General features: G+C 44.5%; 2 protein-coding genes across 2 annotated transcripts; both read right to left on the bottom strand.

Annotated features, from left to right (window-relative positions):
* Window positions 1–41,975: 41,975 nt before the first annotated feature.
* On the bottom strand, window positions 41,976–44,494 carry LOC125507312. The gene is made up of 6 exons (XM_048671931.1): window positions 44,237–44,494; window positions 43,930–44,142; window positions 43,533–43,625; window positions 43,345–43,446; window positions 42,162–42,531; window positions 41,976–42,043 (listed from the first exon to the last, which is right to left on the bottom strand). The coding sequence occupies exons 1-6, from the start codon at window positions 44,492–44,494 to the stop codon at window positions 41,976–41,978; spliced, it is 1,104 nt and encodes a 367-aa protein (XP_048527888.1).
* Window positions 44,495–44,556: 62 nt separating this feature from the next.
* Window positions 44,557–94,653, bottom strand: LOC125507311. The gene is made up of 5 exons (XM_048671930.1): window positions 94,269–94,653; window positions 92,392–93,557; window positions 91,997–92,092; window positions 45,153–45,310; window positions 44,557–45,015 (listed from the first exon to the last, which is right to left on the bottom strand). The coding sequence occupies exons 2-5, from the start codon at window positions 92,435–92,437 to the stop codon at window positions 44,557–44,559; spliced, it is 759 nt and encodes a 252-aa protein (XP_048527887.1). The 5' UTR covers window positions 92,438–93,557; window positions 94,269–94,653.
* Window positions 94,654–144,179: the final 49,526 nt, after the last annotated feature.

Genomic DNA, 144,179 nt, shown 5'->3' with positions numbered 1-144,179 from the left:
TAACCATAGACAAAGAGTTGTCATTTGATTAACGGGAATACATCATTAGTTGAATGATTTGATTGACATGACCATTTCATTAGCTTAGCGCCCGATCGTTTAGTATGTTGCTATTGCTTTCTTCATGACTTATACATGTTCCTATGACTATGAGATTATGCAACTCCCGTTTGCCGGAGGAACACTTTGTGTGCTACCAAACGTCACAACGTAACTGGGTGATTATAAAGGAGCTCTACAGGTGTCTCCAAAGGTACATGTTGGGTTGGCGTATTTTGAGATTAGGATTTGTCACTCCGAATGTCGGAGAGGTATCTCTGGGCCCTCTCGGTAATGCACATCACTTAAGCCTTGCAAGCATTGCAACTAATGAGTTAGTTGCGAGATGATGTATTACAGAACGAGTAAAGAGACTTGCCGGTAACGAGATTGAACTAGGTATTGGATACCGACGATCGAATCTCGGGCAAGTAACATACCGATGACAAAGGGAACAACATATGTTGTTATGCGGTCTGACCGATAAAAGATCTTCGTAGAATATGTAGTAACCAATATGGGCATCCAGGTCCCGCTATTGGTTATTGACCGGAGACGTGTCTCGGTCATGTCTACATTGTTCTCGAACCCGTAGGGTCCGCACACTTAAGGTTTCGAATACAGTTATATTATGAGTTTATGCGTTTTGATGTACCGAAGGTTGTTCGGAGTCCCGGATGTGATCACGGACATGACGAGGAGTCTCGAAATGGTCGAGACATAAAGATTGATATATTGGAAGCCTATGTTTGGATATCGGAAGTGTTCCGGTTGAAATCGGGATTTTACCGGAGTACCGGGAGGTTACCGGAACCCCCCGGGAGGTATATGGGCCTTAGTGGGCCTTAGTGGAAGAGAGGAGAGGTGGCCAGAGATGGGCCGCGCACCTCTCCCCCTTGGTCCGAATAGGACAAGGAGAGGGGGCCGGCCCCCCCTGCCTCCTCTCTCCCCCTCCACGAATCCTATTCCAACTAGGAAAGGGGGGAGTCCTACTCCCGGAGGGAGTAGGGCTCCTCCTGGCGCGCCTCCTCTTGGCCGCCCCCCCCCCCTTTGAGCCTTTATATACGGAGGCAGGGGCACCCCCTAGAGACACAAGTTGATCCACGTGATCATATTCTTAGCCGTGTGCGGTGCCCCCTTCCACCATAATCCTCGATAATATTGTAGCGGTGCTTAGGCGAAGCCCTGCGACGATAGTACATCAAGATCGTCACCACGCCGTCGTGCTGACGGAACTCTTCCCCGACACTTTGCTGGATCAGAGTCCGGGGATCGTCATTGAGCTGAACGTGTGCTAAAACTCGGAGGTCCCGTAGTTTCGGTGCTTGATCGGTCGGGCCGTGAAGATGTACGACTACATCAACCGCGTTGTGCTAACGCTTCCGCTGTCGATCTATAAGGGTACGTAGATCACACTCTCCCCTCTCGTTGCTATGCATCACCATGATCTTGCGTGTGCATAGGAAATTTTTTGAAATTACTACGTTCCCCAAGAGTGGCGTCCGAGCCTAGGTTTTATGTGTTGATGTTATATGCACGAGTAGAACACAAGTGAGTTGTGGGCGATATAAGTCATACTGCTTACCAGCATGTCATACTTTGGTTCGGCGGTATTGTTGGACGAAGCGGCCCGGACCGACATTACGCGTACGCTTACGCGAGACCGGTTCTCCCGACGTGCTTTGCACATAGGTGGCTTGCGGGTTACAGTTTCTCCAACTTTAGTTGAACTGAGTGTGGCTACGCCCGGTCCTTGCGAAGGTTAAAACAGCACCAACTTGACAAACTATCGTTGTGGTTTTGATGCGTAGGTAAGATTGGTTCTTGCTTAAGCCCGTAGCAGCCACGTAAAAAATTGCAACAACAAAGTAGAGGACGCCTAACTTGTTTTTGCAGGGCATGTTGTGATGTGATATGGTCAAGACATGATGCTAAATTTTATTGTATGAGATGATCATGTTTTGTAACCGAGTTATCGGCAACTGGCAGGAGCCATATGGTTGTCGCTTTATTGTATGCATGCAATCACGCTGTAATGCTTTACTTTATCACTAAGCGGTAGCGATAGTCGTGGAAGCATAAGATTGGGGAGACAACAACGATGCTACGATGGAGATCAAGGTGTCGCGCCGGTGACGATGGTGATCACGACGGTGCTTCGGAGATGGAGATCACAAGCACAAGATGATGATGGCCATATCATATCACTTATATTGATTGCATGTGATGTTTATCTTTTATGCATCTTATCTTGCTTTGATTGACGGTAGCATTATAAGATGATCTCTCACTTAATTATCAAGAAGTGTTCTCCCTGAGTATGCACCGTTGCGAAAGTTCTTCGTGCTGAGACACCACGTGATGATCGGGTGTGATAGGCTCTACGTTCAAATACAACGGGTGCAAAACAGTTGCACACGCGGAATACTCAGGTTATACTTGACGAGCCAAGCATATACAGATATGGCCTCGGAACACGGAGACCGAAAGGTCGAGCGTGAATCATATAGTAGATATGATCAACATAGTGATGTTCACCAATGAAACTACTCCATCTCACGTGATGATCGGACATGGTTTAGTTAATTTGGATCACGTAATCACTTAGAGGATTAGAGGGATATCTATCTAAGTGGGTGTTCTTAAGTAATTGAACTTTAAATTTATCATGAACTTAGTCCTGGTAGTATTTTGCAAATTATGTTGTAGATCAATAGCTCGCGTTGTTGCTTCCCTGTGTTTATTTTGATATGTTCCTGGAGAAAATTGTGTTGAAAGATGTTAGTAGCAATGATGCGGATTGGATCCGTGATCTGAGGTTTATCCTCATTGCTGCACAGAAGAATTATGTCCTTGATGCAGCGCTAGGTGACAGACCTATTGCAGGAGCAGATGCAGACGTTATGAACGTTTGGCTAGCTCAATATGATGACTACTTGATAGTTTAGTGCACCATGCTTAATGGCTTAGAATCGGGACTTCAAAGACGTTTTGAACGTCATGGACCATATGAGATGTTCCAGGAGTTGAAGGTAATATTTTAAGAAAATACCCGAGTTGAGAGATATGAAGTCTCCAACAAGTTCTATAGCTAAAAGATGGAGGAGAATCGCTCAACTAGTGAGCATGTGCTCAGATTGTCTGGGTACTACAATCGCTTGAATCAAGTGGGAGTTAATCTTCCAGATAAGATAGTGATTGACAGAATTCTCTAGTCACCATCACCAAGTTAGTAGAACTTCGTGATGAACTATAATATGCAAGGGATAACGGAAACAACTCCCAAGCTCTTTGTGATGCTGAAATCAATGAAGGTAGAACTCAAGAAAAACATCAAGTGTTGATGGTTGACAAGACCACTAGTTTCAAGAAAAGGGCAAAGGGAAGAAGGGGAACTGCAAGAAGAACGGCAAGCAAGTTGCTGCTCAAGTGAAGAAGCCCAAGTCTGATCCTAAGCTTGAGACTAAGTGCTTCTACTGCAAAGGGACTGGTCACTGGAAGTGAAACTGCCCCAAGTATTTGGCGGATAAGAAGGATGGCAAGGTAAACAAAGGTATATTGGATATACGTGTTATTGATGTGTACTTTACTAGTGTTTATAGCAACCCCTCGGCATTTGATACTGGTTCAGTTGCTAAGAGTAGTAACTCGAAACAGGAGTTGCAGAATAAACAGAGACTAGTCAAGGGTGAAGTGACGATGTGTGTTGGAAGTAGTTCCAAGATTGATATGGTCATCATCGCACACTCCCCTATACTTTCGGGATTAGTGTTGAACCTAAATAAGTGTTATTTGGTGTTTGCGTTGAGCATGAATATGATTTGATCATGTTTAATTGCAGTACGGTTATTCATTTAAGTAAGAGAATAAATTGTTGTTCTGTTTACATGAATAAAACCTTATATGGTTACACACCCAATGAAAATGGTTCGTTGGATCTCGATCATAGTGATACACATATTCATAATATTGAAACCAAAAGATGCAAAGTTAATAATGATAGTGCAACTTATTTGTGGCACTGCCATTTAGGTCATATTGGTGTAAAGCGCATGAAGAAACTCCATGCTGATGGGCTTTTGGAATCACTTGATTATGAATCAGTTGATGCTTGCAAACCATGCGTCATGGGCAAGATGACTAAGACTCCGTTCTCTAGAACAATGGAGCGAGCGACAGATTTGTTGGAAATCATACATACTGATGTATGTGGTCCGATGAATATTAAGGCTCGTGGCAGGTATCATTATTTTCTGATCTTCACAGATGATTTGAGCAGATATGGGTATATCTACTTAATGAAACACAAGTCTGAAACAGTTGAAAAATTCAAAGAATTTCAGAGTGAAGTGGAGAATCATCGTAACAAAAATGAAAGTTTCTACGATATGATCGCAGAAGTAAAATATTTGAGTTACGAGTTTGGCCTTCAGTTAAAAACAATGTGAAATAGTTTCACTACTCACGCCACCTGGAACACCACAGCATAATGGTGTGTCTGAACGTCATAACCGTACTTTATTAGATATGGTGCGATCTATGATGTCTCTTACCAATCTACCACTATCGTTTTGGGGTTATGCATTAGAGACAGCTGCATTCACGTTAAATAGGGTACCATCTAAGTCCGTTGAGATGACACAATCTGAACTGTGATTTGGCAAGAAACCAAAGTTGTCGTTTCTTAAAGTTTGGGGTTGTGATGCTTATATGAAAAAGTTTCATCCTAATAAGCTCAAACCCAAATCGGAGAAATATGTCTTCATAGGATACCAAAAGGAGACTGTTGGGTACACCTTCTATCACAAATCCGAAGGCAAGACTTTTGTTGCTAAATTCGGAGTTTTTCTAGAGAAGGAGTTTCTCTAGAAAGAAGTGAGTGGGAGGAAAGTAGAACTTGATGAGGTAACTGTACATGCTCCCTTATTGGAAAGTAGTTCATCACAGAAACTAGTTTCTGTGACACCTACACCAATTAGTGAGGAAGTTGATGATGATGATCATGAAATTTCAGATCAAGTTACAACTGAGCCTCGTAGATCAACCAGAATAAGATCCGCACCAGAGTGGTACGGCAATCCTGTTCTGGAAGTCATGCTACTAGATCATGATGAACCTACGAACTATGAAGAAGCGATGGTGAGCCCAGATTCCGCAAAATGGCTTGAGGCCATGAAATCTGAGATGAGATCCATGTATGAGAACAAAGTATTCACTTTGATTGACTTGCCCAATGATCGGCAAGCCATTAAGATTAAATGGATCTTCAAGAGGAAGATGGACGCTGATAGTAGTGTTACTATCTACAAAGCTAGAATTTTCGCAAAAGGTTTTCGACAAAGTTCAAGGTGTTGACTACGATGAGAGTTTCTCACTCGTATATATGCTTAAGTCTGTCCGAATCATGTTAGCAAATTGCCACATTTTATGAAATCTGGCAAATGGATGTAAAGATTGCATTCTTGAATGGATTTCTGGAAGAACAGTTGTATATGATGCAACCTGAAGGTTTTATCGATCCAAAGGATGCTAACAAAGTGTGTAAGCTCCAGCGATCCATCTATGGACTGGTGCAAGCATGTCGGAGTTGGAATATACGCTTTGATGAGTTGATCAAAGCATATAGTTTTATACAGACTTGCGGTAAAGCCTATATTTACAAGAAAGTGAGTGGGAGCACTACAACATTTCTGATAAAGTATATGTGAATGATATATTGTTGATCGGAAATAATGTAGAATTATTCTGCAAAGCATAAAGGAGTGTTTGAAAGGAGTTTTTTCAAAGAAAGACCTCGGTGAAGCTGCTTACATATTGAGCATCAAAGATTTATGGAGATAGATCAAGATGCTTGATAAGTTTTTTCAATGAGTACATACCTTGACAAGATTTTGAAGTAGTTCAAAATGGAACAGTCAAAGAAAGAGTTCTTGCATGTGTTACAAGGGGTGAAATTGAGTAAGACTCAAAGCCCGACCACGGCAGAAGATAGAAAGAGAATGAAAGTCATTCCCTATGCCTTGGCCATAGGTTCTATAAAGTATGCCATGCTGTGTACCAGATCTATTGTATACCCTACACTGATTTTGGCAAGGGAGTACAATAGTGATCTAGGAGTAGATCACTGGACAGCGGTCAAAATTATCCTTAGTGGAATAAGGATATGTTTCTCGATTATGGAGGTGACAAAAAGGTTCGTCGTAAAGGGTTACGTTGATGCAAGTTTTGACACTAATCTAGATGACTCTAAGTCTCGATCTAGATACATATTGAAAGTGAGAGCAATTAGCTAGAGTAGCTCCGTGCAGAGCATTGTTGATATAGATATTTGCAAAATACTTACGGATCTGAATATGACAGACCCGTTGACTAAAATTATCACACAAACAAAACATGATCACACCCTAGTACTCTTTGGGTGTTAATCACATAGAGATGGGAACTAGATTACTGACTCTAGTAAAACCTTTGAGTGTTGGTCACATGATGATGTGAACTATGGGTGTTAATCACATGATGATGTGAACTATTGCTGTTAAATCACATGGCGATGTGAACTAGATTATTGACTCTAGTGCAAGTGGGAGACTGAAGGAAATATGCCCTAGAGGCAATAATAAAGTTATTATTTATTTCCTTATTTCATGATAAATGTTTATTATTCATGCTAGAATTGTATTAACCGGAAACATGATACATGTGTGAATACATAGACAAACAGAGTGTCACTAGTATGCCTCTACTTGACTAGCTCGTTAATCAAAGATGGTTATGTTTCCTAACCATAGACAAAGAGTTGTCATTTGATTAATGGGATCACATCATTAGTTGAATGATCTGATTGACATGACCCATTTCATTAGCTTAGCACCCGATCGTTTAGTATGTTGCTATTGCTTTCTTCATGACTTATACATGTTCCTATGACTATGAGATTATGCAACTCCCGTTTGCCGGAGGAACACTTTGTGTGCTACCAAACGTCACAACGTAACTGGGTGATTATAAAGGAGCTCTACAGGTGTCTCCAAAGGTACATGTTGGGTTGGCGTATTTTGAGATTAGGATTTGTCACTCCAAATGTCGGAGAGGTATCTCTGGGCCCTCTTGGTAATGCACATCACTTAAGCCTTGCAAGCATTGCAACTAATGAGTTAGTTGCGAGATGATGTATTACGGAACGAGTAAAGAGACTTGCCGGTAACGAGATTGAACTAGGTATTGGATACCGACGATCGAATCTCGGGCAAGTAACATACCGATGACAAAGGGAACAACGTATGTTGTTATGCGGTCTGACCGATAAAAGATCTTCGTAGAATATGTAGGAACCAATATGGGCATCCAGGTCCCGCTATTGGTTATTGACCGGAGACGTGTCTCGGTCATGTCTACATTGTTCTCGATGACAGTTATATTATGAGTTTATGCGTTTTGATGTACCGAAGGTTGTTCAGAGTCCCAGATGTGATCACGGACATGACGAGGAGTCTCGAAATGGTCGAGACATAAAGATTGATATATTGGAAGCCTATGTTTGGATATCGGAAGTGTTCCGGTTGAAATCGGGATTTTACCGGAGTACCGGGAGGTTACCGGAACCCCCCGGGAGGTATATGGGCCTTAGTGGGCCTTAGTGGAAGAGAGGAGAGGTGGCCAGAGATGGGCCTCGCACCTCTCCCCCCTTGGTCCGAATAGGACAAGGAGAGGGGGCCGGCCCCCCCTTCCTCCTCTCTCCCCCTCCACGAATCCTATTCCTACTAGGAAAGGGGGGGAGTCCTACTCCCAAAGAGTAGGACTCCTCCTGGCGCGCTTCCTCTTGGCCGCCCCCCCCTTTGAGCCTTTATATACGGAGGCAGGGGCACCCCCTAGAGACACAAGTTGATCCACGTGATCATATTCTTAGCCGTGTGCGGTGCCCCCTTCCACCATAATCCTCGATAATATTGTAGCGGTGCTTAGGCGAAGCCCTGCGACGATAGTACATCAAGATCGTCACCACGCCGTCGTGCTGACGGAGCTCTTCCCCGACACTTTGCTGGATCGGAGTCCAGGGATCGTCATTGAGCTGACGTGTGCTAAAACTCGGAGGTCCCGTAGTTTCGGTGCTTGATCGGTCGGGCCGTGAAGACGTACGACTACATCAACCGCGTTGTGCTAACGCTTCCGCTGTCGATCTACAAGGGTACGTAGATCACACTCTCCCCTCTCGTTGCTATGCATCACCATGATCTTGCATGTGCGTAGGAAATTTTTTGAAATTACTATGTTCCCCAACAGCATCTTAACTAATGAGTTAGTTGCGGGATGATGTATTACGGAACGAGTAAAGAGACTTGTCGGTAACGATATTGAACTAGGTATTGAGATACCGACGATCAAATCTCGGGCAAGTAAAATACCGATGACAAAGGAAACCACGTTTGTTGTTATGCGGTTTGACCGATAAAGATCTTCGTAGAATATGTAGGAACCAATATGAGCATCCAGGTTCCGCTATTGGTTATTTAATGGAGACATGTCTCGGTCATGTCTACATAGTTCTCGAACCCGTAGGGTCCGCACGCTTAAAGTTTCGGTGACGATTATGTTATGAGTTTTTGTGTTTTGATGTACCGAAGGTAGTTCGAAGTCCCGGATGTGATCACAGACATGACGAGGAGTCTCGAAATGGTCGAGACATAAAGATCGATATATTGGACGACTATGTTCGGACACCGGAATGGTTTCGAGGAGTTTCGGACATATACCGGAGTACCGGGGGGTTACCGGAACCCCCCGGGAGTTTAATGGGCCAAGATGGGCCTTAGTGGAGAAGAGGAGGGGCGGCTAGGGCAGGCCGCGCCCCCTCCCCCTCTAGTACGAATTGGATAAGGAGGGGGGCGCCCCCCTTTCCTTCCTCCTCTCTCCTTCCCTTCCTTTCCTCCTCCTACTCCAACTAGGAAAAGAGGGACTCCTGCTCCCGGTGGGAGTAGGACTCCTCCCTGGCGCGCCCTCCTCCTGGCCAACCGCCTCCTCCCCCTGGTCCTTTATATACGGGGGCAGGGGGCACCTCTAGACACAACAATTGATCTCTTAGCCGTGTGCGGTGCCCCCCTCCACCATATACCACCTCGATCATATCATAGCAGTTCTTAGGCGAAGCCCTGCGTCGGTGGCAACATCGTCACTGTCATCACACCGTCGTGCTGACGGAACTCTCTCGTGAAGCTCTGCTGGATCAGAGTTTGCGGGACGTCATCGAGCTGAACGTGTGCAGAACTCGGAGGTGCCGTACGTTCGGTACTTGGATCGGTCAGATCGTGAAGACGTATGACTACATCAACCGCGTTGTGCTAACGCTTCCGCTTTCGGTCTACGAGGGTACATGGACAACACTCTCCCCTCTCATTGCTATGCGTCACCATGATCCTGTGTGTGCGTAGCAAAATTTTGAAATTCCTATGTTCCCCAACAGAGTGGGAGGTGGGGAGCGTAGAGCCCGTGGCGTCATGTAACGGAAGTGGTGAGTGGGGGCGGTGGGTGGTGGCCTCTTAATAGGAGTGGAAGAGTGAACGGCACCGCTCTGATTAGCACGTACAGTATATATCAGTATAACAACCGTAGCAATGAGTATCTACCAAGATCACTAGTACTAGCGCACTGGCATGGAGCTCGACCTATCAAACAAAGGGTCTTGGGTTTGATACCCAGGACAAACATTTTTTTGGAAAATTACTTTTAATTAACAACAACAGTATTCACTCCAAAACAGACCAATATTCAATTAACAATAGCAGTATTCACTCCAAAACATTTTTTTAAGTTTTTTTAAGTTAAAAGCAGCAAAATTCACTTCAGTTAACACAACAAAATTTAGGAAAATTCAGTGAACGACAACATTCAGGTATCTTCAAACATTCAGATATCTTCCAACATTCAGTTAAATCCTAATTATAATATTTAATTACAAAAAGGGCATTGTATGCCATGGTTTGCCATCCAAAAATTAGGCAATGTATGCCACGTTTTGGCCTAAAAAAAGAGGCAATGTATGCCACAGTTTGACATAACAAAAAATGCCAGTTTATGAGTTACATAAGTATAGGCCTTATCAAAAAATGCTGGCTGAGAATTGCCACTAGACTAGGCAGCAGGAAAATCATCAGGAGGAGCATTTAGGTCAGGAATATGACTGGCAATGTCATCTCCAAACATCAGCCACCATGCCCTCTCACCTACTTGGCCTCCTCTTCCTCTTCCTGCATCTGAATTTTCTCCTCTCCATGCATGCACATTACTGCCTCCTCTCCCTCTCCCACCACCTGGATTTGCTCCTCTCCCTCTCCCAGCACCTGCACTTGCTCCCTCTCCTGACCCTGCATCTACACTGGCACCTCTTCCTGGAGCTGAGACTGCAATTGCTCCCCTTCCTCTTCTTGCATTTGGATGTACCTCTCCTCTGCCTCTCCTTTTCTTTCCTCTTGCAATGTCATCTTCAGTTCTTGCCTTGTCTGCCTAGCAATATTCATTTGTTTAGTCACACTGGGTTGTGGTATTTCAGCCCCAGCAGTAGCAACAAATGAAGAGAGCTCAGGCAGTGGGCCATGGACCCTTTGAGGAGCTCTTCTTGCTCTTTCCCTGGTGGCCATGTTAAAAACCATACCGGTTGGTGACTCGGTAGGATCCAACCTAGGACCTGGCCTGTTTGAAAAGATGTTCTGCAAAGAAAGATGTTCAGATAAGCTCATTTTAGGCAGTTAACCACATTTCATGCAGTAGAGCCAACTGTAAAAAATGAGATGCAACTGAAGCATACCTGAAGAAATGTTGGGGTCATCATAGTTCTCATCAAGCTCTACTCCTTCTGCAATTAGTGCTTCCTGCCATCTGTAGTGCCCTTTCCTGTTGTGGTCAGCTCTTCCACAAATTGAGCAGTGTATTGTCACATATTTTTTGTTCAAATATCTAACACCATTCTTGCTTCTCTTCTCTCCTGGTGTTTTCTTCATGTTTTTCTTTGGTCTTCCCAACTGTTTAGTGAAAACAGGTGGATATACTTTGTAACCATTCTGTTTCTCCCAATGCTTTGGATCTCTAAGTGGAACCAGAGTGTATCCATATGCTTTCAGATAATTCTCCACAGTGTAGCAGTCATGAAACATTGTCAGGGTCAATTCTCTCCTCCCTGCAGCATGCTATACTATGGCCACATGGTACTCCACACAGCTGCCATCTCCTGTAGTCACAAGTGTGCAAGCACAAGTCAATTGTATAACTAGAGTTACCAGACTGAACTCTGAACAATTGTTGGCCAGCTTCTGAGACATGGCAATTAGCAGCAAACTCAGTGTTATTGTCTAGTTTCTTCTTGATCTTTGGGCATATTCTCTGCCCTGCCCACTTCTCTATGGCCTCTCTCTATTTACTCACTAGCCTTTGCATGATCTTGTAAAATATGTATTCCAGCATTGACAACACTGGCTCTCTCTGCCCTCTAGAATGTAGCTGTAAAATACTTCAGAGTTATTGTTCAGCAGAATATCACACTTGTAAAAGACACTAAAAATGATTTACACCATGTCTTTGGATCAAGTCTTTCAGTCCAGTGGAAGGCAGCTGCACTGTGTCCATCCATTTTCTCACAGTTTTGGCTCCACTTCATCCTATTTGGTGCTCTTGCAATGGCCCACAGATCTTGCTTCAGCAACTATCCTTTGTGCTTCTCATTGAAATTCTGATAAATATGCCTAACACAAAACCTATGCTCAGCATCTGGCCAGATTTTTGGCATAGCATTGATCAAACCTCTCTGCTTGTCACTCATAATAGTGAAAGGAGCAATATTTGTGATGTTAAGGTCATCTCTCAATGTAGTGAGAAACCACTCCCAAGAACTTGTGCACTCTACTTCTACCCAACCCATTACAACGAGGAAAATGCAGTCATTAGGATCAATACCCACTGCACTAAGCAACACTCCTTTAAACCTATTTTTCATGTGACAACATCAATCAAAATAATAGGCATGCATCCCTTGAGCCACCCCCTTTTTCATGCATCATAAAACCAATATAGAGTTTTCAGACATTTCCTGCCCTGTGGGAAATCTTTGTCTTTAACAACCTCAGTTGACAGAAGAAATATAGACCCAGGGTTGGTATTCCTCAATTCATGACCATACTCCCAAAGCCTATTGAACTGCTCTTCTTCATCACCATGGATCTCCTTAAGTGCTGCAGTTCTTGCCCTAGCCAGCTTTCATCTGTTAGGGGTGACATGAAATTCCTTGGTGATCTTTCTTGAAAATGTACCTAGTGACATCTTCTGGTCATCTCTGAACTCATCTATGAAACACTTGCACAGGAATTTTACTATTAGTGACCTTATCTTCCATTTGTTCTGGCATATATGTTCTCCATAGTAAGTCTTGATGACAAATCCCCCTGTCCTGTTGTCATTGCCAGCATACAGGTACCATGGGCAACCATTTTCACAAACTGCTTCAAGTCCCCTCTCGTCATTCTTTATCTTCTTGATCTGCATTCTATTTCTAACTAAATATGCAGTCAGTGCATGTCTTAGCGCAACCACATTAGCAAATACCATCCCTACTTTAAACACAGGGGAAATCATGTCCACCATTGCATTGAAAGCTTTAAACTTGTACCGAAGTTCATCTGCTTGCTCAGTTGATAGGTTGAGATCTTCAACCTCAAGCAAGTATTCAGGCTCCACATTATCCTCATCCTGATCAGCTTCTTCATCAACATCAAAGTCAATTTTGTCATCATAAAGATCATCATCACCATCATCTATGTCATAGTCACTGTCACTGAAATCAGAATCTGAAACAACTACATCTTCAATAACTGTTTCTCCATCTTCAGTTAGCATGTTGTGCTCAGCACCCTCAATAAGCAAACTATGTGGGTCTGTTCCAATTGGTGCAATCTTTGACAAGGGATCTTCAGTTAGCATGTTGTGCTCAGCACCCTCAATAAGCAAACTTTGTGGTTCTGTTCCATTTGCTGCAATCTATGACAAAGGATCTTCTACAAAGACTGAAACTAGGCTATGGGAAGGGGAGGCACTTGCTGCTGCAAAACTTGTTGTTGCTGTTATCAAAGATGGGGGCAATGTGCACACCAAGTCAGACCTGAAGTTGCTGATGAAATCTGTATGGTCAACCATGACTACAAGCATCTTATGCTCAGCACTAGCTCTGATCATATGCTGCACATCCTCATCACTGCTAATTCTGATCAAACCATCTGAGATTGGTTTATTTGGTTTTCTAAAGTAAATGATGTGCTCACTCACAGGATATCCCAACCAAATCAAGTGTTGTTCAAGGAATGCATAGGAGAAAGTGCCAAAGTCAACATAGTTTAGCACCTCAATAGAAGGGTTCCAGTACTCCAGGTTACTGATTGGGCCACAGAAAATTCCACCATGCTCAAGTTCCAGTGTAAAAAATGGACTGTCCACCCTTTCTCCATTTGCTGCATCACACACTGTATTGATCAAAACAAAGATGCATCAGTTGAGAAACAATATCCAGTTAACTGAATATTCAGTTAATAGAAAAATTAGTCAATTGCATCAGATCTAACATACTTGAACAACAACTCAAGGTTCAGTTTTCAGTTAACTACAGTAAGTTGAAAAGATTCAGTTAACTACAGTACTTGACAAAATTCTGATAACTACAGTAACTAAAAATATTCAGTTAGCTACAGTAACTGAACATATTCACTGAACTACAGATAACTTAACATATTCAGTGAACTAAATATAAACTAACCATAAATGAAATACAACATTAGCACACCATTAACAAAAACCATTCAATTCACTGAAACTTCGCTGCACATACCATTAGCATTACCAAAACTATATTAAATAGTGTAACAAAATAGCCAAGTTTATACTCCGTACAAAACATCTTCAACAACAAAAAGGAGTTAAATTTCACAACACAAACAGATGCTTGAGTAGAGTACAAGCTAAAGCAGAACAAAAAGCCAACTACAAAGGCATTAACATCTAATTTGTCCGCCATAAACCCTAGCTATCATGTCGAACCCAAACGTAAATTCATCGGCCGAAACCCGAGCTCCACTTCGCCATACATGACACTACACAAAAAACACCACTACATGACCCCGATTCGAGCATAAATGGACGCGATTCGAGCTGCAAACGGCGACGAGCTCAGAGCAAAGCAGAGGAGAGGAGAGGGAGGAAGAGAAAGCAGAGGCGGGGCGTCGAGCTCACAATAATCAGGAGGGAAGACACCGAACGGCCGGACGAGATGAGCAGATGCCGGCGTCTCCACACCGCTGGCGAACGGCGGCGACGACGCCTCCGTTGCTGACGTCACCATCGCCCCGCCAGCCCGTGAGCTCTGTCGCCCCGACAGCGACCAAGTGAACCCTCTCGAATGGACGCGAGGTGGATTCCGATAGATTTAATTCAGGTGAAGGTGAGTGCGGGTTGATTAAGGAAAACGGTAGGGGGTTTCTGCAAAAGTGCATGCGCTGACCGGTCCAGCCACCTGGCTGCCAATTGTCGAGTTGTGATTGGCTTGGGACTAAATCATCACATGAGGTGAAAGTTGGGGTATGGTGGAGTCAAGTTTTGCAAATTTAGGACTAAATCATCACATTATGTGCAAGTTAGGATATCTGGGGTGCTATTACCGCTAAGTTACAACTCTGAAGGGTGTACCCACATTGAAGCGTAGTCCCAACCCATCATGTAGTATCCTGTCCTCTCTAGACCATCGCCGATACTTTGGTCTTCCCTACAACACATCTGGTCACCACCATTCAATGCCACCGTGTACACTTCGTTGCCACGCAACTCATGTTCTCTAGAGCGGGTAGATTTCGAGTAATAGATGTGGTTTCTCACTAGACCGCAGCGCTCGGCGCCAACAGGCACGTGCACCGCCTTAGACCTTGTCGGTCCCAAGAACAAGGCATACTCACCAAAGCTCTTCACCTCAGTCCACTTGTGCCAGTAGATGTCGCCCGGGTTTGCATCGACAAGCATGAAGACCTTGAAGAAAGGCTCGCGGTCGGGCAACCATCGGGTCCTTATTGCCATCAATGGCTCCCCATGTAGCTCAACCATGCAACAACCATACGAATCGGGATCATGCTTCACCGTGGGGCCGTGGCGCCTTCGGACAGCCAACCTGTGGGTAGATGTGATCACGGGCTTCCCTTCTTCCTTGGTGTTGAATTTAAACATGACCAAGTTCTCGTCGGCGTACGTGAGAACGTAGAGTTCACCGTCGCAGAAGGCATGTCCGCGAACATCTTCTTGTCCCAAGTTGTCATGGTCCACCCGCTGGCACTGCCTTTGCCAATTTTGCACAATGCAATGTTGAGCCTATCATCGGTGACGGCGGCGAGGATGCAGCCGTTAGACGAGGTAGGGGCGTCGGAGAAGATGATTTTAGCGATGGGATTTTGCCCTAGACGGCCGGCCCTCAGTGGGCGCACTGGCATCTCGGCACCGGAGAAGAGGTTCACGAGCGTGAGCTCGCGGTTGTCGAAGGCGGCGACCCAGCCGCCATCGTGCGAGCCGACGAACAACTTGTCCTCCACCTTGGACGGGACGCGCGTGATCCAGCCGTAGTCGGGCCCGCACAGGTGCTTCCTCCCGCTGGACCGGTTGCTGCACGGCGAGACGAGCAGCAGCGGGACGGCCGGAGGCGCCGGGAGCCTCGCCGTGGCGGCGCGCCACGGCCTGCAGAGTGCAGACGGCGGCGAGGCGCACGTGGTCGTGCAGGGTGGCGATCCTAACGAGGATATTGCCGAGCAGGTCGTCGGGGAGGTCGGACCACCGCGCTGAGCCTGATGAAGGCTCGGTGGTGCCGTCGCCGGGGGTCGTCTGTGTCGTCGACATCTCGTAGTGGTCTAGGTGTCGCGAACTCGCGATCGATGACGAGCAGTACGTAGTGGCAGGCAGGTAAAAGTAGTAGCTAGAGTACAAGTCTGAATCCTCCCTCCAATTCTTGTGTAACGCCGAGTCTCTCTCGTGTTCGTGTGTCGTCTCGGCCACGAACTCGGGCAGAGGCGCGCAGCAGCTGCTGGACTCTGTCGACCGCGACGCCTTCCACACGTTCGACGGAATGCATGCATATCTGAGACACGCATGCCCATTGGTTTGGGACGCATCGACGTCATCGGCTGAGCGAGGAAGAAGCACCAAGGCATGCCATTTCTCGTGCGTAATGGTTCTGGCTAGCTAGCTCGTGTCTCATGGAGCTCGGTGGTAACAGGCATGCCATGCCGGAAGATCTCGGCAGAACAGAGCCATGTTTTTTTTTTCTCATACAAAAATTTAAACATCTGGAATATCGAGACGAACTGTTCAGAAATTGAATGATGAACTTTTAACAATATATTTTTTAGGAATAATAACGTGTCAGCTTTTACAAACATGGAACAAATTGAGGCCCTTTTTCTACTAGACACATCTCACCCTGGTAACCAGATTTCATTGCTTCTCCAGTATTATGCTTAATATTAAAGATTGACAGTCTAATTGACAGTCGACTGAAAAACGATTGGTTTTCAGTCAGATTTTTAGGCCAATAGGAACCTAACGGTTGTCTGCCCCTGTTTGTACCTGTTACCTGTACGTCCATGGCAAAATTTGCTAGTACCAACCTACCAGCCCCACTAAAATAATTACAAGTTTTAGAGTGGTTGGGCCTTTTTAGAACCGTTCGTTGATGTCGATCTAACGGCAGACAAATACGAAGTACTGGGTAGTACTCCGATGAAAGTACGCGAAAGTACTAAAACGAGTGGGGCCGGTACTCGTGACAAGGTGGGGACGCGTTTTAATCTAGGGGCAGTTTAGTCCTAGGAAAATTTGCACGCGCCGCCCCTCTCGTCGAATGAATAACCGCCGCCATGGTGCTACACATTCCACAATTACTCATCGGCGGCCATCTCCTCCCTCTCCTCCATGTCCACCGCAGTCATCTCCTCCTTCTTGCCGCTGCAACTTCGCTCCACTCAGGCAACCCCCCCACCCACCCCCACCCCCTCTTCCACGGCAGATCGAGCTGATGGCCGGCGGCGAGAACACCGACTTCGTGCAGATCGCCGGCGGCGACCAGGTCAAGTTGGCCAAGTTGAGGGAGATCCGTTCTTGGTTTGACAACACAAGGCAGATGAGCTGGACGGCAATGGCCACTCTCAAGAATTTGACGAAGAAGGAGAGGGCAAAGCTTTTCCCCCAGCCCGCGCAACCGATTCAGAAGATCGAGATCCTCCTCTGGGCGATGGAGCAGGCCAATTCGTCCAGCGAGTGGACCAGGCGGAGGTGGTGGGTGTTCAGATCCAGGGTAGAGCATCCACTGGATCAGGAACGCCCACCGTGCACGAGGTGCCGTTGCAGATTGTGCAGCCTCCAACCGAGTCACCGGAGACTTCGAAGCGCAAGATGAGGAGGACAATGGTCGCGACCTCGCTTCCCCGCCGTTCTCCACGCTTCCCTCGCCGCTCTCCTCGTCTGAACGGCGGCGGTAGCTATGTTTAGAGTAAGCTTCCCCACTCCTCATCTTTCTACTGCTCGTGCTTACATCATGGTGATACTGATCATAATAGTTCAGAGAGGGAATGCTAGATGGCATTTTAATCTCAATGAATTGCATGAACATTTGAGTACATGGATTTGGAGGATGGATTATGATGTATGTGAACCCTAGGCATCATATGAACCCTAGGAAAAATTAGTAATGTTGTAGTGGTAGACACTAAAATATTTTGGTACACACCGGTAGGCACTGAAATATTTCGGAACTGCCCTAGGCAAAATTTGTAATGTTGTAGTGGTGGACACTGAAATATTTCGGTACACACCGGTAGGCATTGAAATATTTCGGTACTGCCCTAGGCAAAATTTATAATGTTGTAGTGGTAGACCCTGAAATATTTCAGTACACACCGGTAGGCACTGAAATATTTCGTTACTACAATTTCAGTACACACCGATGCACACTGAATTATTTCACTACTGCAGTTTCAGTACACACTGGTACACACTGAAATATTTTAGTACTGCAAATTCTATACAAAGTTGGCATTTTGTCATTTATGTGTGAATTAATCCATGCATCATATGGCCTAAGTTTGTACATGAGTTTGGGTCAATTTCATGTCTATTTATTGTTAAAATTATTGTCATGCCATGAAACACAAGACAAGTCACTGACCCAAGCTTGCAAAGATGCCATATCAATGTTGCTGATATGAAATATGCATGTTTTCACCTAGTCTTGTGTCTGAATTAAAACTGAGCATTTTTTCTTGATGGTATCCATGGATCTAGAACTCCTATGAATTTGCTCATGTTGGATGTTTTGTTCTCCACCATTTGTACTAGCATTCCGTGCGATTAGATGCCATGACAAGACCCCTGGCATATTTATTTTCTTGCCTCCAACATCACATGTGTGTTTTGCAGGAAAAAACCTGGAGTTCACCAGGCTGGCTGAAGTTGTAGGCTGGGAGGCTGATGGTGCTGCTACTGGCTGATCCTTCTTCTTTCAGTTTTTGTTCGTCATTTCTCAAGCCATTGGACCAGGGCTACTTCCCTATGTGCTGTTAATGTATTAAGTAGTTCCTTCGAATTTTTAGTATTAGTTAGTTTGAATGTGGAAGTACCTTAATTTTTAGGAACGAAATGTTGCTATGTATGACCAAGGGTTTCATACCTTAATCTTTGGATAATTAATTATGTGAACTGTTGGATGTGGCGCATAACGAAACGCCTCTACCATTGATACTAGTTCAACATGTCGGTCCAATTAGAGACCAGCCACTACCATATAGAACAGTTAGCATTTCATACTACAACCTGGCACGTACAAAACATCACACAGTGGAAGCACATCCCTAAGCACCTTGCATTGTACAAGGTCTTAGAGACAAGCCTCTACCATATATAACAGTTACCATGTCACACTACAGCCTATAAAACATCACACAGTGGAATAATCATAGCTAGTAGAGCATTAGGTACCAGTTAATAATAGTTGCAATCCATCACAAGCAATAGTACCTAGATATGAGTAGATATAGGTACGGTAATACACGACAAGTACTCGCAAACAAGAGCTAACATAACAAGTTCATTTCAGATTGATACATGGCCCACCGCAGTTCTAAATGAGGTAGATGGTGATCATCATCCTCAAGTCATGGCAACGGGTGTTCGCAACAGTGAGTAGGATGGCCTATCCTACCCGAAGATTCTTGGCACAAAGGAACTTCTTCCACCCTGCCCTGCTCAAGACAGTGCGACCGTCCGTGTCCACTGCATAGGCACTGCTGGTGATGGAGCCCGTTCTGGTAAGGCGTAGTCCAGCAGCCATGCCTTCTTCGTCCGGGTCGATGCCACAGCTATCAAGTAACCTCTTAGGTAATTTCTGAAAACAGTTGACATGATCATATACATTAGTGGAAATAGCAAAACAGTTGACATGATATATGATCATGTCACGTGCAATTATCAACAAAGCATACACTTCAAGACACATATATCATTGGATTCAACACTGAGCATATATATCATCACATCAGTACACTATACGCCAAGCATCAAATTACTACAGTAATTAGGCATATCATTAGATTACTGCGTACACTAAGCATATCATCGCATATTACTACACTACATGCATGTCATAAAATTCTTCACTAAATGAATTCTAAACTAGGCCTCTCATCACAGTACTACAACATGCATATCATATGAACTACTACACTAACTAAGCATGTATATCATGTAATTACCACACTAAGTAACATACCATGATATGCCATTTAACATTCGTCCTTGTGAGGCGGGTCACGAATGGCTTCCCTAGGTAGTCTTCATGTAGCGGAAGCATGTCCCAGAGGTTGCCGATTTCCTCGTCGCCCAGTCTGAGTCCTTGGGCATACAGGTATTCAACAAGTGGGTTCTCATCATCATCAGAATCGTCATCATCTGAATCAGCACCATCTTCCTCCTCATGAACTTCATCCTCACTATCTAGAATCAAATTTAGATAGATAACAGAAATCCTGGACCTATCTTTTCTGAAGGAGAAGCTGATCAATTCACCCCCACTAAGACGCATCCGGGCGATGAAACGATCCCAATCATCTCCTCCTATCTGGGTTATCTTTCGCCCCTTCTCGACCTGCATAGTGTATGGGCCCCCAAGAGCATCGAAGGTCACGGTGTCTGCGACGAGCTCATTGAATGCCAATCTCACATTGCATGGTACGATCTATGTAAGATAAAAACAAATAACAGACACAATACATTAGTGGAAATAGCAAAAAAACAAAAAGAATGTACTCTCAGAAGGTTCATATAAATTGTTACCGCTGCAAAAACAAAAGAAGGCTGGAAGTAGATGCCGAACAGCGTGGCAGTAGAAAGGATGGTCCGGCACCGTGAGTTGCAGCGTCCACATTGTGCTTCCTCCATTGTACACAGAACATGTTGAACTCTAAGTTGAATTGTACATAGTACAATACAAATATCATACATATAATAAATCATAGTGATAACCTATACTGGCAATGGCCAATCAATCTATTTTCTATCATCTACGTAATAAAGCAATGCCAATGACAATGGCAATGCCCGTCTCATCTAAACCTGGGAATAGTTCGGCATCCAAACTAAAACCAGTCCAATCCACAGCACACATCAAAACCAAACCAATCCAGATATTTTCATTTAGAATCTAGACCAAACCGAACTATACATGCTCGTCATCCAACCCAGTCCAAACCGTTTTCAACTTTTGGATTGAATCCAAAGGTTCAAACCGTGGACAAAGCCATACGCGAGGGCACATCATGAATCTAGATCAGACATGGTGTCAAAGCTCGAGAGAGGCGACGAGCTCCGGCCAGCAACAACGGCTCTTGGATTTGAAGCAGTAGTAGGTGGTAGTGGTGGCTCAAACTAATTGATTGATTTGGTCTCAAACCATAGAAACCAAATCAAGATCCAATCCAAAAACTAAGTTTCAGTCCAAACCAATCGGCTCAAATCCGCCTCCGTAGGGAGACGCGGTTGGGGAAGGGAAGAAGAGGGGAGATCTCACGTACTTGCCGGAGTTGGCGGCGGCCGCGCACCGGCAGCGAAGAGAGGGGTCGAGAAGAGATGGCGGCGACGGCGGCGGCGCTGGTCGAGAAGGGGAGAAAGAAAGATGTGGAGTGGTCGAGACGGGGAGAAAGAAAAATGTGGTACATGTGGTGGCTCGTTTGTGTGGATGACAAGGGGACCCACTTGTGAGACCGATAGCAATTGATGGCAAACTGCAGGAGGTGCACGACCGCGTGCACGACCGCCACGTCCCCACGTGGAATGGGGACGGCCGGGTGGGTGTGTCAAGTCAAATCGGCACCCGCGACTTCTCGGTAACTCCAGGAGGCAGGAGCAGTGCATTTCTTCCCCAAATCGGGTAGAAAACCCTCGTCCTCACCCCACCCTCTCTTCCTTCCTCACCACCTCACCACCCTCTCCTCCTTCCTCACCACCCTCTCCTCCTTCCTCACCACCCTCCTCCCTTCCTACGCCTCCCTCCTCCTGTCTTTGACCGACGATGAAGCGCGGGCGTGAAGATGCGGCGGACGAGCCGGAGGCAACCATCGGAGCACAGCAGTCTGCTGCCGTGGCTGTAGCCGTGGGTGCAGCGGCTGAGTCCGCCGTAGCGGCGGAAGCTGGCGGTGCAGCGACCGTTGTGCCTGCTCCCGCTGCCATCACAGCCGTCGAGGCACCCGTCAGCGAGCACAAGGTCGGGGAAGATCTGGAGGAGGAGGAGATGAGAAGGCGTAAGCGCAAGGTGCATGACGAAATCGAAGAGCTCATGGAGGAGAACGCCATAAAGGAGTTCGACCTAGATAGCAGGAAGGGCAGAGACTTCGACGAGGATGCCATCGACGAGCTATCTGAGGTAGTACTCTGTTTTTTGCTCTGTTTTTTTCATGACAATGGGGTTTTTCTTGTAAACTAGATGAGCATCAATTTCACTTGGGCGTGCTAGTTCTACGTATGTAGGATTGTAGGGATCTAGCATAGATCTTCATGTTGGATGTGGATTTTTAAATCTGATTCACATTCTGATTCCAGCAGATACTCTTGTTTTTTTTCATGGCATTGGGGTTTGTCTTGTTAACTAGATGAGCATAAGTTTCACAAGAGATACATTAATGAAAGAAGTGGGGTAATGAACCCAAATACAAGAAAATGTTCATGGCAGGGATACATTAATGAAAAAGTGGGTTAAACAATGGATATATGGCAGGATTCTCCATTGGCTTCCCAAGGACAGTGACAAAATGCTGCAGTTCCTGATTCATTTTAGTTTATGTAGATGAATTAATTTGCACACATGTTCATATATGATTAGTTTGCACACATGTTCATAGATGATCCATTTGCAAATTCTATACAGCTTTCCATTTTGCAAAGGAAGTGATCGCTCCCTTAATAATTATGGGCTGACAGTACATATCCACTGGATACCAAAAAATCAAAACATTTCATCTAGCCAATTTTCCACAGTATGTTATCTAGATGATCACAGCCACATCTCTCATCAATATGAGCAGTGAGACACCCCATAGCTCCTTTACCAATTTCCTTCTGAAACTTATTAGGGTCTAACAATGTTGGAGAAGCAGTATTGCCGCTGTCAGAAAGAATAATGGTTTCTTCATTCCAGTAGATAGAACAAACCCCCCTTGTGTGAAACATGGAGGAGTATAATGAAGCCATTTTTCTGATTCCAATAAGAATTACACCTGTAACAAGTATCAAATATCATTAAACCAAGCCACATCATGAAGTCTTTCATGTGTTAATTATGTACTACTTGTTCACTAATATATAAATGCAACTATTCCACCGTCCATATTTATGCATGTCAGTTTCTTTGGCTCAATTATGTATGTGCACATACGCCTTGTTTCTAGCAAATAGATAGTTGCCATGTTACACATGTGTACTTTCAAAACATTGTAATTAAAGTCAATGTACCATAATAGATTAGCTGAGTTCTTCTATGTGTACTAATTCACTAATTCACAGGAGGATGACGACGACGTGGACTACAGCATGGACAGCAGGCACAACAAGAGCCGGTACACCCTGAGGCATCTGATTGCTGGGAAGATCAAGTACCGTTTCTTTGGCAAGATTGGGTGCCCTTTCTGTTGCAAGGTGATCGGTGGCGGCATAGATGGCATGATCCAGCATGCCTTCAGCACTGGCAATGGACATGGTAAGAAGCATGAAGCCAGTACTCTGGCTAAACATGCTGCCTACGCACGCTTCCTCGAGATTGTCAAAGTCAATGAGCCCTACAACATGCATTGAAGAAGGGAGAGAAGTGATGTGCTGCTATAGAGTGCTGCTGCTGCCCCAGGACCGCCGTGTCCTGTTATGTTATGTATGTTTGTTTGTTGTTGGAGTCTAAAACTGATGTCCTATGGTGTGTCTGAACCTATGCTGAGCGGTGGTTGATCTGACGTTTATGTTAAGAGTTTGCTGCTACTCTGGTTTAGTGTTCCTAGTTGTTAATACTATTTTGGTGATGCATGTTTAAGCCTTGTACAATGCTAGATGCTTAGGGTGGTGCTTAGAAAAATAAACAGGGTATTTCTGAATCACTAGTGCCTATTTCTACAAGAGAGACGCCTAGTTATGCGTCTACCCTATACAAATAAGCACATGTGCTTAAGAAAAGCCTGGTTTATTTCTATAAGCAACTCCCCTAAGCACCTTGCATTGTACAAGGCCTTAGCAACTCAAGTATCATACGGTGGTCTATGTTATGGTTGCTGTGTTATTCTACCGTACGGTGATGCATGCTAGGAACTCTCATAATATGACTATGGTAGTTATTGCTTGGCATGACTATGTTTAGTGTATAACTCAGCATGTTCATGCCATATCTATGAGCAATTACAACTGAACTATGCATTAATTTTTGACAAAATTAAAGCATGCAAATGATTGCCGATTCCACCTATTGCCAAATCAAGCTTTGTACTGATGATGCATTAGATATTGCAATAAGTAGAGGATGCTCATGATTGCCAAAAGTACCTATTTCCAGTTTCTGATAAGAACTAAACGTGTATCAAATGATGCTAAAAGTAGAGCATGAGCATGAGAATGTATCAATGCATTAGATATTGCAATAAGTAGAGGATGCTCATGATTGCCAAAAGTACCTATTTCCACTTTCTGATAAGAACAAAACGTGTATCAAATGATGCTAGAAGTAGAGCATGAGCATGAGCATGTATGAATTGATGATCAATTGATGCTACCTATTTGTGTTTGAATGGGCTCAATAAAGCTGGTGCTGGTTTATGCTCTCTGCGTGACCGTGATGGTAACGAAGACACTTGGTTGGCTATGGTCTTGCTGTCAAATTTAAGTTTCAGTTCTTTAAGACTCTTTGTTTTTGCTGTTTGCTCGGGATCGACTAGCTTTCTCGGGCGTCCACGTGCTCTCTTCCTTTTGGGGGAGTTGGGTGCACCATTTTTGGGGGAGTTGGCTGCACCGGTATCCTTCTGGGAGTTGGATGTGTCAGGTTCGTTGGAACCATCGGGATTGTTGACTAATTGTACGTCCTCTTCTGAAGCATCAGGTAGAACTGCTTGCTGGGCATCGTACACCTCCTGCTGTATAAGAGAGGGTGCTGCGTTAGTTCCAATCATGAGACTTATGAAATAAATGATATATTCTTCATGTAGTGCTAACCATTATGGGGAACTTATATGATTCGAGACAAAGCGCATTGCAATTTGAATGCAGTAAGGCTGTACATATTTTCCACCTGAAAATATATATCCTTGCCTATATTGGATAACCGACACTGACGTTAGCATAGCTTTCAAGCTAAACAAAGTACAAATTTAAATTAGGCATTCAATTACCTGGTTTAAAATATCGGTCATTTCATCCCCGTTCCATGACAACATGTACTGCAGTGTCCAAACCGCACAGGAAGTCCTGCGATGTTTAGTTAAAGATCAGTAATCTTATTCGTGTACGCAAATAATAATTTATGAGGCCATGCGTACCCATCGGTCTGTTGTGGTATGTTCTCATAGCGTTTTTTGGTCCATTTGGAAAAATTGATGTTATTAGCTGGTGATATCAACCCTTTCTTGATAGCTTCGTCAATGCAGAACTGAATCGAGTCCACCTAGGGTACGACGAGTTATACATAGGGTTACGGTACTTTGGGAGCTCATGTTCCATGCGAATCAAAAGAGGCAGCAAGAGAACACTTACAAGAGAATCTTCCTTGGTCTTGTCGTAATGATAATTCATGGAGTTCAGAGTCTGAATTTCTTTTTTGTCAAAATTAAACATCATTAGCATCCAATGGTTTTGGTGTACATTGAGTGGGACATGCACCTGCAGTAAAATTTGGGTTGGGTTGAGAACCGAAATTTGTCGTGTACAGTGTGTATGTAAACTATGAAAGTGTGGAAAACGTGTACCTTTCGGCGCCCTACAAATTTTCCTGCTACACGAGCTAACCATGAGGCTGCACGTCCAACAGGAACCACCCCCTTCATTTGTAACAGCTTTTCGGTTTCTTGAGGGGATATGATTGAGGTAGTATTATTCTCAATTTGGCTAATGAGAGCATATGCCATAATAACCTGCCAAATTTTCAATCATACAATAATAAGACAGTTGTTGTAGTAATGATGTAGAATAGAGTATAATGGGCTTACATCACCATCAATGTATTTCTCGTCCAAATTTTGCTTCAGATTTTCTGCTGTGAGGGAAATGTCTCTGATTCTAGCTATTTCAACAGGGTCATATGTTCCGCGGATGTAAACGGATGTCTCTATGTCCTCATCCGTGAACTTGTAATCATGACCAAAGACAGGCTTCATCGGAGTTAATTGTGGTTCCTCATTGTTTTCCGTCACATGTCTTGCACTTGGTGTACTCGAAGTCCCTGTCGTGAATTGGCTAGCTCTAGGAGTTCCTGTCAGGGATGAATTGCACACATTGACTTGATCCTACAATGAACAAAGGTAGTTCATCATTAGTTTGTTACTTTTAGATATTAACGTGTTGGGCCAATTTTGATCACCTGCACGCCTCCTTTCTGTGACACTGATTGTCGGTTCCTTGTAAATTCGTATTTTAAGTCCTGTAACAATGCAAACAATAATGAACATGAAGGAACATATTCATAAAAAATACAAAATGCACAGTATGACATACATGGAGTTCCCTCCTTAAGTCTTTAATTTCGTCCTCAGCCTTCGACAACCTAGGATTAGTGCCAGTTTTGGTCTTAATGTCGATCAAGTCTTCACCTAGAGTCTGGTATTTGACATCAAATCTGTGCTCAATTTCCATTAACTTCCTGCATACCTTCTTTTCATGATCAGCAATGCGTGCATTCATGACTTCAACTACCATTTCAATCTGTGTAAATAAAATAAAACCCCGTTGGCAACAATAGCTAAATGAATGAGGTTCCATGACACCTATTTGTGATATTGCAAAAACAAATAGTCTTTGGAGTACATACTTGCTGGCTACTAAATTGCTGTCCTTGTGATGGTGCTCGATACGAATCATGTTGATGCACATGTTTATCTTTTTTTCTTGGAAAATTATTAGAATTCTCGGACAGTCGTTGAGGAGCACAAATTTCCATGACAACCTATTTTTTTAAAATATAATGAAACATTAGTACCAAATAAAAAATCGGACATAGAAATTTCAATTGTAGATAGGTACCAGCCCATTATGAAGACCTCCTTTCTCGTAAGCATCGCTTCTTAAAGTAGCCATCATTTCGTCCCATCGTGCGATCAATGGAGGGGGTCTAGAAGCATACATTAATCGGCCACTACGCACGTGCTCCTAGTACCAATACTACACAATAAATTAGTTCATCACCATACAGATATGCAACAGAACAATAATTAAAGGACATTAAGTAGTGATCTATCACTAACCTGTAGCAGAATTAGATTTCCTTGTAGATTTACGTGATCTCGATTTCTAAACTTGTGAACGGACTTGAAGAAGTGATTAAGTGTGAAACATCCCTAGTTAAATTTCCGAAGGTTTTCAAGATCTGTAACAAGGTTGAGAAATTTCGAGTCCACATAATGTTGTGCTGTTGGTGCTAGAACAGTACCAATTGCGTTCAGAATGAACCGCCTCAGGAAATCGCCGTCTGGGGCTTTGGAAGCTCGGATCGCCGTTTCAAGGTCAGAAATCAAAATTTGCCCATTGTTTGCATAGGCGGTAAACAACTCTGTGTCGGTTTGCATTTCCAGATGTGGCTCTATATCCTCCCCTTCTATCAGAATGCCAAATATACCTTGCACGTCCTCTTTTGTTATAGGAATTGGCGTTTTATCGATGGTAATGGATTGCGTGTCCATATCTATGCTCTTGGCTAGTCTAACCAACATTATGCGCCGTAGAGTCACTTCATGCATCTGGGTTAGACCGCCAAGACTGGTTTCCGATATGATGTACTTTTTGTGGTCTTGTGACAACAGTTTCATGGTTTTTCCGAACCTTGTCTGTGAGCATACTAACTTCATATGACCATGCTTTTCGGCGAGTTCCTGTTACATGCCATTAAATATTACTGAGTACACATGAATTATGTGTACGAAACGATTGTACACAAACAGTAAATTACTTACCGCATCGGTAATTTCGGAGATGGGCTTTTCTCCATTATTAAGGTTCGTATCTGAAACTGACATTGCTGCCTCATATGCAATGATAAAATCAGGCTCAATTAATCTGAACAAAATTGGAAAATGTATAACAAAATTAGCAGAGAATTAATTTCAACAAAATTAACTGGGTCATTTAACATATGATCCACTTATGGGTTTAAGCACAGAACCTATTTGGGTGCAAAACCTATGAGGGTTCAACAACTAAAGCATCGGCGGACAACGGTTATAGAGTTACGATCAGTTAATACCTTATCTCAGAGATGGTGCCACCGAGTAGATGGCGGCGGTTAGTGCGTCGGAAACAATAAGTGCTGGTATAGAGCGGTCGACGGCGCAAAGGAAAAATGGCACATTCACGCGAGGAGGAGGCGGCGAGAAGAACACTGATGTCCGAGCCCTCAGATCACGTTGGCGGTGGGCGGCGAGTGGTGGCCGCCGACTCCTGTATTCCGTGGGCGACCGGCGTCACCGATCTGATCTTGCAGCGGTCGTGGGAGGTGCGGACGGCCCGGGTGGTTAGAATGCGGAGCTGTAATCGCGGGATTTAGGGAGGGGTGGGCCGCGTGAGTTATGTGAGATTTGGATAAATGATATAAAGAAATAAGAAAATCTTGTGAACTCGGTGTGGGCTTTATGGGGTTTAGGGTTTAGGGGTTTAGGGTTATTAGGGTTTAGGGGTTTAGGGGTTTAGGGGTTTAGGGTTATCAGGGGTTAGGGTTATCAGGGTTTAGGGTTGAGTGTTTACATGCAAGCCCGGAAATGCGCGTGTTAGAGAACGTACTTGCATGTATATGTACTAATGATCCCAAACTTTCTTAATGGCATCCCATGACCACATAGAGAATGAATGCATAATGGTTTCCATGTTGGGCAAAATTTTGAATGTTTTTACGGTTTAGTGGGGGGGGGGGTTAGGGTTATCAGGGTTTAGGGTTTAAGGGTTTTAGGGTTGACGGAACTATGTTTGTCTTACGGTGGACGTAGCACACACACCGGACATTGGTGGAGCGTTGGTCTACAATGGATTCCCTATGGTAGCATCGATCCGATCCGTTGAATGGCTCAGCCGACAAACTTCGTGCCACATAGAGCATGGATCCATCCACTAGACCGGATCAGTGTTGGGTTGGTTTCATACAGGTGAGGAAAGCAGCTAGTGCTTTCGGGGTGTTGACATGCTAGGCCGGAAATGCGCGTGTCAGAGATCGTACTTGCATGTATAATCCCAAAATTTTTTCATGGCATCCCATGACCCCATAGAGAATGCATGCATAATGGTTTCCATGTGGGGTAAAAATTTGAATGTTTTTACGGTTTAGTGGGGGGGTTAGGGTTATCAGGGTTTAGGGTTTTAGGGTTGACGGAACTATGTTTGTCTTACGGTGGACGTAGCACACACACCGCACATTGATGGAGCGTTGGTCTACAATGAATTCCCTCCGGTACCATCGATCCGGTCTGTTGACTGGCTCGGCCGACAAACTTCGTGCCACATAGAGCATGCATCCATCCACTGGATCGGATCGATGTTTGGTTGGTTTCATACAGGTGAGGAACCCAGCTAGTGCTTTCGGGGTGTTGACATGCTAGGCCGGAAATGCGCGTGTCAGAGATCGTACTTGCATGTATAATCCCAAAAATCTTTCATGGCATCCCATGACCACATAGATAATGCATGCATAATGGTTTCCATGTGGGGCAAAAATTTGAATGTTTTTACGGTTTAGTTGGAGGGGTGGGGGTTTAGGGTTATCAGGGTTTAGGGTTTAAGGGTTTTAGGGTTGACGGAACTATGTTTGTCTTACGGTGGACGTAGCACACACACCGGACATTGATGGAGCGTTGGTCTACAATGGAGTCCCTCCTGTAGCATCGATCTGGTGCGTCGACTGGCTCGGCCGACATACTTCGTGCCACATAGAGCATGCATGCATCCACTGAACCGGATCAATGTTGGGTTAGTTTACATGTACATGTACAGGGACCCGAAATGCGCGTGTCAGAGATCGTACTTGCGTGTACATGTACCATCCGTTCCATCCACTGGCTGGGCCGACAACCTTCGTGCCACATTGTTCACATTGTCCAATTAACACTTTGTATAGATTTTTTGGTAAAAAATGAACGAAATAATGCAACTAATCTGAACGTAACATTTGGCATGTATCAAACCAAGTTGCCACTATTCCTAAAAAAAAGAACCCAGTTAGCCACTAATTGCGCCAAACATATCTCGTAATTACGAACGAAAATGGGTTGACAATTATATCTCGAAATTCTTGGACTGAATTTATTGCTCTTCCTTTTTTAGAGAACAATAAGTTAGAATGGTGGGCGGCGGGTTGGCACGGGCACGGCGATGGCTCGGGCTTGTGTGATATGTGGTTCGACCCGCGGTCAGTGCACATGTTTTCGAAGCCCCGAAAAGATCGCACTGGTTAATTAAAAAAAACTTGCATCGAAGCGCATTACTTCAAAATAACTAATTAACCCTACAATCACGGATATATACCTTCCCATTCTACCGCATATCTACCCTATCCTAACCACCCCCATCTACCTTGTTTCTCCTCACATAGCCATCGCCGGGATCGCGCCATCGCTTCTCAAGCGACCACGCCGACGCCGGATTAAAAAGGTCTCTTCCACGGCTTCTCTCATCTTCGATTGCAGTGCTGATTATTTTTTCCATTGATTCGACCAACAAGTAATTTCCGAAGAGATTAGAAAATCCAGCTTTTGCCATAGTTGAGTAGTTCTGGTGTGATTCGAGTACAGGATGTCATGCAAGAGCTTTTTGATTGATAGTTTGTACTAATTGATCGCACGAACTGAGTATGAATATTTTTTCACGGTCGTATTGTTTCGAATTAGTTGGATGAGGGTGTGGATACAGTTTTCATACTATGGGTATATGTGTTGCTGTAGGGACCATGGTCTCAGAGGCGCATAACAACCGTGCGGAGTACGACAAGTCTTTGCATGAAGCGCGTCGGGAGATCGACTTAAAGGTGCAAAAGGATCGCGCTGAGGTAGATAAGAAACTGAAAAAAGAACGTTCATACGTGGACAGGATGATAAAGGAGGAGCGTGAGGAGTTTTCCCGTAAGATGGCGAAGATGTGTCTTGAGATTGAAGAAAAGTATAAGAGCGACTGTGAGTACATGGGAAAAAAGTTTGTCTTAGGCTACAAGGAAATGCATCAAACGTTGCAGAAGGACCGGAAGCTTGTGGACAGTATTATACAGACAGAGCGAGTCAGGATGGATGCCTATGTGTTGCAGGCACGTGCGGATATGGACAGTAAGCTGCTACAGGAGCGGTCGGGCATGGATTATAAGGCCATGCTGGAGACGGTCCGCTTGGAAGGACATATGTTAGAAGACCGTGCGATCTCACGGCCACCCCGACAACATGTCTTCAATTATTCTCCCCCTGTAAGTATCTCGCACCGATTCTATATATTAAGGACCTACGTATTCTATGATACAAACATCTTCAATTTGTGGCAACCTTATGTCGGCGATTGTATGTAGGCTAAGCATCATGAGACGGCACAGTCGCCATTCACTCGAGACATTGCGATAGAGTCACCCGTTCAATGCCACATCAGTCCACCCCAACAACATATCGTCAATTCTCCCCTTGTAAGTACCTCGCAACGATGCATACCAAAGATATGGTATGACCTTTCAAAACTTGTGTGTAAACCCACTATCGATGTTTCATATGCAGGATAAGAAACCTGTGATGGCAAAGTCCCCAATCACACCACATGAAGGATACATTCCACATAATAAGGTGAGAAGGTTTGAGATGGCACAATCCCCAGTCACTCCACATGAAGGATACATTCCACAAAAGCAGGTAACAACGCCGCAATGTTGCTATGCACATAAAAAATTATGTTTGCCCCTTTACTCATTGAATGTATTAACTCTGATGTGAGATACTAGGTGCTGGTCATGGAATTTTTTGTTAGTAGGGATGATGAGATGTCACATGTTCCGAGAGCATACTTTGATGAACACCCGGCAGAAGTCAGAATTTTTGAACCCGCCAAAGTGACCTACGATCTCATTATGAGTGAAATGAGAGATACTTTTGGTTGCAAACTGGGAGCAGAACTGTACTACTTCTTACCCGGGTCTGCGTGCAAGCTGCCAGAAGGAATGTTCTTGATTGCAGGACCAGATGATGTACAAAAAATGCTTTCTGATCTGAATGGCAGCAAGACATGTCACCTGTACATTGTGTACAATAGAACTACGGGTTGTTTTCCCGAGGATGACATTGATTCCGAGGTTCAAATTTTACATGTTACATGCATCTAGTTTATGGCTACGTCTTTTTTGAGTTCTTCCTAATACAATTCCTATGGCTTTCTACAGGAAGTGAGAATCCTAGAAATGGAGGGTCTTGCTAGAGAGTTGGCAGAGAAAGACCAAGAACAACTTAAGTTGTATGGTTACATTGATGTTAAAGAGAAAAAGATTGAAGCACATGGGTCGTCGCCAAGCCCGACGCAATCTCCAACGACGCAACGCAAGAGGTCACTGGATTTTGGCAGTGCAGAAGACAATATGGAGTAGGCTCAATTGTTTTTCAACCAGTTTAAGCTTCAAACCAGGATTATTTAGTTGCAAACAAACATTTTGTTTTCTGTTTCACACTATGTTCGCAATTATGGTATAATTTATTCATGAGACATTTCTCTGAACAACAATGCATGTGTTTTATGATCAATCATACAGTTGTTTCTGAGTTGTTTTTGAGATGGCATTGTGTCTAAAGAAGTTTCCATCTATAAAACTTGGCACGCAGTCGCATCAGAATCGCGTATCACGCGAGAGGCGTGTGTCGCACAGGAGAGCGTCGCACGCGAGCTTGTTTTCGGGTAGAAATCATAACATATTTCGGATAGATAAAGTTCACGTCCGCCACCCGCGCATGCAAACCCACGTCGCCGCCATTCCCATGCATGCATGCCTCAAGCGCAGACAACGAGACGGCCCATCCGAATTAGGCCCATCCGAAGTAGGCCATTAGAACCCTCCCCCACTCCACCTATTCCCCTCGCACTATGGCCTCCCTCCCTCCATCGCTAGATCCCCCACTCGTCCCCCTCTGTCCGCCCCCCCTGCACGCCGTCGGCGACTCCACCCCCGCCGCCCCCGCGCCCCCCGAACGGGATCGGCCGGATCCATCTCCTCAACCACCGCAGGACAGCACAGGTACCCCAGTTTTTGTTCACGTCTCAATGGTATCCATGCTGATAATGCTAGGTAGATCGACTGAGTGTAGCAATTTTGTGCCACCAATCCACTTTTTTGGAAAATACTTGCTAGAAAACCATCTGAAACTTGTGATGCTTGCTACTGTATAATATAGGACTTTTCAAAGTTCTGTTATGATGGCACTATTGGACACATACAGTAGAGCTGCGTTTTTAGTTGTTATACTTTTAGTTACCATCACTGCTTGGGAAAGGACGAATTGGATGCATTCAGGTCTGCAGTTGATAGTGTATCATCATAATGTAGGTGCTGTGTTGTGTGATTCTTCATGCTGAGAACTTCAGCTTTTTCAGTTATAGTGAAAGGCTTCTGTATAAAAAAACTACTAAATGATCACAAAAACTTCTAGACGACATTCTGTATGATCTGACCAAAACTTGAACTAAATGATCACCAAAAGTTGAAGGATTTTGCATCACATCACAACCATAAGTGTTCTGCACCAGCATCATAACAATCACATAACTACATAACAAAAGCAAACTTGTTCATCATTACAAAAGCAAACTTGTTCAACATAACAACAGCTAACTTGTTCAACATTACAAAAGCAAACTTGTTCAACCACATAACTGCAAACTGAGACACATAATACCACAAACAACTCAATATCCCCAGTAGTAGGGGTCATCCCAATTATCCTCCGCCTCTTGCCAGTACTCCAAACCTTCTTTGACGATTTCGATTTTCTTCCATGCCTCATAGGTGACGTACGCATCTTTCGCTGCGTACTCGATGAGGTTGTTTGGCAGTGGGCTGTCCCCCCATAGTTTGTGGTCCAATTCCTTGTTGATCTTCTGCTTCATTTCCTTGTACGATGGGTGGATGAGGCTGGCTGCAAACTCAGCCAAAGCCTGCCACTTCTTTCCATTGTTTGGAACTCTCCATTTGCGCTGCATGTCGACGTACTTGTCGGGGTTGATCTCCAAACCAGACAATTTCAGCTTCTCCTTGTCACCTCCAATGGAGAAGCCAACAAAGGTGTACAGCTTCTTCTCCTGCAGGAGCGGGCGGAGTTCCTTGGGCCTGCATCAAATTAATCTGGTGCATCAAATTCATATACTTCAAAAACTTCAGAAATTACTAATTAGACATAAAATTCAGAACTAGTATTGCATCTACTCCAAAACTTCAGAACTAGTATTGCATCTACTTCAGAACTTCAGAACTATTGCATCTACTTGAGAAACTTCAGAAACTTCAGAACTATTGCATCTACTTGAGAAACTTCAGAAACTACTAATTAGACAGAAACTTCAGAACTTCAGAACTAGTATTGCATCTACTTCAGAACTTCAGAACTATTGCATCTACTTCAGAAACTACAGAAACTACTAATTAGACAGAAACTTCAGAACTTCATAACTAGTATTGCATCTACTTCAGAACTACAGAACTATTGCGTCTACTTCAGAAACTACTAATTAGACAGAAACGTCAAAACTTCAGAAACTTCAAAACTGGATGTTTTTACCATTTGGTTGCCGCGGTGATGTGGTATACCAGGATGAGATCCTCCACGCATAACTGTAGAACTGTAGCCTTTTGCGGAGGTTCATCTTCCCTCGTATACTCGACATCAACGCCGATCGACCGAGAAAGCATGCCGCCGAGCCTCCTCGTGATCTCGCGGATCCTCTTGTCGGCTTCGTCTGGATTGCTGGTGCATACGACATCCAACTTCTCCTTCTTCAGGTGGATATCAACCATGAGTGGCACGGTATAGTCCTGCTTCTGCCCGGGGACTGGAACGTCGTCGTCGACCACCAGCGGCTCCTTGCCAGACGCCTCACCTTGGTGATGCTTGGCAGACGGAGGGGAGTTGCTCCACGATGCCTCCGCCATTCTCTTGGCATACGGAGGGGAGTTGCTCCATGATTCCTCCGCCATTCTCTTGGCAGACGGAGGGGAGTTGCTCCACGATTCTTCCGCCATTGCCCTCCTGGCCAGCGATGGTGGAGGCAGAGAGGAGTTGCTTGATGGTGGAGGCAAAGGGAGGCAGAGGGAGGAAGATGGAGCGGCAATGGAATGAGGAGGGAGGCAGAGGGAGGCAGATTGAGCGGCAATGGAATAGGAGGGGAGTTCCCTGCGTCGTGGGGAGTTGCCAGTGGAGGGGAGACGTGGGGAGTTGCCTCGAAAACTCAAACGTCCTGCCCTTTGGCCCTCGAAAAATCTGGAGGGGAGACGTGGGCCCTTTGGTTTGTCCTGTTTCTGAAACAAAACAAAAAAAAACAACAGCCATATTTTGCTCTCACTGCAACCATATTAAGAGATCAAAAATGGCACCAAAAGTCACTGCAGCCATCCTAAATGGCACGAAAACAGCACCAAAACAACATCAGCCAAAACAGCAAAAAATGCATCCATCGATCGTTCTTTATTTCTTCTAACATTCCGTGTTCTGTGCAGTGAGATAGACACAACGCTACAAATGCAGGCTGACAACACCCGTGATTTCATGACCATCAGGACAGATGGCGGCTTCATCCACGCTCCGGTCCCATGAGTCGAGTCGAAAGTAGTGATGCTATGTGTAGTTCTGAAACATTGATTGGCTCATGTTGTAATTAAACTTTAATGAATTGTATGTCTCTTTGGTTTGGACAGTCGTTCAACTTAGATGTAATCGATGCTATTTATTACTAGGATCATGAATTGTGCTATTAATGTCTTGCTTTTCTCTTCCGATCCTTTTGTTGCATACTTATTTATTGCTTATGTATTGTCTGTTGTTTGGCTTGTGCATAGAGATGCCGTTGTATGTCATGTACAAGGGTAAGGTTCCTGGAGTCTACGATGACTGGGAGGAGTGTCGGAGACAGGTTCATCGTTTCAGCGGTAACAGTTACAAAGGGTACACCACTAGGGCGGAGGCAGAATCTAGATACGCGCGCTATCTAGCGGGAGAGAGGAGGGAGCGTTGGAGGAACCAGATGAAGACCAATTTCATCGCGATGATGCTCATCGTGATGACCGCAACTCTCTTCTATGTGATGGTAGTTTAGATGATCGATATCGACTTGTAATGTGAAGACAAACTCGCTACTCGCGGTCTCGAGACTTGTAATGTTCTATCTTTGTTCGGTCTTTTGAATTCGGAGACTAATATGATGAATTGTATTCGGAGAGCTATCTTCTATTGTATTGGATGAATTTGCTGTTGCTGTGTGGTGCTGTCTATATTCTGTCCAATAATATATTTTGTAACCTGTGAAAATATCAGAAATGTGCATTTTTTCGACCACCTCCAAATCACCTCAGTTTTGGCACACATGATCTCTTCCACAAACAAAACTAGGTTTCCAAGTTTTTGTATTTTTTTAAAAAAATTTGAATTTATAATGCCCTCTAGACTGACTGCTGAAAATATCGGTCTATGCCTCAAGGGGGCATTGTAAAATAAATTTTTTCAAAATTTTCTTCCATACACATGTTTTGCACATGTGGGTGACCATGTACAAGAAAATTTGGGTGATTTGGAGGTGGTGGAAAAATTCACGTTTTTTCAAAAACTGGCTTAAGTTAAGACCAAATGGTCCCTCCGGGAATGCGGGCATTTTTTCGACCACCTCCAATTCACCTCAATTTTGGCACACATGATCTCTTCCACAAACAAAACTAGGTTTCCAAGTTTTTGTATTTTTTTTGAATTTTTTTGAATTTATAATGCCCTCTAGACTGACTACTGAAAACATCGGTCTATGCCTCAAGGGGGCATTGTAAAATAATTTTTTTCAAAATTTTCTTGCATACACATGTTTTGCACATGTGGGTGAGCATGTACAATAAAATTTGGGTGATTTGGAGGTGGTGGAAAAATTCACGTTTTTTCAAAAACTGGCTTAAGTAGACCAAATGGTCCCTCCGGGAATGCGGGCATTTTTTCGACCACCTCCAAATCACCTCAGTTTTGGCACACATGATCTCTTCCACAAACAAAACTAGGTTTCCAAGTTTTTGTATTTTTTTGAATTTTTTTGAATTTATAATGCCCTCTAGACTGACTGCCGAAAACATCGGTCTATGCCTCAAGGGCGCATTGTAAAATAAGTTTTTTGAAAATTTTCTTGCATACACATGTTTTGCACATGTGGGTGACCATGTACAAGATAATTTGGGTGATTTGGAGGTGGTGGAAAAATTCACGTTTTTTCAAAAACTGGCTTAAGTGACCAAATGGTCCCTCCGGGAATGCGGGCATTTTTTCGACCACCTCCAAATCACCTCAGTTTTGGCACACATGATCTCTTCCACAAACAAAACTAGGTTTCCAAGTTTTTGTATTTTTTTGAATTTTTTTGAATTTATAATGCCCTCTAGACTGACTGCTGAAAACATCGGTCTATGCCTCAAGGGGGCATTGTAAAATAAATTTTTTCAAAATTTTCTTGCATACACATGTTTTGCACATGTGTGTGACCATGTACAAGAAAATTTGGGTGATTTGGAGGTGGTGGAAAAATTCACGTTTTTTCAAAAACTGGCTTAAGTTAGACCAAATGGTTCCTCCGGGAATACGGGCATTTTTTCGACCACCTCCAAATCACCTCAGTTTTGGCACACATGATCTCTTCCACAAACAAAACTAGGTTTCCAAGTTTTTGTATTTTTTTGAATTTTTTTGAATTTATAATGCCCTCTAGACTGACTGCTGAAAACATCTGTCTATGCCTCAAGGGGGCATTGTAAAATAAATTTTTTCAAAATTTTCTTGCATACACATGTTTTGCATATGTGGGTGACCATGTACAAGAAAATTTGGGTGATTTGGAGGTGGTGGAAAAATTCACGTTTTTTCAAAAACTGGCTTAAGTTAAAGACCAAATGGTCCCTCCGGGAATGCGGGCATTTTTTCGACCACCTCCAAATCACCTCAGTTTTGGCACACATGATCTCTTCCACAAACAAAACTAGGTTTCCAAGTTTTTGTATTTTTTTGAATTTTTTTGAATTTATAATGCCCTCTAGACTGACTGCTGAAAACATCGGTCTATGCCTCAAGGGGACCTGCATGCAAGATTCGGGGACCTGCATGCAAGGGTCGGGGACCTACATGCAAGAGTCGGGGACCTGCATGTGAATAGTGATTCATCAAGGCCTTGACAGCTACTGGCACAGCGGCTGTCGCTCGATTTGCATGCAGCGAAGATGAACGTGCATGGAGGTTTTTCAAAGATTTCCAAGCACACCCCAGTGGGCCCCGCTTATTTAAAAAATACGTCAGTCATTATTGCTCTGTAAATGAAGAATATGCATGATGATTATGAATATGCATGACAACCATAGTAAGGGTGAAGAATCACAGTGCCCAATTTGTCGAAATACATCATCATTCTTAAAGTTGGACATCAAATGATACACACAGAAAATGGAAACGAAAGATGTCGAACTAATACAGTAACATGGCAGTACAACCTCACTTCACTAAATTACTGTCACGATGAAATAGAATGTAAAGACCACGTCACACAAAGCTGAATGGCACACGACTTTCTCTGGCTCATCGTCGGTTCATGCTGTATGTAGATATCACAGTTCAGCCTCGAGATCCTACACACAAGAATACAATAAATCACATGGACATCAATTATGAGTAAAACACATGCAAAAAAAATATGAACATATCTCGTACCTCTAGCAATTTAGCGCATTTACGTCGATTGTGACCTGGTTTCTTGCAATAGCCACAGATATTCTATGATCTTGACTTCTTTGTCTTTGCCTGCAGCCTTTTCTTCGGTGCACCTCGTCCTAGCACATGCACGGGATCCAGAACCTTATCAACTTTCTGCGAGTGCGGCATCAACGGGCCGAACCTAATGCTGTTATGCTGAGCATTAGTTGACTCCTTGCTGTCAGCTTGTTAAAAACTTGATTGCTTGCCATGATGTTGTGCTTGCAAAAGCATCTTTAGACGGTGATAGTCCTCATCAGAGTGGCATGCCTGGAAACTTGCGGCGTGACTACAATTCCGCAACTCGCGGTACCTCTGCAGGCTTACCGAATAGTCATACATCTGGTTTTTTCTGGTAGGTGCGTATGCACATTTTGCATTCATAGTCCACCTAGTGGGAGCGCAACAACCGGGCAGAATTGTTTGTTTTAAAATCCCCAATATGTAAAAAATGTGGGAACATGGTGTGCCTGCGCATTCCAGCTTACAGCAAGAACAACTCACCCTGTGCAAAAGACCTCCTTGCTCTTCAATGCGCACTCCAAACTTTTTATCCATTCTTTTCTGCTTGGACACAACATAAGTGTAATCTTCTGATCCATCTAGTATCTCTCTAATCTGACATTTGCTGACAGCATCTATGCTCCATAAGACCATCTTAAAGACACTAGGTGTGAAAACTGTTGCGGCGTGTTTCTCAAGCGGCGTAGCATTTTCCTCTGTAAATGGAATGGACTGCAAGGCTTCGACGTCATGGAGAGCTTCGTTAATCCGTCGCGACGCAAGGCAACGCTCATAGTGCTCTAGCATTTCAAACAACGACATCTTACCCTCAAGATGCGTAAGAATGGTATCCATTTTATCTCATGCTCTTCAATGGAAGAAGTATCATAAATGAAAGATCTGAATTCCTCCTTTACGTCGTCATCATGCAGATGGCGTACAATGTTCTGCTGAATGTGCCATATACATAGTCTATGGTTTGAGTCTGGCCAGACCATCCTTATTGCTCTCTGCATTGCAAGGTCCCCATCTGTGATCACAGATATCGGATGCTTCTGTGCCATGCAATCAGAAAAGGTCCGCAACATCCACTCGTATGCCTGGCTTGTTTCATGAGAAATTATACCACAGCCAAATATAACAGTGCTGCGGTGGTGATTCAACCCGACAAAAGGCACGAATGGCAGATTGTATTAGTTGGTTCTGTATGTGCTATCGAAAACAATGACGTCTCCGAAAGCCTCGTAGTCAAGTCGCGATTGACTATCAGCCCAGAACAGTCCCTTCAGATGGCCATGCTCGTCTACCAAGTACTTGAAGAAAAAATCCACATCTCGCTCTCGCCTCGCCATCATGTGCATGATCACCATTTTAGCATCACCGGCACTGTTTGTCTCCTCCTTATTAGCATGGCAGAAATTATAAACGTCCCTCTTTATGCATCCAACCTTATCAAATCCACCGTATTGAAAGCACAAAATATCCATAATACGGTATTTGCGGATCCCACATTTTTCCATGTCCGCAATGTACGCTTTCTGCTCATCGCTAATTCGTCTGTGCGAACGCAGCAGACAAGAAAGATCCCGTGGGGCTAGAGGATGGTTGTGCTCATTGATGAAATCCTTGACAAACCACCGACCGGTTTCCTCCTGTCTCGTAATGACCAATTTAGCATTACACCCAACACGAGTTAAACTTCGTGGCCTCCTTTTTCTATCTTCCATCTTTCTTTTCATGTGCTTATCTTCGCGAAACCCTTGACGACTACACACAATTTTCCTTAAAATTATGTATTTGTTGGATCCATCCCACTCAACATAGCTTTTCCTCACACTAAAACCTTTTTCAAGAGCATATTTGTTGTAGAATTCATAGCCTTCAGCCTCACTATCAAACATCTTGCTGACAACATTTACATACTCGAACATACTCTCATCACTTGCATACGCCATGTCTTCCTGCATATGACATGTGAGGGAAACCAATCATCAACATCTTTCTATTTATCAATGTTGCAGGTGTAAAATAGCTCATAGGCAAAGACAAGTGCATGGAAAAGACTTTGCTAGTTTGACATGTGAGGGAAACCAATCATCAACGTCCAACAAGTAGTATCTCATCTTCCTTTAAACTATATTTCATGCGCTATGCAAACCTAAAGTGATGATGACTTTAATAAACTAAATTAAGTGAACTATGGAACCAGTATCTCATCTTCCTTTAGTATATCTCATCTCAAACGTCAACATCTTACTTAAACAAACATGATGCGATTAGCTCAAGAGAAACTATGCCACGATGAAGCTTTCCATGCGTTGTTCTAGTCCGTACCCGGATCTTGTGGGGTTGAGGTTGTACTGCATGCATGGTGGAGGGGCGCAACAGCCAAGAGAACGAGCAGAACGCCAAGCCGAATTCATACCTTAAGGATGGTACGCGCGAAGAGATGGGATCGCCCGCCGCGGTCGCCGCCGACACTACAAGAAATATGGTCAATTATGACTCCCCATTTTGGTCGTTAATTCGTCATTGCTTTCATTTATTGACCTTTTTTTGACCAAATTCGGAAGGTCAACAGTTGACCGTCAAGAATGAACAAACGTGACCTTTTCTGGAATTTTAGTCATAGCCGCCCTTGACCAAAATTTTCTTCGTTAAATCTTTGACCAAAATTATGGTCATTACTAATGAGCCTAGGCCACGTAGGATCTGATGTGGCTGAACCAACGTGGCGCTGACGTGGAAAAAATGATGACGTGGATGCCACGTAGGATCAGTCCAAATCAGTTGTTTTAATGGGCTGAGCCCAATAATTTAGCCCATTTTTACATTTACTTTTGGGCCACGGCCTTTTAATGTTAGTTCTTGGGCTCAGGCAATGTGTAGTCCATTTATTCAATCTATCATTAATTGGGCCAGCCCTTCTCTCTAACCAACAAAAATATATGAATCTTTTTCTATCAAAAAAATCTATATTGGGCCTTGAGACGAGCCAGCCCACTCATACAATTTAGTATTTTCGGTCCAGCCAATAACCAATAGTAGCTCAAAAAAAATCATTGCTTAGTTTGGCAGTCAACCAATACAATTCTCCAAGATTTCATTAACTTAGGCCCAACAGTATCATTACACCACAAGTTCATAAGATGCACCAACCGAAATAACATAGCCAGTAGCTTAGTATCAGTACACCATGTTCATAAGATTAAGATGCACCAACCAAAGCACAACATCATCAAACCACAGCCAATCTGGTCCATATTGCGGTTCACATGTCCAGTCAAAGAAACTCATCAACCCCAGGTCGAAACAACTCAACATCAAAAGTCCCAAAGCCAACATCAACCACGCCGTACTAAACTATTTTACCTTCGAACAGATCCATGAGACGCGCAAATCTACCATCGGTGGCCTCAACTCTTTGCAGTAACAACTGGTACTCTGCGGTGCGTGCAGCTTCGGTCTCCTCTGATTTCTTCTTGACCTCAACAAGCTCCTCTCGCATCAACTCAGCGACTCGCCTCTCCTTCTCAAGCTTGTACTCTAGTTCTTGTACATGAGCATCCAAAGCAGCTGCAGATCTGTTGAACTTCTTCTTGGAGCTCGACTCAAGGCCAACATTTTGAAGGAATGTGCTGGAGGGACATTCTTTAGTGAGAATGTCAGCAACAACAGCAGCAACATTCTTTGGTTCTCCACCTTCTGGTACCCCTTGTTCCATAGCTTTTTCCATGTCAGCCTGACATTTAAAGAAAGATGCACACATGTCATTGCAGTTGGTTCTGAATAACTAGGAAACTTTATAAGCAAACTACTCAAGAATGTTGACTAAATAATAATCCAGTCTCCATGCTACTAATTAGCTAGTTATTTGAAAACTTTGAAGCAGGCAAGCAGAATTAATCATCCTTGGGAATCACTTTTTTTTGCAAGTTACTATCAGCTACATGAAAGAAGCATGGCACCAGGTTTATTAAACAGGTAAGCATACACAACAAACCATTGTTGAAATTTAAATTAGGCAACTATGTGCATATCTGTTTAGCTTAAATGGGAACATGGAGCAGAGAAGATTGTAGTACGTTTCAGGAGCGCATATGTTGTTTCTTTAGTACAGTATACAGTATCAGAGAAATCCACTTCCACAAGTCCTAAACATTTCATTCAGATCGTATATGAAATGACAGAGTTTCTCCACTCCGAAAGATGGGAAGATAGATGCTTCAGGGAATCACTAGACAAATAATCAAAGAACATACAACGCTCTCTCTTAATTAACAGTGTCCAACGACAAGCAATACCTGCTGGACTACAACAAGAACTAAAATTGCCTGAATATTGTCGCATTTCCAGTACCAAAATGAATATGCAATGCAATGAAACAGAGGACTGGTACAAACAAACTATAACAAAACATGAATCATATACGGTACTACTTTGAAAAAACCATCTCTATCAAATCCGTGAAGCAGAAGTCATATAATGTAATCAAGTGTAACAAGGATGAGGTAAACAAGCCTCATCAACACGAAAAAGAATACTAGAAACTTACTATCGCCTTCTTAACTGGCTCAGAGAAACCAGTCTTGTTGCCATTGTGGCACTCCTTGAATAGATCAAACGCAGTCAACTCTTCACCCTTACGAGCCTCTTTCTGAAATTGTTCACGACACAATGGAACAATAAGAAACAATTGAAAGAATCACTGTAGTAGCAAATGATAACATGAGAGATCCTTACCAAAGCATGCACATGGGAAATGTAGGGGCAAGAACCAGTTTTCCGATGGAACTTAACTTTGGAACGGTTCTCCTTGTTCGACTGACAGGTTTCCTACCATGGAAAAAGAAACATGAGAATTAATGGAGCAACCATAAAGGCTCCTACAGATTGCAATCCAAGTTGCAATTCAAAAGTGTATGCAGCCAGAATAGCATGAAAACAATGTTATCATCATCTCTCCAAGCAGCACAACGATGGCAAGATAAAATAAGCACAATAGACACAATGGTAAACAAGCACATCATCATTATTATACCAGCTAAATAGCTATCGTATGAACATGGCAAGATAAAACAAGCACAATGGTAAACATAGACACAATGAACTCCTTCACATAGAACTATAGTATGAATACCTTGTGCCTTGGGGTAGACCACATCTTGACCAGCCTTTGCCACTCCGCATCTGTCACATTCTTATCAGGAGATTTGACACTCACTAGATTGGCCGGTACATTGTCAAAATGCTTCTTCTTGAGATGGTGGCGCCTATTCTTCAACGCGGTCTTGAGGATGTCAGTGCATGCATACTTCACGGCATCGGAACGGGTGTCCATATCAAAATTGATCTGAGTAGATAACATATAATGCAAGGACACAATTTAGAATGATATAACAAGTGAACAAAAATAATCACATTTGGCTGAGAAAGAATAAACTTACAGCAACTTTGCCAATGAAATTGTCAATATGATGCCCATTGGCCTTGTACTCCTTGAAGTGGGGAAGGAGTGGTAGATGCTGCCTCGCAGCGACCCCACCCTGGGATGCAAGCTTTGCAGCCTGTGCTGGTTTGTCCGGGCGTTTCTTCCCCTCGGCCACTTGGATGATAATCTTAGAGCCTAACTCTTTAGTGAGTCTTTCGAGCCCTTTCCCATTCCTGCACTTATCCACAATAGGTGTAGCTGAAAAAGAAGACATTCATACAGTTAAGATAAATCAAGTTTGCATTTCATGATTTCATAACTGATCATGTGTTATTATTACTTGCCTTCAATGTCCATTTGCCGCTGTTGGTCAAGCTGTTGGTCAGAGAACTCAGGAACTTCAATTGGCTGATTTGTGCACAGAGTCGATGGGACATGGCTTGTTTCACCCATCTGCATCAGGCTTACTTCACCCCCATGCATCAGGCTTCTTTCATCTTCGTGCATCGAGCTTCTTACATCCACGTGCACATGGAGGCTTCCTTCATCCACATTTGCTGGGCTTCCTACATCCATTTGCACAAGACTTTCTTCATGGTTGGTTAGAGACAGCTTTGTTTTCTGCCTAGTGACTCGAGTAGATTCATGTTCATCCGAGTTCAAACTAGGTAGCACCCTCTTTGAGCCTCCTGAGGCTGGAGCAACCACCCTTGTTTTTCCTGGAGCCATCTCAGAAGGTTTATCAAAACTCTTCTTAGTCTTTTTATTGATCGACTTCCTTGCCTTCTTAGAAACCTTCAAAACATTATAATAAAAAAGAGAACTATTAGATCTCATGCAAAAAAATGTCTTTCAAAAATTAGTAAAAGCACTCAAGCACATATAGCATACAAATAGCCCCCATCCCTCAAAAACAAAGGTAGAATTAGCACCTTATCTTCCTTCTCCACTACAATATCATCAACTTCATCCTCCTCAATGACCTCATCGTCAGGACTGTACTCAGAGCTTGAGCCTTGTTGTGTTATGGCAGAAGCTGAGTCCCCACCGGTGATGGCACTACCTTGCTGCATTTGATTTGAGTTCCTAACTGAAAGTGCGTTATATCGACTAGAGGGGGGGTGAATAGGCGATTTTTATGAAAGTCTTCAAAATGTGAAGGTTATGAAGACAAACAGTAGAGATATGCCTATCACTATGCAGCGGAAGTTAGATTACACTAGGCAAGCCATGGTCAAATATACAATAGAGTGAAAGCACAATGACAAGTAGCTGCAGTGTAATAAGGATCAGGTAGGAAGAAGTTATGAAGCCGATAAAATCATACAGTTACGTTGTGAAGACAAAAGATAGAGCAAGCATGCAATGGCATCACAAGGAGTAACAGTAAGTAAAGGGAAGTGAAGATGAAACCAGTGACTCGTTGAAGACAATGATTTGTTGGACTAGTTCCAGTTGCTGTGACAACTGTACGTCTGGTTAGGGCGGCTAGGTATTTAAACCAAAGGACACACAGCCCCAGACACCTAGTCCTGAACACGCAGCTCGGGACACCCAGTCCTCACCGTATTCCCCTTGAGCTAAGGTCACACAGACCTCGCCCAATCACTCTGGTAAGTCTTCAAGGTAGACTCCCAAACCTTCACAGATTTCGTTCACCGGCAATCCACAATGTCTCTTGGATGCTCAGAACGCGACGCCTAATGTCTCGAGGATGCACAGTCCTCAAGTGTAATAAGTCTTCAGATCACTCAGACAAGAAAACTTAAGTGATGCCCAATTCTCTCTGGCTCTGGGTGGTTAGGGCTTTTCTCCTCGCTAGGAAATTTTCTCTCAAAGTCTTCGAGGTGGGTTGCTCTCAAACGACAAAAGCCGTGCACTGAAATCTGAACAGCCAACCGTTTATGGTTGTAGGGGGTGGACTATTTATAGCCACTGGGCAACCCGACCTGATTTGTCCGAAATGACCCTGGGTCACTAAGGAACTGACACGTGTTCCAACGGTCAGATTTCGAACTCACACGGCAACTTTACTTGGGCTACAAGAAAAGCTGACTTGTCCGACTCTGGACAAGATTTTGCTCTCATAGTCTTCGCTCGAAGACATAGGATTTGAATTAGGCATCACTTCAATCATTCTGACTGGTTCTCTTGGACCCCACTTAATAGTACGGTGGTTCCTATGACTTAACACAAATGAAATAAAAACTGTGAAAGATTAAGTCTTCGAGTTCCATAGGCTTCACGTGGTGTCTTCTCATGTCATAGTCTTCAATGTGAATATCTTCATATACCACCATTGACTTCAATGTCTTCGTACATTTTTAGGGGTCATCTCTGGTAGAAAAACCGAATCAATGAGGGACTTCTACCTGTGTTATCCTGCAATTCTCACAAACACATTAGTCCCTCAACTAGGTTTGTCGTCAATACTCCAAAACCAACTAGGGGTGGCACTAGATGCACTTACAATCTCCCCCTTTTTGGTGATTGATGACAAACTAGTTGAAGTTTTCAACGGGGAATATAATTTGTGAAATTGTAAAGGAATTGTCTTCATAAGCTGCAAGGGCTCCCCCTGAAGATGTGCATATAGGTAATTTGCTTCTGGAACGCAAATGCACATGGCAGGTTGTACTTGTGGAGATCCACTTCAACTTATGATGACAATCCACTATGCATGTAAAAGTATATGAAGAGAATGACATGCATAATGGAAAATGGACGTCTGCGGAATGATCTAAGTGCGGAATTTATCGTCGCACATGCGGAATTTATCTTCGCAAAACATAGTGGCAAACAAGTAGCAGACGACCATCGAGTTTAAGTGTTACAACTCAAAGAAGCAAATGTAGCAAAACGGGAGTTGTAAGCACGAAGCAAAATATAGCAAAATAAAGGCACCCGCCCATGTTGACCCGCTTGAAGACTATCGACATCATATGCTTCTCCCCCTTTTGTCAGTGATGACCAAAAAGGTTTGAAGACATAGAGTTTCCTACGCGTTCCCATGCGCAGTAGGGTCGTTGGAGTTGTTTGGCGGTGCTGAAGAGCTTGGTGCCGAGTCGACGCGCGCTGAAGGAGGTGGTGGTGAGGTAGCGTCATCTTCTTCCTCGATGATTCTTGCTGTCACGGTGGCAGCAGATGAAGAGAACTCTGAGTCTTCAAGTGAAGGAGTTCCGCGTAGCACAGCCCTTCTGGGAGGTGTGGAGTCAAACTTGAATCGCTCTCTGAAGCCATCCTCATGAAGATCAGCTTCAGAACACAGCATTGTGAGGCCTTTCCAGGTGCGGCGACAGGTTTCATGTGCAACGAATGCATTCTTGGTGGCAAGATTTCTGATTCGGTTTACATCCACCAAGAGGCTTTTCATCTGTCCCTTCAACCAGTCGTGATGCCTATCCTTCTTTTGATGAAGGGCCACAAGAAGCTCTCAGTCATTGAGAGCATGAGCCCGCTTCTTGGGTCTTTGAGCAGGTGTGCTGTCAGTGGTTTCAGTTGATGCAGGGCGTGGTGCACGTGTAGTGCCAGCCAACGGATACACCCTGGAGATGGCTTCAACACCGTCAATGTTCTGAGTGAAGCTTTGGTGTTCTGCATTCTGAAGACTCAAAGGTTGCTTGGCAGGCTCCGGATATATGGCTTCATCAGAGGTATCCACATCTGGCAAGAAGATCCGATGGTTGCGGGCTGAGGGCTGATATGAGATTGCAGAGTGCAGTTTGATCAGCCTCATTACCCAAGGAGCATAGAACTTCAAACCAAATAAATCTGAGCCTGATGCCGCAAGTTGGCGTATGAAGAAATCCTGTGCGTTGAAGCATTTGCCATGAAGGATACAGAATATCAGAGTCTTCATTGCACCCTCAATCTTGGCATGTGGAGAGTGTCCCTTAATGGGCCAGAGAGTCCGCCGGATGATGTGATATATGGTTCTGGGCAGGTACTCAAGGTCTACGACAAAGAACTCTGTTGGATAAGGAGCATCGTGGGGCAATGGCTTCATCATTGAGAGCATATGACTCATATTCGGTTCAGGCCTTTGGAATATGCTCTCAAGAGCGTCAGTGTGTAGTTGACAGCCGTCCTCGAAGAATTCGCCAGGAGTGGGCAGGCCGGTGAGCTCAATGATATCAAATGCATTGGCTTCATGATGAACATTGCCGGTCATCCACTCCAGGACCCAACTCTTCGGATCTCTGTTGTATCCTTTGATGTGGAGGGTGGCATAGAATTGCAACAGATGCTCTTCATTCCAGTGCTCTTCATCAGTTACAAACTGCAGCAGACCCACTTGCTTGAAGCAATCCAAAGCTTCCTCTAAATAGGGCAGACCAGCAATGGCTTCAACATATCAAGGCGCTTGTGCGGGAAGATGCGTCCTTGGTTGTAGAGGATGCATGAATAGTAGCTGCGCTAAGGATAGCTCCAGAACCTATCTGATGCAATCCTTTCCCTTGAATAGGGGTTCTTGGAGCTGTTGAAGAACGTATTATCTGCCTTGAAGCTAGTGATGTTAAAGGAACCAGGTGCTGATGCGGGACCTGGGAACCTTGGCAGTATTGGGATCGGCGTCTGTACTTGAGGCCTGTGCTCAATATGGTAATCAAATTGAGGACCTGCAGCAGACTCAGGAACAGACGTGTCAGGATCAGTAGCTTCGCTGTCTGCTGAAGCTTTTGGTGGGGAGGGCTCCACATTGGCTTCAGTGTTGGTTGTGGCAGCCTCAACATTTTCAGCCTCCACTTGACTAGCTGGAGGGTCAGACTCAGGCACGTTCTCCTGAAGAACTGCTTCCTGTTGGAGCGGGGGAGTGGGATCTTGTGGTGCTTCTTCATTTTCTTCGGCTGATGCAGCCAGAATGTCGTCAGGCCTTGGAACTTTGCGAAGCCTGCGAAATGCAGACGACGCTTGTGGAGTTGGAGTGGGCTGGACCTCTGATTCTTCTTCCACTTGTGGGCGATCCGCCCAGGACGCATCTTGTGCAATTGGCGTCAGAGGACGACCAATGCTGATGAGTTCGCTTGTTTCAAGCTGAGGAAGGGCTGCATCATCTTGTACATTGTCTTGATGACCAATGTCTTCAGTAGCGATGGGGTCGGCTGCTGGAATATCTTCAGTTTCAGGAGCCTCTGTGGGAGCAGGCTCATGAACTGTCAGCTGGCGTTCTGCGTCAGGATAGACGACAGAGAGGGGTTCAACCATCAGGGGCTCTGTGGGAGCAGCCCTAGCTTTCTTGATCTTTCGCTTCTTCTGAGTGGGGGCAGAAGGAGAGGCTTCAGAGTGTTCTCGCTTCCTGGCTTCAGCCTCAGCAATCCTAGTCTTCTTGAGCTCTAAAGCGGTAGACCAGCTCTTTGGCTTCGAGCCAGTCGTTGCGGTTGGGAAGACAATCGGAACTGCCTCTTTCCTTGGTGCCTCTGGTTCAGCCATAGCAGGCTTCTTCTTCTTCTTCTTCGCAGCCATCCTGGGATCGATGCCAGGACGCCCAAGTGACTTGCGCTTCTCAGCCTCGTTATAGGCTTGCACACAGCGGTCAGCCAGAGTCTTCATTCGCTCCCGCGAACCCTGAGCTTCTGCACGCTTCTTCAGAAAGTTTTCCTTTAACTCGTGCAACATGATCTTGAAGTCCTTGACTTCTTGCACGCTAAGCCTGGCCATATGCTTCTTGAACTGAGCCTTTTCAAAATTAATTTTCTGCTTTAGTTGAACAATGCTCTGGGCATTTGCAAGTTCTGAAGCAATAGCGCCTTGGAAAGCGACGCTGAGGCCAATGGGCAGCTGCAGATCATCGAAGCTGATGTTTGGTGTAGCAAACCACTCGTCGATGAAGTTGTGGATGATGGCGACATCAAAGAGAGGCAGATTGTTGAATATTTCAGCTTCTTCCTTGCTCTTGATGAGCTGCTCAAGAGCGTCATCTCCAAGATCTTCATCACTTGACAGATCAATTGTTTCTCTGCGCAGAATGGCAGCAGCTGTGAGCTCTTTGCCGGTGTGTGGCTAAGGCATCTTGGCCTTCTGGGGCTTGGAGACTCATGATAAGTCTTCAGACTGCACACTGGCTTCAGGAGGTGCAGTTGCCAATGGCTTCGCCCTTGAGATTTTGGGTGAAAGGGCCGGCTTTGAAGCTTTTGGCTTCTTCATCTGCTTTGGCTTCGGTACAGCAGGCGCTTCATCAGACTCAGAGTCAGCAGGAGGGTCATTGACTGCAGTCCCTTGGACTAAGATGCGGGTGATGAGGCCCTCAAGGTTGGCATATGGTCCGATGAGATTCTGTTCTGCCTCGCGTGTGCCATCTGCCCTTGGTGCGGAGGGACCAGGGTTGAAGTCTAAGCCCAATTTCTTCTTGTTTTGCTTCGCTGAGTTCTGGGAAAAGTGGAAGTTGCGCTTGAACAGATTGTCGTCACGACACCAGAGTAGTGACGACGGATGTGCTTCAGCTGGTTGTGGTCCACGAACCATGCATGGGTAGAAGCCTTGAGCAATGGCTTCATCTCTGGACCTAGGTACGAGATTTTTGTATAGTACGTCTCCCCATGGTCTCTTGATGGCGTTTTTCTCAGCGTACTCCTGGGTGACGAAGCGGTATTGGAACCATTGCTCTGCCCAATAGCGTCGAATCCATTGGATTCGGGTCTTGCGCTAACTATAATTCTCTTCAGGATCTATTTTGTACATTTCTGCCAGTTCATCAGGCAGATCTTTGGACGTTCCGCCACGTCGCTGTCAGCCCCCCTTTCTTGCTGCTGTTTCTGAAGCCATAAACATTAACTTGGAAGGCTTCAAGACGTTCAAAGGCTTTAAGGGCTTTCTTTTGCTTGACCAACAGGAACTGGCTTCAGGAGAGTTTATGTGATGCTGTAAGAACTCTGCAAATGAATGCAAACTATGAGAACCAAAGGATTCTCCCACGGACATGTACCTGTGACAGCATTAAGGTGCGAGGGAAGGGGAAGAGGTCATATGCATTCTCAGAAGATTTTGAAGATTAATCAGTTTAGAAGACATTGACCTCATCGTGCGAAGACATTCACTCATAGATAAGAAGTTGGTTCCAGATTTGTACGAACCCATAGATCATTACAAGTGAGGAATCTAATTACTTCATGAAGCACAAGTGAATATTCTAGGCATGTTATGAGATGCAGATTGAGAGAGATCTAACTTGTGTGAATAGAAACTTCTTATGGTAGAAAGTGACAGAACCATAGGATCAAAAGAGGCTGTAAAAAGAGGTTTTATTACCACACTTGGAACTGCTAGACGGAGTGGGAGATGAGGCCGAGCAGTTCGATCCTCCGTGCCCTAACTTGGCGACGGAAGACACCTACGGCGACGGTGGAGAGGACGATGTCCGCGATCAGCATGAAGACGGCGTCGGAGAGGTTGCGGCAGTGAAGCGCTTCGTCGCCGGCGTCGTCGAGAGCTAGCGGTGGCGCTAGGGTTCGTGCGAGGGAGGAAGAAGGAGATAATGACCGTGGTGAGTGTGTATTTATAGTCACAGGGGCGGCACTGCACTATTACACAGGTGCCCCTGGCGATTCACATCTGAACAGCACGTGGCCATCATGCGGAATCTCGGGGGCAGTTCCACATCCCACGCACGCCTGGATTGTCGGGTGGTCGTTCCTACTTCTCCGGATTTCTTGTGGATAAATGAGCATTGAAAACGGTTTTAAAGTTTGTCTCTGTGTCTTCTGCTGACAAGGACGCAGAGAAGACATTCGACAGTTTCAATAGAATGCATATGACTTGGAGAGATAGAATTTGAGATAGAAAGCATAGAGATTTTAGGGTCCGATCACATTCACTTAGTTCAAAAGACTCAAAACAAGAAGACATAGCTATAAGTGAATGCTGTAGAGGACAGAACACTAGTATATATATATCTATATAATCCACATAGTGAAGATAATCATGAAGACATGTTGAGATTGAAGCCAAACCAAATGTGAAGACATTGCAAGGTAACGCCATGAGTGAAACACATCAAAATAGAACGTTTGGTGGTGGCGTTACCCACCGTATAGGAAGTATTAGACCCAGACACGGCGCACAATTATCGTGGCGCTCCGAAGTCAATTTCCACATTAATGTATTCACACTTAGAATGTATGTCTTCATTGATTGAAGATATACGTTTCGTGTGTTGCACATCTAAGTCATCAATATGCATAAGTGTTAGGATGTGTGCCTGATCACAGGACATTTGAGGATTCCAAGATATTTAGCTCACACCGTAACTTGCAAAATCTCTTCTCATCCAAGGGCTTGGTGAAGATATCTGCCAATTGCTCTTCAGTGTTGACGTGTATGATATCAATATCTTCCTTCACAACATGATCTCTGAGAAAGTCATGACGAATTTCAACGTGCTTTGTCTTCGAGTGCTGAACTGGGTTGTTGGCAATCTTGATGGCGCTTTCGTTGTCGCAGTAAAGTGGCACTTGCTTCAGATGAATTCCATAGTCCTTGAGAGTTTGCTTCATCCACAGAAGCTAAGCGCAGCAAGATCCAGCAGCAATGTATTCAGATTCAGCAGTGGAGAGAGATACACAGTTCTGCTTCTTTGAAGACCAACATACAAGTGATCGTCCCAGAAAGTGACATGTGCCTGATGTAGACTTCCGATCAACCTTGTCACCAGCATAATCAGCATCCGAGAATCCAACCAGATCAAACTCTAAGCCCTTTGGATACCACAATCCTAGAGTTGGGGTGTGAGCCAAATATCGAAGAATTCGCTTCACTGCTAAGTGATGCGACTCCTTTGGTGCCGCTTGAAATCGGGCACACATGCAAACACTAAGCATAATATCTGGCCTAGATGCACATAAATAAAGCAAAGAACCAATCATGGAGCGGTATACCTTTTGATCAAACTCTTTACCATTGTCGTCAGGACCCAGATGATGTTTGGCTGGCATTGGTGTTGTGAAGCCTTTGCAGTCTTGCATACCAAACTTCTTCAGGCACTCTTTGAGATATTTCTCTTGAGATATGAAGATGCCGTTGCATTGTTGCCGTATCTGAAGACCGAGGAAAAACTTCAGCTCCCCCATCACAGACATCTGATATTGCTCTTGCATCATATATCCAAACTCCTCACTGTACTTCTGATTGGTGCAGCCGAAGATAATGTCATCCACATATATTTGGCATACAAACAGTTCACCATCATATGTCTTCGTGAAGAGAGTGGGATCTAGGGAACCAGGTATGAAGCCTTTGCTCTTCAGGAAGTATTTGAGTGTGTCATACCAGGCCCGAGGGGCTTGTTTGAGGCCATACAGTGCCTTATTGAGCTTGTATACCATGTCAGGATGTTTTGGATCTTCAAACCCTGGTGGTTGTGCGACATACACTTCTTCTTCAATCTTGCCATTGTGAAAGGCACTCTTCACATCCATTTGATACAGAAGTATGTTGTGATGATTTGCATAGGCCAGCAGTATACGTATGTCTTCAAGTCTAGCCACAGGAGCAAAGGTTTCATGGAAGTCGATGCCTTCCACTTGAGTATATCCTTGAGCAACGAGACGAGCTTTGTTTCTGACGATTTGACCATGCTCATCTTGCTTGTTGCGGTATATCCATTTGGTGCCTATTATGTTATGCTTCCGTGGATCAGGATGCTTAACCAATTCCCATACATTGTTCAGCTCAAACTGATGAAGCTCTTCTTGCATTGCTTGAATCCATTCAGGTTCCATAAAGGCTTCTTCAACTTTCTTGGGTTCTCAAATTGAGACAAATGCAAAGTGCTCGCAGAAATTTGCCAGTTGAGTTGCCCTTGAACGAGTGAGTGGACCAGGTGCATTGATTCTGTCAATTATTCTGTCAATCTGCACTTCATTGGCAACACGAGGATGTATAGGGCGAAGACTTTGCTCTTGCTGATCTGTGTTGTCGTTGGGAGGAATGTCTGTTGGGGAACGTAGTAATTTCAAAAAATTTCCTACGCACACGCAAGATCATGTGATGCATAGCAACGAGAGGGGAGAGTGTTGTCTACGTACCCAACGCAGACCGAATGCGGAAGCGCTGACACGACGTAGATGAAGTAGTCGTACGTCTTTACGATCCAACCGATCAAGCACTGAAACTACGGCACCTCCGAGTTCGAGCACACGTTCAGCTCGATGACGATCCCCGGACTCCGATCCAGCAAAGTGTCGGGGAAGAGTTCCGTCAGCACGACGGCGTGGTGATGATCTTGATGAACTACAGCAGCAGGGCTTCGCCTAAACTCCGCTACCGTATTATCGAGGAATATGGTGGCAGGGGGCACCGCACACGGCTAAGGAATAGATCACGTGGATCAAATTGTGTATCTAGAGGTGCCCCCTGCCTCCGTATATAAAGGAGCCAAGGGGGAGAGGTGCGCCGGCCAGGAGGAGGGCGCAGGAGGAGTCCTACTCCTACCGGGAGTAGGACTCCCCCCCCCCAATCCTATTCCAACTAGGATTCCCATGGGGGAAAGAGGGAGAGGGGTGGCCGGCCACCTCTCCTAGTCCTAATAGGACTAGGGGAGGAGGGGAGGCGCGCAGCCCTTTCACATTTCCACTAAGGCCCAATAAGGCCCATATGGCTCCCGGGGGGTTCCGGTAACCTCCCGGTAACCCGGTAAAATCCCGATTTCACCTGGAACACTTCCGATATCCAAACATAGGCTTCCAATATATCAATCTTTATGTCTCGACCATTTCGAGACTCCTCGTCATGTCCGTGATCACATCCGGGACTCCGAACAACCTTCGGTACATCAAAATGCATAAACTCATAATATAACTGTCATCGTAACCTTAAGCGTGCGGACCCTACGGGTTCGAGAACAATGTAGACATGACCGAGACACGTCTCCGGTCAATAACCAATAGCGGGACCTGGATGCCCATATTGGCTCCTACATATCCTACGAAGATCTTTATCGGTCAGACCGCATAACAACATACGTTGTTCCCTTTGTCATCGGTATGTTACTTGCCCGAGATTCGATCGTCGGTATCCAATACCTAGTTCAATCTCGTTACCGGCAAGTCTCTTTACTCGTTCCGTAATACATCATCTCACAACTAACATATTAGTTGTAATGCTTGCAAGGCTTATGTGATGTGTATTACCGAGAGGGCCCAGAGATACCTCTCCGACAATCGGAGTGACAAATCCTAATCTCGAAATACGCCAACCCAACATCCACCTTTGGAGACACCTGTAGAGCACCTTTATAATCACCCAGTTACATTGTGACGTTTGGTAGCACCCAAAGTGTTCCTTCGGCAAACGGGAGTTGCATAATCTCATAGTCATAGGAACATGTATAAGTCATGAAGAAAGCAATAGCAACATACTAAACGATCGGGTGCTAAGCTAATGGAATGGGTCATGTCAATCAGATCATTCAACTAATGATGTGACCTCGTTAATCAAATAACAACTCATTGTTCATGGTCAGGAAACATAACCATCTTTGATTAACGAGCTAGTCAAGTAGAGGCATACTAGTGACACTTTGTTTGTCTATGTATTCACACATGTATTATGTTTCCGGTTAATACAATTCTAGCATGAATAATAAACATTTATCATGATTATAAGGAAATAAATAATAACTTTATTATTGCCTCTAGGGCATATTTCCTTCAGTCTCCCACTTGCACTAGTCAATAATCTAGATTACACTGTAATGATTCTAACACCCATGGAGCCTTGGTGTTGATCATGTTTTGCTCGTGGAAGAGGCTTAGTCAACGGGTCTGCAACATTCAGATCCGTATGTATCTTGCAAATCTCTATGTCTCCCACCTGGACTAGATCCCGGATGGAGTCGAAGTGTCTCTTGATGTGTTTGGTCCTTTTGTGAAATCTGGATTCCTTTGCCAAGGCAATTGCACCAGTATTGTCACAAAAGATTTTCATTGGACCCGATGCATTAGGTATGACACCTAGATCGGATATGAACTCCTTCATCCAGACTCCTTCGTTCGTTGCTTGCGAAGCAGCTATGTACTTCGCTTCACATGTAGATCCCGCTACGACGCTTTGTTTAGAACTGCACCAACTGATAGCTCCACCGTTTAATGTAAACACGTATCCGGTTTGCGATTTAGAATTGTCCGGATCAGTGTCAAAGCTTGCATCAACGTAACCTTTTACAGTGAGCTCTTTGTCACCTCCATATACGAGAAACATATCCTTAGTCCTTTTCAGGTATTTTAGGATGTTCTTGACCGCTGTCCAGTGATCCACTCCTGGATTACTTTGGTACCTCCCTGCTAAACTTATAGCAAGGCACACATCAGGTCTGGTACACAGCATTGCATACATGATAGATCCTATGGCTGATGCATAGGGAACATCTTTCATATTCTCTCTATCTTCTGCAGTGGTCGGGCATTGAGTCTTACTCAACTTCACACCTTGTAACACAGGCAAGAACCCTTTCTTTGCTTGATCCATTTTGAACTTCTTCAAAATTTTGTCAAGGTATGTGCTTTGTGAAAGTCCAATTAAGCGTCTTGATCTATCTCTATAGATCTTAATGCCTAATATGTAAGCAGCTTCACCGAGGTCTTTCATTGAAAAACTTTTATTCAAGTATTCCTTTATGCTATCCAGAAATTCTATATCATTTCCAATCAGCAATATGTCATCCACATATAATATCAGAAATGCTACAGAGCTCCCACTCACTTTCTTGTAAATACAGGCTTCTCCGAAAGTCTGTATAAAACCAAATGCTTTGATCACACTATCAAAACATTTATTCCAACTCCGAGAGGCTTGCACCAGTCCATAAATGGATCGCTGGAGCTTGCACACTTTGTTAGCTCCCTTTGGATCGACAAAACCTTTCGGTTGCATCATATACAACTCTTCTTCCAGAAATCCATTCAGGAATGCAGTTTTGACATCCATCTGCCAAATTTCATAATCATAAAATGCGGCAATCGCTAACATGATTCGGACGGACTTAAGCATCGCTACGGGTGAGAAGGTCTCATCGTAGTCAATCCCTTGAACTTGCCGAAAACCTTTTGCGACAAGTCGAGCTTTGTAGACAGTAACATTACCATCAGCGTCAGTCTTCTTCTTAAAGATCCATTTATTCTCAATTGCTTGCCGATCATCGGGTAAGTCAACCAAAGTCCATACTTTGTTCTCATACATGGATCCCATCTCAGATTTCATGGCTTCAAGCCACTTTGTGGAATCTGGGCTCACCATCGCTTCTTCATAGTTCGTAGGTTCATCATGATCTAGTAGCATGACTTCGAGAACAGGATTACCGTACCACTCTGGTGCGGATCTTACTCTGGTTGATCTACGAGATTCAGTAGTATCTTGATCTGAAGTTTCATGATCATTATCATTGGCTTCCTCACTAACTGGTGTAGGTGTCACTGAAACAGTTTTCTGTGATGAACTACTTTCCAGTAATGGAGCAGGTATAGTTACCTCATCAAGTTCTACTTTCCTCCCACTCACTTCTTTCGAGAGAAACTCCTTCTCTACAAAGGATCCATTCTTAGCAACGAATGTCTTGCCTTCGGATCTGTGATAGAAGGTGTACCCAACAGTTTCCTTTGGGTATCCTATGAAGACACATTTCTCCGATTTGGGTTCGAGCTTATCAGGTTGAAGCTTTTTCACATAAGCATCGCAGCCCCAAACTTTAAGAAACGACAACTTTGGTTTCTTGCCAAACCACATTTCATAAGGCGTCGTCTCAATGGATTTTGATGGTGCCCTATTTAACGTGAATGAAGCCGTCTCTAGAGCATAACCCCAAAATGATAGCGGTAAATCAGTAAGAGACATCATAGATCGCACCATATCTAGTAAAGTATGATTACGACGTTCAGACACACCATTACGCTGTGGTGTTCCGGGTGGCGTGAGTTGCGAAACTATTCCATAGTTTTTCAAATGTACACCAAACTCGTAACTCAAATATTCTCCTCCACGGTCAGATCGTAGAAACTTTATTTTCTTGTTACGATGATTTTCAACTTCACTCTGAAATTCTTTGAACTTTTCAAATGTTTCAGACTTATGTTTCATTAAGTAGATATATCCATATCTGCTTAAATCATCTGTGAAGGTGAGAAAATAACGATATCCGCCACGAGCCTCAATATTCATCGGACCACATACATCGGTATGTATGATTTCCAACAAATCTGTTGCTCTCTCCATAGTACCGGAGAACGGTGTTTTAGTCATCTTGCCCATGAGGCATGGTTCGCAAGTACCAAGTGATTCATAATCAAGTGGTTCCAAAAGTCCATCAGTATGGAGTTTCTTCATGCGCTTTACACCGATATGACCTAAACGACAGTGCCACAAATAAGTTGCACTTTCATTATCAACTCTGCATCTTTTGGTTTCAACATTATGAATATGTGTATTACTACTATCGAGATTCAATAAAAATAGACTACTCTTCAAGGGTGCATGACCATAAAAGATATTACTCATATAAATAGAACAACCATTATTCTCTGATTTAAATGAATAACCGTCTCGCATTAAACAAGATCCAGATATAATGTTCATGCTCAACGCTGGCACCAAATAACAATTATTTAGGTCTAATATTAATCTCGAAGGTAGATGTAGAGGTAGCGTGCCGACCGCGATCACATCGACTTTGGAACCGTTTCCCACGCGCATCGTCACCTCGTCCTTTGCCAGTGCCCGCTTATTCCGTAGTCCCTGTTTCGAGTTGCAAATATTAGCAATAGAACCAGTATCAAATACCCAGGTGCTACTGCGAGCTCTAGTAAGGTACACATCAATAACATGTATATCACATATACCTTTGCCATCCTTCTTATCCGCCAAATACTTGGGGCAGTTCCGCTTCCAGTGACCAGTCTGCTTGCAGTAGAAGCACTCAGTTTCAGGCTTAGGTCCAGACTTGGGTTTCTTTTCCTGAGCAGCAACTTGCTTGTCGTTCTTCTTGAAGTTCCCCTTCTTCTTCCCTTTGCCCTTTTTCTTGAAACTAGTGGTCTTGTTAACCATCAACACTTGATGCTCCTTCTTGATTTCTACCTCCGCAGCTTCCAGCATTGCGAAGAGCTCGGGAATAGTCTTGTTCATCCCTTGCATATTATAGTTCATCACGAAGCTCTTGTAGCTTGGTGGCAGTGATTGGAGAATTCTGTCAATGACGCAATCATCCGGAAGATTAACTCCCAATTGAATCAAGTGATTATTATACCCAGACATTTTGAGTATATGCTCACTGACAGAACTGTTCTCCTCCATCTTGCAGCTATAGAACTTATTGGAGACTTCATATATCTCAATCCGGGCATTTGCTTGAAATATTAACTTCAACTCCTGGAACATCTCATATGCTCCATGACGTTCAAAACGTCGTTGAAGTCCCGATTCTAAGCCGTAAAGCATGGCACACTGAACTATCGAGTAGTCATCAGCTTTGCTCTGCCAGACGTTCATAACATCTGGTGTTGCTCCAGCAGCAGGCCTGGCACCCAGCGGTGCTTCCAGGACGTAATTCTTCTGAGCAGCAATGAGGATAATCCTCAAGTTACGGACCCAGTCCGTGTAATTGCTACCATGATCTTTCAACTTTGCTTTCTCAAGGAACGCATTAAAATTCAATGGAACAACAGCACGAGCCATCTATCTACAAACAACATAAACAAGCAAGATACTATCAGGGACTAAGTTCATGATAAATTTAAGTTCAATTAATCATATTACTAAAGAACTCCCACTTAGATAGACATCCCTCTAATCTTCTAAGTGATTACGTGATCCAAATCAACTAAACCATAACCGATCATCACGTGAGATGGAGTAGTTTTCAATGGTGAACATCGTTTATGTTGATCATATCTACTATATGATTCACGCTCGACCTTTCGGTCTCCGTGTTCCGAGGCCATATCTGCATATGCTAGGCTCGTCAAGTTTAACCTGAGTATTCTGCTTGTGCAAAACTGGCTTGCACCCGTTGTAGATGGACGTAGAGCTTATCACACCCGATCATCACGTGGTGTCTGGGAACGACGAACTTTGGCAACGGTGCATACTCAGGGAGAACACTTCTTGATAATTTAGTGAGAGATCATCCTATAATGCTACCGTCAATCAAAGCAAGATAAGATGCATAAAAAGATAAACATCACATGCAATCAATTTAAGTGATATGATATGGCCATCATCATCTTGTGCTTGTGATCTCCATCTCCGAAGCACCGTCATGATCACCATCGTCACTGGCGCGACACCTTGATCTCCATCGTAGCATCGTTGTCGTCTCGCCAATCTTATGCTTCCACGACTATCACTACCGTTTAGTAATAAAGTAAAGCATTACATCGCGATTGCATTGCATACAATAAAGCGACAACCATATGGCTCCTGCCAGTTGCCGATAACTCGGTTACAAAACATGATCATCTCATACAATAAAATTCAGCATCATGCCTTGACCATATCACATCACAACATGCCTTGCAAAAACAAGTTAGACGTCCTCTACTTTGTTGTTGCAAGTTTTACGTGGCTGCTACGGGCTTAAGTAAGAACCAATCTCACCTACGCATCAAAAACACAACGATAGTTTGTCAAATAGACTCCGTTTTAACCTTCGCAAGGACCGGGCGTAGCCATACTTGGTTCAACTAAAGTTGGAGAGACAGTCGCCCGCAAGCCACCTGTGTGCAAAGCACGTCGGGGGAACCGGTCTCGCGTAAGCGTACGCGTAAGGTTGGTCCGGGTCGTCTCGTCCAACAATGCCGCCGAACCAAAGTATAACATGCTGGTAGGCAGTATGACTTATATCGCCCACAACTCACTTGTGTTCTACTCGTGCATATAACATCAACATAAATAACCTAGGCTCTGATACCACTGTTGGGGAACGTAGTAATTTCAAAAAAATTCCTACGCACACGCAAGATCATGTGATGCATAGCAACGAGAGGGGAGAGTGTTGTCTACGTACCCAACGCAGACCGACTGCGGAAGCGCTGACACGACGTAGATGAAGTAGTCGTACATCTTCACGATCCAACCGATCAAGCACCGAAACTATGGCACCTCCGAGTTCGAGCACACGTTCAGCTCGATGACGATCCCCGGACTCCGATCCAGCAAAGTGCCGGGGAAGAGTTCCGTCAGCACGACGGCGTGGTGACGATCTTGATGAACTACAGCAGCAGGGCTTCGCCTAAACTCCTCTACAGTATTATCGAGGAATATGGTGGCAGGGGGCACCGCACACGGCTAAGGAATAGATCACGTGGATCAACTTGTGTATCTAGAGGTGCCCCCTGCCTCCGTATATAAAGGAGCCAAGGGGGAGAGGTGCGCCGGCCAGGAGGAGGGCGCAGGACGAGTCCTACTCCTACCGGGAGTAGGACTCCACCCCCCCCAATCCTATTCCAACTAGGATTCCCAAGGGTTTTTGCTTCACAATTCTCTTCGTGAAGCCTATCCCCCTAACTGCACTGTAGGGTACGACACCAGCGTCTTCAGAATGGATTATTGACAGTGGGTGTACAAATCACATGACTGGCAAAAGAAGCCTTCTCATGGACTCAACCTTACGTCCATCCGACAAGAGCCACATCACATTTGCTGACACTGGTAAAAGTAAGGTATTGGGTCTAGGTAGAGTTGCAATCTCAAAGGATCAACACATGGATAAAGTCATGCTTGTTGAATCCCTTGGCTTCAACTTAATGTCTTTCTCAATGCTTTGCGATTTGAACATGATCGTAATATTTGGAAAATATCATTGCCTGGTACTAATGGAATCTGACAAGTCTCTAGTGTTTGAAGGGTATCGGAAAGATGATTTGTATGTGGTAGATTTCTCAGCAGGGCCACAGCTTGCAGTATGTCTTCTGGCAAAGGCTTCAGAATGCTGGCTTTGGCATAGGAGGCTTGGGCATGCTGGCATGAGGAACCTCCACACCCTTGCGAAGAAGAAGCATGTCATAGGCATCGAGGGCGTCAAGTTCAAGAAAGATCACTTATGCGGTGCCTGTGAAGCAGGGAAGATGACAAGGGCAAAACATCCTTCGAAGACAATCATGACCACTACTCGACCCTTCGAACTGCTTCACATGGATCTTTTTGGTCCCACTCACTACTCAACCTTTTCCACTACTGCTTGCCTCTATGGCTTTGTCATTGTTGATGATTACTCTAGATATACTTGGGTGCACATAATCCTTTACAAGACTGAAGTGCAGGATGTCTTCAGACGCTTCGCCAATCGAGCTATGAACAATTATGGCGCCAAGATAAAGTACATCAGAAGTGACAATGGCACTGAATTCAAGAACACTGGCCTTGATACATATCTGGATACTTTGGGCATCACACATGAATTCTCAGCTCCGTACACGCCACAGCAGAATGACGTCGTCGAACACAGAACAGAACACTCATTGAGATGGCCAGAATAATGCTAGATGAATACAAGACTCCAAGAAAATTCTGGCCTGAAGCCATTGACACTGCATGCCATACAATCAACCGTGTTTATCTTCACAAGCTTCTGAACAAGACCTCTTATGAACTCCTAACTGGCAAGAAGCCAAATGTCAGTTACTTCAGAGTATTTGGCGCAAGATGCTGGATTAAGGATCCACACCACACCTCAAAATTTGCACCAAAAGCACATGAGGGTTTTATGCTTGGATATGGAAAGGATTCGCACTCCTACAGAGTCTTCAATCTCTTTCACTACAAAGTGGTTGAAACAGTAGATGTGCGCTTCGATGGGACCAATGGTTCACAAAGAGAGCAACTGCCAAATGTGCTAGATGAAGTTCCAGCTAGTGAATCAATCAAGCTCATGGGAACTGGAGAGATTATACCTTCTGAAGCTCATCCTGAAGAAGAAATTATCATCTTAGCACCTGATCCACATGAAGACAATGCTCAGCCTGAAGACATTCCTCCCAACGACAACACAGATCAGCAAGAGCAAAGTCTTCGCCCTATACATCCTCGTGTTGCCAATGAAGTGCAGATTGACAGAATAATTGACAGCATCAATGCACCTGGTCCACTCACTCGTTCAAGGGCAACTCAACTGGCAAATTTCTGCGAGCACTTCGCATTCGTCTCAATTACAGAACCCAAGAAAGTTGAAGAAGCCTTCAAGGAACCTGAATGGATTCAAGCTATGCAAGAAGAGCTTCAACAATTTGAGCTGAACAATGTATGGGAATTGGTTAAGCATCCTGATCCACGGAAGCATAACATAATAGGCACCAAATGGATATACCGCAACAAGCAAGATGAGCATGGTCAAATCGTCAGAAACAAAGCTCGTCTCATTGCTCAAGGATATACTCAAGTGGAAGGCATCGACTTCGATGAAACCTTTGCTCCTGTGGCTAGACTCGAAGCCATACGTATACTGCTGGCCTATGCAAATCATCACAACATACTTCTGTATCAAATGGATGTGAAGAGTGCCTTTCTCAATGGCAAGATTGAAGAAGAAGTGTATGTCGCACAACCACCAGGGTTTGAAGATCCAAAACATCCTGACATGGTATACAAGCTCAATAAGGCACTGTATGGCCTCAAACAAGCCCCTCGGGCCTGGTATGACACACTCAAATACTTCCTGAAGAGCAAAGGCTTCATACCTGGTTCCCTAGATCCCACTCTCTTCACGAAGACATATGATGGTGAACTGTTTGTGTGCCAAATATATGTGGATGATATTATCTTCGGCTGCACCAATCAGAAGTACAGTGAGGAGTTTGGATATATGATGCAAGAGCAATATCAGATGTCTATGATGGGGGAGCTGAAGTTCCTCCTCGGTCTTCAAATACGGCAACAACGCAATGGCATCTTCATATCTCAAGAGAAGTATCTCAGAGATTGCCTGAAGAAGTTTGGTATGCAAGACTGCAAAGGCTTCACAACACCAATGCCAGCCAAACATCACCTGGGTCCCGACGACAACGGTAAAGAGTTCGATCAAAAGGTATACCGCTCCATGATTGGTTCTTTGCTTTATTTATGTGCATCTAGGCCAGATATTATGCTTAGTGTTTGCATGTGTGCTCGATTCCAAGCGGCACCAAAGGAGTCGCATCACTTAGCTGTGAAGCGAATTCTTCGATATTTGGCTCACACCCCAACTCTAGGATTATGGTATCCAAAGGGCTCAGAGTTTGATCTGGTTGGATTCTCGGATGCTGATTATGCTGGTGACAAGGTTGATCGGAAGTCTACATCAGGCACATGTCACTTTCTGGGACGATCACTTGTATGTTGGTCTTCAAAGAAGCAGAACTGTGTATCCCTCTCCACTGCTGAATCTGAATACATTGCTGCTGGATCTTGCTGCGCTCAGCTTCTGTGGATGAAGCAAACTCTCAAGGACTATGGCATTCATCTGAAGCAAGTGCCACTTTACTGCGACAATGAAAGCGCCATCAAGATCGCCAACAACCCAGTTCAGCACTCGAAGACAAAGCACATTGAAATTCGTCATCACTTTCTCAGAGATCATGTTGCAAAGGAAGATATTGATATCATACACGTCAACACTAAAGAGCAATTGGCAGATATCTTCACCAAGCCCTTGGATGAGAAGAGATTTTGCAAGTTACGATGTGAGCTAAATATCTTGGAATCCTCAAATGTCCTGTGATCAGGCACACATCCTAACACTTATGCATATTGATGACTTAGATGTGCAACACATGAAGTAACGTATATCTTCAATCAATGAAGACATACATTCTAAGTGTGAATACATTAATGTGGAAATTGACTTCAGAGCGCCACGATAATTGTGCGCCATGTCTGAGTCTAATACTTCCTATACGGTGGGTAACGCCACCACCAAACGTTCTATTTTGAAGTGTTTCACTCATGGCGTTACCTTTCAATGTCTTCACATTTGGTTTGGCTTCAATCTAAACATGTCTTCATGATTATCTTCACTACGTGGATTATATAGATATATATGTACTAGTGTTCTGTCCTCTACAGCATTCACTTATAGCTATGTCTTCTTGTTTGAATCTTTTGAACTAAGTGAATGTGATCGGACCCTAACCTCTCTATGCTTTCTACCTCAAACTCTATCTCTCCAAGTCATATGCATGATAGTGAAACTGTCGAATGTCTTCTCTGCGTCCTTGTTAGCAGAAGACACAGAGACAAACTTTAAAATCATTTTCAATGCTCATTCATCCACAAGACATCCGGAGAAGTAGAAACGACCACCCGACAATCCAGGCGTGCGTGGGATATGGAACTGCCCCCGATATTCCGCATGGTGGCCACGTGCTGTTCAGATGCGAATCGCCAGGGGCACCTGTGTAATAGCGCAGTGCCGCCCCTGTAACTATAAATACACACTCACCAAGGTCATTATCTCCTTCTTCCTCCCTCGCACGAACCCTAGCGCCATCGCTAGCTCTCGACGACGCCGGCGACGAAGCGCTTCACTGCCGCAACCTCTCCGACGCCGTTTTCACGCTGACCGCGGACATCGTCCTCTCCGCCGTCGCCGTAGGTGTCTTCCGTCGCCAAGTTAGGGCACGGAGGATTGAACTGCTCGGCCTCATCTGTTACTCCGTCTAGCAGTTCCAAGTGTGGTAAATAAATCTTCTTTTTACAGCCCCTTTTGATCCTATGGTTCTGTCACTTTCTGCCATAAGAAGTTTCTATTCACACAAGTCAGATCTCTCTCAGTCTGCATCTCATAACTTGCCTAGTATATTCACTTGTGCTTCATGAAGTAGTTAGATTCCTCACTTGTACTGATCTGTGGGTTCGTACAAATCTGGAACCAACTTCTTTTCTATAAGTGAATGTCTTCGCACGACGAGGTCAATGTCTTCTAAACTGATTTATCTTCAAAATCTTCTGAGAATGCATATGACCTCTTCCCCTTCCCTCGCACCTTAATGCTGTCACAGGTACATGTCCGTGGGAGAATCCTTTGGTTCTCATAGTCTGCATTCATTTGCAGAGTTCTTACAGCATCACATCAATTCTCCTGAAGCCAGTTCCTGTTGGTCAAGCAAAAGATAGACTTTGAAGCCTTTGAACATCTTGAAGCCTTCCAAGTTAAGGTTTATGGCTTCAGAAACAGCAGCAAGGAAGGGGGGCAGACAGAGACGTGGAGAAACATCCAAAGATCTGCCTGATGAATTGGCAGACATGTACAAAACAGATCCTGAAGAAAGTTATGGTCAGCGCAAGACACGAATCCAATGGATTCGACGCTACTGGGCTGAGCAATGGTTTCAATACCGCTTCGTCACCCAGGAGTATGCGGAGAAAAATGCCATCAAGAGACCGTGGGGAGACGTACTATACAAAAATCTCGTACCCAGGTCCAGAGATGAAGCCATTGCTCAAGGCTTCTACCCATGCATGGTCCGAGGACCACAGCCAGCTGAAGCGCATCCGTCATCACTCCTCTGGTGTCGCGATGACAATCTGTTCAAGAGCAACTTCCAGTTTGCCCAGAACTCTGCGAAGCAAAACAAGAAGAAGTTGGGGTTAGACTTCAACCCTGGCCCCTCCTCACCAAGTGAAGATGGCACACGCGACGCAGAACCCAATATCATCGGTCCGTATGCAAATCTTGAGGGCCTCATCACCCGCATCTTAGTCCAAGGGACTGCAGTCAATGACCCTCCTGCTGACTCTGAGTCTGATGAAGCGCCTGCTGTACCGAAGCCAAAGCAGTCAAAGAAGCCAAAAGCTTCAAAGCAGGCCCCTTCACCCAAAATCTCAAGGGCGAAGCTATTGGCAACTGCACCTCCTGAAGCCAGTGTGCAGTCTGAAGACTTATCACGAGTCTCCAAGCCCCAAAAGGCCAAGATGCCTCAGCCACACACCGGCAAAAACCTCACTGCTGCTGCCATTCTGCACAGTGAAACCATTGATCTGTCAAGCGATGAAGATCTTGGAGATGACGCTCTTGAGCAGCTCATCAAAAGCAAGGAAGTGTTGGGGAACGTAGCAGAAATTCAAAATTTTCCTACGTGTCACCAAGATCTATCTATGGAGAGACCAGCAACGAGGGGAAGGAGAGTGCATCTACATACCCTTGTAGATCGCTAAGCGGAAGCGTTCAAGTGAACGGGGTTGATGGAGTCGTACTCGTCGTGATCCAAATCACCGGAGATCCTAGTGCCGAAAGGACGGCACCTCCGCGTTCAACACACGTACAGCCCGGTGACGTCTCCCATGCCTTGATCCAGCAAGGAGAGAGGGATAGGTTGAGGAAGACTCCATCCAGCAGCAGCACAACGGCGTGGTGGTGGTGGAGGAGCGTGGCAACCCTGCAGGGCTTCGCCAAGCACCACGGGAGAGGAGAAGGACTTGGGAGAGGGGAGAGGGCTGCGCCAGAACATTGGTATGGCTGCCCTCCCACCCCCACATATATATAGGGGCAAGGGAGAGGGGGGGCGCAGCCTTGGCCCTTCCTCCAAGGAAGGGTGCGGCTAGGGAGGAGTCCCTCCTCCCCAAGGCACCTAGGAGGTGCCTTCCCCCTTTAGGACTCTTCCTTTCCTTATCTCTTGGCGCATGGGCCTCTTGGGGCTGGTACCCTTGGCCCATATAGGCCAAGGCGCACACCCCTACAGCCCATGTGCCCCCCCCGGGGCAGGTGGCCCCACCCGGTGGACCCCCGGGACCCTTCCGGTGGTCCCAGTACAATACCGGTGACCCCGAAACTTGTCCGGTGACCAAAACAGGACTTCCCATATATAAATCTTTACCTCCGAACCATTCCGGAACTCCTCGTGACGTCCAGGATCTCATACGGGACTCCGAACAACATTCGGTAACCACATACAAACTTCCTTTATAACCCTAGCGTCATCGAACCTTAAGTGTGTAGACCCTACGGGTTCGGGAGACATGCAGACATGACCGAGACGTTCTCCGGTCAATAACCAACAGCGGGATCTGGATACCCATGTTGGCTCCCACATGTTCCACAATGATCTCATTGGATGAACCACGATGTCAAGGACTCAATCAATCCCGTATACAATTCCCTTTGTCTATCGGTACGATACTTGCCCGAGATTCGATCGTCGGTATCCCGATACCTTGTTCAATCTCGTTACCGGCAAGTCTCTTTACTCATTCCGTAACACATCATCCCGTGATCAACTCCTTGATCACATTGTGCACATTATGATGATGTCCTACCGAGTGGGCCTAGAGATACCTCTCCGTCACACGGAGTGACAAATCCCAGTCTCGATTCGTGCCAACCCAACATACACTTTCGGAGATACCCGTAGTGTACATTTATAGCCACCCAGTTACGTTGTGACGTTTGGCACACCCAAAGCACTCCTACGGTATCCGGGAGTTGCACAATCTCATGGTCTAAGGAAATGATACTTGACATTAGAAAAGCTTTAGCATACGAACTACACGATCTAGTGCTATGCTTAGGATTGGGTCTTGTCCATCACATCATTCTCCTAATGATGTGATCCCATTATCAACGACATCCAATGTCCATGGTCAGGAAACCGTAACCATCTATTGATCAACGAGCTAGTCAACTAGAGGCTTACTAGGGACATGGTGTTGTCTATGTATCCACACATGTATCTGAGTTTCCTATCAATACAATTCTAGCATGGATAATAAACGATTATCATGAACAAGGAAATATAATAATAATCAATTTATTATTGCCTCTAGGGCATATTTCCAACAGGAAGAAGCAGAAATCTTCAACAACCTGCCTCTCTTTGATTTCGCCATCATCCACAACTTCATCGATGAATGGTTTGCCACACCAAACATAAGCTTCGAAGATCTGCAGCTGCCCATAGGCCTCAGCGTCGCCTTCCAAGGCGCTATTGCTTCAGAACTCGCAATTGCTCAACGCATTGTTGAACTGAAGCAGAAAATTGATTTTGAAAAGGCTCAGTTCAAGAAGCACATGGCTAAGCTCAGCATGCAAGAAGTGAAGAATTTCAAGATCATGTTGCACGAGCTAAAGGAGAACTTTCTGCAGAAGCGTGCAGAAGCTCAAGGTTCGCGGGAGCGAATGTAGACTCTGGCTGATCGATGTGTGCAGGCCTACAATGAGGCCGAGAAGCGCAAGGAACTTGGGCGTCCCGGCATCGACCCCAGGATGGCCGCGAAGAAGAAGAAGAAGCCTGCTGTGGCTGAACCAGAGGCACCAAGGCAAGAAGCTGTTCCGATTGTCTTCCCCGCTGCTACGACTGGCTCGAAGCCAAAGAGGCGGTCAGCCGCTTCAGAGCTCAAGAAGACACGGACTGCAGAGGCTGAAGCTAGGAAGAAGAAACACTCTGAAGCCTCTCCTTCTGACCCCACCAAGAAGAAGCGCAAGATTAAGAAAGCTCGGGCTGCTCCCACAGAGCCCTTGATGGTTGAACCCCTCTTTGTCATCTATCCTGACGCAGATCGTCAGCTGACAGTTCATGAGCCTGCTCCCACCAAGGCTCCTAAAGCTGAAGACATTCCAGCAGCCAACCCCCTCACTGCTGAAGACATTGGTCACCAAGACAATGTACAAGATGATGCAGCCCTTCCTCAGCTTGAGACAAGCGAACTCATCAGCATTGGTCGTCCTCTGACGCCAATTGCACAAGATGCATCATGGGCGGATCGCCCACAAGTGGAAGAAGAATCTGAGGTCTAGCCCACTCCAACTCCACAGGCGTCGTCTGCATACCGCAGGCTTCGCAAAGGACCAAGGCCTCAAGATTCGGCTGAAGACACTCCAGCTGCATCAGCCGAAGGGCATGAAGAAGTACCACAAGCTCCAACTCCCCCGCTCCAACAAGAAGCCGTTCTCCAGGAGAACGTGCCTGAGTCTGTCCCTCCAACTACACAAGTGGAGGCTGAAAATGTTGAGGCTGCCACAACCAACACCGAAGCCAATGTGGAGCCCTCCCCACCCAAAGCTTCTGAAGACAATGAAGCTACTGATCCAGATACGTCTGTTCCTGAGTCTGCTGCAGGTCCTCAATTTGATTACCATGTTGAGCACAGGCCTCAGGTCCAGACGCCAATCCCACGACTGCCAAGGTTCCCAGGTCCTGCATCAGCTCCTGGCTCCTTCAACATCACTAGCTTCAAGGCAGATAACACGTTCTTCAACAGCTCCAAGAACCCCTATTCAAGGGAAAGAATTGTATCAGATAGGTTCTGGAGCTATCCTCAGCGCAGCTACTATTCCTGCATCCTATACAACCAAGGTCGCATCTTCCCCCACAAGCGCCTTGATGTTGAAGCCATTGCTGGTCTGCCCTGCTTAGAGGAAGCTTTGGACTGCTTTAAGCAAGTGGGTCTGCTGCAGTTTGTGACAGATGAAGAGCACTGGAACGAAGAGCTTCTGCTGCAATTCTATGCCACCCTCCATATCAAAGGATACAATAGAGATCCGAAGACTTGGGTCCTGGAGTGGATGACTGGCAATGTCCATCACGAAGCCAATGCATTTGATATCATTGAGCTTACTGGCCTGCCCACTCCTAGCGAATTCTTCGAGGAAGGCTGTCAACTACATGCTGAAGCTATTGAGAGCATATTCCAGAGGCCTGAACCAAATATGAGTCAGATGCTCTCAATGATGAAGCCATTGCCCCATGATGCACCCTATCCAACTGAGAGTGCCTAGAACCATATATCACATCATCCGGCGGACTCTCTGGCCCATTAAGGGACACTCTCCACATGCCAAGGTTGAGGGTGCAATGAAGACTCTCATATTCTATATCCTTCATGGCAAATGCTTCAACGCACAGGATTTCTTCATCCGCCAACTTGCAGCGTCAGGCTCAGACTTATTTGGTTTGAAGTTCTATGCTCCTTGGATAATGAGGCTGATCAAACTGCACTCTGCGATCTCATATCAGCCCTCAGCCCGCAACCATCGGATTTTCTTGCCAGATGTGGACACCTCTGCTGAAGCTGTATATCCCGAGCCTGCCAAGCAACCCTTAAGTCTTTAGAATGCAGAACACCAGAGCTTCACGCAGAACGTTGAAGGTGTTGAAGCCATCTCCAGGGTGTATCCGTTGGCTGGCACTACACGTGCACCTGCATCCACTGAAGCCACTGACAGCACAACTGCTCAGCGACCCAAGAAGCGCGCTCGTGCCCTCAATGACCGAGAGCTTCTTGTGGCCCTTCACCAAAAGCAAGATAGGCATCACGACTGGTTGAAGAGACAGATGAAAAGCCTCTTGGTGGATGTCAATCGCATCAGAAATCTTGCCACCAAGAATGCATTCGTTGCTCATGAAACTTGTCGCCGCACCTGGAAAGGCCTCACAATGCTGTGCCCTGAAGCTGATCTTCATGAGGATGGCTTCAGATAGAGATTCAAGTTTGACTCCACACCCCCCCAGAAGAGCTGTGCTCCGCGGAACTCCGTCCCTTGAAGACTCAGAGTTCTCTTCATCTGCTGGCACGGTGACCGCAAGAATCATCGAAGAAGAAGACGACGTTACATCACCACCACCTCCTTCAGCGCGCGTCGACTCTGCACCAAGCTCTTCAGCACCGCCAAACAACTCCAACGACCCTGCTGCGCATGGGAACGTGTAAAAAAAACTCTATGTCTTCAAACCTTTTTGGTCATCATTGACAAAAGGGGGAGAAGCATATGATGTTGATAGTCTTCAAGTGGGTCAATATGGGCGGGTGCCTTATTTTGCTATATTCTGCTTCGTGCTTACAACTCCCGTTTTGCTACATTTGCTTCTTTGAGTTGTAACACTTAGACTCGATGGTCGTCTGCTACCTGTTTGTCACTCTGTTTTGTGAAGATAAATTCCGCATGTGCGATGATAAATTCCGCACTTAGATCATTCTGCAGACGTCCATTTTTCATTATGCATGTCATTATCTTCATATACCTTTTCATGCATAGCGGATTGTCATCATAAGTTGAAGTGGATCTCCACAAGTACAACCTGCCATGTGCATTTGCATTCAAGAAGCAAATTACTTATATGCACATCTTCAGGGGGAGCCCTTGCAGCTTATGAAGACAATTCCTTTAAAATTTCACAAATTATATTCCCCGTTGAAAACATCAACTAGTTTGTCATCAATCACCAAAAAAGGGGAGATTGTAAGTGCATCTAGTGCCACCCCTAGTTGGTTTTGGAGTATTGACGACAAACCTAGTTGAGGGACTAATGTGTTTGTGAGAATTGCAGGATAACACAGGTAGAAGTCCCTCATTGATTCGGTTTTACTACCAGAGATGACCCCTAAAAATGTACGAAGACATTGAAGACAATGGTGGTATATGAAGATATTCACATTGAAGACTATGGCAAGAGAAGACACCACGTGAAGCCTATGGAACTCGAAGACTTAGATCCTTCGTAGTTTTATTTCATTTGTGTTGAGTCATAGGAACCACCGTACTGTTAAGTGGGGTCCAAGAGAACCAGTCAGAATGACTGAAGTGATGCCTAATTCAAATCCTATGTCTTCGAGCGAAGACTATGAGAGCAAATCTTGTCCAGAGTCGGACAAGTCAGCTTTACTTGTAGCCCAAGTAAAGTTGCTGTGTGAGTTCGAAATCTGACCGTTGGAACACGTGTCAGTTCCTTAATGACCCAGGGTTATTTCGGACAAATCAGGTCGGGTTGCCCAGTGGCTATAAATAGTCCACCCCCTTCAACCATAAACGGTTGGCTGCTCAGATTTCAGTGCATGGCTTTTGTCGTTTGAGAGCAACCCACCTCGAAGCCTTTGAGAGAAAATTCCTAGCAAGGAGAAAAGCCCTAACCACCCAGAGCCAGAGTAAATTGGGCATCACTTAAGTCTTCTTGTCTGAGTGATCTGAAGACTTATTACACTTGAGGACTGTGCATCCTCCAGACGGTTAGGCGTCGCGTTCTGAGCATCCAAGAGAAATTGTGGATCGCCGGTGAACGAAGTGTGTGAAGGTTCGGGAGTCTACCTTGAAGACTTACCAGAGTGATTGGGCGAGGTCTGTGTGACCTTAGCTCAAGGAGAATACGGTGAGGACTGGGTGTCCTGAGCTGCGTGTTCAGGACTGGGTGTCCGGGACTGTGTGTCCTTTGGTTTAAATACCTAGCCGCTCCAACTAGACGTACAGTTGTCACAGCAACTGGAACTGGTCCAACAATTCATTGTCTTCAACGTATCACTGGTTTCATCTTCACTTCCTTTTAACTTACTGTTATTCATTATGAAACCATTGCATGCTTGCTCTATCTCTTGTCTTCACAATGTAACTGTATGATTTGATTGGCTTCATAACTTCTTCCTACCTGATCCTTATTACACTGCAGCTACTTGTCATTGTGCTTTCACTCTATTGAATACTTGACCATGGCTTGCCTAGTGTAATCTAACTTCCGCTGCTTAAGTGATAGGCATATCTGTACTGTTTGTCTTCATAACCTTCACGTTTTGAAGACTTTCATAAAAATCGCCTATTCACCCCCCGCTAGTCGATATAACGCACTTTCACTTACCATGGTGATTGGGTGAGGTCTGTGTGACCTTAGCTCAAGGGGAATACGGTGAGGACTGGGTGTCCTGAGCTGCATGTTCAGGACTGGGTGTCCGGGACTGTGTGTCCTTTGGTTTAAATACCTAGCCGCCCTAACCAGACGTACAATTTTCACAGCAACTTGAACTGGTCCAACAAATCATTGTCTTCAACGAGTCACTGGTTTCATCTTCACTTCCCTTTACTTACTGTTACTCCTTGTGAAGCCATTGCATGCTTGCTCTATCTTTTGTCTTCACAACGTAACTGTATCATTTGATTGGCTTCATAACTTCTTCCTACCTGATCCTTATTACACTGCAGCTACTTGTCATTGTGCTTTCACTCTATTGAATATTTGACCATGGCTTGCCTAGTGTAATCTAACTTCCGCTGCATAGTGATAGGCATATCTCTACTGTTTGTCTTCATAACCTTCATGTTTTGAAGACTTTCAGAAAAACCGCCTATTCACCCCCCTCTAGTCGATATAACGCACTTTCAATTGGTATCAGAGCAAGGTGCTCCCTTGTTCTGTGTGATTCGGTTTAACCACCTGGAGTTTTAGCTATGTCGACTGCAGGGATAATCAAAGTCTCCGCTGCGTGCCCCGTCTTCGATGGAATTGAATATCCCTACTGGAAGAATAAGATGCGCATGCATCTTGAAGCCATTGACGTCGACCTATGGTATGTCGTCGAGAACGGCGTTCCCAAGGCTGGAGAAGGTGTCACTGCTGCTGATGTCAAGAAGTTCACTCAACTGGACTCTACTGCCAAGAATATCATCTGTGGTCATCTGACCAAAGGACAGTATGGCCGTGTGAGTGCCTTGAAGACATCCAAGCTGGTCTGGGACTGGCTCTCCAAGGTCAATGAAGGCATCTCAACCCAGAAGAGATCAGAGAATCAGTGTTCTTCGCAACCTCTTCAACCGCTTCAAGCGAAATGACAATGAGAATGTCCAGCACACATTTGACCGGCTCACTGACATTACAAATGAGCTTCAAGCCCTCGGCGCCACTGAGATCACCAAACATGAAATCGTCAAGATGCTGCTGAGATCACTTGATAGTTCGTTTGACATCCTAGCCCTGATGATTCAAGAACGTCCAGACTTCAAGACACTTGATCCGTCTGACATACTTGAGAGGCTCAACACACATGAGTTTCAGCTTTCTGAGAAAAGAGATATCTACGGTCCAAACTATGGGCGAACTCGTGCCTTGAAGGCAAAAGCTGTGTCCTCATCTGAAGAAGAATCTGACAACAGTTCTGATGATCCTGAAGACATTGGAAGGGAACTTGCAATGCTAGTGAAGAAGTTCCAGAAATTCACCAAGAAGAAAGGCTTCAGAAAGTCTTCACGATCAAGCTCAAGGAATGATGAAGCTTCTGCTCATGACTACAAGAAGAAAACATGTCACAAGTGCAAGAAAACTGGGCACTTCATCTCTGAGTGTCCACAGTGGGACAATGAGAGCAGAAAGAAGAAGAAGAGCAAGGAATATGACTCTGACGACAAGAAAAAGAAGAAATACTCAAAGTCTTCTTCCAAGTCTTCCTCAAAGTCTTCATCACACAAGAAGAGCTCAACTGGCAAGGCTCGTGCGTTTGTTGGCAAGGAAATGGATTCAGAGGAGGAGTCCGCTTCTGAGGAGGCAGAGGTGGAGTCTGAGGAGGAATCTGATTCTGGCATTGCGAGTCTGGCTACAGCATACGTCGCCAAGTCCATCTTCAACACTGAAGACAATGACTTCATCACCAACACCGATGCAAATGACAAGGACGACTCCACTCCTACCTACTGCTTCATGGCACGCGGTGCCAAGGTAAACACACGCACTACTCACTATCAAACATCCAGTGACGATGATTCTGATTGTGATTCAAAACCCAGCTACAAAACACTTGCTAAAATTGCAACTGAACAACAGAAAGCCATGGAACATATTCAAAAACGGTTAGACAGAAGCGATGATCTGTTGGGTGCTGAAATGACTCGATCTGAGTCCTTAATTGAAGACATAAAAAATCTTCACGTTAAGTATCAGGAACTTGAAGATCGTCATGATACTCTCTCAACAACTCATGGAAGGCTCTCCTATGATTATCTTCAGAGGAAGCAAGATCTTGAGAAATTGAGAGCGGCTCATGAAGATCTTCAAAAGGAAAACGAGTCACTTCGTGCCGAACAGATCAGTTCCGCTCAGGAAGGATTTGAACCACCATGCCTTAAATGCATTGAGCGTGATAATGCTACTTCTGTTGCTGAATGTTCCACTGCTACTGCTGTTGCGATATCTTCAACTGTCAAAGTGGTAACTAACCCCTCTGCTGAGGATACCACTGCTATTGCTGATGAGAATGCTAGGTTGAAGACATTGCTTGAAACAGGGATGTACAAAAGTCTCTAAGGACATCAGACATTATGTGATCTCCTCAAGAAGCAGATTCTGAACCGAAACCCTAGGAAAGAAGGTGTTGGGTTCGTGAGGAAAATAAATGCAGATGGCTCTTACTGGAAACCTGAGCAGTACCCCAAAACCACATGGGTTGCTGAAAAGGAATCCTCAGCAGATCCATCCAATCTGTCTGGCTTCACCTGTGCTAACCCAATTATCATTGATGAATCCTTTGATGCAAACTATAAGCTGTTTAAAAATCAGAATGGTGAAGTGTTTGCCAGGTACATTGGTACTAACTGCAGGAATGGACCTCCTATGAAGAAGATCTGGGTTCCAAAAACGTGTCTGGAGAATCTTCCTGTGAATGTACTCATGACACCTCACATGAAGAAGACAAACCTCAGACCAAAGGCTTCATATGGTCCAAAGGCTTCATACAGACATAGGGCTCACCCGAGTCGCACTAACGCAAATGTTTTGTAGGGAAATCATACTCAGGCATATGAATATGAGAACGGTTCATCAAACCGCCATGTTCATATGAACAAGAACTATTCTGCCTATTCTTATGAGTACTATTGTCCGCCTGCTAGACTGTTTGCTAGGGCTTCAAAGCCAAAATTCTCAGATGCTGCACTTAGACTTATTGCTTCTAAGCCACCCTTGAAGATGTGGGTGGTTAAGAAAGCTTAACTCTCTTTTGCAGGGAAAGGTCTCCAGCAGAAAACCAAAATCTTCTAACGCTATTGCTGGGGACCTTAACAGTCTTGCAGGGCGCAAGATCAAATGCCCGAATGGCATCACTATGTATTTCGTTCCTGAATCGCATGCTACACTCCCTATTAGTCCTAACCTGGATCTAAGTTTTCATAACCCACTGGTTCGTCAAATGTTTTTGCTTCACAATTCTCTTCGTGAAGCCTATTCCCCTAACTGCACTGTAGGGTACGACACCAGCGTCTTCAGAATGGATTATTGACAGTGGGTGTACAAATCACATGACTGGCAAAAGAAGCCTTCTCATGGACTCAACCTTACGTCCATCCGACAAGAGCCACATCACATTTGCTGACACTGGTAAAAGTAAGGTATTGGGTCTAGGTAGAGTTGCAATCTCAAAGGATCAACACATGGATAAAGTCATGCTTGTTGAATCCCTTGGCTTCAACTTAATGTCCGTCTCAATGCTTTGCGATTTGAACATGATCGTAATATTTGGAAAATATTGTTGCCTGGTACTAATGGAATCTGACAAGTCTCTAGTGTTTGAAGGGTATCGGAAAGATGATTTGTATGTGGTAGATTTCTCAGCAGGGCCACAGCTTGCAGTATATCTTCTGGCAAAGGCTTCAGAATGCTAGCTTTGGCATCGGAGGCCTGGGCATGCTGGCATGAGGAACCTCCACACCCTTGCAAAGAAGAAGCATGTCATAGGCATCGAGGGCGTCAAGTTCAAGAAAGATCACTTATGCGGTGCCTGTGAAGCAGGGAAGATGACGAGGGCAAAACATCCCTCGAAGACAATCATGACCACCACTCGACCCTTCGAACTGCTTCACATGGATCTTTTTGGTCCCACTCACTACTCAACTTTTTCCACTACTGCCTGCCTCTATGGCTTTGTCATTGTTGATGATTACTCCAGATATACTTTCGTGCACATAATCCTTTACAAGACTGAAGTGCAGGATGTCTTCAGACGCTTCGCCAATCAAGCTATGAACAATTATGGCGCCAAGATAAAGCACATCAGAAGTGACAATGGCACTGAATTCAAGAACACTGGCCTTGATACATATCTTGATACTTTGGGCATCACACATGAATTCTCAGCTCCGTACACGCCAAAGCAGAATGGCGTCGTTGAACGCAAGAACAGAACACTCATTGAGATGGCCAGATCGATGCTAGATGAATACAAGACTCCAAGAAAATTCTGGCCTGAAGCCATTAACACTGCATGCCATACAATCAATCGCGTTTATCTTCACAAGCTTCTGAACAAGACATCTTATGAACTCCTAACTGGCAAGAAGCCAAATGTCAATTACTTCAGAGTATTTGGCGCAAGATGCTGGATCAAGGACCCACACCACACCTCAAAATTTGCACCAAAAGCACATGAGGGTTTTATGCTTGGATATGGAAAGGATTCGCACTCCTACAGAGTCTTCAATCTCTTTCACTACAAAGTGGTTGAAATAGTGGATGTGCGGTTCGATGAGACCAATGGTTCACAAAGAGAGCAACTGCCAAATGTTCTAGATGAAGTTCCAGCTAGTGAATCAATCAAGCTTATGGGAACTGGAGAGATTATACCTTCTGAAGCTCATCCTGAAGAAGAACTTATCATCTCAGCACCTGATCCACATGAAGACAATGCTCAGCCTGAAGACATTGAAGGAAATATGCCCTAGAGGCAATAATGAAGTTATTATTTATTTCCTTATAATCATGATAAATGTTTATTATTCATGCTAGAATTGTATTAACCGGAAACATAATACATGTGTGAATACATAGACAAACAAAGTGTCACTAGTATGCCTCTACTTGACTAGCTCGTTAATCAAAGATGGTTATGTTTCCTGACCATGAACAATGAGTTGTTATTTGATTAACGAGGTCACATCATTAGTTGAATGATCTGATTGACATGACCCATTCCATTAGCTTAGCACCCGATCGTTTAGTATGTTGCTATTGCTTTCTTCATGACTTATACATGTTCCTATGACTATGAGATTATGCAACTCCCGTTTGCCGGAGGAACACTTTGGGTGCTACCAAACGTCACAACGTAACTGGGTGATTATAAAGGAGCATTACAGGTGTCTCCAAAGGTGGATGTTCGGTTGGCATATTTCGAGATTAGGATTTGTCACTCCGATTGTCGGAGAGGTATCTCTGGGCCCTCTCGGTAATACACATCACATAAGCTTGCAAGCATTACAACTAATATGTTAGTTGTTAGATGATGTATTAGGAACGAGTAAAGAGACTTGCCGGTAACGAGATTGAACTAGGTATTGGATACCGACGATCGAATCTCGGGCAAGTAACATACCGATGACAAAGGGAACAACGTATGTTGTTATGCGGTCTGACCGATAAAGATCTTCGTAGAATATGTAGGAGCCAATATGGGCATCTAGGTCCCGCTATTGGTTATTGACCGGAGACATGTCTCGGTCATGTCTACATTGTTCTTGAACCCGTAGGGTCCGCACGCTTAAGGTTACGATGACAGTTATATTATGAGTTTATGCATTTTGATGTACCGAAGGTTGTTCAGAGTCCCAGATGTGATCACGGACATGACGAGGAGTCTCGAAATGGTCGAGACGTAAAGATTGATATATTGGAAGCCTATGTTTGGATATCGGAAGTGTTCCGGGTGAAATCGGGATTTTACCGGGTTACCGGGAGGTTACCGAAACCCCCCGGGAGCCATATGGGCCTTATTGGGCCTTAGTGGAAAGGTGAAAGGGCTGCCCATAAGGGTTGCGCGCCTCCCCTCCTCCCCTAGTCCTATTAGGACTAGGAGAGGTGGCCGGCCACCCCTCTCCCTCTTTCCCCCTTGGGAATCCTAGTTGGAATAGGATTGGGGGGGGTGGAGTCCTACTCCCGGTAGGAGTAGGACTCGTCCTGCGCCCTCCTCCTGGCCGGCGCACCTCTCCCCCTTGGCTCCTTTATATACGGAGGCAGGGGGCACCTCTAGATACACAAGTTGATCCACGTGATCTATTCCTTAGCCGTGTGCGGTGCCCCCTGCCACCATATTCCTCGATAATACTGTAGAGGAGTTTAGGCGAAGCCCTGCTGCTGTAGTTCATCAAGATCGTCACCACGCCGTCGTGCTGACGGAACTCTTCCCCGGCACTTTGCTGGATCGGAGTCCGGGGATCGTCATCGAGCTGAACGTGTGCTCGAACTCGGAGGTGCCATAGTTTCGGTGCTTGATCGGTTGGATCGTGAAGATGTACGACTACTTCATCTACGTCGTGTCAGCGCTTCCGCAGTCGGTCTGCGTTGGGTACGTAGACAACACTCTCCCCTCTCGTTGCTATGCATCACATGATCTTGCGTGTGCGTAGGAATTTTTTTGAAATTACTACGTTCCCCAACAGTGGTATCAGAGCCTAGGTTATTTATGTTGATGTTATATGCACGAGTAGAACACAAGTGAGTTGTGGGCGATATAAGTCATACTGCCTACCAGCATGTTATACTTTGGTTCGGCGGCATTGTTGGACGAGACGACCCGGACCAACCTTACGCGTACGCTTACGCGAGACCGGTTCCCCCGACGTGCTTTGCACACAGGTGGCTTGCGGGCGACTGTCTCTCCAACTTTAGTTGAACCAAGTATGGCTACGCCCGGTCCTTGCGAAGGTTAAAACGGAGTCTATTTGACAAACTATCGTTGTGTTTTTGATGCGTAGGTGAGATTGGTTCTTACTTAAGCCCGTAGCAGCCACGTAAAACTTGCAACAACAAAGTAGAGGACGTCTAACTTGTTTTTGCAAGGCATGTTGTGATGTGATATGGTCAAGGCATGATGCTGAATTTTATTGTATGAGATGATCATGTTTTGTAACCGAGTTATCGGCAACTGGCAGGAGCCATATGGTTGTCGCTTTATTGTATGCAATGCAATCGCGATGTAATGCTTTACTTTATTACTAAACGGTAGTGATAGTCGTGGAAGCATAAGATTGGCGAGACGACAACGATGCTACGATGGAGATCAAGGTGTCGCGCCAGTGACGATGGTGATCATGACGGTGCTTCGGAGATGGAGATCACAAGCACAAGATGATGATGGCCATATCATATCACTTAAATTGATTGCATGTGATGTTTATCTTTTTATGCATCTTATCTTGCTTTGATTGACGGTAGCATTATAGGATGATCTCTCACTAAATTATCAAGAAGTGTTCTCCCTGAGTATGCACCGTTGCCAAAGTTCGTCGTTCCCAGACACCACGTGATGATCGGGTGTGATAAGCTCTACGTCCATCTACAACGGGTGCAAGCCAGTTTTGCACAAGCAGAATACTCAGGTTAAACTTGACGAGCCTAGCATATGCAGATATGGCCTCGGAACACTGAGACCGAAAGGTCGAGCGTGAATCATATAGTAGATATGATCAACATAAACGATGTTCACCATTGAAAACTACTCCATCTCACGTGATGATCGGTTATGGTTTAGTTGATTTGGATCACGTAATCACTTAGAAGATTAGAGGGATGTCTATCTAAGTGGGAGTTCTTTAGTAATATGATTAATTGAACTTAAAATTTATCATGAACTTAGTCCCTGATAGTATCTTGCTTGTTTATGTTGTTGTAGATAGATGGCTCGTGTCTGTTGTTCGTTGAATTTTAATGCGTTCCTTGAGAAAGCAAAGTTGAAATATGATGGTAGCAATTACACGGACTGGGTCCGTAACTTGAGGATTATGCTCATTGCTGCTCAGAAGAATTACGTCCTGGAGGCACCACTGAGTGCCAGACCTGCTGCTGATGCAACTGCAGACGTTAAGAACGCCTGGCAGAGCAAAGCTGATGACTACTCGATAGTTCAGTGTACCATGCTTTACGGCATAGACCGGGACTTCAACGACGTTTTGAACGTCATGGAGCATATGAGATGTTCCAGGAGTTGAAGTTAATATTTCAAGCAAATGCCCGGATTGAGAGATATGAAGTCTCCAATAAGTTCTACAGCTGCAAGATGGAGGAGAATAGTTCTGTCAGTGAGCATATACTCAGAATGTCTGGGTACCATAATCACTTGACTCAGCTGGGAGTTAATCTTCTGGTTGATAGTGTCATTGATAGAGTTCTTCAATCACTGCCACCAAGCTACAAAAGCTTCGTGATGAACTATAATATGCAAGGGATGAATAAGACAATTCCCGAGCTCTTCGCAATGCTAAAAGCTGCGGAGGTAGAAATCAAGAAGGAGCATCAAGTGTTGATGGTCAATAAGACCACCAGTTTCAAGAAAAAGGGTAAAGGGAAGAAGAAGGGGAACTTCAAGAAGAACAGCAAGCAAGTTGCTGCTCAGGAGAAGAAACCCAAGTCTGGACCTAAGCCTGAGACTGAGTGCTTCTACTGCAAGCAGACTGGTCACTGGAAGCGGAACTGCCCCAAGTATTTGGCGGATAAGAAGGATGGCAAGGTGAACAAAGGTATATGTGATATACATGTTATTGAGGTGTACCTTACTAGATCTCGCAGTAGCACCTGGGTATTTGATACTGGTTCTGTTGCTAATATTTGCAACTCGAAACAGGGACTAAGGATTAAGCGAACACTGGCAAAGGACGAGGTGAGATGCGCGTGGGAAATAGTTCCAAAGTCGATGTGATCGCAGTCAGCACGCTACCTCTACATATACCTTCGGGATTAGTATTAGACATAAATAATTGTTATTTGGTGCAGCGTTAAGCATGAACATTATATCTGGATCTTGTTTGATGCGAGACGGTTATTCATTCTAATCATAGAATAATGGTTGTTCTATTTATATGAGTAATATCTTTTATGGTCATGCACCCTTGAAGAGTGGTCTATTTTTGATGAATCTCGATAGTAGTGATACACATATTAATAGTGTTGAAGCCAAAAGATGCAGAGTTGATAATGATAGTGCAACTTATTTATGGCACTGCCGTTTAGGTCATATTAGTGTAAAGCGCATGAAGAAACTCCATACTGATGGACTTTTGGAACCACTTGATTATGAATCACTTGGTACTTGTGAACCGTGCCTCATGGGCAAGATGACTAAAACGCCGTTCTCCGGAACTATGGAGCAAGCATCAGATTTGTTGGAAATCATACATACTAATGTAATGTGGTCCGATGAATATTGAGGCTCGTGGCGGATATCGTTATTTTCTCACTTCACAGATGATTTAAGCAGATATGGATATATCTACTTAATGAAACATAAGTCTGAAACATTTGAAAAGTTCAAAGAATTTCAGAGTGAAGTTGAAAATCATCGTAACAAGAAAATAAAGTTTCTACGATCTGATCGTGGAGGAGAATATTTGAGTTACGAGTTTGGTGTACATTTGAAAAATTGTGGAATAGTTTCGCAACTCACGCCACCCGGAACACCACAGCGTAATGGTGTGTCCGAACGTCGTAATCGTACTTTACTAGATATGGTGCGATCTATGATGTCTCTTACTGATTTACCGCTATCATTTTGGGGTTATGCTTTAGAGACGGCCACATTCACGTTAAATAGGGCACCATCAAAATCCGTTGAGACAACGCCTTATGAACTGTGGTTTGGCAAGAAACCAAAGTTGTCGTTTCTTAAAGTTTGGGGCTGCGATGCTTATGTGAAAAAGCTTCAACCTGATAAGCTTGAACCCAAATCGGAGAAATGTGTCTTCATAGGATACCCAAAGGAGACTGTTGGGTACACCTTCTATCACAGATCCGAAGGCAAGACATTCGTTGCTAAGAATGGATCCTTTCTAGAGAAGGAGTTTCTCTCGAAAGAAGTGAGTGGGAGGAAAGTAGAACTTGACGAGGTAATTGTACCTGCTCCCTTACTAGAAAGTAGTTCATCACAGAAAACTGTTTCAGTGACACCTACACCAGTTAGTGAGGAAGCCAATGATAATGATCATGAAACTTCAGATCAAGATACTACTGAACCTCGTAGATCAACCAGAGTAAGATCCGCACCAGAGTGGTACGGTAATCCTGTTCTGGAAGTCATGATACTAGATCATGATGAACCTATGAACTATGAAGAAGCGATGGTGAGCCCAGATTCCGCAAAATGGCTTGAAGCCATGAAATCTGAGATGGGATCCATGTATGAGAACAAAGTATGGACTTTGGTTGACTTGCCCGATGATCGGCAAGCAATTGAGAATAAATGGATTTTTAAGAAGAAGACTGACGCTGATGGTAATGTTACTGTCTACAAAGCTCGACTTATTGCAAAAGGTTTTCGACAAGTTCAAGGAATTGACTACGATGAGACTTTCTCACCCGTAGCGATGCTTAAGTCCGTCCGAATCATGTTAGCGATTGCCGCATTTTATGATTATGAAATTTGGCAGATGGATGTCAAAACTGCATTCCTGAATGGATTTCTGGAAGAAGAGTTGTATATGATGCAACCGGAAGGTTTTGTCGATCCAAAGGGAGCTAACAAAGTGTGCAAGCTCCAGCGATCCATTTATGGACTGGTGCAAGCCTCTCGGAGTTGGAATAAATGCTTTGATAGTGTGATCAAAGCATTTTTTTTTTTTTTTTTTTTTTTTTTTTTTTTTTTTTTTTTTTTTTTTTTTTTTTTTTTTTTTTTTTTTTTTTTTTTTTTTTTTTTTTTTTTTTTTTTTTTTTTTTTTTTTTTTTTTTTTTTTTTTTTTTTTTTTTTTTTTTTTTTGTTTTTTTTTTTTTTTTTTTTTTTTTTTTTTTTTTTTTTTTTTTTTTTTTTTTTTTTTTTTTTTTTTTTTTTTTTTTTTTTTTTTTTTTTTTTTTTTTTTTTTTTTTTTTTTTTTTTTTTTTTTTTTTTTTTTTTTTTTTTTTTTTTTTTTTTTTTTTTTTTTTTTTTTTTTTTTTTTTTTTTTTTTTTTTTTTTTTTTTTTTTTTTTTTTTTTTTTTTTTTTTTTTTTTTTTTTTTTTTTTTTTTTTTTTTTTTTTTTTTTTTTTTTTTTTTTTTTTTTTTTTTTTTTTTTTTTTTTTTTTTTTTTTTTTTTTTTTTTTTGGGTTTTTTTTTTTTTTTTTTTTTTTTTTTTTTTTTTTTTTTTTTTTTTTTTTTTTTTTTTTTTTTTTTTTTTTTTTTTTTTTTTTTTTTTTTTTTTTTTTTTTTTTTTTTTTTTTTTTTTTTTTTTTTTTTTTGATAGTGTGATCAAAAGCATTTGGTTTTATACAGACTTTCGGAGAAGCCTGTATTTACAAGAAAGTGAGTGGAGCTCTGTAGCATTTCTGATATTATATGTGGATGACATATTTCTGATTGGAAATGATATAAAATTTCCCGATAGCATAAAGGGATACTTGAATAAAAGTTTTTCAATGAAAGACCTCGGTGAAGCTGCTTACATATTAGGCATTAAGATCTATAGAGATAGATCAAGACGCTTAATTGGACTTTCACAAAGCACATACCTTGACAAAATTTTGAAGAAGTTCAAAATGGATCAAGCAAAGAAAGGGTTCTTGCCTGTGTTACAAGGTGTGAAGTTGAGTAAGACTCAAAGCCCGACCACTGCAGAAGATAGAGAGAATATGAAAGATGTTCCCTATGCATCAGCCATAGGATCTATCATGTATGCAATGCTGTGTACCAGACCTGATGTGTGCCTTGCTATAAGTTTAGCAGGGAGGTACCAAAGTAATCCAGGAGTGGATCACTGGACAGCGGTCAAGAACATCCTGAAATACCTGAAAAGGACTAAGGATATGTTTCTCGTATATAGAGGTGACAAAGAGCTCACCGTAAAAGGTTATGTTGATGCAAGCTTTGACACTGATCCGGACAATTCTAAATCGCAAACCAGATACATGTTTACATTAAACGGTGGAGCTGTCAGTTAGTGCAGTTCTAAACAAAGCGTCGTAGCGGGATCTACATGTGAAGCGGAGTACATAGCTGCTTCGGAAGCAGCGAACGAAGGAGTCTGGATGAAGGAATTCATATCCGATCTAGGTGTCATACCTAATGCATCGGGTCCAATGAAAATCTTTTGTGACAATACTGGTGCAATTGCCTTGGCAAAGGAATCCAGATTTCACAAAAGGACCAAACACATCAAGAGACACTTCGACTCCATCCGGGATCTAGTCCAGGTGGGAGACATAGAGATTTGCAAGATACATACGGATCTGAATGTTGCAGACCCGTTGACTAAGCCTCTTCCACGAACAAAACATGATCAGCACCAAGGCTCCATGGGTGTTAGAATCATTACAGTGTAATCTAGATTATTGACTCTAGTGCAAGTGGGAGACTGAAGGAAATATGCCCTAGAGGCAATAATAAAGTTATTATTTATTTCCTTATAATCATGATAAATGTTTATTATTCATGCTAGAATTGTATTAACCGGAAACATAATACATGTGTGAATACATAGACAAACAAAGTGTCACTAGTATGCCTCTACTTGACTAGCTCGTTAATCAAAGATGGTTATGTTTCCTAACCATGAACAATGAGTTGTTATTTGATTAACGAGGTCACATCATTAGCTGAATGATCTGATTGACATGACCCATTCCATTAGCTTAGCACCCGATCTTTTAGTATGTTGCTATTGCTTTCTTCATGACTTATACATGTTCCTATGACTATGGGATTATGCAACTCCCGTTTGCCGAAGGAACACTTTGGGTGCTACCAAACGTCACAACGTAACTGGGTGATTATAAAGGAGCATTACAGGTGTCTCCAAAGGTAGATGTTGGGTTGGCGTATTTCGAGATTAGGATTTGTCACTCCGATTGTCGGAGAGGTATCTCTGGGCCCTCTCGGTAATACACATCACATAAGCCTTGCAAGCATTACAACTAATATGTTAGTTGTGAGATGATGTATTACAGAACGAGTAAAGAGACTTGCCGGTAACGAGATTGAACTAGGTATTGGATACCGACGATCGAATCTCGGGCAAGTAACATACCGATGACAAAGGGAACAACGTATGTTGTTATGCGGTCTGACCGATAAAGATCTTCGTAGAATATGTAGGAGCCAATATGGGCATCCAGGTCCCGCTATTGGTTATTGACCGGAGACGTGTCTCGGTCATGTCTACATTGTTCTCGAACCCGTAGGATCCGCACGCTTAAGGTTACGATGACAGTTATATTATGAGTTTATGCATTTTGATGTACCGAAGGTTGTTCGGAGTCCCGGATGTGATCACGGACATGACGAGGAGTCTCGAAATGGTCGAGACATAAATATTGATATATTGGAAGCCTATGTTTGGATATCGGAAGTGTTCCGGGTGAAATCGGGATTTTACCGGGTTACTGGGAGGTTACCGGAACCCCCCGGGAATCATATGGGACTTAGTGGGCCTTAGTGGAAAGGTGAAAGGGCTGCCCACAAGGGCTGCGCGCCTCCCCCCTCCCCTAGTCCTATTTGGACTAGGAGAGGTGGCCGGCCACCCCTCTCCCTCTTTCCCCCTTGGGAATCCTATTTGGAATAGGATTGGGGGGGTCCTACTCCCGGTAGGAGTAGGACTCCTCCTGCGCCTCCATAGGGCGGGCCGCACCCCTCCCCCTTGGCTCCTTTATATACGGAGGCAGGGGCACCTCTAGACACACAAGTTGATCATTGAGATCGTTCCTTAGCCGTATGCGGTGCCCCTTGCCACCATATTCCACCTCGATCATATCGTTGTAGTGCTTAGGCGAAGCCCTGCGTCGGTAGAACATCAAGATCGTCACCACGCCGTCGTGCTGACGGAACTCCTCCCCGAAGCTTTGCTGGATCGGAGCCCGGGGATCGTCATCGAGCTGTACGTGTGCTAAGAACTCGGAGGTGCCGGAGTAACGGTGCTTGGATCGGTCGGATCGGGAAGAAGACGTACGACTACTTCCTCTACGTTGTGTCAACGCTTCCGTTGCGATCTACAAGGGTATGTAGATCAGACTCTCCCCCTCGTTGCTATGCATCACCATGATCTTGCGTGTGCGTAGGAAAATTTTGAAATTACTACGTTCCCCAACAAGTAGTGCGTGTGTTTACCTTGGCACCGCGTGCCATGAAGCAGTAGGTAGGAGTGGAGTCGTCCTTGTCATTTGCATCGGTGTTGGTGATGAATTCATTGTCTTCAGTGTTGAAGATGGACTTGGCGACGTATGCTGTAGCCAGACTCGCAATGCCAGAATCAGATTCCTCCTCAGACTCCACCTCTGCCTCCTCAGAAGCGGACTCCTCCTCTGAATCCATTTCCTTGCCAACAAATGCACGAGCCTTGCCAGTTGAGCTCTTCTTGTATGATGAAGACTTTGAGGAAGACTTGGAAGAAGACTTTGAGTATTTCTTCTTTTTCTTGTCGTCAGAGTCATATTCCTTGCTCTTCTTCTTCTTTCTGTTCTCATTGTCCCACTGTGGACACTCAGAGATGAAGTGTCCAGTTTTCTTGCACTTGTGACATGTTTTCTTCTTGTAGTCATGAGCAGAAGCTTCATCATTCCTTGAGCTTGATCGTGAAGACTTTCTGAAGCCTTTCTTCTTGGTGAATTTCTGGAACTTCTTCACTAGCATTGCAAGTTCCCTTCCAATGTCTTCAGGATCATCAGAACTGCTGTCAGATTCTTCTTCAGATGAGGACACAGCTTTTGCCTTCAAGGCACGAGTTCACCCATAGTTTGGACCGTAGATATCTCTTTTCTCAGAAAGCTGAAACTCATGTGTGTTGAGCCTCTCAAGTATGTCAGACGGATCGAGTGTCTTGAAGTCTGGACGTTCTTGAATCGTCAGGGCTAGGATGTCAAACGAACTATCAAGTGATCTCAGCAGCGTCTTGACGATTTCATGTTTGGTGATCTCAGTGGCGCCGAGGGCTTGAAGCTCATTTGTGATGTCAGTGAGCCGGTCAAATGTGTGCTGGACATTCTCATTGTCATTTCGCTTGAAGCGGTTGAAGAGGTTGCGAAGAACACTGATTCTCTGATCTCTCTGAGTTGAGATGCCTTCATTGACCTTGGACAGCCAGTCCCAGACCAGCTTGGATGTCTTCGAGGCACTCACACGGCCATACTGTCCTTTGGTCAGATGACCACAGATGATATTCTTGGCAGTAGAGTCCAGTTGAGTGAACTTCTTGACATCAGCAGCAGTGACACCTTCTCCAGCCTTGGGAACGCCGTTCTCGACGACATACTATAGGTCGACGTCAATGGCTTCAAGATGCATGCGCATCTTATTCTTCCAGTAGGGATATTCAATTCCATCGAAGACGGGGCACGCAGCGGAGACTTTGATTATCCCTGCAGTCGACATAGCTAAAACTCCAGGTGGTTAAACCAAATCACACAGAACAAGGGAGCACCTTGCTCTGATACCAATTGAAAGTGCGTTATATCGACTAGAGGGGGGTGAATAGGCGATTTTTATGAAAGTCTTCAAAACGTGAAGGTTATGAAGACAAACAGTAGAGATATGCCTATCACTATGCAGCGGAAGTTAGATTACACTAGGCAAGCCATGGTCAAATATTCAATATAGTGAAAGCACAATGACAAGTAGCTGCAGTGTAATAAGGATCAGGTAGGAAGAAGTTATGAAGCCAATCAAATCATACAGTTACGTTGTGAAGACAAAAGATAGAGCAAGTATGCAATGGCTTCACAAGGAGTAACAGTAAGTAAAGGGAAGTGAAGATGAAACCAGTGACTCGTTGAAGACAATGATTTGTTGGACCAGTTCCAGTTGCTGTGACAACTGTACGTCTGGTTAGGGCGGCTAGGTATTTAAACCAAAGGACACACAGTCCCGGACACCTAGTCCTGAACACGCAGCTCAGGACATCCGGTCCTCACCGTATTCCCCTTGAGCTAAGGTCACACAGACCTCGCCCAATCACTATGGTAAGTGAAAGTGCGTTATATCGACTAGAGGGGGGGTGAATAGGCGATTTTTATGAAAGTCTTCAAAACGTGAAGGTTATGAAGACAAACAGTACAGATATGCCTATCACTTAAGCAGCGGAAGTTAGATTACACTAGGCAAGCCATGGTCAAGTATTCAATAGAGTGAAAGCACAATGACATGTAGCTGCAGTGTAATAAGGATCAGGTAGGAAGAAGTTATGAAGCCAATCAAATCATACAGTTACGTTGTGAAGACGAGAGATAGAGCAAGCATGCAATGGCTTCACAATGAATAACAGTAAGTTAAAAGGAAGTGAAGATGAAACCAGTGATACATTGAAGACAATGAATTGTTGGACCAGTTCCAGTTGCTGTGACAACTGTACGTCTGGTTGGAGCGGCTAGGTATTTAAACCAAAGGACACACAGTCCCGGACACCCAGTCCTGAACACGCAGCTCAGGACACCCAGTCCTCACCGTATTCTCCTTGAGCTAAGGTCACACAGACCTCGCCCAATCACTCCGGTAAGTCTTCAAGGTAGACTCCCAAACCTTCACAGACTTCGTTCACCGACGATCCACAATTTCTCTTGGATGCTCAGAACGCGACGCCTAATCGTCTGGAGGATGCACAGTCCTCAAGTGTAATAAGTCTTCAGATCACTCAGACAAGAAGACTTAAGTGATGCCCAATTTACTCTGGCTCTGGGTGGTTAGGGCTTTTCTCCTCGCTAGGAATTTTCTCTCAAAGGCTTCGCGGTGGGTTGCTCTCAAACGACAAAAGCCGTGCACTGAAATCTGAGCAGCCAACCGTTTATGGTTGAAGGGGATGGCCTATTTATAGCCACTGGGCAACCCGACCTGATTTGTCTGAAATGACCCTGGGTCATTAAGGAACTGACACGTGTTCCAACGGTCAGATTTCGAACTCACACGGCAACTTTACTTGGGCTACAAGTAAAGCTGACTTGTCCGACTCTGGACAAGATTTGCTCTCATAGTCTTCGCTCGAAGACATAGGATTTGAATTAGGCATCACTTCAGTCATTCTGACTGGTTCTCTTAGACCCCACGTAACAGTACGGTGGTTCCTATGACTCAACACAAATGAAATAAAACTACGAAGGATCTAAGCCTTCGAGTTTCATAGGCTTCACATGGTGTCTTCTCTTGTCATGGTCTTCAATGTGAATATCTTCATATACCACCATTGTCTTCAATGTCTTCATACATTTTTAGGGGTCATCTCTGGTAGTAAAACCGAATCAATGAGGGACTTCTACCTGTGTTATCCTGTAATTCTCACAAACACATTAGTCCCTCAACTAGGTTTGTTGTCAATACTCCAAAACCAACTAGGGGTGGCACTAGATGCACTTACAGTAAGTCTTCAAGGTAGACTCCCAAACCTTCACACACTTCATTCACCGGCAATCCACAATGTCTCTTGGATGCTCAGAACGCGACGCCTAACCGTCTGGAGGATGCACAGTCCTCAAGTGTAATAAGTCTTCAGATCACTCAGACAAGAAGACTTAAGTGATGCCCGATTCTCTCTGGCTCTGGGTGGTTAGGGCTTTTCTCCTTGCTAGGAAATTTTCTCTCAAAGGCTTCGAGGTGGGTTGCTCTCAAACGACAAAAGCCGTGCACTGAAATCTGAGCAGCCAACCGTTTATGGTTGTAGGGGGTGGACTATTTATAGCCACTGGGCAACCCGACCTGATTTGTCCGAAATGATCCTGGGTCACTAAGAAACTGACACGTGTTCCAACGGTCAGATTTCGAACTCACACGGCAACTTTACTTGGGCTACAAGAAAAGCTGACTTGTCCGACTCTGGACAAGATTTTGCTCTCATAGTCTTCGCTCGAAGACATAGGATTTGAATTAGGCATCACTTCAGTCATTCTGACTGGTTCTTTTGGACCCCACTTAACAGTACGGTGGTTCCTATGACTTATCACAAATGAAATAAAAACTGCGAAAGATTAAGTCTTCGAGTTCCATAGGCTTCACGTGGTGTCTTCTCATGTCATAGCTTTCAATGTGAATATCTTCATATACCACCATTGACTTCAATGTCTTCGTACATTTTTAGGGGTCATCTCTGGTAGTAAAACCGAATCAATGAGGGACTTCTACCTGTGTTATCCTGCAATTCTCACAAACACATTAGTCCCTCAACTAGGTTTGTCGTCAATACTCCAAAACCAACTAGGGGTGGCACTAGATGCACTTACACTAACCATCATACCTAATGCAGCGATGCCAAGTGATTGGAATATGCGGTTGTTCCTCATCATATTTTTAGCCCTAATCTTCTCATATTCAGTAGTTGGCGCTTTTTTACATGAACAAAAAATATAATTGTAAGACTTAATGGTTGAAATGCATAGGAGAAGCAAGACAACACAAACAACTGAGCTGCGAGTTTCTTAGCAATCCTAGAATACAAATACAAATCAGGAGCGAACTATTTTATTTTTTATAGAGTACATATCAGGAGCGAACTATTAGCAATCCTAGAAGACGTAAATTTCGATTAATAGGTTACAAACATTAGCTAGGCACGAAACTATACAAAGCACAATTCACGTCCATAGAAAACCAAACAGCACACTAAACAAACAAGTCGTATACCTGCAAGTTTCTTGCTCCTTGTCATCTTTGTCATAGTAGATCTCATGGGAACTGGAACTGTGCTAGTCAGCTTGGTTGTTGCCTGGTTTACTTGCCTTGCTTGCTGGACGAGTTAATGGCCTAGGGAGCAGCATAGCAGTTACAAGTTATTAAAAATATAAAGTGGGCTGATGCTTTGAAAGGTAGATAAACAACACACACAAGCTGACTAGCACAGTTCAATCAGGTTTAGTAGTTACAACCAGATGCAATCAGGTAACCAAACCATTATATACATATGACAAGAAACTCTGACTTCTGAATTCTAGTACTCTGGATTCTGAATTCTCAAGTTGATGAAGCTGTAGTAAGTGGTGCCAGATGGTGCCCTGCCCTCGTCATTTCCCAGCACCAGCCAGCCAGACTAGTAGATCTAGAGAAAATGAGCGGTGTACAGCTGAGATTATTCATGGCCACCTCTCATGCAGAGTATGGCATGCGACTCTCAACCTCAGAAAGAGAAGAAATATAAAGTGTATCCTGACACACTTCACTACTTGTCATCAACATCAGTCACACTGTCACACACAAGCCAACTCATAAGATTTGGGAATCGAGCACTTCGGGAATGACTTGGCCAACAACGCGAGTATTGCATTAAATGCAACATTGGAGATCCGATAGAAAGACTTGATGTGGAGTAACTTCACGACAAATGAAAATCTTGAAGTTTCAGACCCTTCGTAAAGTGAGCACTTTGCCTCTTCTATCACTTTTGCAAACTTTGACTGTTGTCTACCCGTGTCCTCCGATCCATACAGATCCTGTATCATGTCAGGAATTCTATCATCTTCATATAGATCCTCCTCCTCCAAACGAACATCCTTTTCAGCAACATCTACCACGATATCAGTAGCTCCATCCACATGATGTGCATCTGCATCAGCTTCAACATTTAATGGTTCTCCATGATGAATCCACCTATCATATGTGCTAGACATCCCATAAATAAGAATATGATCCTCCACTTTCCCTTGAGGTTCTTGTTTACCATTGAGACATTTGCGGCACGGGCAAAGAATTTGAGCATCCTCGGCATAGGTTTCACGAACGAAATTCATGAACTCTTTCACTCCATTGATGTATTCTTCGGAAAATTTCCTAGCTTTTATCCAACTTCTGTCCATCTGCCAATGAACAAAAAAGGCTACAATTTAGGAATTGAATTACACAGACCCAAAGTAGCTAACACAAAGGTTTTGGAATACCACAGTATTTTAAAAACTTTGCTGCCAGAAGGTTTGCGCCGCGCAGAACTTGCGGCTTTTCTGCCTTTCATTCAAGAATTTACTTCCAGTACAGCAAAGGAAACGGGCTCATGGCCCCTAACTACACACCACCACCGATTGTGGTGCTCGTGCAATCCCACGAGCGATCAGAGGGGGCGCCAAACTCGCTCTTGGCGCTAACTAACTCGAGCTATGCAGACTTGGGTTTATTCAGAAAACAACCTCAAACTACTGACGAAATTGACGAAACTGAAGAAATAAACACTAGCTACTGCAGACTTGGGTTTATTCAGCAGATATGACCATGATAGAAAGAGTAGATTTTTCACATAACAATTGATAATGTAATATCATGCATGTGTGTAAGATGGAAAATTTTCTCAAATTTTGAACCATTAATAATGTAATATCGATGCAAAGTTGAGATGGCAGGTAAACATATAGTAGAGTTACAATAGGCCACAGTAGAGTTGAGATGATTTAAGTACGCCACAATACGCCACAGTATTTTAATATCATGCACGGGAGTACTTTTCCCCACACAAATGATCAGAGAATGAAAAGAGCTACAATACTCAGGAGTGAGAACAGCAGCTTCAGAGCACTTACCTGTAGCTTCAAAACAGAAGCTTTGTTCGGCTGCAGCACTTAGAAACGGAGATAACGCCGCCCTACGCAGCCCGCTCTGGAGATGACGCCGTCCGCCGCCGTCTGTACTCCGCAGATGACGCCCTCTGCCGCCGGGCGCTGCCCGCCACCCGATGATGGACGGCCACGGCGCCGCACTCTCCCCGCTTGGTGCAGATGATGGTCGGCCGCGGCGCCGCCCACTGCCTGGCCGGCGTAGGTGATGGTCGGCCGCGGCGCCGCCCGCTGCCTGGCCGGCGTAGGTGATGGTCGGCCGCGGCGCCACCCGCTGTCAGCCGCGCCGCCGCCGAACACGATTGGGGATTCTTTTTCTAGGTTTCGTTTCTAAGTCACGGACTTGGCCCTGTTTTTTTTCTCTTTTGTTCAGAAAAAGGGACACGTCCAGTTTTGGCCCAAACAAGGCCCACTCATCACGTATATGTCCGGTTAAAAGATTCTCAATCGCAATGTAAACAAATTGCACAATGAGGTCTAACTGGTAGGTGGCTGTTTGGATGAGCGATTGATCTTTGGTTCGAGTCTGGTGCAGTCCCTTTTTTTATCAACTTTACTTAATTAAATTACTGAGTTGTAATCTAGTCACCCTCATCTCCTATGATTATTGACAACTAGGAACGCCACGGAGACAAAATTGCTGAGTTGTCATCTACTCACCCTCATCAAGTTTTTATGATGATATATTTTGGTCATTATGGACTGAAATAAGGTAGTATGCACCATTCACATCTTTATGACCTTTCTATGAAATCAAATAACGACCTTTTGGCTCTGAATTGTCATGAGATTATAGGGTTTGAGCCCGTCTACACCCTTCATGACTAATTTGTGAATTTTGGTCATAGATGTATGACTAATTAAACCGCGGTCACTATTTTTTGTCATAGATGAGCATTTTTCTTGTAGTGCGATTCAGCCGGCGCAGATCTGGCCTTCTTCTTCTTCGGTGACGGCGTGGGGGGCTGGGGTTGGTTGGGTGGAGGACGAGGACGATGAATTTATTCCTCTCGCCGGGCAGGTCGAGGACGGAGAAGGTCAGGAGCGGCGAGCGGCGACGAATAGATCGGAGGAGGATTCTGAACTGGATCGAGTAGACATAGATCTGGTCCTCAGGTGATCGGTTCAAGAAAAGATAATTTCCCCCTGGATCATTATGCCCTTATCGCAATTAACATATTAAATTTAATCAATTAAAATTCCCCGCAAGATCTGACGGCTAATAAAAATTAGACGTGATCAGACATGTAAGTACTGCTAAGTACTCCGAGTACTAATCCAATCACCGTAAAACAGCTCATAAAAATAATAACGGGTTTGTCCATCTGCCAAAGCCGGCCCAATTACACTGGAGGGATCTCGTAGCACCTGAACTTGCGAGGGGATTATAAGTTAAATAAAACAGAAACATGCGTGAAGGAGGGATCTCATGTCACCAAGGGAGAAGCAAGCAGGAGGTCAAAATCACCAAGTTTAGAGACACTCACATGGAAGAAAAATTGCTAGATGAACCTCAGGGGACACATGTTCGAAAATTCTCCTCACTAACCTCTTTTGCGTTCACCAAAAATAAAAAACTGTCGTGCATTACTGTTCCGGTACTTCTTCTCATATGGGCTGAGTCTGGAAAACACAGTACACACGAACATCAACAGTGGATGAAATCGTCTGAAAGAAAGTAGACAGAACATAAAACAGAAATTCAGGAATTCAACACTAGATTAGAGGAAATTTCAATATAATGTCAAACACCAGTAGTTTGACAGCAGCAACAGTAGTTTTAAAATACAAAGTTCAGGCATTGCTTACAAACAACATTAATTCAACAATGATCAAATAACAGTACAAGCATCTATTTTTAAGCTATTTCTTGTAAAAATACAGTAGAATAACAGTGCAAATGACAGTCAGCTTTACAGTGTAATTGCAGTAGATTTACAGTGTAATTTATAGTAGAATTACACTGTAAATTCTACTGTTCCAGTGACATTTTACAGTAGATTTACAGTGTAAGTAAAGTAGTGTTGCAGTTGAATTACAGTGTAATTACAAGTAATTGTACTGTAAATGTCAGTGGAACTACAGTCTAAATACAATTGTATTTTACGATAGAACTTCAGTGCAAAATACAGAGTTTTACAGTGTAAATATAGTATAATCAAAGTGTATTTTACAGTAGAACTTCAATGTAAAATTCAGATTTTTACGGTATGATTGCAGTAGATTTACAGTAGAATTACACCATAAATACTACAGTTGAGTTCCAGTGACATTTTTACGGTGTAAATACCGTAGTATTTCAGTTGAATTACATTAACTTACAGTTTAATTTCACAAGTAATTCTACTGTAAATGTCACTAGGAATTTCAACTGACATGCACCTCCATCTTCCTAACAACATAAACACCCACTAATTGAAGAACACATCACTGTTAAACTTGACAGGAAGCAACTACTCGGATCACGACAACGCAGATGAGCTACTACTGGAAACATGTCTTCTTCAGTTAGTATCATCCGCATGCAAAGGAAACAAACATGAGTATTATAAGAGAAAGTTAGAACAAGAGATTAAATTTACACACATCTTTAAATCAAATCTACAACTGATGTGAAGTCTAAAACCTTGACAGAAAATAAACCAAAACCCATAACGCATTGGTTTCACTGGAGCTGGTTCTTGGACCAAAAACACCTCGCCTACAATATTGAAATTACATTAGCTAAAATTACAAATTACACTAGAATATTCAGTTTACAGTGTGATCTTGTGAAATTCAGTTTCCATTGTTTCAGTGAAATAATTACAGTAGCTAAAAACACCAATTAAATTGAAATTGCACTGAATTCTACTGTAATTACCATGTCAATTACACTGTAACAACACTAAAAAATTCAGTGCAATTACAGTGAATTACACTGAAATTATACTGTAAAATCCAGTGTAAACTATCATGTAAATTACGCTGTAATAACACTATAAAATTCAGTGTAATTACAGTAAAAAAGCACAGTAAATTCAGTGTAACTACTATCCAAAAGAACACTGAAATTCAGTGTAACTACAGATGCATTTTCTGTAATTACACTGCTTAGTAAATTACAATGAAGATTTCACTTACATACTAAACTGTAATTACACTAAAAAAACTAGTGCACTGACTAATGACACTGACCAAGTAGAAAAACCTGTGCATCAAAAGGTCAAACATTAACAACCACTGAAATTTCAGTATTTTTATTGCCAGCGCACTAAAAAATAAGATAAAGTTCTAAAATGGTGCTAAAAATGGATGAAATAATACCCAACAAAGACCAACCCCAACAAAGAAGACAAACCCCAAAGAAAAGGTTCTACAATGCTTGCAGGCCAACCATAGACAAACCCCTAACAAAAGGTTAACATAGACAAACCAGAATAAAAACCACTAAGAGCTACAGTGTGGAAAAGAAACTTCAGTTACAATGAAAATACACTATAATTTCATTGTAATGTACACTCAGAATCTGTCTTTAATTACACTGAATATTGAACTGTAATTACCACGAAAATTACACTGTAACAACACTAGGATTACTCTGCAATGTGCACCGTAATTACACTAAAAGAGAGAACTGAAAAAGAAAAGAAAAGGTAGACAAAAAAAACTACCGGCAACATATGATACGAATCATCTTCCGCAGAGTCATTGGGCACAAAAAATATTGATCTAAAGAATCTGAGGTTTCAAACAGATTACATAAACATGATACACAAAGGTTAACAACACTTACTGGATGAGCTAGAAAACAAAAGGAAAAGCAAAATTAGGCATAAAAAGAAATAAGAGAAACAACTGAATATTATGGAACTTAACCTGCTTGACTATGGAAATTGCACAGATGAAAAATTATGGAACTCATTGGGGTAATACAATTTTAAAAGATACTGCAAATTTCTGAACTTGCCACAAGGAGAATGACAGAAATAAACATGGTACTAAGCTAATGGTCAAAAAGACTTGACCATCATTTCTACGAGGATGGAACTGCAGAAAACATAACTGTACCCTGTGGAAACTGTAGGATGGATGTATATATCTATTGTATTGATCTGACCCGTGTATGGGGTATATATAGAGGTACAATGGAGTGAGAGAGACTTGGAGTAGAGGGCAAGTTAAACCTATCTTATCTCTATCTCCTATCTCTATCTTAAACGTAAATATACTTCTAACATCCCCCCTCAGTCGTAGCGGGAGTGAAGCGGACGATTACGACTGAATTTGAAGTCTTGCTCTTTTGTCGTCTTCTCCGCTGCGCCATCATCAACTGCGTCTCTGATGGTCGGCAGTTAGGGCGGTGACTGTGTCCCCTTCTGGTGCCTTCCTGCCTTCTCCTCTATTCCCTCCCGCAGTCACTGCGGGAGTGTCGTGGACGCAAGTGACGAGGCGCACGCTGTTGACTGGAGTTGTTGCCGATGATTTGTTGTAGACGTAGCCATTAACGTCGAGGTAGCCGATCATGGTGATGTAGCCGTGGTCGAGGTAGTCATGGTCGATGGTGTGGTCGTCGTGGATAATGAAACCGCACAAAGCCGGAGGCGCAAAAAATGTGCTATGACAGAGCTGCAGACGTGGACGATGCACCTTGCGGATGTCAGAGGGTGCCGTCGGCGATGAGTCCACCAATTTTGCCAAGACCGGAGGAAGCCCATCGAGCACACATCGGTTTTGCCAGGACCGTGTGGCCGTGTAGGGTCATCACTGTAGTGACGCCGTGTCGATGCAGTCGTGCCGTTGTGGATGACGTGGTCGATACCGTCGTCGTGACGCGGTCATTGCCGTCGTCGAGGTCGCGTCTTGCAGAAAAGTCTGTCAGAGGACGTTAGGTGTCCATCTTGTGGACGAGGCGGCGGCGGTGTGTTGACGAAGATGTTGATGAAGACCATGGTGATGAAGTGTCGGCGATGGCGTCGCAGCGGCATGGCGGTGATGATGCGTCACTTGAAGGCGTCCCTCCATGACGACGAAGTGCCGACACCCTGTCATGCCGAAGAAGTATGTTGCTCGTAACCTGGCGTAGTCGTTCAACTCAGTGCAGGGATCCAGTTCGATGAGTGCAGGGATTCAGCTCGATGAAGAATATCTGGTGCAGATCATGATGATATCGTCGTGCTCGGTGTAGGTACAGATCGGTGGTGTAGCTTGATGCAGGAGGTGATGTAGCTCGGGTTGGGATGCAACGCTCGGTGGAGGATCAATCAACAACCACTGTAGTGGGATAATATCAAAATCGAACAGCAGTAAAATATCAAAAGGGGCACCGGGATCCACAGCTACATCTGAAGCAATCAATGGGAACCAACGAATTGACCGCCTGCATTATATCCGGGGGAAATCGCAACGGAATACGATCAAAATCGCCTCTTCCTCTCTGCTGGTGTAGCGCTCACTCTACGCGTCAATTTAATCCGGCCGGCGGGCGGTAAAAGACAGCGTCCGGGCGGTAACGGGCCGACCCAAAATGAAAACGCGCCCGACAAGTAGAAACCGCCCAACAAAACCCAGCTCTCAGCGCGAATCGCGCGCAAGATCGAACGGCCAGCGATTTGAATGACAGCAAATTGTAATTCACTCGACTTTAGAATAGCAAATCCGATATTAAATAGTTGCTAAAACATTGGCGTGATCCAAATCGGAGCTTGTAAATCTAGCCAAGAATACATGCATGGCCATGCATCCTGAAGTTTCTGCATACTCCTCTCCTTGAAGTTCCAAATACCCAGGTCCTCTTTCAATGTTGGCTTCCATAGAAAGCGTGGTTTGGTTGGAACGCCGGAAAGTCCTTAGTGGGAACATACACGATATTGTTGTACCCGAGGAATAGCGCGTGGTCTCCAATATCCCGTAGCTCCACCAGCTTTTGCCTGCCAATGTCAACCTTGAAAAGGAAGAGCTTCACCGTGGTGAACTTATAATCTTCTTCAAACAGCTCACTGAACTTGTCGTCATCATATTCGTTGGCGAAATCTACACCGCCTTCATCGACCCTTGTTGAAATAGTTGGTTAGTTAAAGATAAAGTTGTATAGGGATAGATATCTTGTTTAAATCTTGTACCCTTCTCTATCTCTTTTTCTGTTAGCTCTCCCTCGTAATCCTCCTGTAACGATCGATCTCTCTCGATCTCATCTTGTAAGCCACGGCATTGCCTCTTTATATACAAGTGCGGCCCGGGCAAAGGGTTCTACGCTTCCCATATCGTTTCACATGGTAATAGAGCCTCTTCCTCATTAAATCGAAAGAGATTGCATGTAGCTACCGCCGGCGACCGAGATCATGTCCACCACCACTGCTGTCGTGACCGCAAGCACCATGGGTGCACTCACCACCTCCTCATCTTCCACCTTTGCCTCCTCCTCCACCACCAATACCACCTCCCTCGGATCGCCGCCCCACGAGAAGCTGACGAGGGGCAACTTCCTGCTCTGGAAGGCCGTCGTGCTGCCTCAGATCAGAGGCGCACAGATGGAGCACCACCTCGACGAGAAGAGCCCGCCACCGCCGGCCACTCTCACCATCACCAAGGACGGCAAAGAAGAACAAGTCGTCAACTTTGCACGATCTTTCTGGTATGCACAGCAGCAACAACTTCAAGGGTACTTGATGGGTTCTTTTTCCCGTGAGATCCTTGCACAGGTCGCCACGCTCCAGACGCCGGCCGAGGTGTGGTGCACCATCCACGCCATGTTTGCTACACAAAGCCAAGCCCAGGCGATCAATACTCGCATCGAGCTCACCAACCTCAAGAAAGGTAACATGTCCATGTCTGACTACCTTGGCAAGATTAAAAGCCTCACCGACGAAGTCGCAAGCACTGCTACGGCGCTCTCTGATCCGGAGATCGTCTCCAAAATTCTCGCTGGCCTCGACATGGAGTACAACCCGGTGGTCTCAGCGCTCGCCGCCCGGGTCGAGCCCATCACCGTCCAGGAGCTCTACAGCCAACTCCTCAGTTTTGATGCCCGCCTCACCCTCTTGCATGGTGGCGACCTTCGCCAATCCTCCGTCAACTCTGCCGCCCGTGGCCGCAGCCGTGGACGCGGTCACCAGGGGCAACGCGGCGGCGGGCGCGGGCGCGGCGCTCCCCAGGGCGACGGCGCACGCTCTGGTGGGGGCTCTGGCTCCAACGGCGGAGGCGGCTACAACACTAGCGGCGGCGGCGGCTTCAACAACAACAACGGCCGTCGTCCTCCCTCACGTGGTCGCCCTCGTTGCCAACTTTGCAAGAAGTCGGGCCATGAAGTGATCGACTGCTAGCATCGGTACGACGAAGACTACGTGCCTGATGCTCGCCATGTCGCTGCTGCCATGCGTGAACAGGGCGGCGGCGAGGGTGTCTGGTACGTGGACTGTGGCGCGACGGACCACGTGACCAATGAGCTCGAGTAGCTTGCTCTTCGTGAGCGCTACCATGGCAGCGACCAGATTCACACCGCAAGCGGTGGAGGTATGGATATTTTTCACATCGGTCAAGGTTCTATTAATTCCCCTACACTCAAACGTGATCTAGTTCTTCGAGATGTACTTCATGTCCCACAAGCTGACAAGAACCTTGCCTCCATGCCTCGTTTAGCCACCGATAATAATGTCTTCTTTGAGACTCACCCTCGTTATTTTTTCATCAAGGATCGGGAAACGAGGGAACTCCTTCATCACGGTAGATGCGTTGGAGGGCTCTACCCAATTCCATCCGGAGCACTAGGTCGCAAGCATCGTCAAGTCTACTCCGTCATCAAGCCCTCTTTGGCACGGTGGCATCAACGACTAGGACATCCATCTTCGGTCATCGTCAAACAAGTAGTTAATAAAGACAAACTTCTTTTGTCTCATAGTCAAAATAATGAGTCTGTGTGTGAAGCTTGCCAATGTTCTAAGAGCCATCAACTTCCTTATCCCGAGTCAACTAGTGTGTCTCATGCTCCGTTAGAACTTATTTTTAGTGATGTTTGGGGTCATGCCCAAGATTCCTTTGGTAGAAAAAAAATACTATGTCAGTTTTATTGATGATTATAGCAAGTTCACTTGGATGTATTTTCTTACATACAAATCAGAAGTTTTCTCTATCTTCCAAGAATTTCAGAAACTTGTTGAGCGCCAATTTGATAAAAAAATCCTTTCAGTCCAAAGTGACTGGGGAGGGGAGTATGAGAAACTCAACTCCTTCTTTCGTCGCATTGGGATAGCTCATCATGTGTCTTGTCCCCATGCTCATCAACAGAATGGGTCTGCTGAGCGCAAACACCGCCACATTGTTGAAGTCGGTCTCTCTTTTAGCTCATGCATCCATGCCTCTCAAATATTGCGATGAAGCCTTTATCACCGCCACTTATCTTATTAATCGTCTTCCCAGTAGAGTCATTGGCAATTTCTACTCCTTTAGAGCAGTTGTACAAGCAAAAACCTGATTATAACTATCTCAAAACCTTTGGATGTGCTTTCTATCCTAATCTACGTCCTTACAATCGCCACAAGCTTGAGTTTAGGTCCACACAATGTGTTTTTCTTGGCTATAGCAACCTTCACAAAGGCTATAAGTGCCTTGAGATTGCTACTGGACGCATCTACATATCTCGCGATGTTGTTTTTGACGAAACTATCTTTCCGTTTTCCAAACTTCATCCCAATGCCGGCGCCTTGCTTCGTGCTGAAATTGCACTTCTACCAGACTATGATCATGGGGGCGCGTTAACTGAACCTGATCATGTGCAAAAATCCAAAGAAAATTCTATTTCTGTTGATACTTGTACTAATTTTGGGCGTCATTTTATGTCTGAGGAAACAAACAAAACATGTGCGGAAACCCACGCTGATCCGGCTGATAGCGGCAGATCCCAGGAAGATTCGCCCGCCAGGCCTGCCTCCGCTGACGGTGCGAGATCCCGGGTGAATCTTCCACCCGTGCGCGCGGCTGCATGCAGGCTGGTGGCCGACCGCCCCGACCGAGTGGATCCCACTGGTCCAGATGTGCCCATGAGCCCGCGTGACGACAGGCACGCCAGCCCAGGCGCTGGAGAGGCCCAGTCGCCCGCTGCCACGTCTCGGCGGGCCCAGGTGGACCACGGGTGCGCGGGTGCGTCGCCCAACGCCGCCTCTCTGCGGGTCCAGGAAGACTGCGGGTGTGCGGCCGACCGCACACGTGAGGACGGATCCTCCTCGGATCAGGAACCGGCTGGTTTGCTGGCTCTCTCGGATCGCGAGAGGGCTGGATCCTCTGTGGTTGATTCTGCTTCGTCCGGATCGCATGCACCATCTGCAGCAGCTGCTCCTGTGTCACCTACGCCCTTTCTTCGAAATACAAGGTCTCGATCAGGTATTGTTAAGGAAAAACAATATAATGATGGTACAATAAGGTATGACAAACTCAAACGAGCTTTTCTTACCACTACTAGTGAAGCAATCAATTTGCATGATGCCCTTGCCAATAAAGAGTGGAAGGAAGCTATGGATAATGAGTATAATGCACTTATGAAAAATAATACATGGCATTTAGCACTACAAGAAATATGTCAACTTGTGACCCCCACTATTGGTCACTGAAAGGTCACAAATTTCCATTTGCGACCTTTTTGTGACCAAAAACAGAAGGTCAAAAGCTGGCGGTCATAAACTGACTATAGCGACCTTTCTTTTGGAATGGTCGAAGACGTTTACGACCAAAATATGTCCACTATGGTGTTTTGCTCACTAGCAACCTCCCCAGGCCACGTAGGCATCCAGCGTGGCAAGCTGATGTGGCACAAGATTCAGCCTGGTCCAATTCAGTTTTCTACATGGGCCTAGCCCATTAATTCAGCCTTTCTATATTTTTTTCTGTCAATTTTTGGTCGACTTCATGGGCCTGGCCCAACATGGCAGCCTTTTTTATTATTGGGCCTTGGCCTTTTCGTCTAAATAACTATAATTTCCTTTTTTTATTAAATGGGTCCACCAGTCAGATGGGTCCCAGTTGTCGGGTTTGGGTCTGGTAAGTGAGTCCCATCTATCAGGCTCATATTCTTCATATTTCAACTAGTATTTAACTTGGCAGACAAAAGCACACATGATACTTCAAATAAGAGCAACCAGATCACGTTGCCAATACATATGACCATGTGTAATACAGTACTTTACAAGATCTACATGTGTAACGAGCTCTACAAGTGTGATACAATACTTCTTTACAAGAAAATGACGACATGGCGGACTCACTGGACAACCATAGTCAAGGCTGGGAACAAACAAAACGGCAACATGGCTTCCTCTGTCAGGGCTGCCGGTGCTGCTCCTTCCCCGCCGCCGCCGCACAGGTGAATTTCCTGCACAAGTGAAATTGGACTGAATCTGTAAACTTGTTTATACTCCTGGACTGTGTTTGGAATGAATTTGGAGTACAAGGAAACCAAAACAATATCTGGACTGTGTTTGGACTAAATTTGGAGTACTCCTGGACTGAATTTGGACTGAATTTAACTGAAACAATGATCAGGACAATGAACAGTGCACAAAACATTATAGTCCAGAACCATATGTGACGGACGGTACCCCAACATTACACAAAGGATGGTCAATGATCAAGACTAGTGTGCAATGATATATACCTTTGGTGACTGGGCTAGAATAATGGACCATAGCCTGAGGATCACGACGTTCGTCGTCTTGACGTACTCGTGCACCTTCTTCATGATGTGCTGTGCCTCCACTATACTCTCCATCGACATCTTGTCCGAGGACTTGTCAATGATCACCTCTGAGCATATCTCACCTATCTTTCTCTGCTTGGCCCGGACCATCGCGCCCACCGCTAGTAGCAAGGATGCTGCCAGTGCATAACCGACCCACTCGCTGCAATAGAAAAGATGAAACTTGCATATTATTCGAAGTCCCATTTTCAGCTTGAGTACACACAAATATGTAACCAGGATTCAATGAAAATGATGCTTATAATCTTAATGATGCACTAAGCAGACTAACGGAAATATATATGGGAGGTATTCAGAAACATGTTTAATGGAAATATCCAGCTTGGAGATATTCAGAAGCATGATACTCCTAATCATGTACTTATGCTGAGAATATTTATGCTTGCATGTTCAGAATATATACTCTACTCAGCTTTACTAAGAAATATTGTTAAATCTTGACAAGTTAAATCTTGTTCGGTCTTGTTAAATACTCCAAGCAACTAATCCTACTGCGACTGCATCTTGAGTATAGTTACTCCAAGAAACTCTCTCGGACGAGTACTAACTAGAAAGAGCACCATGGGGACGGGGAGGGTTGGATGGAAATCTCACTAGGATGAGGTCGAAGATGAACTAGGAGGTGCCGAAGAGGAACACGAACAGGGACAGTAGGAACAGCATGAACTCCAGCCATCTTCGACCAACCTCTGCACAAGCACAACCACACGCATGTCTCATGATTCAGTAGCGCGTACACCAAACTGTTGACTGTGGATTTCAGAAATGTGTGCGTGCGTACCGTGAAGACGGCGATCCGTGAAGCTGATCGTGACATTGACGTAGGGCACGGCGTGTTGGGGAATGTAGTAATTTCAAAATTTTCCTACGCACACGCAAGATCATGGTGATGCATAGCAACGAGGGGGAGAGTCTGATCTACATACCCTTGTAGATCGCAACGGAAGTGTTGACACAACGTAGAGGAAGTAGTCGTACGTCTTCTTCCCGATCCGACCGATCCAAGCACCGTTACTCCGGCACCTCCGAGTTCTTAGCACACGTACAGCTCGATGACGATCCCCGGGCTCCGATCCAGCAAAGCTTCGGGGAGGAGTTCTGTCAGCACGACGGCGTGGTGACGATCTTGATGTTCTACCGACGCAGGGCTTCGCCTAAGCACTACAACGATATGATCGAGGTGGAATATGGTGGCAAGGGGCACCGCACACGGCTAAGGAACGATCTCAATGATCAACTTGTGTGTCTAGAGGTGCCCCTGCCTCCGTATATAAAGGAGCCAAGGGGGAGAGGTGTGCCGGCTAGGAGGAGGGCGCAGGAGGAGTCCTACTCCTACCGGGAGTAGGACTCCCCCCCCAATCCTATTCCAACTAGGATTCCCAAGGGGGAAAGAGGGAGAGGGGTGGCCGGCCACCTCTCCTAGTCCTAATAGGACTAGGGGAGGGGGGAGGCGCGCAGCCCTTATGGGCAGCCCTTTCACCTTTCCACTAAGGCCCACTAAGGCCCATATGATTCCCGGGGGGTTCCGGTAACCTCCCGGTACTCCGGTAAAATCCTGATTTCACCCGGAACACTTCCGATATCCAAACATAGGCTTCCAATATATCAATCTTTACGTCTTGACCATTTCGGGACTCCTCGTCATGTCCGTGATCACATCCGGGACTCCGAACAACCTTCGGTACATCAAAATGCATAAACTCATAATAACTGTCATCGTAACGTTAAGCGTGCGGACCCTACGGTTCGAGGACAATGTAGACATGACCGAGACACGTCTCCGGTCAATAACCAATAGCGGGACCTGACAACATACGTTGTTCCCTTTGTCATCGGTATGTTACTTGCCCGAGATTCGATCGTCGGTATCCAATACCTAGTTCAATCTCGTTATTGGCAAGTCTCTTTACTCGTTCCGTAATACATCATCTCACAACTAACATATTAGTTGTAATGCTTGCAAGGCTTATGTGATGTGTATTACCGAGAGGGCCCAGAGATACCTCTCCGACAATCGGAGTGACAAATCCTAATCTCGAAATACGCCAACCCAACATCTACCTTTGGAGACACCTGTAATGCTCCTTTATAATCACCCAGTTACGTTGTGACGTTTGGTAGCACCCAAAGTGTTCCTCCGGCAAACGGGAGTTGCATAATCTCATAGTCATAGGAACATGTATAAGTCATGAAGAAAGCAATAGCAACATACTAAACGATCGGGTGCTAAGCTAATGGAATGGGTCATGTCAATCAGATCATTCAGCTAGTGATGTGACCTCGTTAATCAAATAACAACTCATTGTTCATGGTCAGGAAACATAACCATCTTTGATTAACGAGCTAGTCTAGTAGAGGCATACTAGTGACACTTTGTTTGTCTATGTATTCACACATGTATTATGTTTCCGGTTAATACAATTCTAGCATGAATAATAAACATTTATCATGATTATAAGGAAATAAATAATAACTTTATTATTGCATTTAGGGCATATTTCCTTCAGTCTCCCACTTGCACTAGAGTCAATAATCTAGATTACACTGTAATGATTCTAACACCCATGGAGCCTTGGTGCTGATCATGTTTTGCTCGTGGAAGAGGCTTAGTCAATGTGTCTGCAACATTCAGATCCGTATGTATCTTGCAAATCTCTATGTCTCCCACCTGGACTAGATCCCGGACGGAGTTGAAGCGTCTCATGATGTGTTTGGTCCTTTTGTGAAATCTGGATTCCTTTGCCAAGGCAATTGCACCAGTATTGTCACAAAAGATTTTCATTGGACCTGATGCATTAGGTATGACACCTAGATCGGATATGAATTCCTTCATCCAGACTCCTTCGTTCGCTGCTTCCGAAGCAGCTATGTACTCCGCTTCACATGTAGATCCCGCTACGACGCTTTGTTTAGAACTGCACCAACTGACAGCTCCACCGTTTAATGTAAACACGTATCCGGTTTGCGATTTAGAATCGTCCGGATCAGTGTTAAAGCTTGCATCAACGTAACCTTTTACGGTGAGCTCTTTGTCACCTCCATATACGAGAAACATATCCTTAGTCCTTTTCAGGTATTTCAGGATGTTCTTGACCGCTGTCCAGTGATCCACTCCTGGATTACTTTGGTACCTCCCTGCTAAACTTATAGCAAGGCACACATCAGGTCTGGTACACATCATTGCATACATGATAGATCCTATGGCTGATGCATAGGGACATCTTTCATATTCTCTCTATCTTCTGCAGTGGTCGGGCATTGAGTCTTACTCAACTTCACACCTTGTAACACAGGCAAGAACCCTTTCTTTGCTTGATCCATTTTGAACTTCTTCAAAATTTTGTCAAGGTATGTGCTTTGTGAAAGTCCAATTAAGTGTTTTGATCTATCTCTATAGATCTTAATGCCTAATATGTAAGCAGCTTCACCAAGGTCTTTCATTGAAAAACTTTTATTCAAGTATCCCTTTATGCTATCCAGAAATTCTATATCATTTCCAATCAGCAATATGTCATCCACATATAACATCAGAAATGCTACAGAGCTCCCACTCACTTTCTTGTAAATACAGGCTTCTCCGAAAGTCTGTATAAAACCAAATGCTTTGATCACACTATCAAAACGTTTATGCCAACTCCGAGAGGCTTGCACCAGTCCATAAATGGATCCCTGGAGCTTGCACACTTTGTTAGCTCCCTTTGGATCGACAAAACCTTCCGGTTGCATCATATACAACTCTTCTTCCAGAAATCCATTCAGGAATGCAGTTTTGACATCCATCTGCCAAATTTCACAATCATAAAATGCGGCAATCGCTAACATGATTCGGACGGACTTAAGCATCGCTACGGGTGAGAAGGTCTCATCGTAGTCAATCCCTTGAACTTGCCGAAAACCTTTTGCGACAAGTCGAGCTTTGTAGACAGTAACATTACCATCAGCGTCAGTCTTCTTCTTAAAGATCCATTTATTCTCAATTGCTTGCCGATCATCGGGCAAGTCAACCAAAGTCCATACTTTGTTCTCATACATGGATCCCATCTCAGATTTCATGGCTTCAAGCCACTTTGTGGAATCTGGGCTCACCATCGCTTCTTCATAGTTCGTAGGTTCATCATGATCTAGTAGCATGACTTCGAGAACAGGATTACCGTACCACTCTGGTGCGGATCTTACTCTGGTTGATCTACGAGATTCAGTAGTATCTTGATCTGAAGTTTCATGATCATTATCATTGGCTTCCTCACTAACTGGTGTAGGTGTCACTGAAACAGTTTTCTGTGATGAACTACTTTCCAGTAATGGAGCAGGTATAGTTACCTCATCAAGTTCTACTTTCCTCCCACTCACTTCTTTCGAGAGAAACTCCTTCTCTACAAAGGATCCATTCTTAGCAACGAATGTCTTGCCTTCGGATCTGTGATAGAAGGTGTACCCAACAGTTTCCTTTGGGTATCCTATGAAGACACATTTCTCCGATTTGGGTTCGAGCTTATCAGGTTGAAGCTTTTTCACATAAGCATCGCAGCCCCAAACTTTAAGAAACGACAACTTTGGTTTCTTGCCAAACCACATTTCATAAGGCGTCGTCTCAATGGATTTTGATGGTGCCCTATTTAACGTGAATGAAGCCGTCTCTAGAGCATAACCCCAAAATGATAGCGGTAAATCAGTAAGAGACATCATAGATCGCACCATATCTAGTAAAGTATGATTACGACGTTCAGACACACCATTACGCTGTGGTGTTCCGGGTGGCGTGAGTTGCGAAACTATTCCATAGTTTTTCAAATGTACACCAAACTCGTAACTCAAATATTCTCCTCCACGGTCAGATCGTAGAAACTTTATTTTCTTGTTACGATGATTTTCAACTTCACTCTGAAATTCTTTGAACTTTTCAAATGTTTCAGACTTATGTTTCATTAAGTAGATATATCCATATCTGCTTAAATCATCTGTGAAGGTGAGAAAATAACGATATCCGCCACGAGCCTCAATATTCATCGGACCACATACATCGGTATGTATGATTTCCAACAAATCTGTTGCTCTCTCCATAGTACCGGAGAACGGTGTTTTAGTCATCTTGCCCATGAGGCACGGTTCGCAAGTACCAAGTGATTCATAATCAAGTGGTTCCAAAAGTCCATCAGTATGGAGTTTCTTCATGCGTTTTACACGATATGACCTAAACGAGCAGTGCCACAAATAAGTTGCACTTCATTATCAACTCTGCATCTTTTGGCTTCAACATTATGAATATGTGTATTCTACTACTATCGAGATTCAATAGAAAATAGACCACTCTTCAAGGGTGCATGACCATAAAAGATATTACTCATATAAATAGAACAACCATTATTCTCTGATTTAAATGAATAACCGTCTCGCATTAAACAAGATCCAGATATAATGTTCATGCTCAACGCTGGCACCAAATAACAATTATTTAGGTCTAATATTAATCCCGAAGGTAGATGTAGAGGTAGCGTGCCGACCGCGATCACATCGACTTTGGAACCGTTTCCCACGCGCATCGTCACCTCGTCCTTTGCCATGTCCGCTTATTCCGTAGTCCCTGTTTCGAGTTGCAAATATTAGCAACAGAACCAGTATCAAATACCCAGGTGCTACTGCGAGCTCTAGTAAGGTACACATCAATAACATGTATATCACATATAACTTTGTTCACCTTGCCATCCTTCTTATCCGCCAAATACTTGGGGCAGTTCCGCTTCCAGTGACCAGTCTGCTTGCAGTAGAAGCACTCAGTTTCAGGCTTAGGTCCAGACTTGGGTTTCTTCTCCTGAGCAGCAACTTGCTTGCCGTTCTTCTTGAAGTTCCCCTTCTTCTTCCCTTTGCCCTTTTTCTTGAAACTAGTGGTCTTGTTAACCATCAACACTTGATGCTCCTTCTTGATTTCTACCTCCGCAGCTTTCAGCATTGCGAAGAGCTCGGGAATAGTCTTGTTCATCCCTTGCATATTATAGTTCATCACGAAGCTCTTGTAGCTTGGTGGCAGTGATTGGAGAATTCTGTCAATGACGCAATCATCTGGAAGATTAACTCCCAATTGAATCAAGTGATTATTATACCCAGACATTTTGAGTATATGCTCACTGACAGAACTGTTCTCCTCCTTCTTGCAGCTATAGAACTTATTGGAGACTTCATATCTCTCAATCCGGGCATTTGCTTGAAATATTAACTTCAACTCCTGGAACATCTCATATGCTCCATGACGTTCAAAACGTCGTTTGAAGTCCCGATTCTAAGCCGTAAAGCATGGCACACTGAACTATCGAGTAGTCATCAGCTTTGCTCTGCCAGACGTTCATAACATCTGGTGTTGCTCCAGCAGCAAGGCCTGGCACCCAGCGGTGCTTCCAGGACGTAATTCTTCTGAGCAGCAATGAGGATAATCCTCAAGTTACGGACCCAGTCCGTGTAATTGCTACCATGATCTTTCAACTTTGCTTTCTCAAGGAACGCATTAAAATTCAATGGAACAACAGCACGAGCCATCTATCTACAAACAACATAAACAAGCAAGATACTATCAGGGACTAAGTTCATGATAAATTTAAGTTCAATTAATCATATTACTAAAGAACTCCCACTTAGATAGACATCCCTCTAATCTTCTAAGTGATTACGTGATCCAAATCAACTAAACCATAACCGATCATCACGTGAGATGGAGTAGTTTTCAATGGTGAACATCGTTTATGTTGATCATATCTACTATATGATTCACGCTCGACCTTTCGGTCTCCGTGTTCCGAGGCCATATCTGCATATGCTAGGCTCGTCAAGTTTAACCTGAGTATTCTGCTTGTGCAAAACTGGCTTGCACCCGTTGTAGATGGACGTAGAGCTTATCACACCCGATCATCACGTGGTGTCTGGGAACGACGAACTTTGGCAACGGTGCATACTCAGGGAGAACACTTCTTGATAATTTAGTGAGAGATCATCTTATAATGCTACCGTCAATCAAAGCAAGATAAGATGCATAAAAGATAAACATCACATGCAATCAATATAAGTGATATGATATGGCCATCATCATCTTGTGCTTGTGATCTCCATCTCCGAAGCACCGTCGTGGTCACCATTGTCACCGGCGCGACACCTTGATCTCCATCGAAGCATCGTTGTCGTTTCGCCAATCTTATGCTTCCACGACTATCGCTACCGCTTAGTGATAAAGTAAAGCATTACATCTCGATTGCGTTGCATACAATAAAGCGACAACCATATGGCTCCTGCCAGTTGCCAATAACTCGGTTACAAAACATGATCATCTCATACAATAAAATTTAGCATCATGTCTTGACCATATCACATCACAACATGCCCTGCAACAACAAGTTAGACGTCCTCTACTTTGTTGTTGCAAGTTTTACGTGGCTGCCACGGGCTTAAGCAAGAACCAATCTCACCTACGCATCAAAACCACAACGACAGTTTGTCAAATAAACTCCGTTTTAACCTTCGCAAGGACCGGGCGTAGCCACACTCGGTTCAACTAAAGTTGGAGAGACAGTCGCCCGCAAGCCACCTGTGTGCAAAGCACGTCGGGGGAACCGGTCTCGCGTAAGCGTACGCGTAAGGTTGGTCCGGGTCGTCTCGTCCAACAATACCGTCGAACCAAAGTATGAAATGCTGGTAGGCAGTATGACTTGTATTGCCCACAACTCACTTGTGTTCTACTCGTGCAAATAACATCAAACCATAAAACCTAGGCTCGGATGCCACTGTTGGGGAACGTAGTAATTTCAAAATTTTCCTACGCACACGCAAGATCATGGTGATGCATAGCAACGAGGGGGAGAGTCTGATCTACATACCCTTCTAGATCGCAACGAAAGCGTTGACACAACGTAGAGGAAGTAGTCGTACGTCTTCTTCCCGATCCGACCGATCCAAGCACCGTTACTCCGGCACCTCCGAGTTCTTAGCACACGTACAGCTGGATGACGATCCCCGGGCTCCGATCCAGCAAAGCTTTGGGGAGGAGTTCCGTCAGCACGATGGTGTGGTGATGATCTTGATGTTCTACCGACGCAGGGCTTCGCCTAAGCACTACAACGATATGATCGAGGTGGAATATGGTGGCAAGGGGCACCGCACACGGCTAAGGAACGATCTCAATGATAAACTTGTGTGTCTAGAGGTGCCCCATGCCTCCGTATATAAAGGAGCCAAGGGGGAGAGGTGCGCCGGCCAGGAGGAGGGCGCAGGAGGAGTCCTACTCCTACCGGGAGTAGGACTCCCCCCCCAATCCTATTCCAACTAGGATTCCCAAGGGGGAAAGAGGGAGAGGGGGGAGGCGTGCAGCCCTTATGGGCAGCCCTTTCACCTTTCCACTAAGGCCCACTAAGGCCCATATGATTCCCGGGGGGTTCCGGTAACCTCCCGGTACTCCGGTAAAATCCCGATTTCACCCGGAACACTTCCGATATCCAAACATAGGCTTCCAATATATCAATCTTTACATCTCGACCATTTCGAGACTCCTCGTCATGTCCGTGATCACATCCGGGACTCCGAACAACCTTCGGTACATCAAAATGCATAAACTCATAATAACTGTCATCGTAACGTTAAGCGTGCGGACCCTACGGTTCGAGGACAATGTAGACATGACCGAGACACGTCTCCGGTCAATAACCAATAGCGGGACCTGACAACATACGTTGTTCCCTTTGTCATCGGTATGTTACTTGCCCGAGATTCGATCGTCGGTATCCAATACCTAGTTCAATCTCGTTATTGGCAAGTCTCTTTACTCGTTCCGTAATACATCATCTCACAACTAACATATTAGTTGTAATGCTTGCAAGGCTTATGTGATGTGTATTACCGAGAGGGCCCAGAGATACCTCTCCGACAATCGGAGTGACAAATCCTAATCTCGAAATACGCCAACCCAACATCTACCTTTGGAGACACCTGTAATGCTCCTTTATAATCACCCAGTTACGTTGTGACGTTTGGTAGCACCCAAAGTGTTCCTCCGGCAAACGGGAGTTGCATAATCTCATAGTCATAGGAACATGTATAAGTCATGAAGAAAGCAATAGCAACATACTAAACGATTGGGTGCTAAGATAATGGAATGGGTCATGTCAATCAGATCATTCAGCTAATGATGTGACCTCGTTAATCAAATAACAACTCATTGTTCATGGTCAGGAAACATAACCATCTTTGATTAACGAGCTAGTCTAGTAGAGGCATACTAGTGACACTTTGTTTGTCTATGTATTCACACATGTATTATGTTTCCGGTTAATACAATTCTAGCATGAATAATAAACATTTATCATGATTATAAGGAAATAAATAATAACTTTATTATTGCCTCTAGGGCATATTTCCTTCACGGCGATGGCGCCAAGCCGCGATGCCGCCGCCGAGGACGACGAGGGAGAGGACCAGGACCCCCGCTCGCAGTCGGTGGTGGCGGCCAGGAACATACAAAGAGTACAAGAACAAACAAAGCTCATGGTTACACTTAATTCACATTTTCTAACTCTCTTTTTACATGTATAAGATGCTAGAAATAAGATGTAGAGTTTTCAAAAAATAATCAGCATACTTTCATTTTGTAGTGCTACTGTGTGCACTGGGCAACAATCATTTATGACTTAATTCAAAACACTTGTAACATAACAGAAGCAGGGTGAACAGGGTACCGCATTTGATACCAACTGAGAACACTTATTACATAACAAGACAAGAGCAAAGTGAACTTAGTGTCGCAGTGTTGTTTAAGAGAGCGGCTCGTTCAATTTAAATTCACACCGAATGAGGCCAGAACCAACTTACATGATCTGGTATAAATCTACCAAATACCCTATTTCCGCAACATCACAGAACACACGAACTAAACCTAACATACAAGTGAGGTCACGACCAATATACATGACCTAGTAAGGAACCAAGGACCTTCAGTAGAAACCACCAAAACCTCGGCACGATCCACATAAACAATATTATTCTACCATTTGGTTAAAGCTAGAACACTGCGACGCTGCATACATCTCCCTATGCAGCAACTAAAATCAAGTGTCTTCGCCATACACAAGACCAACACGGTACCAAAAATGATCTATTGCACAACCACGATAGTTAGTACCAGCCAGCACAGTTAAAGTTGCATCCACGGATCATGGCAACTGGAGAGAAGTGATATACCTCGTTGATGGCGAGCATCTGGCCGTTGGCCTTCTTCACCTTCTTGAGCTTCCTCAGGAAGTACCTGCGCGCAAACAACCAAACAATCAAACACATAAGCGCTGACGAAACCAGCGCGCGAGGAAGATCAAGGTCGGCGGAGGAGACTGACCAGAACATGGACTTGGCGCGGACCTCGTTAGTGGTCCAGAGCTTCATGCGGTAGATCTTGGGCTGCTCATCGCCGGGGGTCGCCAGCGCGCAACCCACCACCTGGTACTGGTGGAACTGCACGCAAACACAGAGAGGTCAGCCACGATGGGGGTAAGATCGACGGCGCGGCGGATCTAGAGGACTGGGGGAGGACGGCGGGGTGGGGAAGAGAGAGAGAGAGAGAGAGAGAGAGAGAGGGGGGAGGAGGAGCTTACCCTGTGGGCGACCATTATGGCGAGCTCTTAAGACCAGAGTGCGGGGCGGCGAGCGCGGGGAAGCGAAGCGAGAGGCGAGGTTGGATACGTAGTGCTAGAGGAAGGAGGAGGCAGCGGTGAGGGGGGTGGGAGGCGGGGAGGGGCACCGCTGAACTATATCGACACCGTGGACGACGACGAGCACTCCCCTCCACCTCCGCCCCCGAAGCTCATCTCCATGCCTCCTCCCTGGTCACCGACGCCTTGCGCGCCGGAGATGGCTGTCGGCCTAGATGGCAGCGACGGAGAGGGAGTTCGGTGAGTGGGTGGGGAGAGGGAGTGGGTGGATCTGGCCGCCGGTTGAGGGGAGAGGAGGGGGAGCAGCAGCGGAGAAGGGGGATCCGACGGGTTGTGGCGCAGGTTGAGGTACGGGTGTAGGGTTAGGGAAGGGAGGTGGCTTGGGGGTGGCGATGTGGTGGGGAAGGGAGGGGTCGGGGTGGCGATGCGACGAGGATGGGCGCGGGGAGGCCATGGATGCGGGGAGGTCGCCGCCGGCTGGTGGGATCGGGGGAGGGGGATCTGAGGGGGACGAGGGGAGAGGAAGAAAGAAAGAACGAAAGAAAGGAGGCGGGGGTGGTGGATGGAAGATGCCAGCTAGGGTTTCGCCTCAGGTGGGGTTGGTGGGGGAGGCGAGGAGCGACGGCTACCGTTGGATCCGGGAAGATCCAATGGTGTTTTGTGCATGATCTGTGTGCCTTGTCCACGGACCAATCAGAACGCAATACAATATTATGACCAATTGAATTGGTCGTGATAAATTTAAAAATAAGATGTTAGATCATCTTAGCTATTTACTTGACCTGATACATTGGAAAAAAATGAAACAAATGAAAAACCTTCTCATCATGTCATCAAATGTGACCTAGTTTTTAGAAGAAAAAAATAACAAAATAGTAATAAGGAACTTTTCATTTTCTTTGCACGAAAATTCATTTTTCATTTTTCGAGTGCTCAAAATGAGTTTTTTTGTGAAGAACATACCAAATATTTGTTGCAAAATTGTATCAAATCATTTTCTAAAATACTAGACCATATTTAATGTACAAATAACCAAATGGTTGGGTGTCAAAACTTTTAATCCACCTCTCGTGAAAAAGACAAATTTCCGCCGATTCAGTTGGAAGCGGGTCAAATTTGAACTACAGCTGCCTCATAGTTTGCTATTTATTTTTTCCAAAAATCATTTCTATATACATAAGTACCTATTTAATCAGAGAAACACCAAAAAAATTCCAAGATTCAACCACTAGCTAGGAACGGTCAAGCCCGCCGTTTTGACCGCATTTTGAAACGGGCATAAAAAATTCAAAAAAAATCAAAAAATTGGAAAACCTTCGCATTGTGTCATTATATGTGACCAAGTTTCCAAGAAAAATAATAAACTTGTAATACAGAAATTATTTTAGAAAAGTGTTCTCATAAATGAGCTATCATGTGTGAAGATTCATGGATTTCAACCCAAACGCTCAATCTCATGGTCACATTCATGGAATAGTTTGTTCAAATGATCTCATATTGTGCACAAGGGTGCATCTTGGAATTCCAAACAATGTTGCCAAAGGGAGTTTTCATTTTCTTTGCACGGAAAATTCATTTTCCATTTTTCGAGTGCCCGAAATGAGGTTTTTTTGTGAAGGACCTACCATATATTTGTTGCAAAATTGTACCAAATCATTTTTATAAAATATTAGGACATATTTAATGCACAATTGACAAAATGGTTGGGTGTCAAAAGTTTTGATCCACCTCTGGTGAAAAAGACAAATTCCCGCCGATTCAGTTGGAAGCGGGTCAAATTTGAACTGCAGCTGCCTCATAGTTTGCTATTTATTTTTTCCAAAAATCATTTCTAGGTACATAAGTATCTATTTAATCAGAGAAACATCGAAAGTTTTCCAAAATTCAACCACTAGCTAGGAACGGTCAAGCCCGCCGTTTTGACCGCATTTTGAAACGGGCATAACAAATTAAAAAAAAATCAAAAAATTGGAAAACCTTCGCATTGTGTCATTATATGTGACCAAGTTTCCAGGAAAAATAATAAACTTGTAATACGGTAATTATTTTAAAAAAGTGTTCTCAGAAATGAGCTATCAAGTGTGAAGATTCATGGCTTCCAAGCCAAATGATCAATCTTATGGCCACATTCATGGCATAGTTTGTTCAAATGATCTCATATTATGCACAAGGGTGCATATTAGAATGGCAAACAATGTTGCCTAAGGAAGTTTTCATTTTCTTTGTACGAAAAAACCATTTTCCATTTTCTGAGTGCCTGAAATGAGTTTTTTTGTGAAGGACCTACCATATATTTGTTGCAAAATTGGACCTAATCAATTTTATAAAATACTAGGCCATATTTAATGCACAATTGACAAAATGGTTGGGTGTCAAAAATTTTGATCCACCTCTGGTGAAAAAGACAAATTCCGTCGATTCAGTTGGAAGCGGGTCAAATTTGAACTGCAGCTGCCTCATAGTTTGCTCTTTATTTTTTCCAAAAATCATTTCTAGGTAAATAAGTATCTATTTAATCAGAAATACATGGTTTGATGGCGAGACATCGAGGTTAGGACGGTGGCCGAGGGCCCCAACTCTAGAGCGCGTAAGCTCGCATGCCCGCCGCGTGGTCACCGCGTGACCGTGGCGTTGCCATGTGTTTTGGGCGGCCTAGGCATGTCTAGTGTGTTGGGCACTCCCCAGGTAGGTGCTAGGAAGAAAATCACAACATAAGATTCTCACGAGGAGACCGATCGATGCTCAAACATGAATAAGCAGCCAAGTGTTTGATTTGCGGTATGGGAAATGCACATGGATAATGGGCGTGAGTTTTGGATGAGGATGATCAGTTACTAAGAAGACCGTCTTCACAAATTTTCACCTCAAAAGGAGGAGCCTAGGTGGTACTTGCTTTACAAAGTACCACACTGGACATAAATACGAATATTGAAGCTGGGCTCAAAATAATGAATGGATTGAGTTGGCATTTGGTGGAGGATGGTTATTTGGGCATAGGAAAGCACTGTAGAAAATGGATACCATTTGGACATGCCAAAGTGGTACTTCCTTCACAAACTGTTGTTCTGAACAGAATAGGAAAATGAATATTTTTGAATTATTTTTGAACTAGGAAAGGAAGGTTTTTACATATTCGACGAAGATATGACCCAAAGAATTTATGAGATTTTTTTGGGAATTTTGGGAATGACAGAAATATAGGTTGCTTCACAACCTAGGGCAAAAACTGCCACATGGACATGACACATAGGCAAAACTGATGAGATGGCGTCTAGTCATCGCAACCCACCACAATTTACAAGACTATGACCATCTATATTGGTCGTTAACAACTAGAAATAAGGCAGCGGACTAGCGCTGTTTGCTTTATGACCATTTTGTGTAAGGAAATTATGACCTTTCTGACCAAAATGGTCGCAATGGTTTAGGGTTTGGAGCCCCCCAGACAGCTTTTGACCAATTGGTCTAAAATGGTCATAAATTTATGACCAATTCTTCAAGGGTCACTGACAGAAGGTCATAAGTTGACATATTTCTTGTAGTGTAGTATCACCGAAACCTGGCAACAATATCATTGATTGTAAGTGGGTATATAAAATAAAGAGAAAAATCTGATGGAAGCATAGACAGGTATAAGGCAAATTAGTTGCAAAAGGGTTTAATCAAAGGTTTGGAATTGATTATGAAGATACTTTTAGCCCTGTTGTTAAGTCAGCTACTATTCGACTTGTCTTGTCTATTGCAATTTCCAGAGGTTGGAGTTTAAGACAACTAGATGTCCAGAACGCGTTTCTTCATGGTGTTCTTGAGGAAGAAGTGTTCATGCGGCAACCACCAGGATATGAGAATCAAAGCACACCACAATATGTATGTAAGTTGGACAAAGCATTGTACGGTTTGAAACAAGCCCCACGAGCTTGGTATTCCAGGTTAAGCATGCAGTTACAAAATCTTGGGTTCACACCATCTAAGGCAGATACTTCTCTATTCTTTTATAACAAAGGGAATATCACTATCTTTGCGCTTGTTTATGTTGATAATATAATCGTTGCTAGTTCAAGCTCAGATGCCACTATTTGTTTACTTAAGGATCTGAAGTTAGAATTTGCTCTCAAGGACTTGGGTGATCTTCACTATTTTTGAGAATTGAGGTAAAGAAAATTAAAGATGGTATACTTCTCTCTCAGGAAAAATATACTAATGATATCCTCAGAAGAGTGGGATTGGAGCACTGCAAGCCAGTAAGTACACCAATTTCTACCTCAGAAAAGCTTACAGTTGAATGTGGAGAAGCACTTGGGTCAGAAGATGCAACAAAATTATAGAAGTGTTGTAGGTGCTCTACAGTATTTAACACTTACACGTCCTGATATTTCTTATTCAGTAAATAAAGTCTGCCAATACTTGCATGCACCCAGAACTACTCATTGGACTGCAGTGAAGAGAATTCTTAGATATCTCAAATTTTCAGAAGGCCTTGGGCTCCAGATTACCAAGTCCTCTTCTATGCTTGTTACTGCTTACTCTGATGCTGACTGGGCAGGATGTGCTGATGACAGAAGGTCTATAGGTGGTTTTGCTGTTTTTCTGGGAACAAATCTTGTGTCTTGGAGTGCAAGAAAGCAAGCAACTGTTTCTAGGTCAAGTACAGAAGCTGAATACAAGGCCTTAGTAAATGCTACAACTGAAGTAATGTGGATATATACATTACTCTATGAGCTTGGGATCAAAGCTCCATAGGCTGCAAGATTATGGTGTGATAATATTGGTGCAACCTATCTCTCAGCCAATCCGGTCTTTCATGCACGCACAAAACACATTGAGGTTGATTTTCATTTTGTCAGAGAAAGAGTAGCTCGAAAGCTACTGGACATTCGGTTTATACCTACTGGAGATCAACTTGCTGATGGTTTTACAAAACCTCTCACCATAAGAAGGTTGGATGAGTTCAAGTATAATCTCAACCTTAGCAAAGTTTCATAAGGTTTAGATTGAGGGGGAGTGTTGAAATAGTTGGTTAGTTAGAGATAGAGTTGTATAGGGATAGATATCTTGTTTAAATCTTGTACCCTTCTCTATCTCTTCTTCTGTTAGCTCTCCCTCGTAATCCTCCTGTAACGATCGTTTCCTGTAACGATCGATCTCTCTCGATCTCATCTTGTAAGCCACAGCATTGCCTCTTTATATACAAGTGTGGCCCGAGCAAAGAGTTATACGCTTCCCATATCGTTTCACAACCCTATCTTTGATTGGAACATCTGCGCGATTCCAGATCCTCCAGACTTGCTGAAGTTCACCTGATGGGGAGAATGCGAGATACTTGGTAGGGTTGCCCCAGGCTGACAGGCCACGCATGATCATCGTCACCATCGGCAAAGGGCCATTGAGATCTAACATGTAAACGGAACTATCATAACCTAGAGTGTAGAACAAGCCGTGCTTATCATTGTAAAGAACATCTACGAAGCCTTGGTCGCTAGGGAGCAATGTCCACTGCTTGTCACCGGGCCTAGCAAAGGAGAGCCTCCACTTGTCTGGGGTATGCACGATTACCACGATGCATGCGGCTATCTCGGTGGCAGCGGAGATGGCAACCCGGGTATACCCCGAATGCCATGCCCAGGTGATGATCGGGTTGTGGGATCTGTTTTCCAGTCGAGCCTTCAGGGCACGCTTATGGTCCTAGTCATAGCGGCTCTCCCCGTGGTAGATTGTCACGAACGGTGGGAGCGCGGCCCGGGAGCCGGTAATAGGGTTGAGAAGGTACGGGTCCCCGGACTCGTCAGTGGCGAACACCCAGCCGTGACAAGAGGAGACGAATCCCCGGCTCTGTTCGAGGGACCTTTGAAAGGGGACACAGAACGTGGCGTTGGTGGAGGGGCAATACAGGGCGGCGGAAGGTCTCATAGGCGTGGTGCCAGGACGTGCAGACGGCGCCAGATCGAATAATGCTGGGGACATCCAGCTCTGCCATGACGGTCAGGAGGAGGTCCTCCGGCAGGCCAGACCAATCGGCGGTGCCATGATGGGAAGCAGTTAACCACCTCTGAGGCGCGTGGTTCTTGATCGCTCTGGCTAGTGCGTTGACGGCGGAGATGGACAAGGCTGCTCCCATGGCGGCTGCTGGTTGCGTCCCGCGTTGATCGGTGGTTGTGTGGCGTGCTCCATTGTACTCCTATATATGAGAGGAACCAGCAGAAAGCTAGTCCGAGTCGGACAGCAGTAACATGTACCTGTGCGCGGTATTATCACTGGAATTGAGCACGTATTGTGTCCGATCGAGTTGTCTAGGTCTCCCAATCCTACTTACTAGCTAGGTGTGTCAAACATGCTGTTATATTGATACGGTATACATTGACGTATATTGGCGTGTCATCCTTAACCCGCACCTGGAGGTAGTTAGGATAGATATACATGAGTTGTTTCTTTCTCTCCAAGTTCTATCTTCTCCCTGAATATCTCCTGTATCCAAACTACTTTGTATGCGCTGTACGGGAAGTGCGCCCCGCCTATATTAACATGTACCCGTTGGCCTCAATAGGCAAGACGTTTCCAGCTATTCGCACATGGTAGTTAGAGCTATCCTTTTCCCATCAAAGCTCCCTGCAAACTCCATCTAGCCCTAGCCATGTCTTCCACCTCCGGCGCTTCCCAAACCAACCCCAATAGCCAAGTTACCGAGAAGCTAACCTGCACAAATTATGTGCTATGGCGCACGCAAGTCATCCCTCAGCTGCGCGGTGCCGGTGTCCACGGCTACATCGACGGCACCAAGCCGGAGCCGGCGAAATTCCTCGTCACCACCAAGGATGGCAAGGAGGATTCGTCAACGCCCAACCCTCTCCACCCAATCTGGGTCCGGGAGGATCAGCAGGTTCTGGGATACCTGCTGAACAACCTGACACGTGAGGTGCTGCTCACGGTGACCACGGTCACCACCGCGGGCACGCTCTGGACGACGCTCGCTGGGATGTTCTCGTCTCAGTCTGCCAGCCGCATCAACAACATACGAACGTCCCTCATCAACACGCAGAAGGGGAGTCTCTCCGTTGCCTCCTACTTCGCCGCCATGCGCGACGCCGATGAGCTAGCCGCCGCAGGCAAGGCGATCCCCGACAACGAACTCGCCTCCTACATCATCCATGGGCTCGACGCCGACTATCAGCCTCTGGTGTTTGCCCTCGACGCTCGCGTGACCGGGGTAACCCTTGATGAACTCTTTGCCATGTTATCCAATTTCGATCAGCGCATGGCTCACTTCCAGGGGGCCGGTGGCGGCGGCTTCAAATCATCCGCGAACGCAGCCACTCGCGGGTGGAGCGGTGGCTCTCGCTCCCGTGGCTCCTCTCGCAACAAGGGCAGGTCCGGCGGCAGCAACCGTGGCGCTGCGCCACCCAAATATGGTGGCCGAGGCCGTCGCGGACATGGTGCTGGCGGCGGCGGCGGCAGGAACCGTCTGGACACCCCTAAGTGCCAGATCTGCGGCAAGGTTGGGCATACAGCAAAAGATTGCTGGTACAGGTATGAGGAGGATGACTACGACTCCCAAGATGAAGAAAAGGTCGATGTGGCGGCTGATGGCTCATATGGTGTCGACACGAACTGGTATGTTGACAGTGGTGCTACCAACCACATCACCAATGAGCTCGAAAAAGTAACCATGAAGGAGAAATATCGCGACAAGGATCAAATCCATACTGCCAGTGGAGAAGGTATGAGTATACGTCACTTTGGTCACTCAATATTTCGTACCCCTCATCGTAATATTCATCTTAGAAAAATTCTGCATGTTCCTAGTGCCAACAAGAGTCTTCTTTCTGTCCATCGAATTGCCCTTGATAATCATGTATTTCTTGAATTTCACCCTTACTTCTTTTTGATCAAGGATCAGGCAAGGAGGACGATTCTCTATCGAGGTAGATGCGTTGGTGGCCTCTATCCGTTGATTCCGGAGTTTCAAAGACCAAATAAATATGCTTGTGGTGCTATCAAGCTCTCGTCCACACGATGGCATGATCGTTTAGGACATGCATCTTTTTCTTTAGTTAAAAAATTACTTAGGAAAAACAATCTCCCATTTGTTGGTGAGCGTCATAATGAGACAATTTGTGATTCATGTCAGAAAGCTAAAAGTCATCAGTTGCCTTACCCTATTTCTAGCAGTGTTTCTACCAAACCACTACAATTGATCTTTTCTGATGTTTGGGGTCCTGCCCCTACTTCTGTTGGCAGACACACTTATTATGTTAGCTTCATCGATGATTTTAGCAAATTTTCTTGGATCTATCTTTTAAAGAAACGGTCTGATGTGTTTCAAGTGTTCAAAAACTTTCAAGCTCTTTTTGAGCGAAAATTTGACAGCAAAATCATCGCTGTCCAGTCAGACTGGGGAGGGGAGTACGAAAAGTTAAACTCCTTCTTCCAAACACTTGGTGTCTCACATCAAGTGTCATGTCCTCATGCTCACCAGCAAAACGGGTCAGCAGAACGCAAGCATCGACATATTGTCGAGGTTGGCCTTGCCCTTCTAGCCGGCGCATCCATGCCTCTAAAATTCTGGGATGAAGCGTTTTTAACCACAGTCCATATCATCAACATGCTCCCTAGTCGTGTTATTCATAATGAAACTCCGATAGAAAGACTTCTCCACACCAAACCAGACTATAAGTCCCTTCGTGTATTTGGGTGTGCATGTTGGCCTAACCTTCGTCCCTACAACAACCGCAAGCTCATGTTTCGATCAAAATAGTGCGTATTTCTTGGTTATAGCGCACAGCACAAAGGTGTCAAGTGCTTAGATGTTTCCACCGGGCGAGTGTACATCTCCCGTGATGTCGTTTTTGATGAAACCAAGTTTCCATTTGCCGATCTCCACCCAAACGCCGGTGCACTACTTCGAGAAGAAATTCTCCTCCTACCCCCCCCCCCATCTCACTAGTTTTGACAAAGGGGGACTAAATATTGATGATCATTCGTTGACTAACTCATCTAATGGCATGCATGAGCTTTGTGTTGATGAAACAGGAGAAAATTGTGAAGCAAATAATCAACAAGGTGAAAAATCCGGGCCATATTTCATGTGTCCCGTGGCAGGAGACAACGCGCCAGGGGACAGATCCACCTCGGGATCGGCAGCGCAGCCGCTGACCAGATCCTCCTCGGAATCTGATGGTGCAGGGACGCCAGGTGCAGGCTTGCGCGCCGGCCTGCCAGATGCGCGCGTCTCCACCACCGACACGTGCGCCCTCCCCGACATGCGGGTCCCTCCAGGCAGCACGCGGTACGGCGCCCGTCCCGTCACGTATCAGCGGCGCGGATCCGCGCGGGTCTCTGAAGCTGGCCCCACTGGTGCTGATCAACCGACCGGAACGCACAATGATGAGCGGGTCCTCGCCTTGGGATCTTCTGCACCCACCCATGGCGAGGCGCCTCAGCCAGCGACCACAGAAGATCCGGCCAGCCCCGCGCTAACTGAGGCTGCTGCTGCACCTGCTACTGGGTCCATGGCAGGATCCCCCTCGGGATCTGTTGCTGATCCATCCATGCAGCCCTCCGGATCCTCTGTGGCTGCGGACTCTGTAGCTCCTCCTTCACGACGAACACGGCTCCAACAAGGTTTAATTCAGCCTTTAAATTATAAACATGTAACCAAATATGGCTTGGTCTGTTCCACAGGAGAACCAGATGAGCCAGCGACTCTTGATGCAGCACTTCGTGATGATAAGTGGAAGAAGGCAATGAATGAAGAATACATGGCATTAAAGAAAAACAAGACCTGGCACTTGGTTCCTCCATAGCAAGGTAAAAACTTGATTGATTGTAAGTGGGTTTTTCGGATCAAAAGGAGATCTGATGGAACTATTGATCGCTATAAGGCTAGGCTAGTTGCAAAAGGCTTCAAACAGCGATATGGTATAGACTATGAGGATACATTTAGTCCTGTGATAAAAGCAGCCACCATTCGTCTTGTTTTGTCCATTGCTGTTTCCAGGGGATGGAGTCTTAGGCAGCTTGACGTACAGAACGCGTTTCTTCATGGTGTTCTGGAAGAGGAAGTGTATATGAAACAACCTCTTGGGTTTGAAAGTAAGAAAACTCCCTCCTATGTGTGCAAACTTGATAAAGCATTATATGGATTGAAGCAAGCTCCAAGGGCGTGGTACTCACGTCTTTGTCACAAGATGCAAACACTTGGATTTATCCCCTCTAAGTCAGACATGTCATTGTTCATCTATAACAGATCCAATACATGCATATTTGTTCCATCTATGTTGATGATATAATTGTAACTAGCTCATCTAATGAAGCAATTAAAGGACTGTTAAAGGACTTGAGTGCAGACTTTGCGTTAAAGGATCTTGGAGACTTGCACTACTTTCTTGGAATTGAGGTCACTAGTAGAAAAAGGGTCAAACGTGAAGCACATTAGTGCCGGTTTGTATTTGAGCCGGCACTAATGTACACATTAGTGCCGGTTCCAACGGCTAGCCGGGCCGCTTTCATTAGTACCGGTTCGTGGCGAACCTTTAGCACCGGTTCGTGCCACGAACCGGTACTAATGAGAGTGGTGGCAGGATGTTGTCAGAATGGGGCCCCTCCAGCCCCTTTAGTACCGGTTCTTGGCACGAACCGGTACTAAAGGTCGTCCTATGTAAACCCTTCGTCCACCCGAGCTCACTTTGTTCTTCCCCTTTCCCCTCTCCTCTCTGTTCTTCCCCTCTTCCTCTTGAGCTCATCACATATTTTGCCCAGAATTTGTCAAGATTTGAAGGCCCCCATCCATTCAAATGATCACAAAGGTTAGCAACTTTGTCCTTTCATCTCTCATTGCTAGATTAGCTCTTGCAATGCTTTATATAGTGATTAATTTGTGAGTTTAGTAATTTGGGAGGATATATATATATATGTGCTAGTATTTGATTTATATGCAATTTGAGGTCAAAAATAACACTTAGTTTGCATATGTAGGTGTGGTTTACTTAGTGCCTTCTAAATCTCCATCGTAGCCACCGTCGATCGCCCGCACCGTCCCGTCGCCGGCACCACCTTGTGGTGAGCCTCTTGTTCATGAAATTTTATATAAAAATTGATGTTTGTGTGATTTGGATATATAGTTACTCGTATAATTATCTTACCCGTACGTTGTTTGTTATACATATAGTGCCATGGTTTTGATATCCGTCCCCGTCGGCCCTAGTCCTTGTTATGATTCAGATGTGGTATGTATATTCTCTTTTAAAACTAGTTGCATTTTGTGTTTATGACAAATTATGCCCATCAAGTTGACATAGAAATTTTTTCTAGGAGGTATGTGAACCGGAAATTCCAACCGACCCTATTGCCGAGAGGTTAAATTTAGTTGAAAGAGAAAACGAGTACTTGAAAGAAAAGTTGAAAAGAATTGAGGGGGAGAAGATGGAATTGGAGTTGCATGTTGCCGATGTCGTCGATGATCACAAGATCAAGATGGAGAAAATGCGCTTGAAGATTAGAAAGATTAGAAAATATGCCATCGATAGTGAGGCTTGGTATCATTATGCTGTTGGATCCATTGTTACCTTAGTTGCGATCTTGATCGTATTTGTTGTTGCATTTAAATGCTTTAGCTAGAGAGTTATTTGTTTGTTGCATTTAAGTGTTGTATGAACTTTATATATGAACTTGTATCAATTTGGTCTATTCGGTGTTGTGTAATGAAGATGAGCCGGCAATGGATGTACGATGACCGATGCTCTCCCCAGTTCGTTGAGGGCGTGCATACTTTTCTGCTTGCGGCTGAGGCAAACAAGCGGGCGGATGGTTTTATGCCTTGTCCATGTGCTCGCTGTAAGAATGGTAACAATTAATCTACGTCAAGAGCCATTCACGTCCACCTGTTTAAGTCCGGTTTCATGCCCCATTATAATGTTTGGACCAAGCACGGAGAAAGAGGGGTTATGATGGAAGACAATGAAGAAGAAGAGGACGACGACAGCTATCCTGGCCATGGGTTCCCTGAATACGATGATACAACAATGGGGGAAGAAGCTGAGCCGGTAATGCGGGAAGAAGCTGAGCCGACAATGCGGGAAGAAGCTGAAGAAGAGGCATCAGATGAGCCCATTGATGATCTAGGTCGGGCCATTGCCGATGCAAAGAGAAACTACGCAAGTGATTTGGAGAAGAAGAAGTTGCAGCACATGTTAGAGGATCACAAAAAATTGTTGTACCCGAATTGCGTAGGTGACAAGAAAAAGCTGGGCACCACACTGGAATTGCTGCAATGGAAGGCAGAGAATGGTGTATCTGACAAGGGATTTGGAAAGTTGCTGGTAATGATAAAGGATATGCTTCCAAAGGACAACGAATTGCCCGAGAGTACGTACGAAGCAAAGAAGGCTGTCTGCCCTCTAGGGTTAGAGGTGAAGAAGATACATGCATGCCCTAATGATTGCATCCTCTACCGCGGTGAGTACGAGGATTTGAATGCTTGCCCGGTATGTGGTGCATTGCGCTATAAGATCAGCCGCGATGACCCTGGTGATGTCGAGGGCCGGCGCCCCAGGAAGAAGATTCCTGCCAAGGTGATGTGGTATGCTCCTATAATACCACGGTTGAAATGTTTGTTCCAAAACAAAGAGCATGCCAAGGCGATGCGATGGCACAGAGAAGACCGTAAGAAAGACGGAAAGTTGAGAGTACCCGCTGACGGGTCGCAGTGGAGAAAAATCGAAAGAAAGTACGGGAAGGAGTTTGCAGATGACGCAAGGAGCGTATGGTTTGGTCTAAGCGCAGATGGCATTAATCCTTTTGGGGAGCAGAGCAGCAACCATAGCACCTGGCCTGTGACTCTATGTTTGTATAACCTTCCTCCTTGGTTGTGCATGAAGCAGAAGTTCATTATGATGCCAGTGCTCATCCAAGACCCTAAGCAACCCGGCAACGACATTGATGTGTACCTAAGGCCATTAGTTGAAGAACTCTTACAACTATGGAATGGAACAGGTGTACGTGCGTGGGATGAGCACATGGGGGAAGAATTTGACCTAAAGGCGTTGCTGTTCGTGACCATCAATGATTGGCCTGCTCTCAGTAACCTTTCAGGACAGACAAACAAGGGATACCGCGCATGCACGCACTGTTTGGACGATATTGACGCTATGGCATTGGGTTCATTGACCCAAACACCGTTAATGAATACACATGGAAATTAGATGCATATTATGAAAGAGGTAGAGGACAGCATGTTCGAGTTCTTGAAGCGCCTCAAATACAATGAAGATATACTACTTCCTTACAACTTCCAGTGAGTCACACTTTCTTGTATTACAAATTCTCTGTTTTTGCCTACTAGCTAGCTACATGTTTTTGCTTACCTATGCCCGCTTAATTAAGACATGCAAACGTGTGTGCATGCAGATATCACTGGATCTTGTGTATCATTAAAGTTGACGCCGGAACAGTTGAAATACTGGACTCGCTACTCAAAGCAAATAGTGACTATAACATCTTGTTTGGGATAGTCAACAGGTAATTTCAATCATTATTAACTATATATCTCGGCCTATTTAGTTCGTCATTTCATGATATGAACTATTTAATAACCCCTTTATTCATTTTTTTGTCGGCGGGCAGGGCTTGGGCAAGGTTCATCAGCGTCACGGAAGGCGAATGGAAACCAAAGCTGAAATGGTTTCGAGCCAAGGTAAGTAATTAAGTAGTACTAGCTAGCTAGCTAGCTGCCATCTCTTTAATTATCATGCTTGATTAATTATTATCTGATCAAATTAAATTCCATTCTCGTAATAAAGGCCCTGAAGCAGGCGCAGGGGACTGATCTGTGTGCATTCTGCGTTTGCGAGAATATTCGCATGATGGCGTCCGAAAGGAGCAGATCTCAAAGACAGGAATGGGTACGCTTGTTAGAACACTATTCACAATTTTTACACCATTATCGATATCTAGTCACACAACTAATACACATGCATATTGATCTCCTTCTTAACAGTTCAAAGAGGTGCGAGACAAGCTCCTACCAACGGAGCGCGTAGAAGCACTTCAAGAGGAAATAGCGGGATTTTTGCTCGACCAAGTAATAAATCCGAAGGGAGAATACTATTACCCGCTACCGCCCCCATCGAAAAAGACATGAACCACTTCCAATTGTCATCGTGCTTCGAAGGCACCAATCAGGCTAATGCCACTGGCTCCGAAGGCAACATGCATATGTAGGAGAAATTGTATATAGCTATACATGTGTGTATGTGTGAATTAATATGGTGGTTTGTGAGACATGATTGATGATATATATATGATTGGTTCTACTAGAAATTCTATATATATATATATATATGCATAACGTGTACAATGTGTAGTACCGTAAAATACCAGCAAACGAAAAAGAATTAAAATGGAAAACACAAAATTAAATGAAAAAGAAATCATAAAACCAAAACCCCCCCAACATTTTAGTACCGGTTGGTGTTACCAACCGGTACTAAAGGGCTCCCGGCCCCCGGAGCTGGCTCGTGCCACGTGGTTGCCCTTTAGCACCGGTTCATGCTGAACCGGTACTAAAGGGGGGGCGCCTTTAGTGCCGAAATTTTAGTGCCGGTTACCTAACCGGCACTAAAGGGCCTTACGAACCGGTGCTATTGTCCAGTTCTGCACTAGTGGGTAAAGAAGCATTCGAATGGACTTCACCTTTCTCAAGCTAAGTATGCAACTAATCTGGTTAAAAAGGCAGGACTGCAAGGTTGTAAACCTTCCCTCACACCATTATCAAGCTCAGAAAAGTTGTCACTTATGGAAGGTACACCTTTGAGTCAGAAAGATAGTACAAAATATAGAAGTCTAGTAGGGGCTCTTCAGTACTTAACTCTTACCAGGCCTGATCTTTCATTTGCTGTCAACAAAGTTTGCCAATTTTTGCATGCACCTACTACTGTTCATTTGACAGCTGCAAAGCGTATCATTAGATATGTTAAACATACTCTGAGTATAGGTCTGAATTTCAGCAAGTCGTCCTCTACTCTTGTCAGTGCTTTCTCTGACTCTGATTGGGAAGGCTGCCTGGATGACAGGCGCTCCACAGGAGGCTTTGCAATATTTTTTGGACCTAATCTGATATCATGGTGTGCACGTAAGCAGGCTACTGTCTCTAGGTCAAGCACTGAGGCAGAATACAAGGCACTAGCAAATGCCACAGCTGAAATCATATGGGTTCAGTCTATGTTGAAAGAGCTTGGTGTAAAAGGCAAACAAGCTCCATGCTTGTGGTGTGATAACCTTGGTGCTACTTATCTTTCTGCCAATCCTGTGTTCCATGCCAGAACAAAGCATATAGAGATAGATTTTCACTTTGTCAGAGAAAGAGTTGCTCAAAGACAACTTGACATCCGGTTTGTGCATTCCAAAGATTAAATTGCAGATGGATTCACAAAGCCCCTGCCACAAAAAGCTTTGAAAACTTCATGCATAATCTCAACTTGATGAAGTTGTGATTAAGGGAGGGTGTCAAACATGCTGTTATATTGATACGGTATACATTGGCGTATATCGGCGTGTCATCCTTGACCCGCACCCGGAGGTAGTTAGGATAGATATAGAATAGATATACATGAATTGTTTCTTTCTCTTCAAGTTCTATCTTCTTCCTGAATATCTCCTGTATCCAAACTATTTTGTATGCGCTGTACGGGAGGTGCGCCCCGCCTATATTAACATGTACCTGTCGGCCTCAACAGGCAAGACGTTTCCAGCTATTCGCACAAGGTGATCCACTGTGTGATTTTTCTTTTGATAATAAATCAGGCAAGGAAGCGGCACGTAATCTTATGTGCTTTTAGCGATCCATCGCGTGTGTGCTAGTACTAGATCGATCCGGTCATGTGTTGCACTAAGTTATTATTAGATCGGCCGGTCCTATCGCGCACGTACGATCTGGATGGTTGTAGCCGCACGATTTTCGTCGTTGTAACTGCTTCGTTCAGGAAAACAGGACAAAGAAAAATCCATGGCGCCTGTCACCCGCGTCCATGCCGTGATCCTTCAAGACACTAGCCAGCTCGCCGGCCGTCCTCGCCCTCTTGCCGCCCTCATCACCAGCGGTCGTCCTCGCAGCACCAACCTCCTCGGTTCCAGCAAGGATGGTCGCTCCTGTAGCAAATCGTCGCTACCTTCTAGCACGCCTGCCGTCTCTGTAGTTGCAGCACTTAGCTGCCGTCGTCGTAGCACGTCCGTCGCCGCACAACCGTGCTGCCGCCCGCAGTCCTCAACATCGTCGTTCTCGCAAAAATCAGAATGCCGGTTGAAGCTTTTCCTCACGTAATGGAAACTTTTTTTCCACGCCGGTTGAAGCTTTTTACATAGAGTTGAAGCTTTTCCTGAAGCCGAATGAAGCTTTTTCATCGTGGGTTGAAGCTTTTCCTAAGCCGTTTGAAACTTTTTTCCATTGTTGAAGCTTTTTTTCCACGTCCATCAGCGCCTGTCGCCCACCTGTTTGCAGCATCGCCGCGCACCGGTTGTATCAACTCCGTATGTTGCTTCCAACATTGTAGGATCGTCAGTTGACGCTTTCAATTATAAGAGTATGATTGTAGCTTTTTTAGTTCGCGGTGGTTCGATTGGAACTTTTTCAAACTATAATTGAAACTTCCCATATAAACGGTTGTAGCTCTTCGGTCACAGAGTTGTCCAGTTGAAGCTTTGTATACTGCCGGTTGAAGCTTTTGAATTAAACGGCGGAAGCTTTTCTCAAGAACGGTTGTAGCATCATCTCAGCTATCAGACGCCATGGTTGGTCGTGACTTGTGAGACATCGTCGGTTAACAGTGTTGTGCACAAAACTCTTGCAACTCCCCCATGGCGACTTCTCCGGCCCTCGCCGTCTTCTCCGTCCCGTCGTGGCTTACCCTAACAACAAGGGGGCGTCATGCCTGTGCGTGGGATGCGGAGATGGAGGAAAAGAACGGTTCCAACTACCCCCACATCGTGAGGAAGAAGAAGTGCAAGAGAAGGAAAAAACGATTCGAAGAAGTAGTGCTCGCGGCCTGTACAACGCACGATCCAGACAGATCGCAAGGCTCGGGTGCGACCGGCCCAATCTTCGGCCGGCGCCCCGGCTCAAAACGTTATCCTATTAGATTATCTATGGCCGGTACCCTTAAATCCTCCACAAACATGCCCAGTAAGTACCCGGACAAGGAAGAAGGAAAAAAAAAGACCTAATCGGACCCCTCTATTAGTCCTATATGTTTGGCCTGTCCGCAAACTCTTATATTCACATCAAATATAGAGAGAAAATGAGGGCTCATGGTCTCACCTGGATACGCCCCACCACGTGACCACATTTTCTCTTTCTTTTTTTACTTTTTTTTCTTTCTCTCTCTTCATCTGCACCAATCACATGCACGTAACCGGGCATGTAAGGGCATCTCTAATGCCAATCCTCAAATTGAACCATGTATCCGTCCGCGGATCGGTCCAAACAAATCCACGGACACTAATGCGGAAACAGGCTAAATTTATACCTCAAATGTCCGCATGCAACAACTTTCCATCAAACATGCTAGAAGCGGTCAATTGAAGAAAATAAAAATAAAACAACACCTTCTGCCAAACAATCAACCTTACGCTGAAGCTAAAAACAAAGCAATGCATTGCATGCACCATCCGTCAAGCCAAACAAAGCAGCATGCACACCTTTGGTTAAAGCAATGCATTTAAGAAGAAAAGGGAAGGTGTTCCAATTTTTTGCGGAAGCAATGCATTTAGTAGTAATTGTTGCATCAAGGGATGTTTATAGGTAGGAAGAAGAAAAGAGATAGACCAGAATTTGAGCTTTCCGCCGTATTAAATAGAAGTGCTTCCGCCGCCCGGACGAAGATGAGAGGTATATGGTGCCTTTTGATTGGCTAGCCGGATGTCCACATGTCCGCAAACGCCCCACAAGTTTGTTTCTGGTTTACGGAACTTCGGATAAACGGACGCATCCACGGATATTTACCGATCTATGTTGGATGGCAAAATGTGTCCGAACAACTTGGTCCGGACGTTTACCTGCGATTTGAGATTCCATATTAGAAATGCCCTAAGAAGAAAATGAGAAACATGGCTACATACACAAACACGTAGGGCTCAAAATGGACATAGCCGGATATTGACCGGACGCGCCGGCTGCCGGCACACGTTTGAGGGGCTGGGTGCCGAATTGGTGAAGCCGGGCTATAGATGCTTTTATTTCCTTTATGTACTACAATACATATTGCTCATGTGACTGTGTGCATAATGATGCATAACCAAGGATCGTTCGACTTTTAGAACACATGCAGGTTGTTTCAGGCTAAAAACGTCGGCCAGAGAACAATCGATCACAGTCAGGAATTCCTCATCTCCAAATGAAAATTAGGGTTTCTCTGCCTCTCGCTGATGCCGCCGTTGGCCCGCCTCATCTCCGGTGGTGTTAGGGCCATGTGAGCGCGGCGGATCCCGACCGTTACTGACGGAAGAGCTTCGTTTTTAGATGTTTTTTTAATTTTGTTAGGTTTTTGTCCTGCTCAGGCTAAAAATGGAATAAGGTTCTTCCTGCAAAGGCCTCATTCCGATGATGTGTCTAGCATCATCGATGGACGTGTGGACGTGCCCGGCGAATCTACCATTGATGCATTTGCTCGATGGGTGTGTGGAGGTGTCATTCATCTACGTCGGTGTGTCTTTAGGCTCGATCCTTCCAATCAACGCTATTCTTCTTTGACGGTGCCTACTGTTCTGGTGCAATTGTCCTATGGGGCCTTAGCATGATAACTTCCGATTGTCTATTACAACAAGTTTTTCTCGATTCTGGTAAAGGAGGGGCGATGACGGTGACACGCTTTTGGCTCGCTCGGTGCTTATAATCGTCACTAGATGGTTTACAGATCTGGAAGTAATTTTATTATTTTTAGTGTTCGTTGTACTGTCATGATTGAAAATAAATAGATCAATTTTTTTCCAAAAAAGGAGGCAGAACCTCACATACCTGTCTCAGGCGTGACTCTATATTAAAATAGACAAAAGTACTCTGTATATCACTTTACTAATTCTTTTAGTAAAGTTACTTTTGGTGGCTATAACTTCCCTTGTACTATAAGTTTTGGTTCCACAAATTTTGAAGTCTATTGCTGAAACTATTCTAATAAATTGATCATATTTCAACATAAACATTGAGCATTTGAATGGATCACATCACAATTGAATTACGAGCATAATTATAGTTCATCAAATTCATCGGACATAACCAAATCAACCAAATTTTTTCAAAATAAACCCTAATAACTCAGAAGCACTAGCTTACCCAGGCCATAAAAAGCAAATCTAACAAAATAAACTACAACCCGAGATCTATAACAACACATACTAAATATAGAACCAAACATAAAAGGGGCACAAACATCCTAACCATAGATATTACGATAATGAAATAGAAGAACCCTAACCATGCATCTGCTTGTACCACGAAAAAATACAAAAAAACCTGAAAGAGGAGATTGGTAAAACAAAAATACCTGACACAGCAGATAGAGGTCGAAAAGATCCCCAAGAAACCAGCAAATCACTGAGCCACAACCTGCAAAAAACAATGAACAAAAAAAACTCAATACGCAAGCAAAATACAAAAGGGGAGCAGATCTAAAGCGAATATGACCGGGGGGACTGAAAGGAGAGCAACTGCCAACGAACCCTTGCTCTGGATCGGAGAGGGAGGCGAGTGAGAGGAGGCAGAGCGACTGAGAGGAAGGCAGAGAGACTGACGTGAGAGAGACAAAGTGAAACAAATAAGGCACCGAAGCAACAACCATCTTCCACACCCTTCCAAGCCTTGGGCTGTTAACGGGCACAGGCTGCGAAATGGGCGCACCAACGCAACAAATCGGCCTGGTACCGATTTGACTGGCCCAAACTTTGCATCACACTAGTAGAAAACATGGCTTTGGTCCAGGCCGAGTCAGCCCATTAGTCCCGGTTTAGTCCAGAACCGGGACTAATGTGGGCATTGGTCCCGGTTCGTGAGCCCAGGGGGCCGGCCGGGCCACGTGGGCCATTGGTCCCGGTTCATCTGGACCTTTTGGTCCCGGTTGGTGGGATGAACCGGGACCAATGGGCCTCGCTCCTGGCCCACCACCATTGGTCCCAGTTCGAGGCTTGAACCGGGACCAAAGACTCCCCTTTAGTCCCGGCTCATGTCACCAACCGGGACCACTGAGGTGCCTATATATACCCCTCGCTCGCGAGCAGAGCACCTCAGTGCTCTGTTTTTCTCTGGCCGAGGGGGAGAGGGCTTTGTGGTGCTCTAGCTCACCTCCTATGCACATGAGGTGTTCGATGGAATGCCCGAGCCACACTACTTAAGCTTTCTCCTCTCGAAGCTCGACCTCCAAGCTCCATTTTCCTCGAGATTTGTCTAGATTTAGCGGTCCGTCACGCCCCGTCCCCGTCTTCACGCCGTCGATCACCCGCGCCGATCTCATCACCGACACCACCGTGATGAGCCTCTTGTTCTTATCTTCTTTCTGAAAGGAAAAATATTCTTACTTGTATGTTTAGATAGATACTTGTATCATTTTCTTACATTTATTATTGCATCTTATATACTGCGATGGTTTTGGTATCCGCCCCCGTCGGCCCTCGTCCTGTCTATGATTCAGATGTGGTATGTATATTATCTTTATAACTATTGGTTCATTTATTGTTTATGAAAATTATGCCGACCAACGTGACATAGATTTTATTTATCTAGGATGTATGTGAATCGGAAATGCCAACCGAACCTATTGTCGAGAGGTTAAATCTAGTTGAAGAAGAAAACAATTTGTTGAAGGGAAAAATAAAAAAAATTGAGGAGGAGAAGATGATATTGGAGTTGCATGTTGCGGATGTCGTCGATGATCACAAGATCAAGATGGATGCAATGCGCTTGAAGATTAGAAAGATTAGAAAATATGCCATTCATACCGAGGCTTGGTATCATTATGCCGTTGGATCAATTGTTACCTTGGTTGCGATTATGATCGCATTTGTTTTCGCATTGAAATGTTTTACATAGTTTCAATGTATGGTTTAATTAATTAGATGCTCTGGAGAGCTATATGTTGTTAGATGAGAACTATGTATGCACTTTGGTTTTAATGTGATGATGAACTTCTATTAATTTGGACACTTAATTATATATATAATGCACGCAGATGAACCGGCAATGGATGTACGGTGACAGACACACCCGCGAGTACATTAAGGGCGTGCATGAGTTTCTCGATGCGGCTGAGGCAAACAAGCAGAATGGTTTTATGTGTTGTCCATGCACTGAATGTGGGAATACGAGGTCTTACTCTAACCGGAAAATCCTTCACTCCCACCTGCTTTACAAGGGTTTCATGCCACACTATAATGTTTGGATGAGGCACGGAGAAAAAGGGGTTATGATGGAAGACGCCGAAGAAGACTACGATGACAACTATGTGCCCCCTGAATACGGTGATGCTACAACGGGGGGAGCTGGTGAAGATCAAGAGGAACCAGACGATGTGCCCAATGATGCTACAACGGGTGAAGCTGCTGAAGATCAAGAGGAACCAGACGATGTGCCCGATGATGATGATCTCCGCCGGGTCATTGTCGATGCAAGGACGCAATGCGAAAGTCAAAAGGAGAAGCTGAAGTTCGATCGCATGTTAGAGGATCACAAAAAAGGGTTATATCCCAATTGCGAAGATGGCAACACAAAGCTCGGTACCGTACTGGAATTGCTGCAGTGGAAGGCAGAGAATGCTGTGGCTGACAAAGGATTTGAGAAGCTACTGAAAATATTGAAGAAGAAGCTTCCAAAGGATAACGAATTGCCTGACAGTACATACGCAGCAAAGAAGGTCGTATGCCCTCTAGGATTGGAGGTGGAGAAGATACATGCATGCCCTAATGACTACATCCTCTACCGCGGTGCATACAAGGATCTGAACGCATGCCCGGTATGTGGTGCATTGCGGTATAAGATCAGACGAGATGACCCTGGTGATGTTGACGGCGAGCCCCCCAGGAAGAGGGTTCCTGCGAAGGTGATGTGGTATGCTCCTATAATACCATGGTTGAAACGTCTGTTCAGAAACAAAGAGCATGCCAAGTTGATGCGATGGCACAGTGAGAACCGAAAGAAAGATGGGAAGTTGAGAGCACCCGCTGACGGGTCGCAGTGGAGAAAAATCAAGAGAAAGTACTGTGATGAGTTTGCAAAGGACCCAAGGAATGTATGGTTTGATTTAAGCGCGGATGGCATTAATCCTTTCGGGGAGTAGAGCAGCAATCACAGCACTTGGCCCGTGACTCTATGTATGTATAACCTTCCTCCTTGGATGTGCATGAAGCGGAAGTTCATTATGATGCCAGTTCTCATCCAAGGCCCTAAGCAACCCGACAACGAAATTGATGTATACCTAAGGCCATTAGTTGAAGAACTTTTATAGCTGTGGAATGAAAACGGTGTACGTACGTGGGATGAGCACAGACAGGAGGAATTTAACCTTAAGGCGTTGCTGTTCGTGACCATCAACGATTGGCCCGCTCTCAGTAACCTTTCAGGACGGACAAACAAAGGATACCACGCATGCACGCACTGTTTAGATGACACTGAAAGTATATACCTGGAAAAATGCAGGAATAATGTGTACCTGGGCCATCGTCGATTTCTTCCGACCAACCATCAATGTCGAAAGAAAGGCAAGCATTTCAAAGGCGAGGCAGATCACTGGAAGAAGCCCGCCATGCGCACCGGTGATCACGTGCTTGCTATGGTCAATGATTTACACTATGTAATCTTTGGAAAGGGTCCCGGTGGACTAGCTGTTCCGAATGACGCTGAGGGACACACACCCATGTGGAAGAAGAAATCTATATTTTGGGACCTACCCTACTGGAAAGACCTAGAGGTCCACTCCTCAATCGACGTGATGCACGTGACGAAGAACCTTTGCGTGAACCTGCTAGGCTTCTTGGGCGTGTATGGGAATACAAAAGATACACCTGAGGCACGGGAGGACCTGCAACATTTGCACGAAAAAGACGGCATGCCTCCGAAGCAGTATAAAGGTCCTGCCAGCTACGCTCTTATGAAAGAAGAGAAAGAAATCTTCTTTGAATGCCTGCTCAGTATGAAGTTCACGACTGGCTTCTCGTCGAATATAAAGGGAATAATAAATATGCCAAAGAAAAAGTTTCAGAACCTAAAGTCTCATGACTGCCACGTGATTATGACGCAACTGCTTCCGGTTGCATTGAGGGGGCTTCTACCGAAAAACGTCCGATTAGCCATTGTGAAGCTATGTGCATTCCTCAATGCAATCTCTCAGAAGGTGATCGATCCAGAAATCGTACCAAGGCTAAGGAGTGATGTGGCGCAATGTCTTGTCAGTTTCGAGCTGGTGTTCCCACCATCCTTCTTCAATATCATGACGCACGTCCTAGTTCATCTAGTCGACGAGATTGTCATCCTGGGGCCCGTATTTCTACACAATATGTTCCCCTTTGAGAGGTTCATGGGAGTCCTAAAGAAATATGTCCGTAACTGCGCTAGGCCAGAAGGAAGCATCTCCATGGGCCATCAAACAAAGGATGTCATTGGGTTTTGTGTTGACTTCATTCCTGGCCTTAAGAAGATAGGTCTCCCTAAATCGCGGTATGAGGGGAGACTGATTGGAAAAGGCACTATTGGAAGAGAGTCAATAATATGCAGGGACGGATATTCTTGGTCTCAAGCACACTACACAGTTCTACCGAACTCTACCTTGGTGACCCCGTATGTCGATGAACACAAGAACAGTCTGCGCTCCAAACACCCGGAGCAGTGTGACGACTGGATTACATGTGAACACATCAGGACTTTCAGCAGTTGGTTGGAAACACGTCTCAGAGGTGACAACACTGTTTGTGATGAGTTGTACTTGTTGTCCAGGGGACCATCTTTGACTGTATTGACTTACAAAGGATACGAGATAAATGGGAATACATTTTACACGATCGCCCAAGATCAAAAGAGCACCAACCAAAACAGCGGTGTCCGCTTTGGTGCAGCAACCGAGAGCAGAAAGGACACATATTATGGTTACATAGTGGACATATGGGAACTTGACTACGGACCTGATTTTAAGGTCCCTTTGTTTAAGTGCAAATGGGTCAATCTGTTAGGCGGCGGGGTACAGGTAGACCCACAGTACGGAATGACAACAGTGGATCTGAAAAATCTTGGGTACACTGACGAACCGTTCGTCCTAGCCAATGATGTGGCACAGGTTATCTATGTGAAGGACATGTCTACCAAACCGAGAAAAAGAAAAGATAAGGAAGCGAATACATCATACGATGAGCCAAAGCGCCACATAGTTCTTTCAGGAAAAAGGGACATCCTGGGAGTGGACGGCAAGACAGACATGTCTGAAGATTATGAAAAGTTTCATGAAATTCCTCCCTTCAATGTCAAGGCTGACCCAAGCATCCTGATAAACAATGAAGATTATCCATGGTTACGGCGCAATAAGCAAATGACACAAGCGAAGAAAAAGTGAAGACTTTCTCCCGCAACTATTATGATGATACCATGCCAACTTTGTAACACATGAACATGCTACCATTGTCCGTTTTGTACATGCACATGCTATGTGGGTGAAATTATGATACTATCCCAACTTTCAACTTTTTTAGAGTTCATTTGAAAGTGATTGTCCATTTTGTACATGAAGTGCATCAAGTTTTCTCTATAAGCGCATCTATTCTCATTTTTTTAGTAAGTTAATCACAAACTTGTGATTCAAACAATTTTCAAAGAATTCAAATTTTAACTATTCAAATTTGAAAACGAATGGCACTAACAGAAAGTTTATAATTTTTCTAAAACTAATGGCACTAACAGAAAGTTTATAATTTTGCTAACCTAAAAGCAAACAGAATTAAAAATTAAAGCAAAAAACAAAAAACAAAAGAAAATAAATAATGCAAAAAACAAATCAAAAAAACAGGAAAAAACAATTTTTATAGTAAAGTTAATCACAAAATAAAATAAATAAAGCAACAAAGAAAACAAAAAAACTAAAAAAGTGTTTTCAAATTTGAAAACTAATGGCACTAACAGAAAGTTTATAATTTTTCTAAAACTAATGGCACTAACAGAAAGTTTATAATTTTGCTAACCTAAAAGCAAACAGAATTAAAAATTAAAGCAAAAAACAAAAGAAAATAAATAATGCAAAAAACAAATCAAAAAAACAGGAAAAAACTATTTTTATAGTAAAGTTAATCACAAAATAAAATAAATAAAGCAACAAAGAAAACAAAAAACTAAAAAAGTGTTTTCAAATTTGAAAACTAATGGCATTAACAAAAAGTTTATAATTTTTCTAAAACTAATGGCACTAACAGAAAGTTTATAATTTTGCTAACCTAAAAGCAAACAGAATTAAAAATTAAAGCAAAAAACAAAAGAAAATAAATAATGCAAAAAACAAATCAAAAAAACAGGAAAAAACTATTTTTATAGTAAAGTTAATCACAAAATAAAATAAATAAAGCAACAAAGAAAACAAAAAAACTAAAAAAGTGTTTTCAAATTTGAAAACTAATGGCATTAACAAAAAGTTTATAATTTTTCTAAAACTAAAAGCATAAAGAATTAAAAAATAAAGCAAAAAACAAAAGAAAATAAATAAAGCAACAAAAAAACAAAAAAATGCCACCTACTGGGCCACCACGGCCTGAATACGACTAGAAACCCTACCATGGGCCAGGATTCAGGCCCGCAGCAGGCCCAGTAGGCCCACAGGCATTGCAGTGATAGATTAGGCCCGAAAGCCTGCAGTTGAGAGGAGCTCGAGAGGGTAGGCGCAGCAACGCTTATAAACCACTTCCGAGCCATCTCAACTAGCGAGGTGGGACTAAACTTTTGGGCGCGGGGCAGCACAAGGCCATTGGTCCCGGTTGGTGGCACCAACCGGGACTAAAGGGGGCATTAGTCATGGTTCGTGGAACCAACCGTGACCAGTGCCCCCCTTTAGTCCCGGTTGGTGCCACCAACCGGGACCATAGGCCTCTGCTTCCCGCCCTTTCAGCTGCTGAAAAGAGACCTATGGTCCCGGTTGGTGGCACCAACCGGGACTAAAGGTGGCATTGGTCCCGGTTGGTGCCACGAACCGGGACCAATACTCTGTGTATATAAGGAGGACTTAGGAAATTTTCAGTTTCTCATCGACCATTTGCCCCCGACGCCGCCAGGCTGCCCGTGCTCGCCGTCGCCGTCGCCCCGCGCCCCTGCCCCGTGCTCGCCACCGCCGCCCGCTCCTCGTCGTCGTCGCCCTGCCCCTGCCCCGTCCCGCCCCCGCGCGCCGGCGCCCTCGCCTCCCCCGCCGTTGCCTCGAGCTCCCCTGCTCGCCCCTGCGCCGACGCGCGCCGCCCTGGCCCGCCCTCGCCGTCGCCTGCGCCCCTACCCGCCTCCTCAGCTTGGTCCGGCCGCCGGCGCCCTCCCTTTGCAATTTTTTTTCATATATATGCTTGTTATATATATATGCTTGTTTTTTATATATACATATGCTTGTTTATATATATATATATATGTAATGATTTTTTATAGAATATGATGTTTTTTTCATAGATGATCACATATATGATGTATGCACGAATGTGGATGAAATATGATGTTTTTTTGTTCGTAGAACATGATGTTTTTTTAATTCACATATTTTTTTTGTTCATGAGAGAGGCGGGGACGTTGAGGGATCATAGATGTATTTTTTCAGAATTTTCTATCGTGCATAGATGGATTTTAGACCACGGGAGCACCCCCTCTCTATCGTTGCAAAATTTGCTAAGTGATATTAAGAAGGAAGGGAAAGAAGTATAGGAAAGAAATAAATAAGAAGAGGAAAGAAAGAAGAAGAGGAGAGGAAGAAGAGGAGAAATAAATAAGAAGAAGAAAAAAGAAAAAAAAAGCAGAGGAGAAGAACAAAGGAATAGTGGAGAAGAAGAGAAAATAGAAATTCTATTTTCTCTTCTTCTCCACTATTCCTTTCTTCTTCTCCTCTTTTTTTCATCTTTTTTTCTTCGATCCTCCTCTAGCTATTCCTTTCTTCTCCTCTTTTTCTTCTTCTTCTTCTTCTTCTTCTTCTTCTTTCTTAATTTTTATCGGGAACGAGGGTGTCGGAGGATCGCCGAGGGTCGAGGGTCGGGAACTAGGGAGGGTCGAGGGTCGTTAAGGGGTCAAGGGTCGAGGTTTCAGGGTTCGAGGGTTCCGAGGGTTCTATAGGGTCGAGGGTCGTGGGTTCCAGGGTCATCTAGGGGTCGAGGGTTCCAGGGTCGTCGAGGGTTCGAGGGGTCAAGGATCGCCGAGGGGTCGAGAGAGATTTCCTAGTGTCAAAGTATGAAGAAATCCATGGCTATCATTAGCCGAAGTAACCGGCATGACAAAGTCCTCCAAAGTATTTTGGAATGGGTGTCCCGGATAGATATTTGCCTTTTTGTATGAATTTCAGCAAAGGCCTTCCAAATAACGATATTTGGAAGGTTCTTGCTGAACTTTGTACCAAAAAGCGAATTATCCTATCTAGGACTTCGTTCCAAAATAACTTTGGAGAGCTTCGTACCATCATGCACCTGTTACTTTCGCCTAATGATGAAGACATGGTTTTGTTGAATCCTTTGACACTAGGCAACCTCCCGACCCCTCGGTGATCCTCTCGAACATGAGAGGAAGAAGAGGATTGCCGAGGGGTCGAGGGTTCCAGGGTCGTCGAGGGTTCGAGGGGTCGAGGATCGCCGAGGGGTCGAGAGAGAGAGAGATTTCCTAGTGTCAAAGTATTAAAGAAATCCATGGCTTCATCATTAGCCGGAAGTAACCAGGGCATGACGAAGTCCTCCAAAGTTATTTTGGAATGGTGTCCCGGATAGGATAATTTTGCCTTTTTGTATGAATTTCAGCAAAGGCCTTCCAAATAACAATATTTGGAAGGTTCTTGCTGAACTTTGTACCAAAAAGCGAATTATCCTATCTAGGACTCCGTTCCAAAATAACTTTGGAGAGCTTCGTACCATCATGCACCTGTTACTTTCGCCTAATGATGAAGACATGGTTTTGTTGAATCCTTTGACACTAGGCAACCTCCCGACCCCTCGGCGATCCTCTCGAACATGAGAGGAAGAAGAGGATCGCCGAGGGGTCGAGGGTTCCAGGGTCGTCGAGGGTTCGAGGGGTCGAGGATCGCCGAGGGGTCGAGAGAGAGATTTCCTAGTGTCAAAGTATTGAAGAAATCCATGGCTTCATCATTAGCCAGAAGTAACCATGGCATGACGAAGTCCTCCAAAGTTATTTTGGAATGGTGTCCCAGATAGGATAATTTTCCTTTTTGTATGAATTTCAGCAAAGGCCTTCCAAATAACGATATTTGGAAGGTTCTTGCTGAACTTTGTACCAAAAAGCGAATTATCCTATCTAGGACT

The sequence above is a fragment of the Triticum urartu genome, chromosome 5, assembly GCF_003073215.2.
Source record: "Triticum urartu cultivar G1812 chromosome 5, Tu2.1, whole genome shotgun sequence".
NCBI lineage: Eukaryota > Viridiplantae > Streptophyta > Magnoliopsida > Poales > Poaceae > Triticum > Triticum urartu.
This window is presented reverse-complemented; position numbering and strand designations above follow the sequence as displayed.

Bases quoted from the DNA above. Each gene is read 5' to 3' on its own strand.
- LOC125507311 (XM_048671930.1), bottom strand. From the start codon at position 92,437: ATGAGATCTACTATGACAAAGATGACAAGGAGCAAGAAACTTGCAG. The intron at 45,311-91,996 runs TTAGTGTAAGTG...ACGCACTTTCAG, and splicing joins CGCTGCATTAGGTATGATGG to TTAGGAACTCAAATCAAATG. The intron at 45,016-45,152 runs GTGCTAATTCTA...AATGTTTTGAAG, and splicing joins TAGTGGAGAAGGAAGATAAG to GTTTCTAAGAAGGCAAGGAA.
- LOC125507312 (XM_048671931.1), bottom strand. From the start codon at position 44,494: ATGTCTTCTTTTTCAGCTACACCTATTGTGGATAAGTGCAGGAATGGG. The intron at 42,532-43,344 runs GTAAGTTTCTAG...TTTAAATGTCAG, and splicing joins AGCCAGTTAAGAAGGCGATA to GCTGACATGGAAAAAGCTAT. The intron at 42,044-42,161 runs GTAAAATAGTTT...AATATGGACCAG, and splicing joins TCTCATGGATCTGTTCGAAG to ATTGGCTGTGGTTTGATGAT.